This window comes from Thunnus maccoyii, chromosome 17 (genome assembly GCF_910596095.1).
Source record: "Thunnus maccoyii chromosome 17, fThuMac1.1, whole genome shotgun sequence".
In the NCBI taxonomy this organism is placed as follows: Eukaryota; Metazoa; Chordata; class Actinopteri; order Scombriformes; family Scombridae; genus Thunnus; species Thunnus maccoyii.
This window is the reverse complement of record NC_056549.1, coordinates 4,516,441-4,660,619: the sequence shown is the minus strand read 5'-3', so window position 1 is coordinate 4,660,619 and position 144,179 is coordinate 4,516,441. Positions and strand designations below refer to the sequence as shown.

The 144,179-nt window shown below is 39.7% G+C and overlaps 3 protein-coding genes and 3 long non-coding RNA genes across 14 annotated transcripts in view; 2 read left to right on the top strand and 4 right to left on the bottom strand.

Moving 5' to 3' along the window:
• LOC121882178 overlaps window positions 1–1,767 on the bottom strand; it is a 4,119-nt gene extending 2,352 nt beyond the window's left edge. Inside the window, exons 1-2 of the long non-coding RNA XR_006092032.1 lie at window positions 1,431–1,767; window positions 497–669 (exon numbers count right to left, since the gene is read on the bottom strand). This is a non-coding gene — a long non-coding RNA (uncharacterized LOC121882178). The remainder of the gene's footprint in view (window positions 1–496; window positions 670–1,430) is intronic.
• A 27,748-nt stretch (window positions 1,768–29,515) lies between these two features.
• Window positions 29,516–108,044, top strand: myt1la (myelin transcription factor 1-like, a). The gene is made up of 24 exons (XM_042390209.1): window positions 29,516–29,664; window positions 45,919–46,026; window positions 46,410–46,464; window positions 47,261–47,282; window positions 51,737–51,799; window positions 65,326–65,864; window positions 67,846–68,473; window positions 69,267–69,682; window positions 72,210–72,344; window positions 75,443–75,533; window positions 79,229–79,339; window positions 80,989–81,209; window positions 84,766–85,049; window positions 86,087–86,311; window positions 93,871–93,995; window positions 94,273–94,341; window positions 95,975–96,037; window positions 96,132–96,215; window positions 98,010–98,231; window positions 98,401–98,492; window positions 98,679–98,782; window positions 99,629–99,772; window positions 101,662–101,724; window positions 103,702–108,044. Exons 3-24 carry the CDS (start codon window positions 46,410–46,412, stop codon window positions 103,840–103,842), a joined length of 3,897 nt encoding a protein of 1,298 aa, XP_042246143.1. The 5' UTR covers window positions 29,516–29,664; window positions 45,919–46,026; the 3' UTR covers window positions 103,843–108,044.
• LOC121882177 lies at window positions 48,963–53,186 on the bottom strand. The gene is made up of 3 exons (XR_006092031.1): window positions 53,056–53,186; window positions 50,032–50,552; window positions 48,963–49,823 (listed from the first exon to the last, which is right to left on the bottom strand). It is a non-coding gene; the product is annotated as an uncharacterized LOC121882177 (long non-coding RNA).
• A 1,164-nt stretch (window positions 108,045–109,208) lies between the features above and the next one.
• e2f6 (E2F transcription factor 6) lies at window positions 109,209–115,193 on the top strand. Of its 2 annotated transcripts, none has more exons than XM_042390160.1 (9): window positions 109,209–109,543; window positions 110,425–110,754; window positions 111,582–111,622; window positions 111,852–111,904; window positions 112,283–112,469; window positions 112,834–112,989; window positions 113,130–113,244; window positions 113,674–113,824; window positions 114,456–115,193. In XM_042390160.1, the coding sequence occupies exons 1-9, from the start codon at window positions 109,427–109,429 to the stop codon at window positions 114,491–114,493; spliced, it is 1,188 nt and encodes a 395-aa protein (XP_042246094.1). In that variant the 5' UTR covers window positions 109,209–109,426; the 3' UTR covers window positions 114,494–115,193. The 2 variants fall into 2 exon arrangements, with proteins under 2 accessions (XP_042246094.1, XP_042246095.1); XM_042390161.1 differs by having other exon boundaries at window positions 109,212–109,543; window positions 110,425–110,736.
• Window positions 115,194–128,064: 12,871 nt separating this feature from the next.
• LOC121882182 lies at window positions 128,065–130,346 on the bottom strand. The gene is made up of 3 exons (XR_006092035.1): window positions 130,161–130,346; window positions 129,428–129,576; window positions 128,065–128,866 (listed from the first exon to the last, which is right to left on the bottom strand). It is a non-coding gene; the product is annotated as an uncharacterized LOC121882182 (long non-coding RNA).
• Window positions 130,347–139,362: 9,016 nt separating this feature from the next.
• hivep2a (HIVEP zinc finger 2a) overlaps window positions 139,363–144,179 on the bottom strand; it is a 123,885-nt gene continuing 119,068 nt past the window's right edge. For all 8 annotated transcript variants that reach the window (XM_042390118.1, XM_042390117.1, XM_042390119.1 and 5 more), the window contains 4 exons: window positions 143,271–144,135; window positions 142,950–143,058; window positions 141,463–141,582; window positions 139,363–140,362 (listed from right to left, as the gene is read on the bottom strand). In XM_042390118.1, the coding sequence (XP_042246052.1) occupies window positions 139,535–140,362; window positions 141,463–141,582; window positions 142,950–143,058; window positions 143,271–144,135 (1,922 nt within the window). In that variant the 3' untranslated portion in view covers window positions 139,363–139,534. The remainder of the gene's footprint in view (window positions 140,363–141,462; window positions 141,583–142,949; window positions 143,059–143,270; window positions 144,136–144,179) is intronic.

Genomic DNA, 144,179 nt, shown 5'->3' with positions numbered 1-144,179 from the left:
ACATGGTTTCATTTCAATAAATGTTCAAATGATCCAATATTTCAGCAAAAAATCAAAGATTAGAGAAAAAGTCCAAAAACTGAAAATAGATTTGTGTATCAGAACTTTGTTTTTTCTTCTCTCCTCTCCCATTAATCATCTCACGACTCCTCAGATTTATCTGCTGACCCTTCAGAAGGGCCCGACCCCTAGGTTGGGAACCACTGGACTAAACTAGCTAACTGTATATAAAGTAGTGTAAACTAGCTCCACCTCCAGCAGCTACAACAGTAACATGCTGCTCTAACACTGATGCTTCACTATTAATAATCTAATGATGTCATATATAATAATATATCAGTCAGAGGGACCAAACCACTACTTTTACTGCAATACTTTAACTACATCAAGCTCGTAATACTTATGTACTTTTACTGCAGTAGGATTTGTCATGCAGGACTTTTACTTGAGTATTTTTACATCGCTGTATTGGTACTTTTACATTGGTAGGTTTTACCTGCTTGTTTCGGTTTGTAGATAAATACCGGTCCATTTCTGGTCAGGTACCAGTTTTTCGGACCCGTGCAGACAGGTCTGCTCGGCCCGGTGTAGGTGAGGCCAAGGTCGACAGGGTGGAGGTGCTGCAGTGCCATCCATCAGCTGCCAGAGCTCTAATTATGCAGCAGAGTCCTAACCAAGCGTGAGATGTCATTACACAGATGGAGCTCCAGAGGAGAGAGAGAGAGTCTGCATCTGTTTGTCTGTGTGTCTGTCAGTCTCCATCAGTGTTCATCTGTGTGTGTGTGTGTGTGTGTGTGTGTGTGTGTGTGTGTGTGTGGACATTTAATATCTGAGGCAGTGAATTAGCTGGACACAGATTTCCTGCATTGCTGTTTTATAAAATTATGCCTTAAAACTCTTAACATGATGGATGAATTTGTGTCTGGATTATTGCCTGCACAGGGACAAACAGTGCAGTGCAGTCAGAATGTGTGCTGGGAGTGTACAGTGTTGTCTGTATGTGTATGTTTAGGGTATATTTCAGGTCTAAAACAAGAAGCTACCAGCAGGAGTTTTCAGAGGTTTCATACATTTACTGAAAAATTTAAATGAAAGAGGACATATTATGCTCTTTCTGTTATATACTTATATATTTATATACTGTCAAATTTCCAAATCTTGAGGTGAACATATGTAAAAATGCTCCTTGCAAGTCAAAAGCCAGTGCTTTTAAGTCTTCCTTTCTTTATATTGGTTCTAAAATAGACCTCTGTGTGTTGGTGTTAACGTGTTTCTGTGTGTTTTTTAAAGCAGCTCCTCTTGTGGAAAAATACACTTTAAAATGCAAAGATGTTCAGAAAGGTTTTAAGTGCGGAGGAGCGAGTTCGCCAAAAAACAGTAGCTAATTGCAGCTGTAATTATAACTGTGGTGGAGGTGAAACATTACTCACATATCTGCTCCAGACTGGATTAAAATCACTGACCAGCACAGGTAATATTATAAACAGCTCACTTCTCCTGGAGAAATGAATCCAGTGCAAATGAGACTTTTTTAAGTGATGGGTTTTCAGTTAAGTGGTGCAGCAGCAGCACAAGTAGACCAGAGTCTTTGGCCCTGTTCACACCTGACATTAACAAGCATCTTGAGTGATCTGATCACAAGTGGAGAGCTCTGAGTACATCAGCTCACACCTGACATTAACAGGAAATGAAGCAAGTGCACATAAGTTAGATAAATAACATAAATAAACATCGTGTCTGCTGTGTTTCGCTGTCATTTATGGTCGAGCTAGGATCCTCAGACAGCGACAACTATACTCCTTAAGTTACTGTAAGTGCAATAAAAGCTTTGTGAGTAAGAAGCCAATAAGAGTAATTTATTAATGTAATCCATGCAAAAGACGCCAAAGGGGTTGGGGGCTTTTAAATCATGTGACTATGTGGTCGATGGCAGTGATGCAACTCTATTTCGCACTTTAATATGATGCTGTTGGTGCATGAATCCGTTAGGGGTGTGCCCGAATACAAATATGTTATTCGGCAAAGCACAAATAGTGGATTTTTTTTAACGAATATTTGTTTCATACAAATATTTTTAAAATTATTTGTTTTTGTGAAGAAAAAAACAAAACATGTCAAATACCAGCGAGCAGGTCAGTTATAGTCACTATCTCAGTGTCTCTCCTCTGCTCCACTGTGACGTCTATCAGCAGGTCTCAACGAGGGGAGTCACATCCACCTGCTACATGACGCATATTTCTTAATTTGGACATCACTTTAATTTTCATCTTGAATTTTCTAAAATTAAAAGTGTAATAAAAACAAAATCAGGATTTTTAAGCCTCTTTCCACTTTTATTCGAATACAAATACAAATAATTTTGCTGCCTCAACAAATACAGATACAAATACAAATACTGGGCTCTCCGCACATCCCTAGAATGAGTACATGCTACCGCTTTCGCAGAGGACGTCAGTTGAGTAGGTGGTCCAGCACACATTCACTTAAACACTGCTAAAACAACGTGGCTGTATACGGCCCAGACCACCTCTGAATGTGATCTGAGCTATTGGATCTTGATGCGTTTTGGGTGCGTTCACACCTGTACTTAGAGCTGTCCACTTGTGATCGGATCACCTAAGACACATTTTAATGCCATGAGCAGGGCCTTTATGTCAGAATTATCATAAAATAGATTTTAAAAGGTTTACATGAGAAGAAAACACTCAGCCGACTGCAGCATCAAACACCACAGTCCCACTTTCACCTCTCTGCCGAAACTGACTCATAAACTTGTTTTAATTGCTGCTTTCAGCGTTTGAACTCGACACCGCGAGCGCCCGTCGTCCTCATTATGAGAAGAGAGGTGAATTGTGGGTAGAATCTGCGGGTGGTTCGACAGCCCGCTGTGAGTGCTGATGTTTCAGAAGGCAGGAAACAGGAGGAAGGAGACGAAAAGAGGACGGACGTGATGGGATGGGATGGGATGGGGGGGGGAAAATATAGATGAGAGTGGGAGAAAGAGCCGGCAAGAGGGAGAGAAGCAAGAAGAAAAAAGGAAGTGAGAAAAAAAAGAGAGACGGAGACGACGAGGAGGGAATCGGGGGGGACATTTGAGGAAACAGACGATGCGAGAGACAAAGGTAGACAGAAACAGAGAGAAGACGAATGAGACGGAAGCGGATGTGGGACTATGGGAAGAAAGAATGACTCGAGAAGAGAGGGGAAAAGAAAAAAGAGTAAGGTGGTCGAGGGAAGGGAAGCGAGATGATTGATGGAGACAGACAGAAGGAAAGGAAAGAGATTAGAAACAAGTGAAATGAGGAACTGTAAGAAAGACAGTGGGGAACTGAGAAGTGAGAAGAAATAGAGAAGGTGAGTCAGGGAGAATCCAGGGTCACTGAGGGAAAACAAACTCGGAAAACGATGGAAGTTGGAAACCCCGCAATCGATCACGTGACATGGTCCTCCACGGTGTGTTTGGGTGGTGCTGATTGAGAAGATGTGAGAAAAGTTTTACCTGTATACGCTTTAAAAATGAATAAGTCTTCTTGAAAACATAGCTCTTATTAAACGAGGTTCAGTTAGAGATTTAATTTTCAAGGAAACCTGAATGCATAATACATTTAATGCACTGCATAAAACATTACAGTAAAACAAAACAGCATCCATTAAAGCACATTAACGACCCCATACGGAAAAAAAAAAAGCCGGCTCACTAGCAAGAACCACACCACAACAATATGTTTAAAGGTTTTAATGGAAAGTCAGGAGGTATTAGATGCTGAGGACAGATAAATGGACGTAAAGGGGGAAGGGTGAAGGTGGTTACAGACCCCCAGACGGTTCCTAGAATGAGACGTGGGAGACGTACGCACCGGATTGAATAGGAAGGGATGAGGGGAGGAGGGAAGAGAGGATGAAGGGATGAGGAAAGGGAGGGTGGGTCGATATATCTGAGACAAACATGGCAGGATGGGTTGACCAGGAATAAGTAGACTTGACAGGTGATTAGAGGTGTGGTTGAGGCATGGCCCTGCTCCAAAAACCTAAATTATCTAGTTAACTTAATCTCTTTAAAGCTCCTATATGTGTAACACTTGAATTTTTCCGGCTTTTTGTCCTCCTATGGTAGTCATCAAGGTGTCTTCGGTCCTGTAAATCACAAAATCACTGATGCATGTTTCCCTCAGTAAACGAAGCAAAAAGTGGCTTTAATCAGTATTTTTATAGTAACAATGGATCACATGACTACTTGTATATTAAAGGGATTGCTGGTAGTGATAATTATCACCTGACACTGCAGTTCCCCTCAGCTCTACGGAGCGTTTTAGTGCCTTTCAGCTCATTGTTTTGGTTTTCCGGCCTGCTGTACACTACCTGTTCAGCACCAAACACCAAATACACACAGTTAGCGACAAACTGGTGAAGATAGAAAGTCAGATATTTCGCTCAGAGTTTGTGGAGATCGAAACGGAGCTAGAAGGAGAGTGAATATTGGACATACAACTCTAAGGGAATGCGTTGTGTGTGCTGAATGTGCACATTTTTAACATGTTAACATGTTCACCATATCAATTTTATAAGGTGAAGATATGTCAGTGTTGTGTTTTCAGCTTGTTTCTGCTGCCCTCAAGTGGCCAAAAAAATAAGTTAGTGCAGGTTAAAGTAAAAGTACAGAAGTATTATCAGCAAAATGTACTTACTAACTTATTTTTTATAATAACAATGTATGAGCTGACAATAATGTGTTGGTTGTGGCTCGTAGTGATGAACCTACAGAGAATTATCGGTTTTACGGAGCTTTATACCGAGTTGCAGCTCATTGTTTATCTGTCCGGCTGCGACTTTACTGTTTTGGTTCACTCTCAGCGCTCTCATAGCGTTGTTTTTAAGAGAAAAAGCTCTATGGCAATTAGACACAGTTAGCTGTAGACTAGCTGGTGAACATAGTGGAGCATTTAGCGGCTAAAGAGCCAGATATTTCCCTCAGGAGTTGGTAGAGAGCAAAAACAGAGCTAAAAGAGAGTGAATATTGGACTTACATTCAACAGATGGACAGAAACACGACTCCAAATGAATGATAATGTTGCTCGGTAACTACTGGATGTGAATAAAAGCAACTGTTTGCTAACATATCAACTTAAAAAGTGACGATATGTCAGTGTCGGGGTTACAGCTTGTTTCTGATGCCCCCAAGTGGCAAAAAAGTTAATGCAAGTTTAAGTATTATTAAGTATTAAAAGGTTACCAATAGTGCTCAATGTGCAAAACGACCCATTTTAGTGTTACGTAATTAAATGTTGGATAACTGATGTTAGCATCATTTTAATGTTGCAGCTGTTATGATGAAGCAACTTTTAATTACTTTATATACTGATGGGTACTTTAATCTAAAACAATGCATCATATTTAATAAACTCATCATATATTATGCATGTAAATCCATCAAAAACACTATAAATACCATTTACACAAAACATCATTATCAACCCCTTCTTCAAAATCACTTTATACAAATTATTATTACACTTGATACAATATTGCAACCCTGTCTCCTAGAAATTACCATCTTATACGGCTTTATTGTTTTCCCAGTTGTGTTGGTAAACATAATCGTCGCCTGGATTATGTTGACAGGTAACGAATGAATGAAGCTACATTAATAAAGCACTATGGTTAAGGTTGGTGAAAGACTGGTGTGTGGCTTAAATATTAATAAACATGTTGTGCTTCAAGTCACTGCAGCAACCAGGCACATCGTCTGTGAACATTTCACTCCTACGTTCAGTAGCAACATTTTTGCAACTTGTCAAATTAACAACATTTCATCCAGCGTTACGTTTCTAGCAAAGTGTATTTGCAATTCAGTCACATTTGAACATAATTTCTAGGAGACACGGTCGAATATTGATGACCATACATGTAAAATCTTTACATATAAAGTCACTACAGCTGCCAAATAAATAAGCACAATCATTTTCCTTCTATAATGTGGTGCAGTAGAAGTAGAAGGTCCTGCACAGTACTTCATTATGTTGCAGCTCTGTTGTCAGTACTGTATGTGGTAGAAATGGGACACTGTGGTGCTGTGAGCTGCCTGCTGGCTGTTAAAATGCTGCTCAGGTCTGCAGCAGGCTGAGATCCAGCGAGGCAGCCGGCAGCCTGAATCCCAAACACACACACACACACACACACACACACACACACACACACATCCTGCCTCTACAGAAAACATCTTCATCCAGACGTTTTAAACCGTTGTAGCCGTCGCATCGATAAATCATCACAAACACCACCGACGACGAGTGGACACAGAAACAGAAATTTTAGCCACCGGAATCAGCTTTTTCATCTTCATATGTAAAGGAGGAGAAAAAAAAAGGGGGGGGGGGGGGGTTGATGTGTAATGTGGTCTTAATTTGACAAAACACAACCGGGATCAATAAAAAGTAACCAATCGTCTGCTCCCGCTGCCATCACTTGATTACCGGGAGCCAAAGTGAAGCCCTCCGGGGTCCGCCACAGGCCAACGAGCGTCTGCATATTTCTACATAAATTAGCTCATTTTTGGCTCATTTCCTCACTCAGCATCAAGTGTTTCACATTTGATGCACATTGCTTCAGGGAGGACCGGAGCTACGTCTCTGATACAGTTAGTTATAGGAGGAATTATTATTATTATTACGTGGGTGTCCATAATTGACTAAGAAACCCAAAAATATCTTTTAGCTGAGTAACGTCTCAGTGGTGCCAGAAAGTTTTAACAAGAAAAAGGGAGTTTTTTTTTTTTTTTTTAGACAAATGCAGCTTGTTCAGTGAGTCATAACTGTGTGTTTATCGTCGGTCCGTGAGTGAATTTTACTATTTATTTTAAGTTATTATCACCTTTCTTTCTTCAGAAATATCCACAGATGCTGATGTACAGTACGTTGCTGCCAGGATATTACAATCTATACGTGTTTGAATAAAAACCAGCCACAGCTTGTACCGTACTGTATGTATTGATTAGTAGAATCTCAAAAATCCCTTCTCAAAACAGATTTTTATAGATTCCTCCAGCATGGTAGTTCAGTAATTGGTTTGGTTTTGATTTTTGCTGCTTTTGAGACTGCAGAAAAAGCTCTCACAACAACAACAACAACAAAAAAAACACATCGTCAAGCAAAGGCGTAGGTTTGATTTATAAAATGGAGGCAACACAATGAAGCATGAAGGTTCCACAGCTGAAAAAAAATCAAATGAAACTGGTTATTGTGCTTTATATAATAATAATAGAAGTATAACAAACAAAAGAAGTGTTTTAATGCTGTGATCCTGCTTAAAATCAGACCTCCTGACATGATAAATATCGTATCTTTACTATAAACAGCATTGTCCTTGATGGTCACTCCCAACATCTTTTTGGGTGAAGATTAACTGTAAATAACAACATTTATTAAACTATTTTTTACCCAGAAAACATGCAGATGAGGTGAAAGTACTTTTTTTCAGTCCTGTCTTCAGTCTTTTCTCTGTGGCTGCTTAAGTCCCGACAACCTCCGTATATATAAGATGAGATCAATTGTACTCAGGAGCGAATGCCCACAAGAGAAAAAAAACAAACTTTATGATGTCTGAGAGGCGACGACGTGGATGAGTTTATTAACATTTTGACACTTTTTATGGAGGAAAATGTGTTTCGTCTTTCTCGTCTCTTTTCTCTCATCTGGATTTTGGCAGCCGGACAGCGAGAGGACACAGTTTAGAATGATTTTTTAGAGAGAAACTAAACTGAGATTATAAAAGCGAGGGACATGTCCTCTATAAAGCAAAATTATACACCGTCGTCTTCTAAGACTAAGACAAAGTCAGACTAAAGGTGTGTTCAGCGAATTTATGAATTCACACGTTAGACCGCTGAACCGTCTGTGTTTATTTGTCCCAAAAAACCAAAATATCAGAACAGACAAACGATGATGACTTGGCACACTTGTACAGTTTGGGGCCCTGAACATTTCTAGAAATGGAGCCATCGCAAAAAAAACGCCTCGTGGTGGCCATGGCGACCAATTTACTTTCCGCCATAACCCTAATTATGTATATTGCGTCATATCTCCTGAACCAAACATGATAACACAGAAGAAGTGATGTCTACCCCTATGTTTTGATGGCCAAGGATTACAATGATACCATATACAACATCATAAATGGTTCAGGTTAATAGTTAATGGTGAATTCATTAATGCTGTGAGAAGGAAATCACAGTATAGGAATACCTAGGCTATGGGAATGGGAATGGCTGTTTGATTTTGATGTATTTAAGTCTGCTAACTTTATCTCAAAAGCCTGGAAAAGAAGACAAGATAGATTGTTTAATTAGTATTATCTAGATTTTTCAGTTCTACTGACAGTAAATTAGAAGTTCTGCACTTTCCATTAATAGTCTGAAGATCTGAAGGTGAAAGATGCTTCAGTTGTTTCCTTATTTTCTTTGTCTGCTGTTGTCTTATGGTGTCTTGTAAGCTCATTCAGGCCGAGTATACAACTGTATGCATGACACAATAATAATAAAAAAGTGATTAATTCCTTCATTCATTCATGTACATTAGCACAGACTGCACTTTGTTTGTGACAGACTGCACAAATTTAGTCCTGCAGTTAAATTCATGTGAATAAAAACAAGGCGAATATCTGCTTCTTCTTCAATCTGAATTTATAAAAATATAAATTCAGGAAAAGTGAGTTCACGTTCCTGTCAAGCTAACAGCTCAGATTAATTTCCACTGTCAGAAAACCTCGAAAACCTGTGAGATTTCTAATCTCATTTTTTATTCCTGCAGGGATTTATGACATATTATTAGACCTATTATCAGTTTATGGAATCACATTTCCAGAGATGAGTTGCTGCTTTTAAATATTTCTGCAGTTTATCACAAAATTACACATAACAGCAGTTGCAAATCATAACACAAGCTGCTTCAGATTCAGTCACATTTGGCAAATTTGGGCGCAAAATAAATGATCTGATGAGATTGTTGCTCTCAGTAAAATTATGACATCGATTACATGAGCAGCTAGCGAGGTTAGCAAGCTAGCTAGACGACTAGTCTGTTAGCTTGATGGGGACGTGAACTCACTTTTCCTGAATTTACTTGACTAACACGAGTCTGAGTGTAGAAAGAGGGCAAAGTGTTTTTTATGTTTGATGTATGTGTAAATGTACAACATTTCCATATGTTTCCACTCTACGTATTCAGGGACATCGATGCTAATGCTTCTGCTAAGTTCCCAGATGAGGTTATTTTGAACTCTTCAGGGTTAGAAATTTCCTTCCAAATTCAAAACTGAAGCGTAAAGAATGATTTCGCTGAGTCCGACTGTAACCAACAGGGGGCGCTGCTTTAAAACGATCCCTCATTGTTCACCCTAAAACTACATATTGTTATTATTATCAGCTTCGTCTAAAATAAAACATCATGACTGGAGCTCAAACCTGTGACACCTCTCTCTCTCTCTCTCTCTCTCTCTCTCTCTCTCTCTCTCTCTCTGTCAAGGAGAGTTTTCATTCATCTCCTTGGCGGGTGGGGGGGGGGGGGGACGTCTGTTGTCTCCGTGGAAACAGGCAGCCATTTTGGATTCTCACAGGGAAGCTGATGGTGGAAATGCGGCTGCCATCAATCAAACTGTGGTTCCCCGTGGCGACGAGGCTTCTGATCCAATCTGCAGAGTGTGTGTGCTCTTTCTCTCTCACACACACACATATAGTGTATATAGGCCTCTATGATACAGAGGATTTAAAGCCAGAGAGTCAGACAGTTATCGTAACGGTTCACATGTGCAGAGCGCTGTATGTAGCTTGTATGTTTAATAATATAAACTTTACAATTAATATTCATGTACAATATATTCAATGTCAAGTGTACTTAAATACAACAAAATATGCATTTTTCATGCATGTCAACACTTTAAATGTGTGTTATTTAAATAATTAAAAACATTACAAAACAGAAATTGCCAGATGAGACTTGACAGTAAACATTCAAACTGCCGATTTTCAAGTTTCACTGATCAATAGTTTTATATTGACACTTAATCAAATAATGAATATGAGGGTGAAACAACTCTTCAGAGCTACTGAGCCTCTTTTAGCTCATAGCTTTGTTTTTTGTTTGTTTATTTTTTTATATTGAAAGAGTAAAATTAGCGATTGACAGGACATGACGAGGAGAGACATACAACAACAACAACAGACTTAACGTTTTCATCAGGAGGCCAATGATGCAACACAGATAAAACTAATTATAAGAGACAAAAACGAATAAAAAATAATCAAAATAAAATATGATCTTGAGAAATTGCGTAACAAATGTATAATAATAATAATAATAATATAAGGTAAATTTCAAATAGCTTTGGTTTTATGGCACATTGACTGTATAGTTCAGTCTCATCATATTTTATCAAAACAGCAGCAGGAAGTGAAACATTTAGCAGCTGAAGTTGGAGGAGACCAAACCTGAGCTAAAAGCAGAGTGAATATTGGACTCACATTCATCAGATGGACACAAACACGACTCCATTCAGATGATAATGTCGCTCTGTGTCACATCACAACATCTCAACAACTAAAGTGACATTAAATGTGCTGTGGATGTTAAAGTCACCGGACAACAAATCCTAATGATTTCGGCGACCCCCCGACATTCTCTGTAGCTTCACAATCAGGGTGAAGTTTCCACCTGTGTGCAAAGATAATATAACAGAAATGTCAAAAACTCCCCAAAGGAGCTACAATGCCCGATGACCTTTCCTCTCTGGCACCACAAACTTTTCAGTCTCTAAGAATAGCTGTCTATCTATACCTTGTATTTTGGGAGTGTGGCTAATGTCTGCAGGAGGGTTTTTTTTTTGAGGGGCTGATTTCTGCATAAAGAATGAGGTGAAGAATTGGAGCTGAATTAAGAAACATGAAGCCGAAAGAGCAGCTGAGTCTGCAGGAGGCTGATTAACATTTAATACCAACTGAGAGACAGACAGACAGAGTCAGACCCGTCCATGTTTCTGAAGGAATTCATACATGCTTTCTACTAAACAACATCATACACCTTCTTCTTCTTGTGTAGCTTTTGTCTTCTGTCTTGCTTTATTTATTGTTATATGTAAAATAGAATTAGATAAAAAATATGATTTTGAGGGATGAGCATAGAGATTGATGTGGACGAACGAGAGCGGCGTGGGGCAGCGAGAGTTGACGCCGTCCTGACTTGTCCGTGTGAGTCGAAAATGTTTCAACTTGAGTGAAAAAATCTGCTGGGGCTTTATGAATCTACTTCATGAACGTTCAGACAGGAGAGGAAAAAGGAGAGAGACTGAAGAGAAATAACAGGAAGAGCCGGAGTCTGTATGTTCATGAACTGGAGTCATAAAAGCACAAGTTGGAACATTTTCAACCTACGCTAACAAGTCTACGCCTCAGTCTGACGTCTGATTAGCTTAATTTATGGAGATTGATGCTTGATTTTTATTTGACTTGTTAAAGTTTCAAATGTTTGAATGTGTATAAGTGTGATGAATATTGGTTGAACTGAGTCATTAACTGGAGATAAAGGATAAAACTTCCTGTTGAATTAGTTTACCTCATACCTTTTATATATGTTTTTTTTTGGCAGAAGATCATTAAATTTTTAGAGTTAGTTTATAAGATAATATATTTGCCCATTAATACCAACAAAAAAGTATTAAAGCCGGAGTGCGGGATCTTTGTCTCCCCCTTCTGGCAGTGATAGTAAAGCGGGCGCTCGGTGTTATGGAATTTTCCATCTTTAGGGGTTACAGGTTGGAGCGACACTGGGTCAGAACAGGATTAAGAATTACAGTGTGACCTCAAGGCTTCATCTTGACCCAGTATCACTCCAACCTGTAACCCCTAAAGATGGAAAATTCCATAACACTCGCCTGTGATTGGCTCTCATGGGCAGGCACACTGATAGCCAGTTCACCACCGGCCATACCCTACTGTTGCAGCTGTAAAACGGTGGATAAATTGTTTTGAGAGTCACACAACAACCGCCAAATGACTCGTTTCACTATCAGAATTTCATCCATTCAGTCCGATAACATTTGAAGAGTCTAGCAGAGCCACATGATTAACGGCCAAACGGCCAGCGCGGGAATGTCGAGATATTTATCCGATGGTTTAATCAGCGTTGTGTGAACTCGTTTGTCTTGAACGTAACCGACATTCATTCATATCTAAAAGTTCTGCTCTGCAGGTTTGACATTAGAAACAGGCCACTAAACTTATTGAGATAATGTGAGCATGTTTCAAATGTAACTTAAAGACAGAGTCACCTCTATGTGAGTCACATTTCCGTGAAGTAACATTAGTTTCATGGTTCACAGAGACGTTCATCCCTCCGAGAAAAACCACTGAAGAAGAGTTCACCGTGTCCTCCTCTTCCTGTCAGCAGTGGCGATTGCGTACGTCTCTGATTGGCGATTCATCATCCAGGCCGCTTCGCTTCAATCACTCTCTCTCTCTCTCTCTCTCTCTCCTCCTCTGCCGCCGCCGCGGCAGTGCGAGATAGGAAGTGACCTACATAGCGTGGCGGCTCCCTCGCCTCGGCTGTCGTTTGCATTTCAAGGGGTGATGAATAATTTACACACACTCGTGACTCCCAAACCTCCCCATCCGTACATCGAACGTACATCCCACCACAACATGACAGGCATCAATAACGTTAGAATAACGTTAGATAACCGAATTCAAACATGGATTTGTGTGTGCTGAAGGAGGTGGCGTGTTCTTTGAGGAGGTGTTAGGAGGAGATCTGTGTGCCTGAGGCGCCAACACTGAGAAACCACAGGTGAAACTTTACTGTCAGGAGGGAGGAGGAGGAGGATGAGGAGGAGGAGGAGGAGGAGGAAACATGAGAGGAGAAGAATCATGGGAGGAGAGGAGGAGAGGAGAGCGGGGGAGGAAACAAGAGAGGAGGAGACAAGAGAGGGGAGGAGAGGAGGAAAAAGAGAGAGGAGACAAGGAAACAAGAGAGGAGGAAACAACAAAGGAGGAAATAAGGGGAGGAGAGGAGGAAAGGAGAGAAGAGAAGAGGGGAAAAGAGAGGAGGAAACAGTAGAGGAAAAAAGAGAGGGGAGGAGAAGAGGAAAGGAAAAGGAAAAGAGAAGGAAAACAAGAGGAGGAAACAAGAGGGGAGAGGAGAAGAGAGGAGAGGAGAGGAAACAAGAGAGGAGAGGATGAAACAAGAAAGGAGAGGAGGAGAGAAGAGCAGGGGAGGAAACAAGAGAGGAGGAAACAGAAGAGGGGAGGAAAAAAGAGGCGAGGAGAGGAGGAAACAAAACAGGAAATAAGAAGAGAGAAAAGGAGAGAGAAGAGGAGGAAACAAGAAAAGAGGAGAGGACATTTCTGGAGAAGGGAAGCAGGAAAATAAACATCAAGGAGGAGAGGAGAGGAAGAGGAGAATAAAACAAGAGAGCAGATGAGGAGGAGAAAGGAGGAAGATGGGAAGAACATCTACCAAAGGAGGAAAAGGAGAGAGAGGAGGAAAAAGAGGAGGGAAGGAGGAGGGAACATATGAAGAGAGAAGAGATGATGATGATGAGAAAGAGGAGCAAAGAGAAGAGGAAGACAGGACATTGTAAGAGAGGAGTAAGGGGAGAAGAACCAAGAGGAGGAGGAAGATGATGAGAAGAGAGGAGGAGAAGAGGGAAGAAATGGCTGGTGAGGCAAGAGAAGGAGGAGAAGACAAAGAGTTTTGGAAAGATGGACGTGGGGAAAAGAAAGAAGAGGAGAAAATAGAGGAAGGACGTATTTTTGACGTTTTGAGAAGAGGAAGAGGAGCGTGAAGAAGGAGAGAAAAAAAGAGATGAAGATAGAGGAAGAAGATATGAGAGAAGAGAAAGGAGGAGGACAGAGAGGGGAAAAGGAGGAAGAGGAGAAAGATATTTGTGTTTTTGTTTTTTCCTGCCATGCAGATGTTTCTTTTACCCATAATGCAACGCTTGTACTTGTATTACATTTATGGAAAATGACCTTCAAAGAGCAGATTGAGGGTTAAGTTTTGGTTTTAGGTCTTAAAGGTTCACTGAAATGTTTCCGCTGCATCAAAACTCCAGTAAATCTGCATTATGATGATATTTCAGTACAAAAACGCATTTCTGTATTAACGAGAGACGTGACACCTTCGTTGTGTAACCGAGTCTTTAAACTCGAGTATAAATGGTGTGACGTCCAGGTGGAGACGCTGCTCTAAGTGTTAATTAGTGAGTTCTTCACTGTATTCATTGTTGAAGGTGTTTGAGTTTATAATTATTCTGCTTCTGTCTTCACATCACAACTTAAACTGGTTCAGTTTTGTGGTATGTTTGGTGTTGTAGTTCTCACTCTTCATTATCGACGCTGTTTCATTGCAAATCAAGCACAATAATGGTCTCGTACTTCCTTCAGGCAAAATAAACCCTTATTTATCAATCCGGTCAGCCAGTTTTTCACTGTCAACCTTTGGTTTTTTTGTATCAGCTTGTTTTAAAGAAGCTGTTTTACTTTTTCAGCCGGAGCTCCAACTACTTTACTAGCATGGCGGCTAGCAGGCGGCTAAACGGTGACAGGTGAGGTGACGTGATAGTGATGTGTCACTCAAAAGCCGTCCTGCACACGAGTCCACCGACTGAGTATGTATGATTTAGGGTTAGTGTTGGGGTCAGGCGTTTAGCCGTGATGGTTAAACTTATGTTAACGGGGCAGATAACGCATTATGTCAACGAGGGTCCTGACAAGGATAGAAGTACAAAGATGTGTGTGTGTGTGTGTGTGTGTGTGTGTGTGTGAGCCAGCTGAATGACCTACAGAGAGGACATCACTGCCTGGCACACATCCCACACACACACACACACACACACACAGTCCTGCTGTTTGCTGATCTGATCTGGGTTCAGCTGAACCTTCCAGCAGTACTGAGGCTGATGTCGGCGTAGCGGCCGCAGTCGGGATTGCAGGTCATGTGTCCTAAAAAGAAGTCGCCTCAAACACAATAACTACAAGAGAAACAGTTGAAACATCACAAAATGACTCTTTGTGTTGATTTTCTTACTAAAATCTCTCTAAACAGAGTCCTCAAACTGTCCAGAGTTGATTCCTCTTTATACTTTATACTTTATACTCCGCTACATTTCAGAGCGAAATATTGTATTTTTTAATCTATTACATTTATTCGACGGCTTTAATCAACTAGTTACTTTTCAGATTCAGATTCATACATACAAAACATCAGATCAGTTTCTAGAATATGATGCACTGTTGTAGTTTAACCCTCCTGTCGTCCTCTCGGGTCAATTTTGACCCAGGAGGACAACAGGAGGTGTCATTATGTGCTGTCATCAAAACAACTGAAATGGTTTTAACAGTATCTTGACTAAACTTTTACCAGTCTGATCTCAACTATAGTTAAAATAATTGATCATTTCTTAGTCAGGATACTGTTTTGAAACCATTTCAATTTTTTTTGATGACAGCACATAACAACACCTCCTGGGTCAAAATTGACCCGAGGACAACAGGAGGGTTAAACTCCCCCAATAGTATATAGTATAGTATTTAAAATTACAACACCAAAGTATCACTTACATGTTAATGCATCAGTAATAATGATCCAATAATAATAATAATAATAACTGTAAACATCCATGTATCCCTAACCTCATAGATATGTAATCTCATAAATCTAAAATATGGGGTTATATAGCCTCAAACGCTCCTTTTGGTTAATCTCATCATGATTAATCAAACTCTGACATCAAAGAAAATACTTGTGATGAAGTTTTTCAGTCTTGAGTTGTTTTGCCAGTAGCAGCCTCTCACTCATGCATGTTGATGATTCTCCTAAATTTGTTCTATTAAACTAAATATCAAACTTTTAGCATCTAACAGAGCCGATTATTAAATGAAAATCATTTGAATGAATCCCCTTTAATTTACACTTATTGTGAGTGTAAAAAAAAATAAAATTCCGACTCACCCAGTAGCAGTTTCACCTCCTTTTCATCAGTCACCTGAGCTTTGATGAGACACTTGAGCTTGTTTGTCTTCTGTAAGCTTTTATAGTTTGGGGAGGGCAGTGTGGTAACAGCTGTTAACGGGCTGTTCTCCACATTCAGCTTGTTCCTCTGCTTGGTTTTGATGTGAGTCAAAGCTGAGAAGGTCACTTCCTTCACACATTCACAAGTAGATCCAAAAAGACAAAAGTTCATTCAACGCACGTTTTCTCAGCTCAAGATATTCCTTTTCAACATCACATCATAACTCCTGTCAATGACTTTTCAGCATGTGTCACCTTTAACCCGCAGTCAGAGGACAAACCCATCAGACTTTCCTGCAGTCTTGCAGGAAGGCTGATGCTTTCATTCGCACTGAATGGGGTTCCAGTCAAGTCTCTGACTTTGCTTCAATATCATAGAAGTACTACTTGAAATCAGTTGAGTTTGAACAGATGTGCTTTCACTATTTTCACCGCAGGACTTCATTTAACATCAGTGATGGTAAGATGGGCATGAAAACAGCTCACATCTCCATCCTCACATTTCCTCTCCTGTAATTTGACCTTCTTTATGAATCCGTTCACTTTGTCATACATGTCGAGGATATGTGAGAGTCCTTGCCTTGATGTGATAGGTTGAGGTCGTTCAGTTTGACGAGCACATCACAGCGAGATATAACAGACGCGTCCTCAAACGCTGCCGCGAGAAGGTGCAGATGCTCTTTCAGGAAAACAAACACCTCGGTGCAAAGTTCAAACAGTCTCAGTGGCGTTTTACTACGAGACAGCCGGAGGACGTCTGTATGAAGCAGCAGCTGCTCGTGCTCTGACCCGCTGTCATGACAAAGATTTTGAAACGGCCTGTGATTCATTGGCCTGGACTTGAATGAAATTGATCACCTTAACTGCATCATCCAAAACAGCACTTAACTCCGGGCTCATTCTCTCGCTGGCGAGTGCCTCCCGGTGAATAATACAGTGCCTCCACTTCTTTATGTCGCCCCAAGTAGCCCGTGCACTCTCTGCCCGTCATTGCTGCCGCGCCATCTGTACAAATGTGACTTCCATCTCCGCTCCAGATTGTCGTCTTTTGAAAAAGCTGTCTATGACCTGAAATAATTTCCTCGCCGGTTGTCTTCCCTGTAAGCTTCTTGCAAAACAAAATATGCTCGTTTACGTCCCGACACGTCTTCATAGCACACAAACCCACTAACATCTGTCATTTCATCCATCTGCATAGACCTGATGCTTCATTTTATCCACCACTCATCCAAAAATATTAATGGACATATCATTGATCCGACGGGACGCTGTGCCGTTTGATAATGGAACAGTCTCAGCTGCTTTCTTGCCAATCATAGTTTCAGCCAAAAACTACTACGGCTGCAGGGAGAATCAGATCTCCGACGATAGAATGTGGATTTTTTTTGACTTAGCCGCAAGTAGCGACACAGCGCGAGACGCCTCCAGTGATCTGCTTCACACATTTGTCACTTTATTCAGTGTAGTTTGACTCTCCAGATTTAGTTTATTGTCATTTTCTTGTGTATTTGCATAAACACACAAAAAAAACAAGATGCTGTTCCTCCCAGCCCAAAGCAGTGCAACAACAGAAAGGATAAAGATATACTGTATTTCTAAAAATTCCCATTAAAAAATGATAAAAACATATAAATCCCAAAAGGAATAAAACAAAAAAAAAGGTCGAGCAGTTAGCAGCACAGTGCATTAAAGTGCATTTAGAGAGAAAAGTGTCTCGATGTAGATTGATGGGGGAGTTGTATAATCCATTTTACTGTTCAGAGGACATTTGGCAACATGATTGTTGGAACTACCAGATTGTATGAGTTAACAGTTAGCCTAGCTTGCACTGCCCAGCTTCCACATCCTGTCACATCCTGTCAACGTTACCTCTCTGGTGCAGCTCCAGGTGAAGTCCCTGGTCTCCTTTGGGCCCACTGGGTGTAGCAGACCAAGTGCGCTCAGCTGATTTAACTCCCAGCCAGTGCTTCTTGTAGCAAAAGTCTTTGTTACGAATGTCCGAAAGAAACTGATGAAAACGTCCTCAGTTTTACCAAGACTTCCTGACTGTTTGGTGCTCTGGTGCTAGCTTCAGTGAATTATTTGTCAGGACTTCCCTGCAAAGAAAACCATACATACATACATAAAATATATATTTTTCACTGAGCTGCTGGTGTGTGAGCTTTGCTTCTTTTTCCCTTTTGCCACCTGGTTGCCCTAAACCTGAATCCAGAGCAACAGCAACTGGATGTTTCAGCCATTTATCAGTGTTTGCTAACTAGTTGGTTTGACATGCGTGACCTCTTCATAGAGTATTGTAACAGTTGACACCTGCCGAGGGGGGGTTGGGACTAGATGTGGCGCCCACCAACCATTTTAGCAACGGGCTTATGAAATGACTTGGAATATCTTCTTATCATTTTGGTAATAAATTGTAATCCCCAATCTTTCCATGTACCCCCTGCAAGCTGCTCAAGTACCCCCAGGGATACGCATACCCCCGGTTGGGAGCCACTGCTCTAGATGATTAACGAAACGCTTCCCTCCTCCTCTCCTCCCTTTGTTTCCTCTCCTCTTCCTCCTCCTGTTCTTTCAGTCTGTGTGCGAGCAGAGATGAGTGGTAGACAGCCAGAGAGTGTGTGAATCTGTGTGTGTGTGTGTGTGTGTGTGTGTGTGTTAGGACAGACTGTATATCCCTGGTGTCTCTGCTCCCCCTGCTTTATATTCTCCTCCTGCCTCTCGCTCTCTCTCACACACACTGACTGTCTCAGGATGGATGTATAGAAGAAAGAATGAAAGAGATTAGAAACAGACCAGTAAAGACTGAACCATCCGTTACTTTCCTGCCTTACATCCTTTCATTATTCCCTTCTTTCCTTCCCTCTTTCTTTTGTTCCTCCATCCCTCCTTCTTAAAGGGGACATAACATGCTTTTCTGTCTGTTATTATAATGGATGTTAAACAAGGTCAAAGTTCCAAAACTTGAGGTAAACGTATGTAAAAATGATGCCTGCAAGTCAAAAGTCAGGGCTTAAACCTGCCATGAATTCTACTTCCTCCTCGTGATGACGTCAGGTTGTTCACACACGCCCACAAATGGCCGTCTGTTGCTAAGGTTGTTCCACGGGTTGTTTGCATTGTTCACTCGCATATTTTGGATCCGATTCAGACTCAGACATCTACAGATGTATTTGAAAAGTTTCCATTTTGAGTAAAGAGCCATAAAAAGAAGTGAAATACTAACACTACTGTTTCGTAGCCTCCTGAACTGGTGGAAGTCTGCGGACAGCAGAGTGGACTCATCTGTAGGGGGGCCTTAAAGGGGACGTATCATGCATATTTCCAGGTCTATATTTATATTCTGAGGCTCTACGAGAATATCTTTGCATGATTTCCAGTTAAAAACTCCTTATTTATCTTCTACTGGTCTTTTATGCAGCCCCTCAGTTCAGCCTCTGTCTGAAACAGGCAGTTTTAGCTCCTGTCTCTTTAAGACCCCGCCTCCTGATGAACCCACTCTGTTCTGATTGGTCAGCTTCAGGAAGCTTGCTCCGGCTCAGGAGCCTACGTAAACAAACTATAGTTGTCGGATTTTGCTTCTTTTTCTCGTTCTTTACTCAAAATGTCGACTTCTAAAAATACATCTGTACATGTTTGATCCCGAATCAGATACGAAATATGAGAGTGGAACGACCTGAGCAACAAAGACGACAGAACAGACGCCGTTTGTGGATTTCTGCAAAAAATCTGACATCATCATGAGGAGGAAGTAGAGGTAAATTTGTAAACGGAGCGTTCAGAGCAGGCTGAAGCTCTGACTTTTGACTTTCAGAGAGCATTTTTACATACGTTCACCTCAAGTTATGGAACCATGTTTAACATCCAACATCATAACAGTATAAAATAACAGAAAATCAAAATATGTCCCCAACAGCCTGTTTCAGACAGAGGCTGAACCGAGGGGCTGCATAAAGAGCCAGTATAAGATAAATAAGGAGTTTTTAACTGTAAATCATGTGAAGATATTCCAGTAGAGCCCCAGAATATAAATATAGATGCGCATCCCCTTTAAGGCTTCTGTTGGCTGCATGTGAGTGAAGGTGCACTGAGTATGATATATTATGTGTAATATATTTATACCGCCTTGAGCTCAGTACGTTCAAGGGAAGACAACATATGAATGTATAAATGGAAGGTGAACTATCCCTTTAACACATTCACACACTGTTATTCAGCAGTGAACTCATAAACAAATCCTTCACTTCTCTAACTGTATAAATACTACAATGGAATATTGCAGGTAAAGCTTTAACAATTTTATTTTATTTTTCTAAAAATCCTTTCCTTGTCTGTGGCACTTGGCCCCAAGCCCACTGGTTCAACAATTTCTTAAACCAGTTGGACACTGCTGGTCGTTTTTTAAGGAGAAATTGTGCGTTTTGTTTCTTCCTTTTTATGGGATTTGAATAACAACAATATAGAATATCACCAGACTTATCTTTTGAGTGTCTATGTATATTCTTCTTAAACGTAGTGGAGGAATATACGCAGGGAGGTACTTTAAATCGGAGCAATAACCCTCATGAGATGATTCATCTGGTAATAGGAGTGCACTGAGGTAGACAGTAGGGTATGTGCAGGTATGGAGGTACAGTATGTTGGGATTTGGAGGGAGTATATTGGTGTTTTGGGGGTATATGAGGTATAATGCTGTAATCAGCTCACTGCAGGAGGAAAACCAGTGGAGCTTATTAGCTTCTGCAGAGAGAGTGAGAGAGGGAGAGCATCAGTCTGACTCTCTCTCTCTCTCCCTCTGTTTGAAACGCAAGACTGCTAATCCTGTGCAGCGAGGAGCTTTGGGCTTTCAGAAACACACACACACACACACACACACACACACACACACATGCAATTGTATTTCTATCCTTGTGGGAACCTTGACTGACACAATGCAATCTGTAGTCTCGCATCTTAATTTAAACCACAACTAAATCTAACCTTAAAGCCAAGTGTTGACCCTCAAACAGCCTGTTGAAGAGGTGAGGACCAGGCAAAATGTCTTAACTTTTTCAAATTAGTCCTCGTAAACAATACAAGATCACACACACACATACACACACACACACAATGGCTTGCTGTCACGCCTTCTTAATTTGGGATGAAACAAATGAGACCACACACATATGCACACACACACACACACACACACACACACACACACAATGTCTCATTAACTGGGATTCCATTCAAATGCAGCGCAAATTTTAACTGAATTTACAGAATATCCATCCGCTGATGTTTTGTGAATATTTGAGGTCAGGTCGTCCTGACAAACAGCTGGTGGCGCTAACTTTCCAGGCAGGACCGTGGATGTATTAAGAGAGCTGCCACCTACTCAACCTGACAGCCAATTCTTCTTAATTGCCACTTGTGGTATCGTAGTGAAAAGAATCCCCTGAGGCCCAAAAAGCATTTTCCCCCTTAGACCACCATTGTAAAAGAGACGTCTGTAAAACTGTTCATAAGACATACATATTTATAAAACTTTCCCAAAGCCAAGAAAAGCGATTTACTTTAGAGTTTGTGACGTCATCCCAGTGTGAAGTCTACAGACCAGTGAGAGAAACACTACTGTGTTTATTCAGTGGACGTTAGGGTTAGGGTTAGGGGGTCAGGGTTAGAGCTAGGGTAGGGTTAGGGGGTTAGGGTTAGAGGTTAGAGTTAGAGTTAGGGTTAGAGCTAGGGTAGGGTTAGGGTTAGGGGTTAGGGTTAGAGCTAGGGTTAGGGTTAGAGTTAGGGTTAGGGTTAGGGTTAGAGTCAGGGTTAGGGGTTAGAGTCAGGGTTAGGGGTTAGGAGTTAGGGTTAGAGCTAGGGTTAGGGTTAGAGTTAGGGTTAGGGTTAGGGTTAGAGTCAGGGTTAGGGGTTAGAGTTAGGGTTAGGGGTTAGGGTAGGGTTAGGGTTAGAGTCAGGGTTAGGGGTTAGGGGTTAGGAGTTAGTGTTAGAGCTAGGGTTAGGGGTTAGGGTTCGGAGAAGTGCTTCATGTACAGTTTTCAGCATTTCCACTTCCATTTTTTTAAGCACAAATTGAATATATGAATTAAACCATGTGGGTGGAGAAGCACCTAAAGTCCATTTACTCAAGTACTGTACTTCTACAATCTTGAGTACTTTCTTTAGTACTTTATATGTAGTATTTCCATGTTATACTACTTTATACTTCCGCTCCACTACATTTCAGAGAGAATATTGTACTTTTTACTTCACTACATTTATTTCAGATACTTACTGGAGCTACTTTTCAGATCTAGAAATAAAACAGAAGATGTATTTTATATTTGTAATCAATTTAGTTCACTTTGTAGAAATCTATCTTAACTTTGACATATGAGGGTATTTTTTTTGTTGATCAGTGTCATAAAAGCCACATTAAATCTCCTCTGATTCAACGTTGTAAAACAATAAAACAAAAAAAATCAAAGAGGGGTGAATACTGTAAAAATAATATCTGCATATATAATAAATATGACACCATTTTTCTTAATGAATACTTCTACTTTTCATATATGTATGATTAGACATGTATTTGTGTGTAAATCTCCAGCTATACATGTCTATTCTCATGCTCACTTCTCTTCATGTGTTTGTAAGTGTGTGTGTGTGTCCTGAATCCCAGAAGTGTTGGGCGGATTGGAACGAAAACAACAACAACAACAACAACAAAGCCTCCAGTCTGATGTCGCCTGGCCGCCGTCTGAGCCGAGGATTCACCGCCACCACACAGAGCTCAACTTCCTGTTTCACTTAAATATCTGTTCTCCTACTTCCTGCCACTCACTGATACAGAACAGCAGTGATTCAGTTTATTGAGACTTTACAGCTCTGTATCAATAAAAAGTGAAAAAGTAGAAAAGTTGGTGTATTGATAAAAGCAAAATGTGATAAAGTGCAATCACTTAATGTCAATTATTCACTGTTTGAGCTTTTAATGACATCATCTCGTGTCATCTTCCTCTGAAATGGTTTAATGGCGCCAGCTGGAGAATGAGCGCCACCAGCTCCAAATATTCAAAATATTATGTCAGTGGATGAAAATGTGCATTAATTTGAATTTTCTTTCACAGATATTCTGGAAACTTGTGCTAAATTTGGATGGAAACCTGGCTATTGTCCTTAAATGTGTCTCTACAATCATCCATTGTCCAGATTTCGAAGATAAAACCAGACTAGATTTGATTGAAAAGTTGTTTTAGAGGTCTAAATTACATATAACAGGTGGTTCAACAGCTTTTGAATGACTATATTTAAGTGTGAAGCAGGTCCTAACTACATATTTGAATACAGTTGTTCACATCGAGTTGAATTAACAGTTATAAGTATCATAGATATGATGCTGCTGCACAGGGCCTTGTGCCTCTAATTTCAATGGTAATCCAACTGTAGTCATTAGATAACAGTATGGTTATCAGTTAAATCCTGAGTGAAATTAATCCCAATAACGAATGCAGGCCCTTGAGAACACGACCAGTTGCACATGAATAAATCAGGGGTAAAACTAAAAGTTGAAAGAACTCAGAACTATTTTCCATCAGTGCCTCAGGACAGACGATGTTGGTTCACTGTATCCACTGAAAAAGGATTTTTCATCTGAGCTGCATCACAAAGATGTTGTTTCTCAGTTTTTTGCAAGCTTGCAGACTTATTTTGTTCTTCTATCTTTTTCTTTTTGTTTTGTTGTTTTTATGGTATTTTTAACCGCACATGTATGAAAATGTGCCGTGCAACAGTAACTTCAACAAGTACTGTGGTTCATGCTACTAAGTCTGTGATGATTCTTTATAAACATCTAAAAAAGTCACTATAATTGATATTTGGTTAATATTTTACATGTTCCTAATGTCAAAGTAATTTCTTATGAGGTTTCCTGGAAAGAACAATCTAATTTGGTATTAATTATAGAGAAATTGGGAAAGAAAAGCTTCATTTAAACCCAGGTATTACCCAGATTATTGTTTGAAACCTTGTTGTTCATATGTTGAATTGTTGCCTGTGGATGAATTTCATACTTTTACAACTTCAGCTGACCTGCTGTGCACCAACTAAAAGATTCTCCAGGTTATTCTAACAATTAATTGAAGTGTATCTGTTGAATACTCTGTTTTCCATTTATCAAGTCCCAAATTACATTTCTTTCCCGGGAAACATTTTATTTGGAAATTAAGAACGTGTTTAATAAAGTTTTACCTGATATATTTCATAATAACAATGTCTGAGCTGACTGTGCAATGTGTAGGTTGTGGCTTGTAGTGATGAACCTACAGAGAATTATCATTGACTCTGCAGCTTCATTCGGCTTTACGGAGCTTTATAGCGAGTTTCAGCTCATTGTTTATCTGTCCATCTGCAACTTTACTGTTTTGGTTCACTCACAGTGCTCTCATAGCATCGTTTTGGGCCGCAGCAGGCAGCTATTTTAAGAGAAAAAGCTGCAAATAGACACAGTTAGCTGTAGACTAGCTGGTGAACACAGTGGAGCATTTAGCAGCTAAAGAGCCAGATATTTCCCTCAGGAGTTGGTAGAGAGTAAAAACAGAGCTAAAAGAGAGTGAATACTGGACTTAAATTCACCAGGTGGACAGAAACACGACTCCAAATGAATGATAATGTAATGTAATAACTGCTGGATGTTGAAATAAGCAACAAGTTTCCTATAACAAGTTCAACATATCAACTCAGAAGCTGATGAAATGTGAGAGTTGTGTCCACTGCATGTTTCTGTGGCCAAAAAAATCAGTTAATGTGAGTTTAACTTGAGTTTTGTTTGTGAACAAGATGCAGTTTTACAGCAATCAATAACAAACTTCATACAAACTATACAAAATGTATAATATTGAATACAACCCCATCATCTGCTCTCCTGTTTGTCAGTCCTCTTCAGAGTCCCTGCTGCAGCTTTCTGGCTCTGCAGTCTGGAGAGATGCAGGAGGGCAAAGTGCAACGCTCGCCGCCCATACATGCAGCCGGGGGAGCGCTCGACGACAGCCATCTTTACGTTCTTATCTCCCTCCCATACACCCCCCCGCAGGCCAGGCTCAGCCCTGCTGTAATTGACTTTCTCCCACTGAGCCCGGTGGAGGCTTCAGGCTGCAGAGCTGCACTGAAAAACCTATTACACACTGCTGCACACCTACACACTGCAGACCTATAGAGAGAGGGGAGGGAGTGTGTGTCTCTGAATTCATCCGGAGAAGTCGACTGCATGTGTCTGTTGGTTTAGATCCAAACAGGTAGGAACGACAGAAATCTGTTTAAGTGGCTTAGATCAGTGCGAGGAGGACGGATCTGCCTGTGTGAAGGTGTGTAGACAAAACCAACCTGCAGAGGCTTCAAACTTGCTCAAGTTTCTGTAATCTATCACAGTAAACAATGTGTCGATTTTTATATTGCTGTCAGAGTTATGTGAGGAGAAATGCAAAGTCAAGGTCACCGTCCTCTGGTATAAATCTATGATTATTGTTCTGTTTTTATTTGGTGAAGGTTTTCAGCAAATATCCAAAAATAAAGAGTATGTACGGAAGCCTGTAGTGGACTATAGTAAAATGATAATGTAGACTTGTAATGTGACTTGAAAATGAAAATGAAAATGTAATTCCACAATAGCATTATAATTTTCCACGTGTTTTTTTTTCTGTAAAAATTAAAAAATTGCAATAATCCAATTTGCATTTTTTATTTTCACATACTCGTATGGGCGTTCATATTAAAATGAAAATGGAAAAGCTGTTTTAGCCACAATAGTGTTGATGGGTTGGTCAGTCAGTTAATTTTGTCCTGACTGAAATATCTCAGCAAATATTGGATGGATTGACAAGAAACTGTGTATCTTAATAACTTTGATGATTAGCGCCAACATCAAGTCAAAATTTAAATGTGTGCAATTCTTTGGTTTATGAGAAAATACCTGCAAAATGAATTTAATTCCCATCATCTCCAGCTGCATTTTATGTTTACTGCTAATTAGCAAATGTTAGCATTCCAACATCACGGTGAACATGGTGGAACTGCAAAGCATAAGCATGTTAGCATGCTGAAGTTAGCATTTAGCCTCACAGAGCCGCTAGCATGGCTGTTGAATCTTAGTCTTGTTTTTTAAGAGGAGGCCTGTAACCTGCTTTTTGAAATATTTCTGGCATTTTTAGTTTTCAGAATTGGAAATAATCAAAAATAGACTAGCTAAAAAGCTAAAAAATACAGAGACACTTACAAATGGCAACTGGTATTTAATTGATTAATGTAACTACTGTTTTATACCAAAAGGAAATAATAATATGTGCTGATTTAAATATTTTTAATACATTCCTGGAGTTTCCTCAACATTGCCCACATTTAATAATATTTTATTTTTATTTTTTACATTTTACCAGCTCATGTCTGTCATGTGTTGGGGGGCTAGCATTATGCACTGCCGTCAGCCACACTTTCCTTCATGATGTTACCAAAGTCAGAATTTTGAAATCCTACACATAGGAGCTTTAAAACTGTGAGAAAATGGAAATGTCACATTTCTGCAAAGAGAATATACATCAAAGTTTAAAAAATATGTTTCAGTTTATATCTACAACATCTAGTTTTAATATTTAATCAAATCATCATCTTCAACCTTCGCTGATTGCTGCTGGACATATCTGACAGAGTTGAAATCGATTCCAGACTCAGATCTTGAAGTGAAAACTACCAAAAGAAGCAGAGATAGAGAGACATAGACAGACAGTAAGAGAGAGACCTGTGCGTTTCTCCTCTCAGTCTCTATGTTTTATTGAAGGGAGAGTCTAACTAGGTCAGTCTGCTCAAACCAAGCTCGCTCTGCTGCTCTCTCTCTCTCTGTCTCTGTGTCCTTAGTTCACTCTGGTCTGCTGTCAGAGCTGAGAGACGACGGAGGGAAGAAGAGATTGAGGAGAGATGTGGAGGAGGACAGGAGAGGAGGGATGGGAAAAGAGGAAGAAAGATGAATGGATGGAGAAATGTAAAGTGGGAAGAGTGGGGGGGGGGGGGGTACAGTAAGGATGAGGAGAGGAGGAAGTAATCAATGGAAGAAGGTAAGGTAAAGGTGGAGGAAAGGATGTAAGGAGGGAAAAATCGGGAAAAGGAGGGAAATACAGAGGAGAAAGATCAAGAAAGACCCTGCTTTGGATCTCTAAAGAAAGCATGTCAATTAAACAATCTTCCTCCCATCATCATCATCTTCCTCCCATCATCAACCAAGACTTTCTCTGTTCTCCAACCACTGTGCTGGTCAAGTTGATGAAAAGGTTTTCTTCATTTGCTTGTGTTTTCTTTATTGCAGTTCTTGTTGCAGCGTGTTGAGCTGTCAGGGCCACCGTACATTAGAAATGTCCCATCGAGGCCGATCCAGGCATAGCTTGAGAAATTAAGCTAGCAGGTTTCTCCGTGATTGTTCTCTCCAGTGGTTGTCGTCACCACCACAGAAGGCCCGCCTCTCAATTCATCTGATTGGACCACGGCAAAAAATGCAAATTGTGTCAGATGATGTTTTGTTTTTCAACTCGAGGCGTTCAGGGCGCTCCTGCAAAAACGCAAGGCAGAAAAACCAAAAGCAGCAAAAAGCTTCACTCTCATTGAAAACAATTACAAACAGTCGCGCCAGACTGCTAAAAAGCACTTTGTCTGATCGGGGCCTAAAGCGCCACCTCCAACTGACTGCCATTCAAAAAGCCTCAACTCCTCTCTAGAAACACTAAGTCAATCCTTTTTTTTCAAATCCAGGCCCCCTAATAAGTGTGCAGGTGGTCACTGACAGCTGTGATTGACAGTCGGCTCACCCGCCGCTCTGCCCGGCTTCGCGACTTGCGTTGAGTTGGAGTTGGGTTTAGCTAAAGTAGCTAACGTTAGCCCAGGTGTGAAGCGCTCAGTGCTCCCAGTAAGCTAGCGTTAGCTTGGTAGCGGGGCGTGTTTCCAGAGCGTGAAAGGCAACACCCTGCACTCCTTATTTGGAAGATCCTGGCTCCAAACAGAAAAGATGGCGCTGACTATAAGCTGCAACTCTGGATGTCAAACCAGCTCCATAGCAAACCAACAGGTGATGTCACACATCGCTATGTCCATCTTTATGTAAAGGCTATGGTTGAAACGTTAATAAAAACTTACAAATGTCATTGTACCAACAGCCTCTCCTCCTCTCTTCTTCTCTATATTAGAAGGACAAAGTATGTTGTTTGTTCATTCAAGCCACATCAACACATGCAACTGTTTTCTGATCTGGCGCCTGGCGGCAGTAATCAGCAGGACAAAACTGTTGAAAAATTAACAGGTTATAACATATAACAACACTATGGTTATGATCTGCTTAGGTTCAGGGAAACATTGTGGTTCAGGTTCAAATGATCATGTTGTTATAGGGGATGATCATAGTTTTTAAAACTCAGTGTGGACTCACGATTGGAAACGGGAAACGATGTGATCTCCAGTGACAAAGTCGAGTGTTTTGTTGACGTATCCATCCATCCCGAAGTCACCTGATTTCCTCCGTTTCTCCCATAATAATCAGGCTACTAACTTACAGCTGCTGGAGCGCTTCTGTCATGTGAATGAATTTAAACATAAACATTTGCATAAATTGCATAAATAACTGATCCTGTTGTTTCCTGTCAGACAGTCTCCAACCAACTGGGGTTAAATGTGTACAAGTTATTATAATTAATGTTTTACTACTAATCTATAAAGCATATAAAAAGAGTGTAATACAAGGCTACTATTACTAATAAAGATAATAAAGTTGTTGAGTCAAACTTCTTTGTTCCCACAGAGCTCAACAAAGGGAATTACACACTGATGCATTTCAATGCCTATAGTGTGTGTGTGTGTGTGTGTGTGTGTGTGTGATCTGGTCTGCGGGGTGGAAAATCAAAACAACACCCAGAGACTGACTGCAGGGCCGCCACACACACACACACACACACACACACACACACACACACACACACACACACACACACACACACACACACACACACTCTGAGTCTACACGCTTGGAATTAATTCAGAGGAAAGAGGGGATGCATTGCCATCCTTGGAGCCTGCATGCGCGCCCCCGCTGCCTCTCCATCGGGCGCGTCGCAGGATTTGCGTAAAGAAAAGAGAGGAAGAGGAAGAGGAGGAAGAAAAGAGAGATAGATAGAGAAGAGAGAGAGAGAGAGAGAGAGAGAGAGAGAGAGAGAGAGAGAGAGAGAGAGAGGTAAACCCGCCGAATTCTTCTTCTTCTTCTGCTGCTGCTGCTGCAGTGTCTGATTCTCCCTCTACCACCTTCATCATCATCATCCTCTGCTCCCTCCTGTCTGTCTGTCTGGGTCCCCCCCCTCCTCCTCCTCCTCCTCCTCCATCCTCCCTCCTCCCTCCTCTCTCCTCCTCCCTCCTCTCTCCTCCTCCTCCTCCATCTCTCGCTCCGCCAGTGAAGGCATGGCCAGCGACAAAAGAGAGCGAGAAGGGTAGAGAGACCTTGATAGAGACCCGAAAGAGAGTGGAGAGTGAAGGAGGCTGCAGACTTTCCAACCAGAGAGGAAGAGGAGAGAGGAGGAAGAAGAGACAGAGAGATAGAGGAGTCTCCATCTTCGCCATTTCAGTATGTTTCTCTCTTGCTGTTTTTTTTTTCTATTATATTCCTATAATATCCGGAGGGCTCTGACGTGCTGTATGCGCCTCTTTATGCGCCTCCGCAGCTGCGATACATCTATTATATTCCTTTAATATTCCTACAGTGTGTCAGTCATGCTTCTGTTGTTTTCGGGGGGCTCAGTTTCGGTGACAGTCTTCTATTATGTTCCCCTATAACAATCCTGAGCTGTGACAGCGTTTCCGTGCCGCTCTTTATGCGCCTTTACAGGGACAATGTATGCTGTGGTGCCTCCTGTATGTTCATATATCACTCCTATAGTGTGTGTCACGCTTTTGTTGTTTCAAGGAGGAGTTTTGGTGACAATTATCCATCATATTTTTTTAATATTATGTCACTACGCAGCGTTTCCCGTGCTGTTTTTCTATTTTTTATATGATTTCCGTAAACAGTATTTTTGCTGCGACTTGTATAGTTTAATAGGTTGTCTGTGTATTCCTATAATATTCCCATGATACTCCTTTACTAGGCTGTTTGTGCTGCTCAGTAGCGAGCCTGTAGTGACCTTATGCAACCTTTTGATTATGTTTATTCTCATGTTTCATTATGATAATTGTATATAATGTCAGTATTATTACTCTGATAGCTCAGCGCTCTATAATATCCTATTTCTATAATGTTCCTACAGGGTGCTATGAGGCTCTTATTGTTCTCTATAGTGAGTGCGTGTATAGGATCTGATAATCCAGGCTGTATGCTATTTTATATTCCTACAGGGTGTCAGTGTTCCTATATTATTCACTGGCAACCTTATGGCACCTTTTTATTAAGTTTATTCCCTCTGTTTTCTCTGCAACGTGTATTATATACATACATAGCATCTCTATCAGTATCTTAGTGTCATGATATCCTTGTAATGTTTCTATGACTGTCCTGAAACAACAGTCAGGAGCCCAAATGAACAAGTAAATATAGTTTTTTCTTGCTGTAATCATTCCTCCTGTTCGTACTGACAATTAGAAGATAATGCGCTTTTAATGGAAGTGATGGGGGACAAAATCCACAGTCCTCCTTCTGTGCAAGAATGTATTTAAAAGTTTATCTGAAGCTAATATGAAGCTTCAGCGTCTAAATGAGTCAAATCAAGTAGATATCTTTCAACGTTACAGTCTTTTTAGTGTCACAGTTCCTCTTTTTGTTACTATACTTCCACCGCAGCTCAACAGGGAAACACTGTCCGAGGAAACACAAAGAGGGAATTTGATGCTAAAAAAGACTGTAAATGTGGCAGATATCCACTTGATATGACTAACTCAGACTGCTGAAGCCTCATATAAGCTTCGGATAATCTTTTTAATGCATTTTTGCGCAAAATGACTGTGGATTTTGGCCTCCATCACTTACATTGAAAGCGCATTTTGAAGGGGATCTTTTAATAGCCAGTATGAACAGGAGGAATGATTACACCGAGGAAAAAAAAAAACCTCCTTCACTGTTCATATGGGCACCCGGCTGTTGTTTTAAGAGACACTTGAAAAATTGTGAAACTATCCTTTAAGCACGACGTTAGCACAATATTTCTACTGGAGTAAAATCATCAGTAAAGTAACAAAACTGAAGTATCTGTGAATTAAACTAGAATAACTACAAGTATTTCATATTTTGAACTACAGATTCCTCATCATATCATGTTTAGAGAGTGTTTGTCTACTTTTGTTTCACTCCTCAGGTGTACATGTCAGTTTCTACTCTTCATATTGCTGTTGATTGTTGTCCTGCTGTATGTAAAGCCTGTTTATTGCTGTGTGCGACTACCTGAGACTATATTGTGCACTAGATGTTGGGTTAAAGGTGCCTCAGAAGCTTTAGGCTACAGTATATATATGATATATAATATGTCATGTTGTTTAGGATGTTGGGGTGAAATCAAACTTAAAGGATATAGTTGGCAATTTTCTATATTTTTCTTATTGTCAACAAATCTCATGTGGAGAAGCAAACCAACAATGAACTGATCTACTGACAAGTATTGTGTGTGTATCTAAAGCCTGATATAACTTATTCCTCTGTGCTGTAGACCTCTGTTGTCGTCCAAAAACTATTATGAGCCACACTGGGTGACATGTTTCTTCATTATAAAGAGTTTGGGCATGTTAGTTTCTTTATAAACGGCTCCAAAGACTAATAACAGCGATCATATTTTCAGTCTCCGGAGAGTAGTTCTGTATCAGGAAGAGGCCACTGAGCATGTGCAGGAATGTTGACATCGGTCTGCTAGCTTGTTGTGCTACGTATCACAAAGTTTTTACTGAACTTCTTTACAACGTCTGTCTTAGAGTCTGATCAATACGACAAAAGAAAGGTGATTATTTACTGTAAAGAGATGCAGCCGCCGTGACCTCTTCCTGACACAGAAATACTTTCCAGAGTGAAAACATGACGTCACTGTTATTCGTCTTTGGAGCCGTTTCTAAACGAACTAACGTGATCAAACTCTTCATAATGAAGGAACATGTCTCCCAGTGCGGCGGTGTGACTCATTAATGTGTTTTTAATAGTTTGTGGACAACAACGGAGGTCTACGGCACAGAGGAATAAGATATATCAGGCTTTAGATGCACACACAATACCTGTAAGTAGATCAGGTCATTGCTGGTTTGTCTCTGCACATGAGATTAGTTGACAATAAGAAAAATATAGAAAATCACCAGAAATATCCTTTAAAATCACTAAGTTAGCCACTCAGTTTTGACTCGTTTTCCAATATTCAGTAATACTTCTTCAATTAACTCAAACATCCTGAGAAAGGCGGAGATCCGATCTGGTTTTGAAGGTTTATTAACATCCATATCCCATCAGGTATTCAATCTACATCAATTTACAAATTCCCCTGAGCATCTGTCAAAAGGGAGCATTTGAAAATATCCAACCTGTCATCATTCTCTTTATATGATCAGCGTTAAACGTCGTTATATATTGTTAATGAGTTTAGCTAACTCGCTCCTAGTCTTTTCATTCTGTGGGGTTTTTCTCACTAACTGCACAGGCTCAGGAATCCAATATACATATATTTTGAAGCAATAACCCATTATCCATGCATGAAATAAACCATCACAGTAACAATAAACAGAAGTATTGTAATAATTCAATTCAACGCACACAAGAAAAAGCTCAACTCTGATATTAATAGTCAAATTAGGCTCCTTCATACTCATCTGTGAGCTCTGAAGAAGGCAAAGTGTTTCTTCCTTATTTAGTAAAGAAAATGCTTTTCTCTCAGTTGACACTAGTTCCTTGTAGATTTTACAGTATGTTTCTCTTTTGTGAGTTAGAGACCTTAATGTATTTTTTGCATATGATAATTATTATGCAGTTTGGGATGAGTATGTGTATAATAATGAGATAAGACATAATCAACCTCACAGAGGAATATTATTCTAATAAAAGAAGGTTTTTTAACTGCATTTTACTTGAATGTAAACCTGATGTTTGTGAGCCTGCGAATTCCTCCCTGATGATGTTTTAAAACATCACACAACAGCGAGCTGAGAGGAAATTTCATCATTTTGGGTTTAAAAACTTTTAACACCGATGACCGACGGCTTCACTCGAATTTGAACTTTCAGACTTAAGACTTGATCTCCAATTCAAAAGAGGAAGAATGTTGTCAGAAACTGCTGCATATTCAGAGTCGGAGTCAGAGTTCACACCGTCCTGCTTGTGCTGATGAGCCTTACAGCGGGATTTCTTTTAAACTGTCAGAGGTCCGTCTGCAAATAGAGAGTGATGGAGGGAAGAGAGAGAAGGAGGCTCGCTGTAGATGAGAGCTTGTATTGATACCTTTTGTAGGAAATTTTTGTTTTATTTCATGGGAAGCAAACTCCTGCTTATATTTGTGCATCTTGTCTTTTTATTGCTCAGTGGTACTTACTCTGTCTCGTTTTCAGGCGTTTTGTGATTTCCTGTCAACACGAGGTTTCATTTTTTTGACCAAAACCTTCTGTCAACCTTCAATGAACCTACAGAGAATTATCAGCGACTCTGCAGCTGCAGAAAAAGCTCTAAAAAGCCACCGAACGGCAAACAGACACAGTTAGCTGTAGACTAGCTGGTGAACATAGTAGAGCGTTGAGCAGCTAAAGAGCCAGATATTTCCCTCAGGAGTTGGTGGAGACCAAAAACAGAGCTAAAAGAGAGTGAATACTAGACTTATATTCAACAGATGGACAGAAACACGACTCTAAATGAATTATAATGTTGCTCCGTAACTGCTGGATGTGGAAATAAAAGCAACTGTTTGCTGACAAGTTCAACATAACAACTTCAAAAGTGGTGATATGTCAGTGTCGGGGTTACAGTTTGTTTCTGATGCCCCCAAGTGGCAAAAAAAGTTAATGCAGGTTTAAGTATTATTAAAAGGTTACTAATAGTGCTCAATGTGCAAAATGACTCATTTTAGTGTTACATAATTAAATGTTGGATAACTGATTTTAGCAGCATTTTAATGTTGTAGCTGTTATGATGAAGCAACTTTTAATTACTTTATATACTGATGGGTACTTTAATCTAAAACAATGGAGTTGGTAGAGAGTAGAAACAGAGCTAAAAGAGAGTGAATATTGGACTTATATTCACCAGATGGACAGAAACATGACTCGAAATGAATGATAATGTTGCTCCGTAACTGCTGAATGTTTGCTAACAAGTTCGACATATCAACTTAAAAGCTGATGATATGTTTGGTTGTGGTCACTTCTTGTTTCTGCTGCCCCCATGTGGCTAAAAAAAAATCAGTTTAAATGCTATTAAAGTAAAAACAGATTTAAAAAGTAAAATTTTCCTCAATACATATCAAAAAGCAAAACCAGCGCTGTGTTCAAAAGCTACAAATATTTTTTTTACAAATATGACATACCTGTTTTTATGATTCTGCATGTTTTCTACTGTTCTGTTATCATCCTTCAAGAGTAACTTGAACATGAGCTGAGTGACGTCTGATCTCTGACCTGCTCGCTGTCGGTTTATTATACAGACAGTGATGGAGGAAGTGAAGCAAACTCTCAGTGCTTCTAAACTCACTGGACTGTGCATCCACAACTCTGCCTCCTAGAAATAATGTGTATATACTAAATGGTTTTCCTAATTACATTGTGTTGGCAATCATTCACAGACAATGCTTTTTTTTTTTTTTTTCGAACGGATGAAGTGCTACATTTATATACTGCTCCACAGTCGTAGAGAGGAGGTCGGGGATGCTGGATGGTGGGAGACTCAGGTTTGCAAGGCAACAAAAACACTTTAGTTAAGGTCAGTGAGAGATGATGGTTGCTGTTAAATTTCAATAAACACGTCATGTCTCGTGCTGCACTGCAGACTTTTCTCTGTATTAAACCAAGACCATTATCTTTCCTTAACTTTAAAGAGGACATATGCTTTTTCTGGTTTGCTGTTATTTATATACTGTTATGATATTGGATGTTAAACATGGTTAAAGTTCAGAAACTTGAGGTTAACATATGAAGACACAGGCTTGTTTCAGACAGAGGCTGAACTGAGGGGCTGCGTAAAGGGCCAGTATAACATAAATAAAGAGTTTTTAACTGTAAATCATGCAAAGATATTCCAGTAGAGCCCCAGACTATAAACATAGAGCTGCCAGTGTTTAAACAAGTTAAATAACGCTGTAGTTACTGCCTCCCGAATATGTTGTCACTGAACATTTTACTCATACATTACGTTTCCTGCTAAACTTATTTGCTGTTGCAATTTAGTCGTATATAAATGTAATTTCAAGGAAACAGGGTCGGTGGAGCGGTAACATATTATTTGACAGAAAGAGCCTAATAATGTCGGGAAGCATTCGTTCTAGTTTATTCTCAGTGTGGTCCGTCTAGTTTGGAGCAGAGCTGCGATGATTAGTTGATTTATTGATTAGTCGGAAACAGAAACTTAATGTTTAGATAACCGATTAATCGTTTTTAGTCAGTTTTTAAGAAAAAAATCTCTGGTTTCAGCTTCTCAGATGTGAATATCTTCTAGTTTCTTTCATTTTCTTTGATATTAAATGAATATCTTTGGGTTGAGAACTGTTTGAGGACGTCACCGTGGGGTTTGGGAAATGGCGACACTTTCTGATATTTTATGGATCAAACAACTAAGTGATTAATCAAGATAATAATAATAATAATTAAAATAACAGCTGCAGCCCTAGTTTGGAGTGAACAAGTAGAGACAGAATAAAACAGTAATATTTCTCTTAGATCTGGATCTGGTTCTGTGTCTGAAGCTCGGTAGATTCTTTCCCGGCTGTTTGATGTGTAAACCCCGAGACCAGGTGAACTCAGCTGGAGAGTAATGCTCTCTCCCTGCTCTCTGCAGAGACAGACGCAGAGCCGGTGATCGTTCATAGCCGCAGAAGAAAATAAACCTTCACCTTGGCTCCGTCGCCTGACACCGCCTGTGTGTGACAGAGGATATTAAACACAGCTTTAACTCACAGTCGACCGTCGTTCATACCTGACTGCAGGTTGCAGATAAGTTCTGAGGCGTCTCTGTTCACACCTGTAGGTCTGCTGCAGAATAATAGCAGGCATGATGCAATTCTGCTGAACTGAGCTGTTATGTTTCAACGTCAGTGAAGGAAAGTCAGTTTTTGGGTCTTTTTAACACAACAAGTTAAACGACCAAATACGTTGTTTGATCATGTGACTCCAGAACGACACATAGCAGCGTTTTCTAATCTGGCGCCTCTATCGGCAGCAATCAACTGTTACACATCACTGTTAAAAAATAATGATGTTTTATGATGCCATCATTGTTGTCATGGCAACAATAATAACCACAGGGTTAAGGTTAGGGGGTCACATGTCTATGAGTTGTTAACAGCTCCAACAAATAGTGATTTTTCTCTCTAAACTTCTCACATGCTTTCATTTCAATAAATGTTCAAATGATCCAATATTTCAGCAAAAATCAAAGATTAGAGAAAAAGTCTAAAAAATTGAAAACAGATTTGTGTATCAGAACTTTGTTTTTTCTTCTTTCCTCTCCCATTAATCATCTCACGACCCCTCAGATTTATCTGCTGACCCTTTGGAGGTCCCCGACCCCTAGGTTGGGAACCAGTGGACTAAACTAGCTATAGCAATAGCAATACTTTAACTACATCAAGCTCATAATACTTATATACTTTTACTGTAGCAGGGTTTTTCATGCAGGACTTTTACTTGTAATGGAGTAGTTTTACATTGCTGTATTGGTACTTTTACTTAAGTAAAGGATCTAAATACTTCTTCCAGTACTGAGAGTAACATTGAAAATCAGTTACGCAACAAAGTGCAGGTCTGAAAGAGGTTTAACAGACAGTGTTCCTCCACTGAGACCTCATCTGAACTACCTGTCTGTCTGCGTCTGTCTTGTTAAATCTGAGCTGTTGCCAAGACACCCATCAATCTGATGATCTAATTCTGATCAATGAAGGTCAGCACACACACACACACACACACACACACACACACACATACTGCTTCTCCTCTCAGACAGATTAATGTCATTCTGAGCTGTGCATGAAAAACTTTTTAAAATGTGCTCCATCTGCTATGACTTCTGACCTTTGACCTCCTCGTAGTCGGTTATGTCTTTCATCTCTATACTTGAAGGGTTTTCTACTGTCGATGTGACTGAGAGATAAAAGAAGAAAAAGCTTTCTATTCATAAAATGGGAGAAATTATCCGCCAGATCAACTCTGATTCAGATTTCAGTTGGAGGTTTTTTTTGTTCACACATTGACTGTGCGCACACACACACACACACACACACACACACACACACACACACACAGACTCCTGCTGTTAATTCAAGCAGGAATAACGATTGCGGATCTCTGTTGCCACTGACGACCTGCCTCCGCTGCTTGTTACAGATCATTAAAGCTTCACTCTGACCACATCCAGCCCTCAACCTGTCAGTCACAGAGCCCCTCCCCCCTCTCCCCCCTCGCCCCCCCCCTCGCTCTGCTCTGACAGGACGACAGAGGTGAATGATGGGAGGCGGCCGGTCCTCAACGTGCAAAATGTCAACTTGATCGAAACAAGGCAACAGACGTAAACCGCTGGTTAAATAAACCAATTAGTTGCATCATTACCACGAAATCACACTTAGCTTGCACAGTCTCATTCAACTCACATAAGCAAAATTAGATCAGAATGGAGAGATAATTGATTATATTCTCACTCATGTAAGATTAGAGTTACTCTAAGCTGGTAATACTTATATATGCATGCAGGACTTTTACTATAATGGAGTATTTTTACTTCATATTGGCACTTTTACTGAAGCAAAGGCTCTGAGTAGGTCTTCCACTACTGAATACAGAGAAAAACCCAAAAAATAAACTGCTGCAACTGTGTGAAGATACTCTCTGTAGAGGAGTTCCTGTTATGAGGGCGAATATCTTCTGACAGAAGTTAGTCCGAGGGCTGAAGAGGACTTTTATCTGTTCTGAAGTGCTGACACGACACCGCCGACCTGGTCATTGAGCCGGGGGTAGGAGGCTGGCCGGCGGTGCGTTTTGTGTGTCCTGGCGTGAAAATCTGCTGTGTTGCCCCTTCGCATTCTCGCATTTACAGAGTTTAGAGGGCGAACATGAAGTGTGCCAGAGTTCATTATCAGCAGTTAACCCTGCATGCAGGAGAGTTTTAGGCTTTTTTTTTTTTAAGTTCATGTTTGGAGTAGTAGTCTATTTATGGGATATAGGAATGCAGGAAAATCCCAAACGCACTAAAGATAATACTGGCTGTTAAATAAAGAAGTTATTTTCTGCTTTTTGTTTTCTTGTTTATTAGGATTAGATGATAAAAGGAAAACACATAGTTAGTTTTCCATTTGCAGGCACAAAAAATGTTTTTCCTTTTGATTTTTGAAGGGAAAAAATAAAAAAAAAAATACTTCATAGAGTTATAAAAGACAATATAAAAAAACACAAGTGCAGGAATGTAACTGAAGAATTCCTACATGCCTCCACTGTACATTAGTGTGCCAGCGTGTTATTGACTTCCACTGTAATGTCACCGACTCGTCTCGTCTTCACCGTCAATGATTCATTGACTTTTTTTTTTTTTTTTGCGTCTCGGCGTTCAGACGTCTGAATTCAGCTGTGAAGATCACAGTCAGCTGCTGCCGCTCGGGCTCCCTCTGCGATTGGTCAGAGGTTAATTGACGCGGCTAATCACCCGATCAGTCCAGTCTCCATGGAAACCAGGAGTCGGGCTGATGTACTGTACTGTACGGGAGGGAATTCACACCAGGCTCAGCAAACGGTACTGCAGTACAGTCTTTACATTAGTGTGTCAGTGAGTCACCTTTAACATTCACTGTGTTTTTGTTAGCAACTGATAAGCTAACATGCTGTGTGATATTCAGTATTTGTATGCACATATAGTAGTTTTCAGTAATACAGTGTAAAAATACTCCATTACAAGGAAAAGTCATATTTCCAGCATGTTTTATATGTTATTTTTCACAGTTTGAGGTTTGACTGCTGCTCTTTTAATGACATCATCTCCTCCTGCCGCGTTTCTTCTGAAATGGTTTAATGGTTCAGACTGGAAAACGCCACCAAGTGAAGGAAAGTCAGTTTTTGGGTCTTTGTATTTTTAACACAACAAGTCCTCCAAGTTAAACAACCAAATACGTTGTTGGATCATGTGACTCCAGAACGACACATAGCAGTGTTTTCTAATCTGGCGCCTCTATCGGCAGCAATCAACTGTTACACATCACTGTTAAAAAATAATGATGTTTTATGATGCCACCATTGTCGTCATGGCAACAATAATAACCACAGGGTTAAGGTTAGGGGGCGATCCTAGTTATGCTTTTTAAAAGGGGTCACATTTCACATGTCTATGAGTTGTTAACAGCGCCACCAAATAGTGATTTTTCCCTCTAAACTTCTCACATGCTTTCATTTCAATAAATGTTCAAATGATCCAATATTTCAGCAAAAATCAAAGATTAGAGAAAAAGTCCAAAAAACTGAAAACAGATTTGTGTATCAGAACTTTGTTTTTTCTTCTTTCCTCTCCCATTAATCATCTCACGACCCCTCAGATTTATCTGCTGACCCTTTGGAGGGGCCCCGACCCCTAGGTTGGGAACCACTGGACTAAACTAGCTAACTGTATATAAAGTAGTGTAAACTAGCTCCACCTCCAGCAGCTACAACAGTAACATGCTGCTCTAACACTGATGCTTCACTATTAATAATCTAATGATGTCATATATAATAATATATCAGTCAGAGGGACCAAACCACTACTTTTACTGCAATACTTTAACTACATCAAGCTCATAATACTTATGTACTTTTACTGCAATACTTTAACTTTGCTTAACCTTGCTAATGACAATGTTAAAATGTTAATGTCTACCAGATAATGTTTATCATGTTCACCAGCTTATTTTAGCATGTTAGCAAATTAGCACTAAACACAAAGTAAAGCTGAAGTTAATGGGATAAATAATAATAAATATTAATGTCATTAATATTGTGGGTATTTTGTTAAAGACCTACGGAGCCCAGGAGGAACCATGGAGAAAACAATATTTGTGCTCTTGATCTAATGTAATTCACCCTCGTGCCATCCTCTCATCCGGTGTACACCCTCATTATAGATCACTCGGGATTTAATACGGTTTCATTTTGATCTTAGTCTAAGATATGTGGATATACTTTAAGCACAACACTGTGTTATCTCTGATCCCTTATTTTAAAAAAAAAATAAAAAGTCTTTTTATCAGACAATTTTCACCATAAACACTTTCATGCTCCTGCAGATGTGATCCAGTTCATAAAAACTCAGCTTCAAGGTCGAGTAGTTCAGGTTGTGGATATGGATGTATTATATTATATACAGTATATGTATTATGTATTATATTCTCTGGTTGTGGAGTTTGGATCAGTGGCTGATGTTACAAAGAAACATCGTCTTTGTCGCTTCAAACTTGTGGCTGAATAGTTAAATCGAGACCATGAAGTATAAACCTAATGATTGTGCAGTTTATGTCCAAAACAACATAAATCCTCCCTTCATGTGCAGACAGACAGACAGACCTGAAGCAGCGCTGCGCCTCCTTCTCTCTCCGTCTCCGTCTCTCTCTCTCTCTCTCTCTGTGTTCGGTTGTGTTGTTTGGTTTGTGCGCTGCGGCGTCACATCACACACCAGGTGTTTCTGTTTGTTGGGTTTGATAAAAGTTCTCTGCTGTAATAAAACACCAAGCTGCTGTCTGGCTCCACCGCAAACACACACACACACACACACACACACACACACACACACACACACACACACACACACACACACACACACACACACACACCTCACCTGGCTGCTGTGTATGTGTGTTTATTTGGTCTCACAAACATTTGTCTGGGACTGTTTGTATTTGTGTGTGGATATGTGTGTGTGTGTGTAGCTCACTCTCCAGCCATGAAACCGGAGCCTTTTTAGGAATATATGACTCATTTTCAGTGAGAAAGTGACTGGACTTAAATTCATCAGGTGACCAGAAACTGCTGGATGAAACGATGTGAAGTAAAAATCCTACACACACATTTATCTTTTTTTATTTAATGACCGGGAGCTGCTTCATTCTTGGCCAAAGAAGAAATAATACTCTCTCTCTCTCTGTTTGGTTTTAGCTCAAGTCAACAACAGTTTAATTACTATTCTAAATCAGTACTCAACTGCAGGTAACCACAGCAACAGTACTGATGCTTTAAAGGCTCCATTAGCGGATAACTAACTGGCGAAACTCACCTGAACAGTTAAACTGACTACAAACCCACTTTAAACATGGAGGAGCATTTAAACACAGCCTGGTAAGTGGACATGATAGATGCACGATAATACTCTTTTACAGGTGTCTTCATATAAAAATGAACTGACTTGACAGCAGAAACTCCACCTTGTTCATCTGGAGAATGAATTCAGTTAGTTATAACAGCACATCACTAAATTAAAACCAGTTGTGTGTAGAGATTAGTTGTTACTAAATATGTTAATTGAATGCTATTCATACTAAAAGACACATATTTCTCCAGGTATGCAGATAGAAATAAAAATAAATAAATAAATAGAAGTCACACCTACATTCAAAAAGGATCTTTTGGCCACAGAAACTGTTGTTACAGCCTGTGATGCTCATGGATGGATTTTTTTTTTAGTAGCGTTTCTACCTTCATTGGACAGTTTCTAGTGAAGCGGCAGACAGGAAACAAAGGGGGTGAGAGAGAGAGAGATGAGTATGTGGTCCAATGGTTCCTGGCTGGAATCGAACCAGTGACATTGAGGTTACATGGCACGCACAGTAACCATTCAGCTGCTAATGGATGTGCTATAGGAAGTGGATACTGGACCAAGAGATTCAGTGGCAACATAGAGAAAAGTGACACAGGTACATTGTGTACATTTCTACACTTTTAAGTCAAACATCTGCTTTTCTGTTAGTCCACATGTCTGTGTGTGTGTGTGTGTGCGTGATGGTATAAGATTTGTACTTGTGTGTGTGTGTGTGTGTGTATACATGCTTGTGTTTTGTGTGTGTATGTGTGTGATTCAGTATAGGAGCTCTGCATCATATCGTACCAGACAGGCAGAGTGTCGGACTGAATACTAAACAGCAGGAAGCTCCTCTTCACACAGCGCCGATTCAGCCATATAGGACACTGTGACACACACACACAACCACACACACACACACACACACACACACACACACACACACACATACACACACCCCAATGAACAACCAAGCTTTTTAAAATTATTTTTTACTTCATTAATTCATGTTAGTGTTTCACAACACCAAAATAAATATATATTTCTGAAAGTCAGCATGATGCTCACAACATTAGTACGTTAATATTGATATAGTATTATTATACCATTATCAAACATAAACGTGTACACCCACACACATATGTTTGTACCTCTCTCATTGTGAGGACCATCATTAACATAATGCAACACTGAGCCCCCAACTCTAACCTAAACCTTATTATAAGCTTAAATCTATAACCAAGTCTGAACCCTCAAATATCATTACTTCCAAAAATATCCAGACTTCCCAAAAATGTCTTCATTTGAAAAAAAAAAGTCCTCAATTTCCAAGTTCAGCAAATATTATTCTGCACATCCGTACATTTTTGCAGGTGCTGCGGAAATAAAAAAAAAATATGCAAAAGAACGAAGGAGTATCTGCACACTGCTCAGCTGATCCCAAATCTTCATGGCAGTGTTTCGATTTAAAACATTGTTTTTCTCACTTTTAAAGATGTCATGATTTTGGAAAAACATCCTCACTTTCCAAAAAATGTCCCGACTTTCCTAAACTGTCCACACATTCCATTAATGTCATACATGTCCAAAAAGTTCCTAACTTTGCAAAACGTCCTAATTTCCAAAAAAGTTCCCTCTTTCTGAAAAATTTCTTCACTTCCTGAAAATGTTCTGACCTTCCAAAGAGATCCAGACTTCCCAAAAATGATTTCATTAAAAAAAAAAAAAAAAAAATCATTTCAAAGAATTTACACACTTTCCCAAATTTCCTGACCTTTCCAAGTTGTCCTCACTTTCTCTAAATGTCATCCACATCCACAAAGGTCATTGCTTTTCAAAAATGTTCAGACTTCCCCAAAAGGTCTTAACTTAAAAAAATGTCCTGACTTTCCAAGATGTCATGATTTAAAAAAAAAAAAAAAATCTCTTTCCCAAACATGTCCCCACTTTCCAAAAAAATAAAACAAAACAAAACCAAAAAAAAACTTTCAAAAATACCCAGACTTGGAATACAACGTCCTCATTTTCCAAACATTCTCCACTTTTGGAAACATCCCATAAAGGTCTTAATTTAAAAAAATGTCTCCACTTTTCAAGATGTCATGATTTTTGAGAAAATGTCTTTTCCCAAACATGCCCTCACTTTCTAAAAATGTCCTCTCTTTCCCCAAATGTCCTGACTTTCCTAAACTGTCCACACATTCTATAAATGTCATCCATGTCCAAAAACATTTTCAAGGTCTTAAACACAGGGCGGTCCTCACAAGGATAGAAGCATAGGAGCACACACACACACACACACACACACACGCGCACATGCAGAGGCAGAACGAGGACACAGCATATGGACACACACATTCATGCACACGCAAACACTGATGATAGTACAGGGGAACATGCACACACACACACACACACTGACATACATACACACATCAGTGTGCAGCACACTCAGTTGTAAAGTTTCCAGAGAGGATTTTTTTCTTTTTTGGCTGAGCTCTTGACAGCGGAGCACGCTCGGTGGAGTGGCGGCCTCAGATGCACCCGGCCTCGGTATGCTGTGGAAACATAATGGGACTCGGCTGAGAGTTCAGGCGAGGCTGTCCAGAATTTACATTTATATTAACGCTGCAACACCCCCCTCCCCACCCCGACCACCCTCACCACCCCCCCAGCTGAGCAGAGAGAAGCACGCAGAGGAGCTGCTGCTGCGTTCATGTGATCATCATCAAACTGTTTGTTTCAGCGTTGCCTCTCTCTCTCGGTGCTGCTTCAGTTTCATGTTGCTGTTTGCATTGAAATCCTCCCAGCAGGATCTCACAGAGTTCTGTTGTGATTACTTCAGCCTGAAGTGAGTTCTTGTGTTATTTGAAAGTTTTTTTGGGAGGGGAAAGAAAATACTTTTTTTTTTTTTTTGGCATATTTGACTTTTTTGACAGTTGATATAGTTGATACATAGTTGATATGAGTTGATTATATATTTATAGGTATAGTGAGAGACAGCAAAAATCCCTGGCTGGATTCAAACCTGCACCTGGTGTCTTAACCATTCGGCTATGAAGTCATTCACAAAAATATGTTCATATTTATTTAACCAGGTGAAATCTTATTGAGGTTAGCAGCCTGTTTTTAAAGGGAGACAGGTTTCAGACAAGATGATATGAGGCACACAAATAAAATAATGCTTATATTTTTATGCAACTTCATTTTATTGCCCGGTGTTTTAGGATCTCTGTGTTTGTTTTTAATTTCTGTTTGTTAATTCTTCCTTCTTTTCTGTTAAGCACATATAAAAAAAAACAGATGGAAGGAGGTGCATTAAGGCTCAAAGTTACAAAACAATTGTCAGTATTAAAGCTAAAAACAGAGACAGTAAAGGAACCGTTTACATTAGAGTTTACAGTAGTTTTGGTTGGATGGTATGTTTTATTAGCACCGCAGTGGTGTTAGGGCTGTATTAGTGTTTTGTTAGTGTTGCATTGGCCGTTATTTTTTCTTCTGTAAATTCCCATTTGAAAGTACTGATGATTCATCTAGAGCTTCATGTCCATCCAAGACTCGACGAGCTCCATCTGGCAGTCCATTAACAGTCTCTATGCATAAATTGAGCAAAAATGACTTCTGGAGTCTTGGACACCCTGATATCTCTATGTTTCACTGTGTCTATGTTATGACTTGTTCATATTGGAACTGATATTAGTTGTTGAATATTTGCTGCTTTAAAAACCATTAAATGAAATTTGGTAAAATGTTGATATGAAAAAGAATATTAACAGTAATAATGTCCTGTTCTCTTGTCTGAACAGTTGCTCAAATACAAAATACCACAAATAAAATTCTGCTAATTCATGATTGTGGTCGACTCGCTTATTTCAAAAAATAGAAGCGCTGTTATTCTACTATTTAAAGTCTCAAGTTCATATCTAGTGCAGTAGGAAAAATGTCTTTGAAGAAACTATATCCTTCCTGGGTTATAATATATTCTGCAAAAGACTTTATTTTATCTGTGTGGTTGGTCTAATTATGGGTTATTTCCAGACTTTACTGTGGGTTACTGAAAGGTGAGTCTGTAGAATCTCTCCAGAGAACCACCTAATTGACTGACTGAATGAAATGCCACATTTGTACATATCATTAAAAATGTGTAGATGGTGTTTTGCGAGTGTCAAAATGTCATTAAAATATCATAATTATAAATTTCATGGAGACAGTGAAGTCCAACAGCTGTTCGAGGAAACTTCAGCTGCTGACAGACTCACTGGATGTTTCAGGAATCAAACCTGGGACATTTTAGTCTCAGAATGACCTGGTTAGCTGTAAATCTCAGGTCAGTCAGGTTTTTCTGCAGGTTTGATGTGAAAACAGAAAACCTGCTTTAATGTCCAGCAGAACTGAAACTTTTCTGTGTTTTGTTTTTTGCAGATCATGACTCTAGAAGAGGAGGTCTGAAAGTAAAGACTCTATAAAGACTCTTCAGCTACGAGACCAGCAGCAGTAGCTCGAGGTGGTGCCACACCGAGCTCCGACCAGGTACATTATCACAATCAACTACTGGAGATTTTTAACAATAAACCACAATGTATAATTTGCATGATTTCCAAAAATTGCTGTGAAAGAAGAAAACCAACAACAGATACCACTTGTATTTTTTGGGGTGTTAGCAGTAATTGCATGTTTACAGTTGGAGGTTGTTATGGTGATTAATAGGACTTAAGTAGGTGGTTGCTAAGTGGTTGTTAAGTTGTCCAAAGTGGTTGCTAAGTGTCAGATAGTTGATTGCTAAGTTGTTACTCCGGTTTTTATGGGGTTCAGGGTGGTTGCTAGGCGGTTGATATGGCTTTCCGACATTTGACAGTTGCTAGGTTTATGAAATTACAGTTTCACCATGTTCATTTGTGTTATTTCCTCTTCAGATGGAGGTGAATGCAGTTGAAAAACGCCATCGAACACGATCCAAAGGAGTCCGAGGTATGAGGGCAGCCTGACTGTGCAGCTAGCTAGCAAAAACATCCGCTGCTCCTATCCAGACCAGCTTATTTTACACATATATTACAAATCTTTAGCTTGTGGAAAAAAAACTACCAGAAATAGGAAAAAAATAGCCAACTCATGGTGAAGCAGGAATATTAACATTATAAGTTAACGTTAGCTAATGTAGCCCGCTAGATTAGCCTGTTAGTCTGTTAACCTGCTGGGTCTAAAAGTGTAAAAGACACACAGCCCCCTCTTCTTCCTCAACTTAGCCTTGTTTAACATTATTTCCATATTCAGCAAATTGTCTTTGGATAAACAACATGTATAATTAATACTGATTACTTCACTGGTGCTAAATGTACACAAGTTAATGCAGCCTCAGTGGTTTTGTGTTTGACAATAAAATCAAAGCAATCAGATACTACTGATCATCCATCGGATATTAATAATACATAATAAAATATTTTATAGATATCTCATGGCATGAGAATTACAACCTAAAACACATATAAAATATTTAAACTCATCTACACTGCACAGCATCATACAAGACCAAAACACTTTAGAAAATAATTTCTTGAGTTTTTACTACAAATTCATCATTGATTTGTACATTAAGTCTCTTTGACCTTGTGTCAACTGTCCCCACCCCTCTGTGAAATAGTTAACACTTGACTTTGACCTTGAAGCTCACAGACAGTAGATGTGTTAATGATTGTTGATTGACTGCAGACTGGTGAAGTTATAACATTTATTTTTGTTCTGTCTTTGTCTGAAGCCGTCGTGGAAGCAGTAACACAGGAGTTATTCAGGTAGGTAAACCTCTGCTGATCCACACTCATTAAATACATCATTGTATTGCGCTATTATTATTTTTGCATCATGGCCACCTTGTATTCATTAAAGTAAATAATACCGGGAGATGTTTTCTTGCAGTCATGAGTTACATATAAATGATATTACTCATCTTGTATGTATTGTGTTGGAGTGTCACCACTGGGATTTGTAGCAGTGATGTAAACTGAATTTGATTTGTAATCCATTACTCTACATGTGACTGGGCTTTGCCGCGGTTGACTCTTGTCACAGACTCTTTTTGTGGCTTTTATGAACTGGGCAGCTGATGATAGTCCAGTTTCAAAGTTCATGTTTTTTGCAGATGATGTAGTTCTGTTGGACAAGGACCTCTAGTGCACATTTGGGTGGTTTTCAGCTGAGTGTGAAGCGGCTTGAATGACAGTTTGACATTAATAGATGGATTTCCGTAACAGATTTTCGAGATTAAGAGGGAGCTTAAAGAGCGAAGAGAGAGTTTAAAGCCAAAGTGAATAAACAGATATTGTAATTCTGATAAAACCATGACATTATTACGTTAGCATCATGCTAATATGTTACTCAGTTGAGTATTACACAAACAGTTAACAATTGGACCAATAATTTATTACATTTTGATGATTTACTACATTTTGCGGCAAGAATGGAGAAAGCAGTAAATGCTGAATATCACTGCTACCTGTGTGTGTGTGTGTGTGTGTGTGTGTGTGTGTGTGAAGGGCGGTGTTTCTGCTTCACTTAATCTCATTTAGTAAAACTGACAAATATTGGTGTGTGCAGCAGATTATGGTTGAACCCGGTATGATCCAGGTCAGCGCTTTACTGTAAACAACATGTCCTGTTGGTGCTGTGTGAGGAGCCATGAGCAGAGGAGCAGAAAACTCCCAATGATTCACCCAGAATTTAAATCTGACGGGTTGCTGGCGAGGGCTGAACAGCCGGGGCCAGACACGGACAGAGACGCTTTGAAGTAGAAATGATTGTAAATACTTTGAAATACTGTAAGCATGTATCAAGCAATTTTAGTTTTTCCATCACAGTTGTGGATTAATCTGACTAATCTGCAGGGATAAACATACAAATTAATTTCTAATTGTGGTGTGCTGTGGTGAAAAAAAAGAAGCATGTGGCGTGATATTAAAACGCATCGTATCTGTCGGCTCAGTGGGAATCAGAGCTGCGTTTTCTGCTGCATCACAGCTCTGAATTTGAACTTTAACTCCAGGGATTGGGACAAGTCCTGATCCAAATCCTCCCAGAGTGCTGCTGGTGTTTCTGGTTGCAGCCTGAGCTGACAGAGCTGAGGCACCTCGATAACGTCGCAGCCAAGTCGACAGAAGGGGAGAAAACGAGTCGCTCCTTCCCAAAAGTGGTGCAGTCCCACCTCGTTTAAACCACTTAGAAAACAGGTCACAACTATGTAGTTTCAGTTTTAGGCTGAGTAATTATCCAAAACAGCTGAACAGTTTTTTTAATAAACAAACAGGAGGAAATGGTGCGTTTGACAGGGACTATTTTCAGCGGCGGATGAATCCACATTCGGTGCTCTAGTGAGTATTTCTGGCAGCAGGACAGTGTGTGTGTGGGATTGAATCAACATAAACTACAGTGTGTGTTCATGGTAATGAAGGAACATGTCTCATTGACGAGTTTTTTTTATAGTTTTTGGACATTAACGGAGGTCTACAGAGGAGTCAGATATATCACACTTTATACACAATAAGACAATAAGTTGACAATAAGAAGAACATAGAATATCAGCAGACTTAGCCTTTAAAGCAGTGTTAAGTTTCTAATATGCTAACGCAACTGTCACAGTCGTGTGTCATTGTTTGTTTGGACCTGCGTCAAATACAGATTTTTGTCGTTTAGCAGATTGTAGTTTGTTTGCAACAAGCAGAGCCAGTCAGATTTACTCGCAGAGGATAAATAAATTGTGAAATTGACATGCAACTTTTTTGCGCCTTTGACCAACTGCAAACTGCTGTGACACCTTTAATAAATAACCGAACCACATCATGAAAGTCCACTGGTTTACCTGCGTGTCTCAGCTGCTAGTTTTAGCTTTCAGTAGCTCAGGAATGTTTACCGCACCGTAAGCACTGAGTTGTTTGCTTTGGCCTGAATCAGTTCATAGAAAAAGTTAACATAGAAAAAGATAAAAGCAAACCAAAATCTCGCTCTCTAGCTTAAACTTGCAGCCTTGTAGTCAGTCAGATCCAGGTCGGATCACGTTCCCATCACAAACAAACAAACCGCTACAGAATCAATTTGTGACAGGACCAAGACCACGTCCTCTAAAGAGTCTCTGTGCAGTTGTTTTGGTTTGAGCACGATCACTGATCTGCCGAAACGAATCGTACTCAGGAGGAACACCAACCTATTCAACCAGACTAAACAACAAAGGGTTGAAAATCCTCTTCTTCACTTAAATGTTCTGTTGACGTTGAACTCGTCTCTACAGTTCTTCCTCTTGTGAGTCAGGATGTTGACATCGGTAAGTGATACAGATCTCTGCACTGAAATTACGAAAATGATACTTGCGTCAAGAAACATCCTGAAAGAAACATAATAATTCAGTTGCTTTGGAAACAAGTGAAAGTATCTCAACACGGAGAAAAAGTAGTTTGTAGTTTTGGGAAAAGGTTTGATTTCAGGTGTGTTTGACATTGTATGAGAGGAGCGAAGGCAGCACACACACTTAAACACACACAAACACACACTGACCTGAGATCAATAAGGCAACACTATCAGTCTCTGCTCCCACACTGATTGATGAGCCACCTCACCTTGAACAAACCTCCTCTTCATCCTCCTCCCCTGTCACCTCCTCCTCTTTTTATTCCCCAACCTCATCCCTGCTTCTTCCACCACACCCCCCTCTTACCCTCCTCCTCCTCTCTTTCTACTTTTCTTCCAATCTTCCATCACCTTTTCCCCCCCTATTCCTCCTCTTCTCCCTTCTCCTCCTCTTCCACTTTCCCTCTCCCTCTTCTTCCACGTTCTCCTCTTCTTCATCCACCCCTTCGTTCTCCTCTTCTGGCTGCCTGCGCTCGTGATGTTAGATGTCTTCGTGATTGGCCTGCGGTGAAGGAGTATATAGATCGGGTGGATTAGGTGATGCTGGGTGGAGGGTGGGCGGAGCGCTGCGGTGTGAGGTCAGAGGTCGCGGGCGTGGATTCCCCGGAGCCAGGCGGTGTGCGTTGGCCGGCAGGTCTGTGCGTCTTCAGAGCAGAGCGGCCTGAAAGCTGAGGGAGAGAGTGACTCAGAGTCTGCAGCCACGAAAACACCTCTAGACAGAAATACTTCAACCTGCTGCTGCATGAGACGTATTTATCTTCTCTAAATTAAGGCCAAAGACATTTGGAAGTAATGTTCATCCTCTATCCTCAGCATTTTCAGATTATTTTATTTCAAGTTTGCCACAACACTAGAACAAGACTAAGGGAGATATTTACTTAGCCTGTCTCAGACTACCATCAGGGGCACAAGATTCTCACTAAATCAGTATCCGGCCAACAAATCCTCCAAATTAAATAACAATATATGTTGTTGGCAGGATGACATCATTTGTCCGTGAAGTTAAATGATGTAGCAACACTGTGGTTAAGGTTTGGTTACGTTTTGGGCACAAAAGGGACTCGTGGTTAGGTTTAAAGAAATATGGTGGTTTGGGTTAAAATGACTACTCTCTTAAAGGATAAGGCTGGCGACCTTCTATATTCTTCTTTTTGTACAAATCTCCTGTGCAGAGTCAAACCAACAATGAACTGCTCTACTAACAAGTGTGTGTATCCAAAGCCTGATATATCTTATTCATCTGTGCCGTAGACCTTCGTTGTTGTCCAAAAACTTGTTGAGTAAAGTTCAGAAATATACAATGTAGGACAAAGTCAAGAGGTTGTGATATGTAGCACAACAAGCTAGCGAAGCTCTGTAAACCGTGTTCCTGCACATGCTCAGTGGCTTTACACAGAACTACTCTCTAGAGACTGAAAACGTGATCGCTGTTATTCGTCTTTGGAGCCGTTTCTAAACAAGCTAACGTTCCCAAACTCTTCATAATGAAGGAACATGTCACCCGGTGCAGCGGTGTGGCTCACTGACATGTTTTTAATAGTTTTTGGACAACGATGGAGGTCTACGACACAGAGGAATAAGATATATCAGGCTTTGGATACACACACAATACTTAGCAAAAGCGATCTCTCGTGTTAAAATCTGATGTTTTGTTGACCCATCCATCCACCCCAACCTCCTCCCTACGCAGACGTTGTCACTCTATTATAACTTCTTCCTTTGCTCCTGTTTTAATTACTACAACCACTAACATATGTCCTTTCGGGGCACTCGCTGAAATGTTCAGATGGATACGGGTCCATCTGTTGCATTACTGTAAAGTTAAGTTCTGCTCTGTGTGTCTCCTCCTCAGCTGTCCCACCCCAGGCTGTGATGGCAGCGGTCACGTCAGCGGGAAGTACGCCAGACACCGCAGGTATGAACCGCTCAACATATTTGTACGTTAACGATAAAAATAACATGCAGGGTCTCTTTAGATAGTTCTCTAAGTGGGAACTTTGGACAGAAGTGGAGACGTAGCTGCGTCACCTGATACTGAAGACATTAATTTTCTTCTAAAACTGTTTTGTTTCGTTTTGTTGCTGATTTAAAATCCTTTTCTTGTGTCTTTCAGTCAAAGAATTATGTGATTCTTTGTGAAATTAGAGGAGCATTTGCTGAAGTCTTTAGACGTCTTACGATGTACGCTGTGCAAAGACCTCTGATATATTGTTTTGTGGAGTTTGCATCACCTGCTCATCCCCGCTGACATTTACAGCAGCAGCGAGTCAGAGTCTCTGCAGGTCACTCATGTTGGCACAGAAAAAACGGACCCATGTGAGGCGAAGAAAGCAGCTTCAGGAGGTTTTTTTTTTTTCCTCACAGAAAGAAATTCTGAGACGTGAGAAAACTTTGGTGTTATACTCACAAGTTTCAAGTGTGTTTTGTTAAATATTGAACAGTCCGCTACCTTTCAGCCACGATTGTGAGATTTCTGGTTTCAGAGCGTCTCGTTTCTCTACAACTTTTAGTTCTGAAAGACGATAGAAATAAAGGTTTCTAAAAGGACACTTGAGAGTATTTTCTTTTCAAAAAATTCCATTAAATTCTACGCAAATTAATCCAATTTCAAAGTTGCATCTCGCTGCATTTCATCAGCTTGTTAAGTTTCCAGGTGCAGTTTCTCTGGCATTTCAAATAATTCTGATTCATTCGGTGAGAGATTTAATAGAGACAATAAATTCAATAGAGAGCTCCGAAATTTCTCACTGACATTTGATCCTCCGAAGCCTGGATTTATCTTTCTTATAGGGGAGTCTGATGTTGACAGGGGCAGCTTCGGGTTGTATCTATGACCAAGGACACGCAGGTCACGTCTTGTTTTATGTCGCATCTTTTCTGTGATTTTGGAAGTTTTAACAACTTGCCAAAGAGTTTAGATACTACAGTGACACGCGGACTTATTCTGATATTTTTTCACACGATAAATTGAATCTTTTTAGACACAAAGATGATAAATATATGATTTACAATGCAGGGGATTTATTATTTTATCATTATTATTATTATTTTATATGAAATATATCTAAACATTTAGATGAACAAATGCCTGAAGGCTTCAAACATCTCACTCCAGCAGCTCAGGAACCGAATTGTACCACCAATAAATAAGTCCACGTTACGGTTTCAGACCTCCTCCATCAGCAGGTCGCAGCCTCCAGCTCGGTAAATCCAACGCTCTGTCACAGGGCCACGGATAGAAAACCAATCAGGCCGAGCGTGGAGCTGTGAAGTCCCCGAGTTGACACCGACCGACGGCTGTCCGTCCGTCCTTCCTGCTGCCACAGCAGCACGCCGCAGTCCAACCCCCCCCGGGCTTGAAGGACTGATGGTTTCTGCCTCAGATCTCGGTCGCTTTCCGAAACGGTGAATTACCAACAAACGCAGTGAGGGCCGCCGCCGCTCCACAGGTCATTTCAGCTTGTGTCCAGTGTTAAAATCTTTCTGGACTGCAGGAAGAGTGTAATTAATGTATTTCAGCTGAATTTATTTTATTTTTCTTACCCGCCAATAAGATCTGATGGTTTCATCTGCTTCTGAATCTTTTTTTTTTTTTTTACCCGAGTACACCGATGTAGAGCTACAAAAAAACATTCAACACAAATCAAAAACTCTCTCTCTACAACTCTAAATTTTGCAAAACAGTTGAACTATGTATCAAAGCAAGTGCTACACGGAGGTAGAAGTGGACCACCGAGGTTTTCACTCAGAGAAAATATCATTTGAAGCCTGAATATGAGGCCGTGGAGGAGGAAATCAAAGCATTTTTCATTATTTAGGTAAAACAGAAAAAAAAAAAATCTGATTTAGACACCCATTATGAAATCAAAGCACTGGTTGAGAAGTTTCGAGGTTATTTTGGAGTGTCTCTATGGTATTCTTTTCAGTGTAGAGGCTGGTGTGTGTGTGTGTGTGTGTGTGTGTGTGTGTGTGTGTGGGAGGCTGGCATGTACTGTAGAGGTTGCACAGCTCAGGACAGCGGTGGTTTGACGCCTGAGGTAACAGAGAGATAATGAGAAGGGCAGGATGGCAAATCGCTGGCAGAGCAGACCGATGGTGCTGCGAAGGGCACAGAAACGCTCTGGAGGAACATACAGAGAGTCAAACTCAAATATTCACCATAAAAATATGAATAATAAATAAGTCACACCATCATAGAAATACTCTAACGGTAATTTAACACATAAGTTTATGGGAAGACGAGGAATCTTTCACTTCATTTCTCTATTATCATGATTATTCCAGTAGTTCAGGCATATTTTTTATTATATATTATCTTGTTGTAGTGACCTTTGACCCCCCAGTGTTGGTTCCTGTTACTGAAGATTTTTATTTTACTTGTGAATGTGTTTGAGATTGTTTTGGAAGAGTCTGCAGTCTGTCAGTGAACCGTTTCACATCAACTCAAACCCAAAAAAAAAGAAAGATCTGAAAAGCTGCAAATCCCCAAAGCCAACACGAAAACAGACCTTCAAAATCTCCGATCTCCAAATGCAAAACAAAAAAAAAAAAAAAAAAAAAAATCCCAAAACCAAACAGAAAAAACACTTGAGATCCCAAAAATCCAAAAGCTAAAATTCACTCGCACCAAACACATAAACCAAAGCAAAAATCTAAAACCTAAACAACAAAACCCCATCTTGAAAAATCCAAATACCGCTGAAACCTAAAACCTAGAAACCTTTTCTCCTAGAAATCACGTTTATATGCTTCATAATTCAAATCACTGCAGACATTTTTCTGTTTTAAACAAAGGCCGCAACCTTAACTCCAGTGCTTGTATGTTAATTGACAACATTTTTTGATATATTGTCAGAAAAAAAACAATTTAGCCAACATTACATCGCCTGCAAAACGTGTCTTCTGTTGCACTTTAGTCATATATACATTTCTATGCAACCCAGTCGCCAGAAGAAAACGTCGACATTGAACGTTTCTGCAAACCACAGAAATGTTGAATATATACGTTTCAACACGTGAATTATATCAACATTTCTACAAACGTAGCATATCAACATTTCTACCCGTTGAATAATGATGTTTTATGGTGTGACAGCGCTGTGGTTAAGGTCTGGTTAGGTTTAGGCACAAAGACCACTTGGTTAGGGTTAGGGGAAAAATCATGGTTTGAGTTAAAATAAAACTAAAAAATTAAATAAAAACGGCCGATGTTTCACTAAAAAAAGACGGTTTTCTAACCCTAACCCAGAAGAATGGCTGCAAATGTCCTGACGTCTCGCTAAAAACACCCGCTTTTGTCGGTTGAAACAGGAAGTGGACATTGGCTTCAGTTTCGAGGTGGTCTAGAACTGTGTTCTCTGCTTATTTCCAACTTGCTGCCAAGAAACTTACTAACGATCTGCCTGCCCTCCTCCTCCTCCTGTATAACAAAGATCAACTCATATAGATCACATGTGAACTATGTCACTTTGGAAATGTTGAGATGATACGTTTTGTAGAAATGTTGAGATGATACGTTTTGTAGAAATGTTGAGATGATACGTTTTGTAGAAACGCTGAGATGATACGTTTAGTAGAAATGTTGAGATGATACGTTTAGTAGAAATGTTGAGATGATACGTTTAGTAGAAACGCTGAGATGATACGTTTAGTAGAAATGTTGAGATGATACGTTTTGTGGAAATGTTGAGACGATACGTTTTGTGGAAATGTTGAGACGATACGTTTAGTAGAAATGCTGAGATGATACGTTTTGTGGAAATGTTGAGACGATACGTTTTGTGGAAATGTTGAGACGATACGTTTTGTAGAAATGCTGAGATGATACGTTTAGTAGAAATGTTGAGATGATACGTTTAGTAGAAATGTTGAGATGATACGTTTAGTAGAAATGTTGAGATGATACGTTTTGTGGAAATGTTGAGACGATACGTTTTGTGGAAATGTTGAGACGATACGTTTAGTAGAAATGCTGAGATGATACGTTTTGTGGAAATGTTGAGACGATACGTTTTGTGGAAATGTTGAGACGATACGTTTTGTAGAAATGCTGAGATGATACGTTTAGTAGAAATGTTGAGATGATACGTTTTGTGGAAATGTTGAGACGATACGTTTTGTAGAAATGCTGAGATGATACGTTTAGTAGAAATGCTGAGATGATACGTTTTGTGGAAATGTTGAGACGATACGTTTTGTGGAAATGTTGAGACGATACGTTTTGTAGAAATGCTGAGATGATACGTTTAGTAGAAATGTTGAGATGATACGTTTTGTAGAAATGTTACGTTTAGTAGAAATGTTGAGATGATACGTTTAGTAGAAATGTTGAGATGATACGTTTTGTAGAAACGTTGAGATGATACGTTTTGTGGAAATGTTGAGACGATACGTTTTGTAGAAATGCTGAGATGATACGTTTAGTAGAAATGTTGAGATGATACGTTTTGTAGAAATGTTACGTTTAGTAGAAATGTTGAGATGATACGTTTAGTAGAAACGTTGAGATGATACGTTTAGTAGAAATGTTGAGATGATACGTTTTGTAGAAACGTTGAGATGATACGTTTAGTAGAAATGTTGAGATGATACGTTTTGTAGAAACGTTGAGATGATACGTTTAGTAGAAATGTTGAGATGATACGTTTAGTAGAAATGTTGAGATGATACGTTTAGTAGAAATGTTGAGATGATACGTTTTGTAGAAACGTTGAGATGATACGTTTTGTGGAAATAATTAGATGATACGTTTTGTAGAAACGTTGAGATGATACGTTTTGTGGAAATAATTAGATGATACGTTTTGTAGAAACGTTGAGATGATACGTTTTGTAGAAACGCTGAGATGATATGTATTTTAGAAATGTTGAGATGATACGTTTTGTAGAAACGTTGAGATGATACGTATTTCACATGTTGAAACGTAGATATTCAACGTTTCTATGGTTTGCAGAAACGTACAATGCAAACGTTTTATTCTGGCGACCAGGCTGCTCTATGAGACTGGGTTGAAACTAGCCAAGGATATAAGAGAGTTACTGTCCGCCTTGCAGGTTTTATGGCGTCTTATTGATAATTATGTCTCATTATAAATATAAAAAAAAAAAAAAAAGATTATTTAACTTCCTATAATCTAGTTTTTCACGACATTGTTCATGTCATCATGCTTTAAATGCACAGTTGGTTACCAAAGATGTAACACCACAAGACACATTTAGTAGCTTCTCTTGAGCTTTCACATGATCTTCATCAGCCATCCAATTATCATGAAACTGTAGGTTTCTTTTTGTCTGAGCACTTTGAAGACTTCTCACCTGCCTTTGAACCTTTGGAAACAGCAGTTGAGAAAACAATCTCACCACAGGACTTCGTTTTTCTTTTTTTTCTTTTTTTTTTTTTCATCATCTCTGATAAATAGTCACGCTGACAAATTAGTGAGGTGAGAAATGTGACGGAGACAGTTAAGACAGAGGTAGAGAGACACAGAGAGAGCCAGACTGAGAGAGAGAGAGAGAGAGAGAGAGAGAGAGAGAGAGAGAGAGAGCTGGCTGTCTGATGGTTCCTCTCTGGGGAACCGGTGGCTGAATCATTTAATCATCAGCTGATCACAGGAGTGTACAGTACACAAACGTCTGATTTTTTAAAAAGACAGAGAGCAGAGAGAGAGAGAGAGAGAAAGAGAGAGAGAGAGAGAGAGAACACAGCATCTGCGAAATCATTCAGCTCCTTGTTTTCTTGCTTGTTCGTACCACCAGATGCTAATAACACTTTAGAAGTTGGGAAAAATTACTCAGATTCTACAAAACATTCATCAACCATGTGTGAACAGCTTTAGTGAGAACTTTGCTTGACTTTTTTTCTTTTTTTTTTTTGCATCTTTCACAGAGTCAGATAAGAAGATCAGTTTCATCTCTTGTGTTGTGCCGTACGTGTAGCTTAACACAAAGGGATGTATTTTGCAACGACCAGCGCAAGCAGCTCTCCGACTGTTTGGTATTTTCATGACCTTGAAACTCGCTTTGTGCGTCTCTGTGGTATTTTGGTGACCGGCGCACGGTGCACAGGTGGGAGGAGAGGCACAGACAGGTGGGAGACTCATTCAAATGAAGACAGGTGTTGTATTTTGGTTGAAATTTGGTCCCAGATGTTGCGTCTATTTGTGCTGCAATGTCAATCCGTGATGATCTGGTGATTTTAGCAACAGCATCAAACTAAATACATGCTGCAGATTTGCTGCAACAACATATTAATGCTTAAAATAATTTATTTCAATTGAACATTCTCCAACCGAAATCTGCACAGAAAATAACATTGAATGTGATTAAAGCAGGAAAGTCTTGATCTTGATCTATAAATGAATGTGAGTGATTCTTACAGTATCTGTCGTCCACATCTGCTTTATACTGTATGAAAAGCTTCTTCTTCAGCTTCTACACATGACCGTTCGCTGTGTTTACCTTCAGTAAATCGTCTGATGACATCAGGCTGATACAGTATAACCACACACACCTCTACACACATCAGACCGGTCGGTTATAACTCCATATTCTGCTTTTTTATGAAGGAGACGTCGCTCATCAGCCTCTTTTCCTACTTTCTTTTTAGCAAAAGCAGTGTCTCATGTTTTATCGCAGTGTAAACGCTGTTGTGTAACATTAATTGCAACCATATACAAGGTCAGATACATTATAATTATTGCTGAAATAGCATCGGTCTGATATAATCATATAAACGGCTTCACTGAATCAGTTTCTTTATTCTTTGTTTCTATCGTTATTATAGTAACTAACTGATAAAAACAACTACTCCGTCTGTCTTTGGCTGCAGATTTTTTGGTGACGTGTGTTCATGTCGTGACGCTCTGAACCATCCAGTTATTTCCTGAAGAAAAGCTTTCGTTATCACGTTTAACTGTGATTGGCTCAGCTGTCTCAGAGCTATGAGAGCAGTGATGTGATTGGCTGAGAGAGTATTTAATAATCACCACACCAGCTGATCTACATTCATCTTCACTCTGCCCTTTGGCACATTAGGCTGCTGCTTGTTGTTGCACTTCAGCTATTAAAATAGAGCCCATAATCCTTCAAGTCCATCTAAAATTAAATTTCAAAATTTATTTAATAATTTAAACTTCTGACCTCTGCATGAATCTAGATTTTTTTCTCATTACTCTCTGTATAATCTAGAGGAAATATATATATTGTATTTAATAATTTTATTTTTAAGTGCAACAATGTTTAAAATTCAGTGATGAAGACATGCATAACATAATGATCTGATGTATTACATGTACCTAAATTGATACAGATGTTTGAATTTTAGGTGTTATTTGACATTTTAAATGGGACATTTCCTGCACACTGTTAACAAATAATGATGTTTTATGATGTGACAGCCCTGTGGTTGAGGTCTGGTTAGGTTTAAGGAAAGATCATGGTTTGGGTTAAAATGATCCCTTTGATAAGGTTAGAGAAACATGTGGTGTGGTTTAAAGTTCATACTTCCTTAAGATTGGGCGACCTTTATCGTCATGGCTACAATAATAACCACGGGGATAAGGTTAGGGGACGATTGTAGATCATGTACTGTCATGACTTGTGGTTGGAAAGCGGGTTTGCTGAACCACCCATCCATCCCGACCTCCTCCGTATGCAGGATTTGTCACAGTGATGGCATCTGTCACTTAAACTTAAATATAGGTTGTTTTGTGCTACTGGCATTTATGACCTATTGTGTCATTTTTCTTAGGAGGACAATCTCGTGAATTGCACAATTTTAATTATATGAGGAAAAGAGGGACTCCGCCAGGTCTTTTCATGGGATTCATTGACATTTAAAGGATGGGTTCACAATTTTTCAAGTGTGTCAGGTGTCCATATGAACAGTGAAAGAGGTTTTCCTCGCTGTAATCATTCCTCCTGTTCATACTGGCTATTAAAAGATCCTTCAAATGTGCTTTCGATGTAAGTGATGGAGGCCAAAATCCACAGTGTGTCCACACAGTCATTTAAAAGTTGATGTGAAGCTTATATGAGGCTTCATCAGTCTGAGTTAGTCATATCAAGTGAATATCTGACACATTTACAGTCTTTTTAGCATCAAATTCCCTCTTTGTGTTTCCCTGTTGAGCTGCAGGTGGAAGTATAGTAACAAAAAGAGGAACTTTGGCACTAAAAAGACTGAAACGTTGAAAGATATCTACTTGATTTGACTCATTTGGACGCTGAAGCTGAATATTAGCTTCGGATAAACTTTTAATACATTTTTGCACAGAAGGAGGACTTATGAAGGGATCTTCTAATGGCCGATAAGAACAGGAGGAATGATTATGGCAAGAAAAAACAATGCTCATTTCGGCTATTGACTATTGTTTTGAGACAGAAAAATTGTGAACAGGTCCTTTAAAGCAGCTTTCTCCTTTAACCTAAACATGACGATTTGTAATCTTATTGGTTAAACGCGACCTTCTGCTTTGAGGTTTCAGGGGCCAATCACAACATTTCTGTACATCCCCGTGATGGGATTCATAACTTCTTGAGGCAGTGACACAGTTAGTAGTGTCTGTGGTACTGAATGAGTTGGGGGTTGGGGGGGGCAGTAAGGTTCAAAGTCTCTCAACCCCCCCCCCCCCCCCCGTTTCGTTCTTCCTCCCCCACCTTTCTTTGTCTCTCTCTCTTTCACTTTACCTCTCTCTCTCTCTCTCTCTCTCTCTCTGGAGGATGTCACCATGGCGACAGCACCGTGCGGATGCTGCAGTATGAAGACCAGGAGGGATGCAGCCTGTCTCCCATGGCAACCGCTAGTATAGGATGTGAACATTGTGTCGCCCACATTACCCCCTCCCCCCCTCCTCACCCTTGCCTCACTGCCACCACCCAGTCTCTTATACATTCCCCGTCTAAACTCCCCCCAACCCCCCCCCCCCACATCCTGCCACTGTTGGCGCTAAAGCGTTGCCACGGTGATGTCGTTGTGTGGCGTTGCTGGGGGCAATGATCCCACCTAACCACACATACCTAGATGTAATTATCACACTGCAGCTGATATTCCTGTCGCCTGTATCACTCTCTTCTTTGACACACAGTATTCACAGTTTCTTTTTAATGCGATAATATTAAAGTAACTTTTTAATCTAAATCATTTTTTGGCAAATTAAATCCAGCAGTAATTAAGCTAATATTCATTAATAAAAAATGGATACTTTAATAGAGATAGGAAAACAAAACTTCAGATTGATGTCTCGCTTTAGTGGTCGACTTTGCACCGCAGCTGCAGAACAAACCTGTTTCTGACAGCAGCTGACAGGTGTTAAACAGGCGTCAAACAAAGTTCTGGTCTAAATTAATACTCAAGGTATATTAAACTGCAGGTAACCGTAGCAACAGTACTGATGCTTCTGGCTCTGACAGCTGTTAAGTGACTGGTGAAACTGACCTAATCATTGGTTAAACTAACAACAGACACACTTTGAAACACAAAAGAAGATTTAAACACCGTCTCTCTTTGTTCGTTTGGTATATGAACATGGTATAAGAGACAATAATGGACTCCTACGCAAAAAAAACACTAATTTGTATTCGGATTTTGAAATCTGGTGCATTTAAAAACACATTTTTTTTCATCTTATCCATAATTTTGATGCACTTTTTAAGGTCTGTCAATATGAGAACTATAAGCTGATCATGTTTCAGATGTTTAATGACAGTGATGATTGATTTATTACCGCAGATGATGGTTTACATGGTTACATGTGGTGAATATGAGGCTTCTGCACATGTGCTCAGTTCCACAATATCCACAACATTTATGAAACAAGACGATAAGTTTGCACAATTTTATAAATCTGATGAAAATAATGCATATTTCTGTCTTTGTGCCAACACATGTTTAAAGAAGAACGCCACTGATTTTACACATCAAAGTGTATTTTCAGGTGTTGGGAAATCTACTGCGTATATGAAACAAGTTGAATGTGAAAATCTGTTAAATTGACTCAAGTGATGTCACTTGAGTCAGCGTCGGTTCGGGCTGAAGACTCTGTAGCTGCTCCTCATCTCTGCTGGAGGCTAGCAGCTCCACGCTACATTAGCCGCAACTAGCATAACACATCCGAATCTGTACAGTTGAGTGAATCATGTTGAGTTGCATCATGGGTAATGTAGGCACAATTTTATTGGAATGAAATGCTAAATCGATGGACTTGTTTTAAAATCATGAGTTTTCTGGCCCCAGGTGTCCAAATTAAGATAGGTGGATATGGTGCCGCTACATAGCCTTGCTGCTAATTTGTCCCCAGTGGCCAACCGTGGTACTGCAACAAAAATATGTTTGTTTTGTCTGCAATAAGACATTAATGGACTCAGAGGAGGAAAAGCTACAATGTGAAGTGGATCTTGTATATCAGCACACCTAGTGAGTGTATTATTGCTCACATAATGAATACTTGTGTTTCATCTGATCCTCATTAGGATCATTTCAGGTCAAGGTCTTACACAAAGACAACCAATAAATGATGATCAATCATAATTTCAACCAGTAATCAATCACAGTGCATCACATCAGACTGCAGCAGATCAGCTCAGTGAGAGGAGGAAATATGATGAGAGACCAGTCATTCAAACCCCTCCTCTCTCCCTCTCTCTCTCTTCCTCAACATAATTACCATGCATAGTCTCTCGCCCTTGTCTGCAGCATTCCCTCGTTTCTGATATGTTTTAATTACCACCGGAATTTTAATTGACGGGAGACAGCAAGGTGTCTGAGGTCACACGCGCACGCACACACACACACACACACATATATATATATATACAGGCAAGCTGGCAGCCTGACAGCCAATAAGGTAAAAGATAGAGGGATCATTTAAGGGGAAGTGTGTGTGTGTGTGTTATCTGGGAGGAATACACACTGCAGTGTTATATGCTGAATGAAAAGGACTTACTCGCAGTTTCTTTTCTCTCTCCGTCTCCGTTCAAATTTGAATTTAAAAATAGCTTCACTGGCGTTTCCTACAAGTGTTGCCAAACCGTGAACATATTCATGTAATTATATTTTAATTAGATTATAGGGAATTTTTTTTTTACCAAGAAACAGAAAGATCAGTGTTTATACATATGAGTATAATGAGTGAATAAGAATAAAAAATAATCCATTTGTGTTCTCATATACATTTTTTTGAATAATATAATAACAATATAATGCATAGGAACATTATGTACTGGGTGTTTTTAGCGTGTGTATGGTTTTAGCGTTGGTGGATCCATGACGACTCCATTTAATTGCAGATTCGCTGAATATGTTTTATCTTCTTTGCATTGTGGTTCGGTTCAGCCTGTCCATCAAAAACAGATTAAACAGTCTTGTCAAAGTGTCCAATAAAATGACTGACCAGGTTCAGCTCTCTGACGTCTATAATAAGCTTAGGAAGGCTGTTCTGGCTCGCCATCTTCCATCTGGTCATGGTTTTAGGGTACCAGTTGTAAGAACCAAAAGGTGTAAATCATCCTTTGTTTTTCTAAACTGGATTCTAACAATGTTTTCGACGTCGGGTGTTATATAATCCTGCTTTTCGAGGAGATTCTTCCCCCCGGAAGGAAGGTGTAAATTGTTTCTGTTATCTGATTTGGGTTTTTCCTGTATTGTGTGTTTGACTATTTGATTAAAAGGTTTGTTTTTTTTTTCTCGCAGGTTCAGACAAACACACAGTAGTTTTCAATCAGAAAAAAGCAACGTCACCTCCTCTAGTTTGCCCTGCAAACACGAAATACACTCTTTCATATGGAAATGGACTAATTGATTTCCTAAAATCCACATTAAAGCCGTGAATAATTGTGCTTGCTGTTTTGGAGCAATTAAAGCAGAATTTTCCCAACAGTTAATGACTATTATGGGATTTGCGTAATTGAGGCCCTGGTTGAATAAGCGCTGTTTTTTTTTTCTTTTAGAGGCGGATTCTCCTCCTCGACGAGAGCGAGTGGAAATCCACTGCAGTGTCTGAACAGCGGTGGTAGTCACAGCACTTTGACCTTTAACCTTTTACACACAGAGCCATTTCTTCTCATGATGCTCATGGTGCTAAGAGATTGTGTTTTTTAATAACGTTTCTGTGCAGAGAGAGATTTTGCTGTGAGCTAGAAAACATCTCAACACTGCAGACGTTACATTCACTTGTTTTTGTGACAACTCAACGTGAAACACAAGACCTCCATGTTTTTTTTGCTGTTAGAAAGCTCATGAGCTTTGTTTTTTGGTCATATATCTTATTTTGAATCATTATTTTGATCTCAACAGTAATCTGCTTTTTTTCTAACTTCTTAATTGTGAACACAAAACAAGTACCAATCACAAATAATTCACAAAATAACTGTGAAAACTGTTGTTTACATTATAAAATGGTACTTTTTGGCCTTTTTAATGAATGAATGCAGCATTTATGTAATTTGCTCACTGGTCTGCTTTCACTTGCAATAAGACAACACAAAACAAGTGACATCACACATGGCGTAAATATATTTAATGCATTTTGTAGAAGCAGAGTTTTCTGGCACAACTTTACCTCCAAGCTGCACAGAGAAGGGAAGAAAGTCTAAAAAGGCCAAAACTGCAGCAACATTTGTAGAATATAAAACAACAACAAGCTGAAACAATAAAGTTGTTCAATACACTACAAGTGTTGCTGGAGTTTTGACCTCTAATGCAACCGTTTTGACAGCATCGTCATGGTAACACTCATGGTATTCTCTCTAGCTAATATTTAACATCAAACGATTAACATTAAAAAGCCTCTTGATGCTACAACTGAACTAGAAGTACCTGCTGACAACAGTAAAAACAGTAATATACATTAATCCCTTGTATACAACCTGCCAAAATAGTGCAACATTAGCAACATTATCTCAGTGCATAATGTATATAAAGAGAAGAACAGATCGATAATTACACCATCAGAGTCTAATGATCGTACAGAGCAGTTTGGTTGACGTGTTCCTGAAATTATTACGTCGTGATCATGAGAAAAATGAAACATAAAACTGGGCTTCCACACCGAGCAGAGGTTGAACTCAATGTTCATCCATATACGCTGTGATCTTTTGTCAATATCAACTACTTGCTAGTTGGGGAAGGCCAGCCAAGTTCAGCTGATTACGGCTGAGCGTTGGCACGCTCAGATGTGTTCTGGCTCGGTAGGATCAAATGTGAGCAATTTGGCTCGGTTTTCAGGGTGTGAACTGGATTTGGGATGAGAGTCAGCTCCAGTTAGGGGCGGTAAGGGCCAGAAGTTAAGGCCAGCGTCTGCACATGAATCGTGACACAAGCACGTCAAAGCAATTTTTAGTGTTTTGGAAAATATTTATAAAGTTTAAGATAAAATTGCATGAATGATCAAACGAGGAAGATGGCCGCTGATCTTTCTATATCTATATCTCTTATGTCTCTCCTCAGTGTCTACGGCTGCCCGCTGGCCAAGAAGAGGAAGGCTCTGGAAAAACAGCCGCTGGAGCCGGCTGCCAAGAGGAGGCCCTTCCTCACCTCCTGCCCGGGTGAGGAGGAGGAGGAGGAGGAGGAGGAGGAGGGCGTTGGCTCTTACACCAACTATGATAACGAAGCCATGGAGGTAGGGGAGGAGGGGAAGGAGCAGGGGGAAGTAATAGAGGAGGAGGAGGAAGAAGAAGAGGAAGGGGAGAGAGGAGATGAGGAAGAAGACGGAGACGTCGAGGACGAGTTCTCGGAAGACAACGAGGAGCAAGGGGAAGAGGAGGAGGAGGAGGAGGAAGAGGAAGAAGAGGAGGAGGAGGTAGAGGTGGAGAGGGCCGACGCGACGATGGGAGGAGAGCGGGCCGAGATGGAAGCCGGGATGGACGAGGAGGAGGAGGAAGTGGAAGACGGGGATGGTGATGACGAGGAGGAGCAGGAGGATGAGGTAGAGGAAGACGAGCAAGAGGAGGATGAAGAGGAAGAGGAGGAGCAGAATCGTCAGCAGGGTGAGTTCGCTGTTTCTGCATTTTCTCAGTGTTTTCCATCATTCCATTGTTTTATTCAGCAGATATTAAAATGTTACTCCAGTGATTCAGTAACTTATATTGTAATTACGGCATCATTTTCTTGATTAATCGATGAATCAATTGATCAATTGAAAACGTCAGAAAACATCAACAGTCTAATTTCGGTCAGACAACACTTTACTGCAGTGTTAAAACAAGGAAAATGTTTGAGATTCATGCTTGAAAAACTGGCTGATTATCAAAATGGTTGCCAATTATTTTTCTTTCGAAGGACTAATTGATTAATTGATGAACCGTTGCAGCCAATTCACACAGCGGCCACAAGAGGTCACTCTTTAAAGAGGTCAAATTAAGCCCCTTTCCCCCAGTTTAATAGTTTAATTTTCGTGGTTTATTTACAAAACAAGCCCATGGATGCAGCCCATCTGTCTCACTCATCAGCCTGAAACGGGCTCTCTTCTGATTGGCTGTTTTTCTGAGTGACGCACGTCCAGACCAACCGCAGGTAACGGATCGTAGAACACAGAGAGCAGAGGAGAGAAACTAGTACGACTATAAATGGCAGCAAAACACAGTAGAGACTCACACACTCACATAAATGAGGTAAATAACGTAAATAAACATATTTTGTTTCTGTCAGGAGGGGCGGGGGAAACGCTGAGTGTACAGTTGTGACATCACAACTTTAAGGAAGTCCAAACGACTCGTTTAAAGACACAGTTTCTGGATAGTTTCTGAATACGGGCTTTGTGCATTTCTCTGTGGACTGAGAGTTTTGATACTTTCACAGTATTAATTTAGCACCTAGACCTGCTTTATAATCAAAAAATAAATGGAAATCTCCCTTTCTACATTATGCCCCCTTTAAATGTAAACATAGGTCATTTTAATTGCTTTAGCAAACTCCTGACAATGTTTTCTTTGTGAGGATGATATCTGGACACCAAATATCTTTTGTTATAGGATTGATTCTGTAAGTCCAGTCATGTTTGAACAGAGTCAACATGGAACATTTCCATAAAAGAAACCTTTGTACGAAAGCCAAAAGATAATTACTTAAACAGGCAGGTGAACCCAGCAATGCTACAGATTGCATTTCTGAAAGGGTCTCATATTCAGGCCCTGTTCTGGGTCAAACTGGTGTCTGGTCTTGGTTTGCATGCTGTTCCAGGTCTGCAGTGGGAGAGGAGGAAGTGATGAGAGCTGCTGAGGCGAATCTCTGGTAGACCAGACGCTCTGCGCTCTCCCTCCTGCCACATTTCCCTCAACACCCCCCCCCCCCCCCCCTTCCTCCTCCTCACACCCCTCGTGTCCTCAATCGCTTCTGACAGCGCTTCACGAATAATCGGGAGAGGAGCTCTGCTGAGTTATTAACTACCACCCTCCCCTCCCCTCCCCGTTTCGCCTCCTCGTCTCGGCGGACGTGTCACATGCGCTCTGCCTCGGCTTCTCCTCCTGAGGATATTTATGGCTCCCGAATCGGAGCACCTCACACGCCTCCCTTTTCAATTTCTCTGCTCTCATTCGCCGTCTCTGTCCCCAAAATCAACAGCGAAGGCTTAGCGGGGAGAGCGGCGCTGCTCTGCACAGCTCTGGGTTGTATGTTTTTTGTGAGTAAACAGTAGATCATAATTGGGCGGGATGCAGCTAATGTATTCAGGAATATATGAGAAGAAACTGGGTTCATCAGTATTGCTGAGTTTATTAGAGGCTTCATTTCCTTTTCATCTTCTGGATTTTGATGCTATAAAACAACAGATAGTTATATTATCTACAAAATGAATCCCTTTCCTCTTTCATTTTTGACCAATTACCTACTGTTTATGTTGTTTATAGTGCAAAATACTGAAACTCTCCAGACTGGTAAAATGATTGTCTGTGATGTGAAATGGCTTTTGTGTTTTGATGCCCAAACGCTGCAAAGCCTGAGAGTTGTTGTTTCTTTCTTTCCTGCCAGCAGAGAACCACTACAAACCCAGTGGACAATCAAAGCTCATTCCAATTCAAAAGGACGACAACAACAACAGCTGCACCATCAGCGCCGGCAACGGCACCGGAGAGGATTACGAGAACTACGACGAGTTGGTCGCCAAGTCGCTGCTCAACCTGGGCAAGATCGCAGAAGACGCCGCCTACCAGGCCATGACCGAGTCCGAGATGAACAGCAACTCTTCCAACAGCGCCGGGGAGGACGAAGACGACGAGGAGGACGATGGCAGCGAGCAAGGCGACAGAAAAGGCGAACTGAGCGTGGACCTGGACAGCGACGTGGTCAGGGAGACGGTGGACTCCCTGAAGCTTCTGGCGCAGGGCCACGGCGCCATGCTACCTGAGGACGGTTACCCGGAAGGCGCCATGGTGGAAGACGGCTGCCACGCCAACGGGCGGCCCGGCGTTGGGGTCAGAGTTCAGGGAGACGAAAGCGAGGAGGAGGTGTGTCTCAGCAGTCTGGAGTGTCTGAGGAATCAGTGCTTTGATCTGGCTCGGAAACTGAGCGAGACGCAGCCGTCCGATCGCCCCGCCCTGCACGCCCTCCATCACCAACAACAAAACCCAATGGACCCGCAGATGGTGCATCACCTGAACAGGTACGAGAGCTCCGTCCTCAGTCCTGCCATCATGTTTTCTATCCACATTGGTGTCATATTAAAGGTTCAAGTAACTTTATGATTGATTTATGGTCGATCAGAACTTGTCGGAGATCAAATGTGTTTATAATTCTTCCAGAGAGTGAGGAGCTGACTGTCATAGAGAAGGGATGGGGGGATGGTGAGATATATTATTGTTTAAATACAGGGATAACGGTGCATATTTTCAGACAGTCTCTCCTGCATAGTGTTGCACTCGGTTGTTCACACTAAAAGTGACAGAAATAATGAATGAAAAAGGACAGCTAGTGTGAGAAGTTCAAATGCTGGCTTATTTCTCACCTCTGCACAGCTGACCAAACACAACGTGAGGTGAGTGTGAATGTCAGCTTGTCAGTGTTGGAAAGTTACATGAACGGCTCTGCGCAGTCCTCCCTAATTAGCTGTCGGGAAGGTGTGTGTGTGGGGAGGGGGGGAGGGGGTTTGGACCCTCTGACAAGCATGTCTGATGGCCCCTTATAGATTATCAGCTTCAGTGTAGCGCAAAGTGTCATTGACAGCGTTTGCAGACAGCACACTAAATGGCGGAACTGCTGCTTTTACAACCTGCAAAACTGCACCAAACTTCACTCTGTTAGTGATTGAGTAGATCCTCCAAACCGTTATTTCTCCAGGCGCCAAGAACTGATTTGAACATTTGCAAATTGCCGGACAACCTCGACTCAGCAGCCACAGTTTTCCAGTTATTTTTGCCAGCTATTGGTGGTCATTTCTTATCGTACTTACCTCCCAGGTATGACAGCTGCCTGCAGGGTATGCCAGATGAGCCCAGGTGCCTGGAGCGCAGCTACTCCGACATGGCGAACTTGATGAAACTAGAGGAGCAGCTGAGTCCGGCGTCCAGAGGTTATCCGACCAGCTGCAGCCAAGAAGGCGACGAAGACACGACATCGGTGGCCTCCGACCGCTCGGACGAGACCTTCGACATGGCCAAGGGAAACCTGTCGCTGCTTGAGAAGGCCATCGCCCTGGAATCAGAGAGGGCCAAGGTCATGAGGGACCGGATGGCCTCGGAGCATACGATGCCCCGGCGGGATCACCATCATCATCGCGGCCACGGCGAACATAACCCGAGGCTGAGCACCACCGCCGAAGAGCGCAAGTCCAGAATGCATCACGACGGGTTGAAGAGGGCGTACTACCCTAAAGGTAGGCAGCAAAAACCCCACATACTGACCCTCACTGTGTCTTTATCGGTCTGTGTTCATCAGCAGGTTGAAGATTCACATTTGTACTGTACGTTTATTCAAATTAAAACTCTGGAAAATCCTCTCTAACATCAACTTAAAGTCTTTCCTGCGTCGTCTCTGATGGAAGTTTACATTTTTCAGTCGCCTCTCGCTGCCGTTTTGAGCGGCACACGTGTGATGTTATGAAATACATTTAATCTTATCTGTAATCTGTTTCTTCATCCACGTGGTCCTACGCTCAGATGTTTCACATCTACAAAAGAAAACTGGGAGTCTGGGAGGTTTTTTTTTTCATGCCAGGACTATTTTTACCACGTCGGCTGGTCTTCCAGAGGCAAATTTACTTCAGTCAGTCAGTCCTCTGTAGCTCTACACATCAATAAGTGTTCACAGCACCTGAACAAAATCATTTTCTTGTAAGATTAGCAGCAAAACTTACACATCTTGGTAATAAATTAGCTATAAAACTGTATCTTCACAGAATAGTTCACACAGTAGACGATAAAAACATGTTTGTTCTCTACAACAAAACAACCTGAAGACTGAACTGTATTCACAAAGTCATCATCTGATTATGTTTCCTCTACAAATTCTGTCAAATTCACATCACCCCCTTTGCATCATATTTGACCTGAATCAGCTCTTGCTTCAATAATTTGACACCTGGTCAGCAGGGAGGAAGTTTATCTTTTCTGCTTGACTTATTATAACCCTCAATACTGCAGCAGCCGGAGGCTATCGGTACTGTAGCAGGGAAAAAAACACATAACTGTAACCTAAATATCCATCTTTGTACTTCCTTATTTGAACATTTCAGTGCACATTGCTGGGTTGAATGAGTTTTCTGACCCCTGGGCTCTTAAAACCTGTTAAAACCCCATTGTGTTACTGTAGAAATGCTGTACATGGCCGCCAATGAGATAATGGCCACTCATTTTCTGCATTCAGGACCAACACAGTTTTTTTTTTTGCAGATGCATGGTTTTCTACTGACAGCAGCTTATGTTGTTAAAATAGGCCGGTGTGGGAACATCAGACGGCTCGCTTGTCAGGCATGAGTAATGGCAATCTGCACGGCCCGTTAGGAGAGCAAATCTCATCTGTGGGACGCTATCTGCGGCCTATTTCTCTAAATCCAGTCAAATACAACCCCACCACCGCTGGGAGGGAGCCGGCTCTATGCAGTTATCAGCCTCACAACACACTCAGATGGGCCTCAGACTGCTTCATTAGCACAGAGGATGCCTTTGATAGCCCACAGGAAGTTTTTTATTAGTCCACGGGAAAGTTTTCATTATGATGCATCTGAATCTGACCAAGGACAGTATACTTGGGCCGATTCCAGGTGTCAGTTGACTGTTCGCCAAACCCTACCCGCAAAACTGGGATTGTCCAATCATAGCATAGCAACCGTAACTAGCCACGGCTGTCAGTCTTTGGATTTCTCAACATGTTGAAGTGGTTTGGATGTGGCTGTAGTAAGAGTGATGTTTACTACAGTATTTCCAGAGTTTGGAGGGTGGTATAAGGCAAGGCAATTAATCGTTTTGAGTCATTTTTTAAGATAATTTTCTTTATTTTCTGGTTTCTTTAGTCTTCTTTGATAATAAACTGAATATCTTTGGTTTGTTGACGGTTGGTCGGGACAAAAGAATCATTAACTTGGGAGGATACTGACCTTTCTCTCTAAGATATGTAGCTTTAGCGTGGGGCTGACTGATGATTAATTTTGTCTATAAAATGTCTGAAAATAGTGAAAATGCCTGTTATAATTTTGCAGAGTACAAAGTTACATTTTTAAATGTCTTACTTTGTCTTTTATTTTGTCTTCAACAGTCCAAAACAAACCAAAAAAAAAAGTTACTAAGTTAACTGTCATGTGTGACAAAGAAAACCATAAAATCATCACATTTGAGAATCTAAAAACAACATTTTTTCTGGCCTATTTGCCTAAAAAGTGACTAAAATGATTATCCTTGTACAGGTTTCTCATTTTAAAACGAATCAGGTGGAAACAATAAGAAAAAACAAGCTGGAGACAGATTTTTTCACAAATCAGATAGTTTTAGTGTTAATTAGCAAGCCACTAATCTCCTGGTCATTTCAGACGACAAGATTTACGGTCGCCGGCTAGAAATGAGAAGCTGCTTTTGCTCACTTAAGTGCGAAGTCAAAGACCCATTGTTTGAAAAATTAAAGTAGATTTAAAGTAGTAAATCTGCTGCCATTATAAGAATGGAAAGCTGAGAGGCATAGCAACAGTAGCCAGCTGACAGCGTGCTGCTAATTGGTGCTGATTCTCAGCCCAAATTGACCCAAGTCTGAACCCCGAAAATCAAGCTGAATCTGGCAGACACACATAGTCAGAGCTGGCCCACATCTGGTCCCCTGGTGCCAGAAAACATCTGATTGTGTCGACACTCAGCTGCTGTTGACCTGTTGTTTCATCATCATCACCTCCCTCTCATCTCCTCCGTCCTTTCCAGATTCCTCCAGGGGCGAGAAGAAGGAGAGCAAGTGTCCGACGCCAGGCTGCGACGGGACAGGTCACGTGACGGGTCTGTACCCGCACCACCGCAGCCTGTCCGGGTGTCCTCACAAAGACCGAGTCCCGCCTGAGAGTAGGTCTCTCTGCCTGGATGTTATGCTGCACTTAAAAAAAACACACCTAGCTTTGAAAAAACTCAAAAAAATAAAGAACAGTCTGACAAGTCATTTTGGCAGTTTGATGTTGTAGATTGTAGTTTAATTATATGAGCATTTCTTAGAAGTGGAGCTGCTTTGGAGGCAGAAATAATCTAATTGTTTGAGTTCAACCTCAGAGCTAAGCTAACTAGCAGTGCTAGCTAAATAGCATAAATGGCAAAGAGGGAACTCTGGCGTAAGATTTACAATAAACAATGTATAAATAATATAAATAATAAATAATTCAGCAGTGTAGCTAAAGTTTATACTGATAACATATGGCTTGTAAGACTAGTTTGAACTTTCAGGGTTAGCTAGGCTAGCTAGGCTAACGTAGGATGGCTAGTTTGCATTATTTTTCTTATGGTAGTGGTGGCCATAAATTGTTTCCCTTCTTTCATTTGTCATTTTTGGGCTAAATGAAGCTCATTGTGTCTCATAATGATGAGAATTTTGCACCTTTCACATCAGTTTCCTAGATGTAGTTCTGAGTTGGAGATATATTGGAATATTTTTAGCTATGATATCTCCCATTTGGCAAAAACAAGCACAGAAATGTCGAACAATGTCTATGAAACCACCGCAGCTGGAGAAATAAAATCAAATAATAGCTCCAAGGCAGTAAATTCAGCTAATTAAAAGGAGCTGAAAACTGTTTGTTTGCAATTTAAGGGTGTGAACACCCCCAAGACGAAATAACGGGAGGTTTCTCTATTCTTCCCATTATGGCAATAAAATTATTTCTGCCTCTGTGTAATCTTTGTAGCTCCGAAGACATAATTAATTAATCTTTTATTTCTCTGTAAAAAAAAAGAAGAAAGAAATTAAAATTTGTCTACAAGTTATTATCACTCACTTCATGACCATAAATTCTTACTGTAATTTGTTTATTTACTGGTCAGGTCGTGATAATGTCACCTGATTTCAGAAAATGAATGAATGAATGAATTAATACTGACTTCAAATGACTTGTTGGATGGATTGTGTGGCAGTGAAAGTTGGACAGTGTTGGGCATGTTAGCTGTCCACCATCATGCATCTGTCCTGCATGACTCTACATTTGTGTTTTTGGTGTGTTGGAAGTGTTTTATAGACATAGTGGGTTTGACTTGGTTAGAACAGGTGGAGCTGAAGCCTGACTGCTCAATTATAAATTCATTTGCAGTGTTGTAAATTACAATTAGAAGAACAGACAATTGGTAGTTGTGACGTCTTTTTTTTGAGCCATCGGAGGAGCAAAGTTCAAGACAAGCACTGATTGCTGAACTTTGAAACCAGATTTTTAAGTAGTTTCACTTCTTTCTAGTACAAAATAACTTGTTATGAGACATAATCTTGAACTTTTTATCTACTGAAAGTACTTCAGAAGTGTTGAAGTGAATATTTTGTTGTTTCTGCTAAGAGTTTATTCTATGGAAGCTGTTAAAAGTTATGTTTACTGTGGCACCAGAGAGGTTTGGTGGGTTTTTTTTTATTTGCTTTAGTTTTTGTGTCCTCCTTTTCTTTATTTTCTTTCTCCTCATCACGCTTGCCTGATGTCTGGTTTTAGTGTCTGTGTTGCTGATGTTACGTGAACAGCATGAAGAATCAGTTTAATTCACCCGCTGGCTGTGAAAACTCACGAAACAACCTGCATGAGAACACCTCCGAACATGCTGCTTTAATCACGTACACTAAACTCACAGGTATTATGTGATTTCAAATTAGATAAAGTGAATTCACCTTGGTGGGGCAATCTGGGCTTTGTACATACAAATTGTAAGAATATAAAGTAGAACAGATTTGAATACAAATTAAAAAATACTGCAAATAGTAATAGTGTCAATATATGGTGTATAACTGAAAATATAAAAGAAAAATAATAAGTTATGTATTCTTCAGGCTCACGGTGACCGCTCTGCAGAATTGCTGCATTTTAGCCAAGACTCAGTTTTGTCCAATTAATTTCAAGAGACTCTTCTATTTTCAAGTGTAAAAAAATGATAAACTATAATTGAGTTTATGGTAATAAAGATAATGTTTTCCAAAAGTTTAAATGAAGTTTCACAATTTTACAAAACACATCCAGTCCTAATTATTCCAGGGTTTTTTTTTATTGCAGTTGGAACAGAATGCACTGATGAAAAACATTTTGACAAAATTATGCATTATGACATGTTGTAGAGTGCATGTGACATGAAAACATATGCACTAAAATATGCAATATTATGCAGTCTGCAATACCAGGAAAATATGAAAAATAAGAATATACATGCAGACAGTATAAAGGAATTTCATGTGTATACAGACGTGCATGTAAAAGCTTTTTCAACTTGTAAGTACATTAATATTACACTGTAAATTAATATAACCTATAAACAGATATTTGGTATACATAAGCTTAGCTCTAACACAATATTTAGTCATTCTGATGCAAAATCATAATCCACCGTATGTTTATCTTCCCACACGTTGTTCCTTTTCCATCTGCAGAGTCATCAGTAGATTTTTAACATCGCATGACAAACTTTAGCTTCCGGTACATCTTCATCTCATGAAATTTCATGAAATGAGCACAGTGATCAAAATGCAAATAAGAATTGTAGATTCCCCAGCAGGAAGGGATTACACGGAGCAGACACCGTAGAAACAGAAAGCAGTTGTGATTGAACATCGAGGTGCGTGGAGATCGAGGAAAGACATTTACTTCCAACTTCGACAAATTACCTGCAACTTTACACAAAAACTTTGATGTTTTCTTTCATTATCTTAAACCAAAAACCTGCAAGGTGCCTTAAAGTGAAAATGTTGCTAATTTACAAAACAAATTTTCATTACATTGTTTGCAGGTGTTTACTTCCTGCTGTTGATACATAATCCTCTCATAGCGCTGAATATATTTTGTCTTCGTGCTCATTTTGTGAAATTTTTTGTTGTGGTGTCAGTCGTGCAGCTGTAATCTGTGCATGCCTAACCGTCGTAGCTGAACGCCCGGTAACTCTCCTGTCTCCTCCTAACCCTCGCTGTCTTTCTCACCTTTCCTGTCTGTCAAAAGTCCTTGCCATGTATGAAAATGTTTTAAAGTGCCCTACTCCTGGCTGTTCTGGACGGGGTCATGTCAATAGCAACAGGAACTCTCATCGCAGGTGAGTGAGCGGCCTCGAGCCGGGCCGCTAACAGCTGCATAACACCGCCGACATGTGAATGTGGCTGATTTACAGGACAGATACTGTACGTCTGTGTGTTGTTTATGGAAGAAGTTTGAGATCAAACTGATTAATGAAATGAAGCTTCACTTTCCCAGTTTTTAGTTTTCCATGTTGGCTTTTAGCCACATCTCCAGAGGCAGAACATCATGTACACAAATTAAAAAAAAAAAAGTTGACTCAAGTTTACTTTGTGGGATAACTTGACGTGACTCATCCCCCTCTCAGAACTTCTGAGCATTTGTGGAGAAAGAAATGTTGCGCTTCCCATTAACAATGAAACATCAAAGAGCTGTTTTTAAGTCTTTTTGGAGAAATCCAAGTCAAGTCATTAAAGACAAGTCTTATTCATGCAGGTTTTTCAGGTCTAAACACTCACCACTGAACTGACATTTGAACAATTTTTCCGTCTCAGCTGTTAATAATGTTTTTAGGCAAAATCTTTCAATAACAATTTAATATTTTTCACCAGATTTCACCAGAAACTTTAGAAATACTTTGTATTTGTCTTCAGTCGAGTTTCACAGCGCTGATGCATCAAATCTTTGGATAGTTCAGGTGAAAGTTGAGATTTCTAAGTAGCAATCAGAGGCAAAAATTGCACCCTGGATTGTGATTTGTTGTTTTACAAAAAAAAGATAAATCATATGTGAAATCCTTGTTTGTTAGGTGTTTTTTTTTTTTTTTACCAGTATTGCAGTTTTCATCCCAAAGATTTACCAACATTTTTAGAGAAAAACAGACACATTTTCTTTCTTAGAAACTTCAATTTTTTTTACCATCATAGTGCAAAAATGCTGGAACATTTTCAGGTTTAGATGCATGTGGGGGGGAAAGGGGCTTAAATTAAAATTTTGGCTTGTTTGAGCTGAAAATGCGTCTGCGTCACATCAGCAGTTCAGCTGTTTAACAGACAGAGAAGAGAATCACAAATACACACACACACACACACACACACACACACACACACACACCAACATGCATATTTTTGAATTATGTAAAGTGATTAGGATTCACACTCGTTTTCTCACACAGCCTGAGATCCCAGACATACACACTGTTGTATGCACAGTTTTACTGGAACACATATTCGCACATCCACACACACACGCGCACACACGCGCACACACACTTACAGTCAGACACTTACAAATTAGCTCACAGACAGCAGCACACGTGCGCTGGCAGACAGAGAAGCACGCATGCACGCACACGCACACACACAGGCACACACACATACACACACTCAGACGTGGCTGCAGGGTGTGTTATGTAGCACAGCTCCGTTGGGAGAGGAAACAAAGCACTAGCTAGCTAGCTTTAGCTACTGTTAGCTTCCAGCTCACATAGCTTTCATGTCTGGCAGTCGCCATGGAAACGCCTTCATAGCTGAAGCAGCAGCAGCCGCCGTGCTGATCTGTCACACATTTTTTTAGACACTCTTATCATCCTTTAAATGTGTGCGCACTGCATGTGTGTTGGTAACAATATTTCATTCCTGCATGTATGAAGTAACGAGGAATTGCTCAGAGTGACAGACAGAGGAACAAGAAGGATGTTTTAGTTCTGAATACAAACTGCTCCCACTATTACTACTCTTTACACCAGGAACAAGATGTCAACAACTCATACACTTGCAAATAACCATCCTTCCCATCTACACTGACTTTTCTTAGAAATTTAGATGCTGACTAAATGCACTGCAGCTGGCATTTTTTCCCTTTTTCTGTCCACTTTTTTTTAGCTTTTATATATATTTTATATTGTAGGCTCAAACCTTGTGCATCCTTGTTCTCCCCACCAAACTCAGCATAGCAGTGAGTGGGGAGCGACCATAATATCCCCCTCTATGAACAAGAGCAGCGGAGGAAGCAATAGCAGAAAGTAACAGCCGAACAAAGCAATAAAATTAGTTTAATAAAAATTTAGACATTAATGTCTATTAGTGCTCATCCTTGGGAGTTTGTGTGAAGCAATACTTTTGTTAAATGGAGGTGTTTTGTGGGGCATGAGAGTACAAACACGAAATCACTCAAGAAAACAAACAGTGTTGGTGTCGGACTCCCCTCATAGCTTCTAACCAGAAAACCAGTAAACCAGTAAACCAGTGCCTAACATGTTAGTAAGATGGTATTTCAAACAGTACGGTCAGTAAACCTGCAAACCAAACAGTAATTAGTTAATAAGTGGTCTGTAAGTGAGCAACTGGTAAAGGGTCACTGAACCAGTGAGTACCCAGTCTGAGAACAGGTAAATCAGTCAGTAGTTTGCAGGTCAGTAAACATGTCCATTTATAAAACAGTCAGTCAACTCACTCAATCAAACAAGCAGACCATTTAGTCAACAAACCAGTCAAACTATCACTTAACCAGTAAACCAGTTAAACCATCAGTCTTTAAAAGTCAATCAGGTGGTAAACAACTCAAACCCTCTGTTAGTGCACCAGTCAAACCCCCAGTCTGTACATCAATCAGTTTGTAAACCAGTCAATAAGACAATATATCAATTAGCAACCAGTTATTCTAGAAACCTGCAAACCAAACAGTAAGCAGTCATTCAGAAGTCTGTTATTGAGCAGTTGGTAAACCAGTGAGTATACAGTTAGTCAGAGAGCTAGTAAACCAGTCAGTTGGTAAATTAGTCAGTTATAAAGCAGTCTGACACTCAACAACTAACAACCCAGTCTCTTAGCCAGTTAGTTAGCTAATAAACCCATCAGACCATCAGTCTGTAAGTAAACCAGTAAATGAGTTACACCAGTCTTTAAAAGTCGATCCGTTGGTCCCCCAGTCACTCAGTAAACCAGTCAAACATCCAGTCACTCAACCAGTTATGTAGCCAGTAAACCAGGCAAACCATCACTCAGTAAACCAGTCAAACCCTCAGCTTGTGAGTTAACCAGTGAACCAGTTAAACCATCTGTCTTTGAAAGCCAGTCAGTCAGTAAACCAGTCAAACGTCCAGTCTCTTAACCAGTTAGGTAGCCAGTAAACCAGGCAAACCATCACTCAGTAAGCCAGTCAAACCCTCAGCTTGCGAGTTAACCAGTGAACCAATTAAACCATTTGTCTTTAAAAGCCAGTCAGTTAGTAAACCAGTCAAACCACCAGCATGTAAACCAGTCAGTTAGTTAGCCAGTAAACCAGTTTAACCATCTGCCTGTAAGTAAACCAGTAAATGAGTTACATCAGTCTTTAAAAGGCGATCCGTTGGTAAACCAGTCCCCCAGTCACTCAGTAAACCAGTCAAACCCTCAGCCTGTGAGTTAACCAGTGAACCAGTTAAACCATCTGTCTTTGAAAGTTAGTCAGTTAGTAAACCAGTCAAACCATCAGCATGTAAACCAGTCAGTTTGCCAGTAAACCAATTAAACCATCTTTCTTTAAAAGTCAGTCAGTAAACCAGTCAAACCATCAGTTAGTAAACCAGTCATGCAGTCATCATAAAGTAGGCCACTTTAAATCCATAATTCATTCTGAACTGCTGCGACTGACAGCTGATCCGCTCTTCACTCAGGGCCAGATGCTGTGTGTGTGTGTGCGCGTCACTGTGTGTGTGTGTGTGTGTGTGTGTGTGTGTGTGTGTGTCCAGTGTGTAACCAGGCTGTGTGCTGTCTCTCCTCCTCCCTCTCCCAGTCTGTCCGGCTGTCCCATTGCTGCCGCAGAGAAGATGGCGAAGGTCCACGAGAAGAGCCACACGACTGACAGCGGCAGTAAGACCAATCAGACGTCAGATCGTGTACTCAGGTAACGCCCCTGCAGGGTTACACACAGTCAGACCGACGATAGAATAACCTGGACCTCTCATTTTATATATTTGCACAGTCGATCAATACGTCACTGATTATCTATGTGATCATTGTTATTGATTTTATTGTTGTTGTTGTTACTAACAGTAAGACTGATTTTATTCTCTTGGCTTCTATTGTTCCATAATGATCTAAATGTCTCACAAGCTTTTCTACCATGATAAGAAGAAACCCAGAAATTAACTAAATTATCTTTAATGAATATGTTATATCATGCAGTTTAACCGCTAATTGATACATGTTAATTAGGGATGCTGAATGGTGCTCGGAAATCTAAGCATGTATCATAAAAACTGTGCCTCGTCTTATTCATTGCTATCATTGGTTTGAGAAACAGCTGTAGATTATATTTATTGTTGTTACTTAAATCTGGGATGCTGAATGGTGCACATGACACAAACTTTCATGAACTGGGGATCCTGAATAGTAGTCAAACAGCCCAGCCTTGGACAATGTTCTATAAGACAAACATGCTTTGGGAAATGTCTTTAGATTCTGTTTTTGTGTGTCTCTTAAATCAAGGATGCAAAATAGTGCTTTACGTCTTGACGTACTGTGAATGCTCAGATGGTGTAGTGGAAATTGTAGCTTTCTTCAACAAGGGATGCCAATAAATAACTAGCATAAAAACACAATATACTATTGTTGTCTCCTAAGATTTGGAACCAGATTTTGATGTTTTTTGAATATGTTTCTATCTTACAACTTAACATCTTATTGTTGTATATGAAAAGAGGGATGCTAAATGGTGCATTGAAATTTAAGAATTACTTTTAACACAGCACCTGCCTCATCTTGTTCATCGCATTTGTGTGTTGTGTTTGGGAAACAGCTGTAGATTGTATATACCCATGTAACTTAAATCAGGGATGGTAAATGGTGCAGTGGAATCCCCACACTTCCTGCCACAGATAACCTAATATGAACGATAATAAACTGGGAATTCTGAACAGTGCAGTAAAAGTAACAGCCAGGCCTTGAATGTTCCACAAAAAGGTAAAAGATTTGGGAATAGATCCCATTTTGTGTCTCTTAAGCCAAGGATGCCGAACAGTGCAGTGTCTTCTCTTTTTGGATTGTCTGGGAAGCCAAAATGCATTCTGAACAGATTTCAGTCACACGTGAAGCTAGCACAGGTATGTCCAGTTCAGGTACGAATGCTAACTGGTGCAGTGAATTAAATAAGGGAAGCCCTGCTCTTGTTGGTTGACTCCAACGATTTGGAACCCAGTTTTGATTACTTTTACATATAATCACATAAAGCAGGGATGCCAAATGATGCAGTCAAATGAGCAGCATGCGGACATTCCACTCCTGCACTACCTGGTTGTCTTCTGAGCCAGAGTGTTTTTTTGTCACGCAGGTAACCCTCTGATAGTCAATGTTGGATGCCGAATGGTGCAGTCATATTTCCAGCATACACTATGAACACAGTGTTTACCTTGTCATGTTCAATGTCACCTTGGCTGTGGGAAACATCTCAAATATTTTTTAATCAACCTTTGTTGCTTAAATCAGGGATGCTGAATGGTACAGTGAAATCCCCATACACCAACCCAGTCTCTTTTGCCTCTGGTTACCTTTCAGGCCAATGTGTTTCGTTAAGCAGCTGGAGATCCCTCAGTGTGGCTACAAGAACAACGTTCCCACCAGCACGCCGCGGTCCAACCTGGCCAAGGAGCTGGAGAAATACTCCAAGACCAGCTATGACTACAGCAGCTACGATGGCCAGCATGGCGGCTACGGAAAGAGAGGCCCAACAACCAAGTCCCACCACGGGCGGGACACCTCCCCGAAGGGATACGATGGTAAGAAAAACTCTGACTTTAGAGTGTTCCTGAGGAAAATCCTGCACTGCACCCCTGCTTTATGTTGCATGTATGTCCCATTGGAGAAAGATGCTGTAATCTAGAGCTCTAATAGTCAATCAACAGAAAATTAATCTGCAAATATTTTGATAATGGAGTCATTGTTTCAGTCAAGAAAAAATGCGAAAATTCTTTGATTCCAGCTTCTCAAATGTGAATATTTTCTGGTTTCTATGACAACAAACTGAATATCTTTGGGTTATGGACTATTGGTTGAGTCAAAACAAGACATCTGAGGTTGCATCTTGTGCTGACATGACATTTTTCACCATTTTCTGATTTTAAAGACCAAAGAACTAATTGAGTAATCGAGAAAATAATCAACGGATTAAATGATAATGAAAATAATCATTAAGAGCAGCCCTACTCTAATCAATATTTCTATATTAACAATGAATCAAATGACTCTGTGTAATGTGAAAAGTGTCTCGTAGTTCTGAACACAGACAAATTATCACCAACTCTGCAGCTTTTTAGCCTCTGTTAGCTCATTGTTTTGTTTTTTTGGCACATTTAATATTTTGGTTCAGTCTCAGCGCTCTCATCAATGTCGTTTTCAGATGTAGCAGCAGACTTTTCTACAGACGTGCTCCAGTAGACTCACTGTACCACCTGTCCAGCACCCAACAACAGACAGATAAAGTTAGAGACTAGCTTGTGAAGAAAGTGGAACATCTAGCAGCTAAAGAGACAGATATTTTTCTCAGGAGATGGTGGAGACCAAACTAGGGCTAAAAGAGAATGAATATTGGACTTACATTCAGCAGGCGGACACAAATGCGACTACAATTATTATTAAATGAAACTTTAAACTTCATAAATTCATAGTTCCTCAGTGCTGCTTCTTACCTTCAGGAATAGATCATTTATGTCACTATCATTTATCATTTATTTGTGTCTTTTTGGGGTTTTTTTTTGCTTCCTGAGAGAAAGAAATATGTCACAGTAGGTGGCAAAAATACAAAGATGCTGCGTCTCTGGTACAATAGTGGAATTTTAACAAGTAAGATGAAATGTAACAAAAAAAAGCAGACATGTCATCATTTATCTGAAAAAAAAATGTTACATTCAGTCTTCCATTTCCTTTTTACTAATATGCCAAAATCTCCACTTCTGGCGAACATTTAAATTGAATATATGATGTTTCCATTCAGATTTTTCTTGTACGTGAATTCACAGAAGCTAACGTACTGCCAGTCCTTTGTCTTGGTGAAGGGAATAACACCTGCTAAATGATCCCAGTTTGGGGTTTTTTTTTCCCATTCTGTGGAGAACATTTTGTACTTGCAGGGATAAAAGCAGTGATAACACACACACACACACACACACACACACACTAACACACTGACACATGTTCAATACTCAGTGTATTCTCTTTGTCATTGCGCCGAAAACGCCGGTGTTTTCTGCCTCTCCACATGGCTGGAGTGAAAGCAGAGCAGAGTTATGGAAATGCCAAGCTAAGAGCCTGGCTGCCTGCTCTGAGCAGAGGATGGAGGGAGGGAGGGAGGAGGTGCAGATGGAGGAATGGTGAAACAGGAGAGAGATAATGGAGGCGAGCCCTGTTTCTTTGGCTGGGAGCCATTAGTGAGATGCAGGCAGGAGAGAGGTTTTTAGACGAGGTGTCTGCGCTCCCCTCCGTCACGACTCCCTCCCTCTCTCTCTCTCTCTCTCTCTCTCTCTCTACCATTCTTCCCTCCATCTGCATCACTCCTGCCTGCAGACCTCCCGCGCTCCGATTCACCATCACACCGCCATACAATCTCCATGCCTTTCTCTCTTTTTCTTTGTCCCTACAGCTGCCTCTCTTTTCACCTCTGTCTGTTTTAAAGAATAAGTCTGGTGTAATGCTCTATTTTTCTTATCGTCAGGTGTTAGTCCGTCTCTCAACACTTTCTGACTTCCCTACCTCGTCTGTGGCACTCAGCCTCAAGCCTGTTTGTTCATTAATATTTATATATGTAGTTTCAATATACGGTATAGGTAATTTTTTTTAAAAGGGTCTGGCATTTCCTAAAGCAGCAGGGCACTGTAGTTTTTAGTTACTCACACTGAAGTAAATTGTGCATTTGCTGGAGACTATTTTCAGCTGCGGATCAATACACATGTTGGTGCACCAGTGAATACCAGCGTTTCTGAATACTAGCGTTACTAGCCTGGTAATCTGATTTGTTTTCATTTTATTATTCAGTGTGACTTCATGTTCATGTTATTTCTGATGTATCTATCCTAGGCTCACAGGTCAGTCTCTATAAATGCTTCGCTAATAGAGACTGAGGACCCAGGTTTCGTTGTTAAAACTGGGTGGAAACAATTTGAAAAGCCCTGTATTGTGGAACCAGTCCTTTAGGGGCGGCCCTTCATAATGGGGCGGTGACATGCGGTTCAATATGGAGGGGAATGGGGGGAGTGTGAAGGCGTGTCCTTGACAAAATGTAAGGGGCGTAGGTTTGTTCTCGCCGCCGTTCAAGCATCCATAGTGCATTTAGAAATCCCCAGACTTCAGTAGGCGGAGATCTCTGATTGTCTGGTATCACGAGACTATATCTATCCAGTCTGCAGCAGAGGTTGTTAGAAGAAGTTAACTTACGTTTATAGGAAACTAAATATTACGTCTTTCTGTTTAACATTAAATAGTCTACACTAACTAAGCAAGTTAAAGTTATTATTTATTAAGAGTTTAACACTCACAGACTGAACTAATTTGCTTCATCAGGACTGTGAAGGTCAGATTTGACTGACAGTGCTGGCAACATACTGTAAGCAAACAACTCACCAACTGTCATCACACTTTGCTTTAAATACTGCTAAATCCTGATTGGTGCACAGAATATGTGGCATCACCTTTTTTGAGAAAAGCAGGGACAAAAAAACACAAATACAGAATTCTGTCGTGTAAATTATCCAAAATGATTATTTAGGACAACACAGCTCATATGAAATATGTGTTCTTGTTATTATGTCTAAGTTAAAAAAAAAAACAGTGCGTGCTGCTCTGTCGACTTTGGTTGTTTTATTAATTGGGAAAACAGGTGTCAACGGGCACAGCACCAGACATATTTGAAGAGCTGAGATGTTGTTAGCAATTCAGATGTCCTGAACCAGATTAAGTATCAACGTCAGCAGGACGGTGTATGCAGGATTGAGTCAAAATAAGCTACAGTGTGTGTTTTCATTGTAATGAATGAACCCAGTGCAAAGGGTTGCATTGATGTATTTTTAATAGATTTTGGAAAACAGTGTTGAATATGCAGATAATATTTTTAGTAAGATCAGCTTATTGTTGGTTTCGGTCGTTTCAACAGTCTTTTTTTTGTTTCCCTCCACCACCACCTCTCTCTTTCTCTACATCATTGTCAATTTTTTTGCATATTTTTTTTAAAAATGCAGCAGAACTTCTCTTTGAAATTTTAGATCCTCTGTAACGATCCATCTGCTGCACAGTGTGGCCGTGTGCCAGCATCAATCTTAACAAATCAACCGTACTTGTGTGCAGCTAAGCGCTACTGTAAGAGCCCGGCCAGCAGCACGACCAGCAGCTACGCTCCCAGCAGCAGCAGCAGCCTGAGCTGTGGAGGGGGAGGAGGTGGAGGAGGAGGGGAAGGTGGAGGGGGTGGAGGAGGAAGCAGTGCCAGCAGCACCTGCAGTAAGAGCAGCTTCGACTACACCCACGACATGGAGGCGGCTCACATGGCGGCCACCGCCATCCTCAACCTGTCGACGAGGTGCCGGGAGCTCCCACACGCTCTGGGAGGGAAACCCCAGGACCTGCTGACACAGGTAGCATGTACATCACATTCACACATAATGACAGGAGGGGATGACGTAAACAATAATTATCAGGTTATCTTGATATATTTAAATGGATATACTGTGTATAAGATAAAGCATTAAAGATGACATGGTAAAAAGTTAAACTCATGGTCATCTCAGTGAGTTTAGAGATGTAGAGATTCCCAATTTGTCCTTTGTAAACATCTGTCACAGTTTACAGACTGTCCTGCTTTAACTTTAATTTACCATATTTGTACAGGCTCACTGGTTTTTAGCACAATGTGGGATTATTACTGACATCTCAGGTGCAATCACTTTCAGTTTTACCCTTCAAATAAAGTAGTTTAGATAATCTGGACAAACTGTAACCGTCAAAAATAAGCCAATAATACCCAGTTTGTAATAAAATGAATATTAACCTTAAAGGTTGCTTTCATACTGACAGTTAATCTGAATCTGGGAGCAGTTTAATTAAAACTAAAAACACTTTCTATGGACCAAGTAGTCTGACGTTGGGTCAAATCAAACATTCACATTAGAGCCTGACTGACAGAAGTTTTGAGGCAGATACTTATTTCAAAATTTGAGTGTTTTAGGAAAATCTGGTGCTGATATATCAGCAGATATTTGTTTTATATTAAGAATAACATTAATAAATAAGATTGACAATAATGATTGTTGAAGTCTAAGAAAATGATCCTAATGATCCCAATGAGGGTTATCTAGGATGGGTTGAGACTAAACCAATTTAAAAGGCACGGAGGGTCTGATGAGGAATGCTAAAGAGTTGCATTATGGGAATTGTAGGAGCCAGTGGTTTTGGAGCTTGACTCACACCATGAATGAAAAGTCAGGATATTGTGAATCCCCCAACTTCCCAATAACCCAATAACGTTCAATGCTAAATCGCTGAATCTCTTTAATTTTGGTTATGAATAGATGGTGACAAATTAATGTAGTTAAAAATGTTGCTTTTCTACTATTTTTGATGGTTTACTGCTACACCAGTGATCATCAGATGTTTCCTTGCCTTTATGCATCAGAGTCCGGTTGGCGACATGGACGACAGCGGTGCGGTGGAGGTGGCCGGTCAGCCCGGCGGTCCAGAAGGCAGCGGGACGGTGTTGACCCCCCTGCAGCCGATGTCGCCCCAGCGGCAGGCTCTGCTCAGCAGCCGCTGCTACCAGCTGAGCGAAGCCGACTGCTGGGATCTGCCCGTCGACTACACCAAGATCAAACGGCTGGGAGACGAGCAGGACCACAAAGAGGTAACGGGAAGGTCTACGTCACTACATTCAACAAAAACAATATATTTAACAGTGTATAGAGTTTAGAATGAACACACACACCTCTGAGGTTTATGTTTTAAAAAAGTTAGTTTAGTTCAGTTTACATTAAAACCACAATAGAGGTCTACAGTTAGTTTACAGTTAAGACACTTTATGGCAGTGGTAGGCAAATGGCGACCCGTGGGCCAAATCCGGCCCTTTGGAAGATATATTTGGCCCCCTGACAAAAGTCGAAACTTTTATATAGTTTAACACAAATCTACTGTAGGTAACCAAATAAACACAAGACTTGCGTAAATCCCAATGAATATGTTACTTCTATACTGTCACCACAGGAGGAGAGACATTAAAACAGTGGTTGCACCATGCTGTTTGAACATTGCATGGTGATGAAATTACCTATAATAATACCGGAAATTGAATTTTAAAGGTGGATTGCGGGACTTTTATCTCCCCCTTCTGGCAGTGAGAGTAATCACAAAAACACTCTCAACATGTGCTTATGTCATAGGCTTTGCTATAGCCTACTCCGTCTCTACTGTTGCAGCTGTAAAATGGTGGATAAACTGTTTTAAGTGTCACACAACCCCCGCTAAATGACCTGGTTTCACTATCAGAATTTGATGAATTCAGTCCGATAACAGCTGCACAATTAAATTGTTTTATCCACATTCAAGTTAGCAGAGAGCTAACAGGAAGTTAGCCGGCTCGGCCAGCAGAAGTCTCTGGGTGTGTATTCAAATAGCCAGTGTGGGAATGTCCTGCCTGACATGTGATATAAAATCTGTGAAATACAGGGATATTTATCTGGCGGTGAAAGGCTTCACCAATCAGCATTGTGTGAACTTGTTTGGCTTGAATGTAACTGACGTTCATTTATATGTAAAAGTTCTGCACTGCAGGTTTAATGTGTGGATTCCAGTACTGTTTTAATTCCACAACTTTAACCTTTTCAACCATAACTGATTTATTTTTCACACACAAGAATAGTTGGCAGTTGAACAGAAATGGTGTGTCGATGCCATTTTCTTTCCAAGGCAACAACAACAACAACAACAACAACAACAACAACAACAACAACAACAACAACAGTACTCTCAGTCACCCTTGAATGCAGCAGCCGCTGTGCGTACACAACAAAGTACATCTCAAGGCTGAAAGTACATCACAGAGCATATATTTGTGTATGAATCATTTTTAGCCAAATAAGTATTAAAATAAGCGGAAACTGTTAGCCATGACTTATTAATGGGAAAATAATATTTGCCCGCAGAAACAACCCTAAACAAAGTCATAAATAAACAAGACATATAGGCTTGTGTTTCCACTGCAGCACTTTGTGTTCCTCCAATGAAAAATCCTTTAAAAAATGTCCCATGGTTGCCCTCTTAATATGCTGACTCCCGCTTTATGGTTCAGACACTGTATGTTACATAAGAGTTTACATAGAAGCAGACTATATGTGTTTAAATTGTTTACACTGTTAACATGCATTTAAGTTACATCTTAAGTTAAAGTTTACAGATTTGAGCTTCAGACTTTGTAAAGTTTATAGTTTTGTAGTTTAGATTCAATAGTGACGCTGCAAAAGTCTATAAAATTTAAACTATAAAATACAGTATATTTTACTACATTTATAGTTTACATGTTGCAGAAGCATCATTCTGTCACAGCTACTGTTACGAATTTACACTTAACTCACACGAGGCAGAGTAAAAGTTTACCAGGATATACAGTGAAAAATTGGGATTTTTACAATTTACAATTTACATGTTATCATTTACAGAGATTATAGTTATACATTTACAGTCGTATTTCATTTCAGTTCAGAGTTTCTAAGGTTTATAATTAAAACAGGTTTTGCCAATCAGTCCGCATCAGTGAGTTTATACTCAAACTTCAATTAATGGTTCAATTTTATGTACATTGGTGAAAAAACATGGCTTCGGTTTTGAGTTTCTTTGGTAATAACTTGACCACAGGTTCAGCTCAGCGATGTGGAGCAGCGCGAGAAGGAGATAAGAGGCAGAGAGACTAGAATCCCTAACAATAAAAAGCCATCTTAAACTTCTCATCTGAGGATTAATTTAACATGTGCATGAAAGTGTAACATTAAGGGGTAAAAATTGAATCATTTTAGATCAAATTGAAGCTCTAAATGTTTCTCATGCTCCACACTCTGCCCTTACAGTTATGATTAAGGGCTTTAACCATTTAATTTAAGGTACATTTAGGTAGCCTGTCCCCTAATCATGCAAAGTAAGGATAATTTGAAGCATGAAATTGAGTGATTTAAGGAACCCAGAGTTTATATTACAGGCGTGTGCACAGATGATTATGATTTTTAAGCAGTTTAAAGGGATGCTGTTCCCCTGGTGCATAGCAGAAAAGCACCAGAGAGAAGTTGTGGACTTCTATTGCGAGGGCGTACTGTTGCTTGCTGGTACGCATAATTTTTGCATCACTTAACATACATGAAAGGGAATTTTTGTGAGTTTGGATAGGTCTCGAATGTGTGTTTGTACACCTTCGCTAACCAAAGGCATGAAAACTGCAGAATGATGGTGTTTGCCAAAGCTGTACATCACCACACAGATTTTGTTGTTACTACTTCTCTAATGTGATTCTTCACCCTAAAGTGACTAAATAGAGAAAGTTGAACACTGCAAACGGCCAAATAATAATAAAAATGCTAGAATAGGTGCTGAAGAGAAGAGGTAAGTTTGTTTTCAAGGCAATGATTAATTTTATTTTTTTTAAATCTTTGATATAATCAGGCATTATGAAGCTAATCCTTATCAGATCAGGGTCTGTTTATCAAACTTTTAAGAATTTGAAGAATAGAAAAAGACAGAATTTTTAAAGAATTACATTTAAGAAGAGCAAATTTAGGAGTAAAGAAGTTTGTTGCAGAGTGTGAGCAATAACACATTTATCAAACGACTCACTCTGCCTTACAGCCAACTGTCAGAGGAGCAGGAATAGCTAATCAGATGCAAGGATTTACCCATTATTCTGATGTGTTTTTCCACAAAAACAAATGTGATTTTAATCCTTAAAAAAGTTCATTTTGTTTGAGTGAAATCTGTAATACCTCCAGTAGTGATTAACATGTGAAATTAATGATATAATATATTAATGATGTTAACATTTATGTAATACTTTACTTTAAGTAAATCATTTATAATCAGTATATGAGTTAAGGACATTTTTAAGTGTTTATTAATGTACAGTATTTGTCAGCAATTATAACTGCTATGAAGACATTCTTATATTATAATTGTGATTTAATATATTCATCATAGTTAAAAACATTAATTAGCTGTTTATACACCAGCCTCCACTTATAGATGCCCACAGGAGGAGTTATAGTTGAATTAACACTTATATCTGTTAACAACTACATTATAGTTTATTATAGACCATTTATTAACTGTTTATATACTAATTACACATGCTAATGCTTAAATTAAATAGTTACCCAATGGAATAAAAAGAAACTAGCTGAAATGGAAACAAAAAGAAAACCAAATGAGAGCTGGAGAGAAATTCTGCTGCTGGTCGTTGAGCTGCATCAGACAAATCATATAATAAGGTGAATTTATTGTAATATTCAGACAATGAAAATGTAATAGAAATAAAATCAGCTTTATTCTATAATGCAGAAAATAAGAAAACTGATGTAACATCCTATCACATATTCTGAATTATACACATTGTTTCAGCTATTCATCATGACTTTGTCCCAAAAGGTTTGTGTTCACCTCTGTTTCAACCATCTACAGTCTGCTCTTAACCAACTTAAAGGCCTGAAAATGTATTTTCAACCTATTTCAGTCATTTCACAAGAGACATTTATATATTTGTGTCTGTTGAGGCGGGCGGGGCTCAGATAGAAAAAGAAAAAGGGTGATGTTACGTACCTTAGAGTTAAGAAACATTTGAATCAAAATATGATTGTGATGTTATTTGCTTATTTTAACAGCATTGTCAGTCATATCTGATCTGAAACGACTCCCATGCAGCCCTGATGATGCAGATTAGCTCAGTTTTGAATGAAACTCATAATAATTAGTCCCTAAGGATGTTGTTTTCCGAACTTTAATTTTCATTATTGCTTATTTAGTCATGAATGTTTAATTTTATAGAGAAGAAGAGTTGAGAGCCGGTTTTCAGGGGCTTTAAGAGACCACCAGAACTCTCTTAATGAATTTAAGAGCATTTTTAAGTAAAAGAAATCCAATGAAAAGATGTTGATGAAGGATTTTTGGCTGTATCTTTTACTAAAATCCCAAATTTCCAAGTGAGAAATAACCCTGTTTGGTTGATAGGATGGATTCAGACCAGCTGCTACCGTTTCTCCAGCAGGCTGATTGCGCTCCCATGTGGACATAAGCGGCATTGCATCCGCTCAGACTCAGCAGCTCTCTGAATGAACGCTTCAGGAGCTCAAGTACGATGCATTAAAATGCTGAATTACATCCCTAATACATAAGTAAAACATGATAGATCATCTGCACGCTTTAAATCCTCGCAGATCTGATATCACACAGAGCAATCCATGCAGCAAATTGCTACATTTGCTGCGTTGGATTTAGAGCGCTGGAGTGAAAGGTTTTAATCAGGAGAGGAATTGCGTTTGTTAATGAAGCACGACATTGCAGAGGAGGCCGGAGCCTGGAGCTCGGCGGCTGATGGGATTTTCTCCAGACAGTCCTGAACGATTTCTGCTCCCGTCTGAGGAGGTGTGATGTGTGGACTGCAGAGCAGACTGCAGAGCTCACAGTCACAAAAGCTTTTGTTCACAGAGTCCAACTGGTGCAGGAAGGAGTTTGAACAGGAACTCTGAAGCATTGTTCTGTGTGAAGATAATCCAAAAATATAGCACAGACCCACAGAGTGTAATCTCACCTTCAGTTGATTTTACAGATGCTACATAAATATTGGAAATAATAAATTTAGCTGCAGATTAGAAAACTTAAGGTTGGAAAAATATTGATCTGGAAATCCTGTGAAACTCGCAACATTAAGACTGACACAGACACAGAACAGAACATTTATCTTGAGTTAGATCATATATGACCTTCGACAAAGCAGAGAAACCTTCAAAACCTCCAAAACAGCCAGAAACGTGTTTTGTGAGGTCACAGTGACCTTGACCTTCGACCACCAAATTCTAATCAGTTCGTCCTTGAGTCCAAGTGGATGTTTGTGCCAGATGTAATGAAATTCCCTCCGAGCTTTCCTGAGATATCACGTTCATGAGATTAGGATGGACGTGAGGTCACAGTGAACTCTGAACTTTGGCCACCGAAATCTAATCAGTTCATCCTTAAGTCCAAGTGAACGTTTGTGCCAAATTTGAAGAAATTCTCTCAAGGTGTTCCTGAGATATTGCGTTCACGAGAGAATGAGACAGACGGACAACCTGAAAACATAATGTCTTCAGACACAGCTGTCACCGGGGTGGAGGCAGAAAGAAGTTCTTGTACACAGAAGAAGTGCTCAGATCCTTTACCTCAGTAAAAGTACCAATACAACAAAGTAAAAATACAAGTAAAAGTCCTGCATGAAAAATCCTACTACAGTAAAAGTACATAAGTATTATGAGCTTGATGTAGTTAAAGTATTGCAGTAAAAGTACATAAGTATTATGAGCTTGATGTAGTTAAAGTATTGCAGTAAAAGTAGTGGTTTGGTCCCTCTGACTGATATATTATTATATATGACATCATTAGATTATTAATAGTGAAGCATCAGTGTTAGAGCAGCATGTTACTGTTGTAGCTGCTGGAGGTGGAGCTAGTTTACACTACTTTATATACAGTTAGCTAGTTTAGTCCAGTGGTTCCCAACCTAGGGGTCGGGGCCCTCCAAAGGGTCAGCAGATAAATCTGAGGGGTCGTGAGATGATTAATGGGAGAGGAAAAAAGAAAAAACAAAGTTCTGATACACAAATCTGTTTTCAGTTTTTGGACTTTTTCTCTAATCTTTGATTTTTGCTGAAATATTGGATCATTTGAACATTTATTGAAATGAAAGCATGTGAAAAGTTTAGAGGGAAAAATCACTATTTGATGGAGCTGTTAACAACTCATAGACATGTGAAATGTGACCCCGACTACACACTGCTTTTTGTAAGACGTCAAAAGACAAAAAGGTTGGAAACCACTGGTTTCATCTTTAACAATGTGTTGTATTTTAAAAGCTTGTTATATTATCCATTGTGTCAAATCTTCATCTGAATTTTAATCGTACGTAGGATCAAAGAATCTCGGTGAACACTGTCCATCACTTGAACTGACTTTATTAACATGACGTTTCGGCCTTCAGACCTTCATCTGTATAAAACTGATGTTTGTTTGTATAAAACTCATGTTTTACTGTTGTTTACTTCTTGTCTTTAATGAGATGAGAATAAACAAGCCCCGCCACCAAACATGCATTGTGACAGTAAAAAAAACAGAATCCACAAAATACACTGATAAGATCTGATGATTTTGCAAATTTTCAGAGTTTTTGGGAGAAAGTGAAGGAGGAAATAAAAACAATCTTGTATAAGGACTCACCCTTTCCTACCATTTCCATACAGACATGTTGGATAAAAATAAAATGTACAGTAAATGCTGAGACTTCTGGTACTAACAGCCCATAAAATGATCATTAACTGGCTTAAACCCTCCAACTCCGGAGCAACAGAAGGTTGAAAGAGGTAAATTATATGAAGAATATTACAGCTAGCTGACAACTCCAAATGGATCCTTATAGAGAAAGATTGACCTCTGTGATAATATAATTACTACAATCAAACATATAAACCAGAACACAAACTGGATGTATATTTGAAATGAAATGAATATACTGCATATTCAAGTCTATTAACATGGGCCTGACAATGAGTTTATTGTTTTTTATTTTTTAATTTCTTCTTCTTCTACTTTTTCTTCTTCTTATTATTATTATTATATTTGATTTGTTGGAGCTGTGGACTCTCCAGGTATATTTTAATCATGCTGATCATCAGAATACACTTTGTTGCAGTGAATAAACACTAAAGCAGTTTTATCTGAAGTCTAATAGTAAAGAGAGAGAAAAGCTTCCTGTGTTTGACTTTTAGAAGTTTTCTGCTTTATCAATATATTCTAACGTTTCTCCAGGAGTTCACATTTTTTTTGACATGTCTCATGGCTTAAATTATTACAGTACAGCATGTTCAGCTGTGGGACAGAGCAGATATGATTACTCATATGTCCCTCTGGGATAAGGGAAATGTTTTCATTAGTTGACCCAGTGAGGATAAAATTACAGACTTACTTTAAGTTTTATATTTAACTATGTAAAATTTAGACATTTAGTCATTTAGGCTCACATTCAGTCTTGAAACATCTACCGGTGAATTTTACTTCTCTCAACAAAAAGGTGTTGATAACTTTGATGTATATTCTTTGTACAGCTGTGTGTCAAATACAAATGTAGTGTTGTAGATTTGTACTTGTAGTGACATGTTGTAGTCTGCTTATTTCTCGTCCCTACACCAGAGCGACGAGTTGGATCCCTTCCAGGAGCTGCTGGACGAGCAGCGCTACCCGGCCGAGGTGACCATGCCCAGCCCCAAACACCACAAATACCCGCCCTGCAAGGAGAGCAAGAAGGAGCTCATCACGTAAGAAGCTCTACCCTGATTAACACAACGCTGTCACAGAACGTCTAAAGTACTTATTAAAAGTATTTAACTTCCCTTCAAGGGAAACTGGCCTTGTAGCGGTCAATAAGACAGAAGACATGCTATACATAAATGCATAAAGCACATGCATACACATTTTTACATAATGTACTCAGTGTTTTCTTCAGGCAAATGTTGTTTTTTTTGTAAATTGTGAATATGAGACTAGATTTGAGTTGTTTGCGATGTTCAGTTTGTGTCTCTTTACCTGCTGCAGGTTGTCGAGCTGCCAGCTGGCTGACAAGAACATGCGTGGGATGATGACGGCCAACTCACAAGAACTCAAGTGAGTCTACAAACTCAAATTACTTTGAGTTACAGTTTGAGTCCGAGCAGTTTTGAAATCAGTACAAATTGGACTTACAGCACCCGTCAGTTTGGACACTTCTCATTAAGTCTTCGTCAAATGTTTTTTCTTTATTTCTGTTGTTTCTCTACATTGTCGATTAATACTGAAGACGTCAAAACTATGAAATAACACAAATGGAATTATGTGGTAAACAAAAAAAAGTATAAATAAAGCAAAATATGTTTTAAATTTTAGATTCCTCAAAGTAGCCACAACTGATGGTCTCAAACACATTAAGAAGGCAAGAAATCCAACCAATTAACATTTGACACACCTGCTCATTAAAAACCATCCAGGTGATGAACTCATCAAGGCAAACAGTGGCTACTTTGAGGAATGTTAAATATGAAACATATTTTGGTTTGTTTAACACTTTTTTTGTTAACTACATAATTCCCTAAATATTATTTCATAGTTATGATGTCGTCAGTATTGTTCTACAATGTAGAAAACAGAAAAAATACAGAAAAACCAGAGTCAAGACTGAGACAAAAACATGTAATATTCTTTATACTGTTGTCTTAGTGTTGTTTATAGTGAGAATCATATGTGATACAACTTTAATCACTCATTTTCAATTTTAAAAAGTTGACTAAATATCGCATTATTTACTAAAATTGTAATTCCATCTGGGAAAAATCAAATATTCTTGCACAGTATCACAAACTAACTATCAAAGTTGGATATCTTTCTACACTTTTGTGCATAAAAGTACACAAGACATAATGGAGAATTAGCATCAGGTATACTTGTGAGTGTCAGTTCAGAACAAGATGCAAAACCAGACTCAAGTATTACAGCTCAGTCAGAGCACTAAAGTGAAATTCATACCAGTATTTATAACTCAACCAATCTTCCCAATCTTCCATTATTAAACAGACTCTTAAGGAGATTTAAACATTACAAACTTATTCAACAAGTCCTCAAAAGTCCAAACTTTGTTCAAACCCACATAACATTACTTTTAATTATACTTAAGATCCTAAAATTTCCAAAGATGCCAAATATACCAGGCTGTATTTGGGGAAATAATACAAAAACACATTTCCAAATCAGTTTTTTTCACATTTCCTAAAAAGCAGCCATTGATTTCAGCTCATTCTGTGTTATGTTATTTATTTATTTATTGTGCCCAGCCCAGTATAAGGCAACAAAACTACAGCTGCAGTGGTGAAACATTTGCAAGACATTAACATAACTTCTTCAATACAATATCACATTGCCAAAAAAAACGTGTCTTCTGTCCCAAGTTTGATGAACAGGCATCAAGAGTATGACACTGTAACCTGTTTTGGACAATGAAGAATAAAATAATCGTACAAAATAAAGATGTCAGCTCACTAATGCAGGGACCTCCATACAAAATGTCTCAATTTAAGATCTTTGAAGTGAGTAATATCTAGTGATATTCAAAGCTGAATCATCTGACATTTATGTTTGACGTTTGGAGGTTCAGAGACTTGAAACGTGCTGCAGAGAGATAATCCGTCAAGAGTCTCAGTATCATTATTTGGTGACACAGTTATGAAGTTTTGAACTCCAGTGTTTAATCCGTGTGTTTGTTGTTCAGGTGTCCGACCCCCGGCTGTGACGGCTCAGGACACATCACCGGAAACTACGCCTCCCACAGGAGGTACGGTAGCCGCACCTCAGACCGCAACCGCCAACAAACACTCACAGTACTCAACTGCACTTATGCTTCATAAAATGTATTTTCTGTCCTGCAGTCTGTCCGGTTGTCCACGAGCCAAGAAGAGCGGCATCAAAATCCTCCACAGCAAAGAGGACAAAGACGACCAGGAGCCAATCAAGTAATGTTTTTGCGATAATTTACAGCTTTGATATGGAGCCTGGGATGTGAAATGTCATAAATATTTACCTCAAATGAATAAATTGTGCATAAAATATGTGTATTTCGTTCCCTCAAATTACTAATCTGACATAATTTGCATGAGACAGCTTTAGGGCTGCAACTAACAATTATTTTCATTATCAGTTAATCTGTTGATTGTTTTCTCAGTTAATCATTTTGTCTAAAAAATGTCAGAAATTAGTGAAATATGACCTTTTTTTGTCCAACCAACAGACCAATACCCAATGATGTTCAGTTTATTATCATGTACAACAAAAAAAGGCACCAAATCCTCACATTTGAGAAGCTGAAACCAGGAAATGTTTGGTATTTTTGCTTAAAAAATTACTAAAATGATTATTTGATTATCAAAATAGTCGCCGATTAATTTTCTGTCGATCTACTAATTGATTAATTGAATAATTGCCTCGTCGTTGCAGCTCTAGACAGCTTTTACCTCTATTACATCTAGTCTCAGTGTGTTTCACAGCCTAAACATGAAGTCTGTTATCTGTCAATCCAGTCAAGATCAAAATCAATATTAAACCTGTGGAAAAGTGCACATACACTCAGGATGGAGTAGATGTGTTTTTAAGACATAAAAAGTAGTCTATTGAACTTTTTTTTGATGAACAGCTGCATCAAACACAAATTATTATTCGAAGCAGGGTATTTTCTTTTCAGTGTGTATGTTGAACTCATATCTGCCACATTACAGTGAAGACACTCTGTGGCGTTCTCGACAGATTCATCCATCTACTCTCTCTTAAAATGCTGCCTGTGTACGCTGACCTTTCAAACTTTAGGAAAGAATATTTTAGTGTGTGGTCCGTTCTCCACTTCACGTCCCGCTCCCAGCAGGCCCAGACCAGTAAAGGTTAGCACTAGTGAGTGTTTGACATTTTCCTTAAAGCAGAGCCGTAATGTTGAGCCAAAACGACCTTGTGAATTATCTAAAGTTCATCCGGTGTCAGTCTGCAGCCAGCTGTTGCTGCCACCTCTGTTCCGTCCGCCATCATCATTAACAGTGGAATCATAATTAAACTTAACCTGAGCTCGGCTGGGGAGCGCCACGCCGACGCTCGGCTCATTCTGATCAGCCCAGATGTACCTGATATGACTGTTATCAGCCTATTGAATAGGTGCTATCATCACTCATCTGTCCCAAATATATGGGCTAGTAATGGCCTGCTAAACCTACTAGTAGGTTCAGGAGGCTGTTTTCACCCATTTATTTCAGTGAACCAGTGTTGGTGAAGCCCAGTAGGTGCAGAGGGCCTGTTATCAGGCGTGTAGTGTCAAGTGACTGTCAAATTTCTTTCTGCAAAAAACAAAAAAACAAAAAAAAAGGCCGACATTCTTTTTATTCTGAGTGGAAAATGCAATATTTCAAGACAGTTTTGGTGAGAAATGTGCATTTTCTTTTCATAATGTTTGTTCAGTGATGATGTTTAGTTTGTCAGGTATAGCAAAGATTTTTTCAGGTCTCTCTATCGTTGCTATGGTGGTTGCTATGGATGCTGCTATCGCTGAAACCACATAGCATACATTTGATGCTAGAAGACTGTAAATGTGGCAGATATACTCTAGCTATAACTCAAACTGAGTTGTGAAACTGAATCACTTATGTTGAAAGCACATTTGAAGGGGATCTTTTAATATCCAGTATAAACAGGAAGAATGATTACATCATGTTTTTGGCTACCTGTAAAAACAGACTAAGTGAAATCTTTGTGTTTGTTCGTCCTCTCAGGTGTCCGGTCCCGGGCTGTGACGGACAGGGTCATGTGACGGGGAAGTACGCCTCTCATCGCAGCGCATCAGGCTGCCCCCTGGCGGCCAAGAGGCAGAAGGACAGCTACGTCAACGGCTCGCAGTTTGTCTGGAAATCTGGCAAGACAGACGGCATGACCTGCCCGACCCCGGGCTGTGACGGTTCAGGACATGTCAGTGGGAGCTTCCTGACCCATCGGAGGTGAGTTCTCTGTTTCTTTTATCACATAAAAGTTTCCTGAGCTTCTTTTTTCAGCTCCACACAATTTTAAAAAAATTCAAGGAATTAATTACAGAAAAAAGTACTTATGAAAGGACCATTTAGGATAATCCATCAGTCAGCCTTTTTCAACGTGTGTGTTTTATTCCAGTCTCTCCGGTTGTCCCCGTGCTACCTCGGCCATGAAGAAGGCCAGGATGAGCGGCGTGGAGATGCTGACAATCAAGCAAAGGGCGAGCAAAGGTCAGAGAAAAAGAAACTTTGTTATTGGACCTGAAATGTAATTTCCATGACTTTCCCAAAATAATCACTGATTCACATATTTTAAGTAATGATGAGATGAAACGTTGAACTGAACTCACTGTTGCTTTGACGCTTGTATTTGTTCAAGAAAAGAAACGTTTTGTGAAACATGTTATTTGGTTTCAGGCATCGAAAACGATGAAGAAATAAAACAGCTGGATGAAGAAATCAAAGATCTGAACGAGTCCAACAACCAAGTGGAGTCAGACATGATAAAACTGAGGACACAAGTAAGATGGCTTCTGTGTGTTTACTGTAGTGTAGGTAAGCTATAATGCCCGACGAGGTGTCCGTTATCAGGAATTAATGGCCTCCTCCTCACAAAATTGTGAACCTATCATCCTCCTAGGGTAAGGGGTTAACGTTAGGGGTTAAGGGTTAGGGTTAAGGGTTAGGGTTAGGATTAGGGTTAGGGTTAAGGGTTAGAGTTAGGGTTAGGATTAGGGTTAAGGGTTAGGATTAGGGTTAGGGTTAGGGTTAAGGGTTAGAGTTAGGGTTAGGATTAGGGTTAAGGGTTAGGATTAGGGTTAAGGGTTAGGATTAGGGTTAGGGGTTAGGATTAGGGGTTAGGGTTAGGATTAGGGTTTGGATTAGGGTTAGGGGTTAGGGTTAAGGGTTAGGGTTAGGATTAGGGTTAGGGGTTAGGGTTAGGGGTTAGGGTTAGGGTTAGGATTAGGGTTAGGGGTTAGGGTTAGGGATTAGGGTTAGGGTTAAGGGTTAGGATTAGGTTTAGGGGTTAGGGTTAAGGGTTAGAGTTAGGGTTAGGATTAGGTTTAGGGGTTAAGGGTTAGAGTTAGGGTTAGGATTAGGTTTAGGGGTTAAGGGTTAGAGTTAGGGTTAGGATTAGGTTTAGAGGTTAGGGTTAGGGGTTAGGGTTAAGGGTTAGGGTTTGGATTAGGGTTAGGGGTTAGGGGTTAGGGTTAGGGTTAAGTCAGATCAAATATTTTCCTGTTGGGTGTGAAAACCAGGTTCAAGAAGACACAGATACATTAGCTCTTCACCTCACTTTCGACAAAATCTTTGGGGTGTTTCCTTAAAACCTAACATAGCTGACAATGTATTTCCTTACCTGGTAGATAACCACCATGGAGACCAACCTGAAGTCCATCGAGGAGGAGAACAAGGTGATCGAGCAGCAGAACGACTCGCTGCTGCACGAGCTGGCGAACCTCAGCCAGTCGCTCATCAACAGCTTAGCCAACATCCAGCTTCCACACATGGTAAGAACGAAGTCAGCTGCAGCTTCACTAAAACTAACCCGACGCGAATGGTTTGTCAAGTATTCTGCTTCTAATAGAACTTATACAGCAAAAATATGACAAGCTTTGTATGTTGCATTTATTGGCAGCAAATAAATGTATTGTTTCCAAGAAATCTGTTATGTTTTATGCCAACATGAGAACTTAAAAGTAACAGACAGTCATTAATCTTTGGTTTTATATTGGTAGAAAAATTGAGATCATTCCTGTAATAACTGGTCACTTCCTTCCCTTCAGACTTTAAACTATTGAAAGGAAATTGGCTTGTTTTTTAGAGATTTGATTTTGTTTGAGCTGAGCTAAACAGGCGTCTTGAATTATTATTATTATTATTATTATTATTATATTATTTAATAAGAACAAGTGCAGTGAAATCAAAGTTTTGCTAGCACTCTCCCAGTTTGACCGCTTTGGTAGAAATACTGGTTAGTTAATTTCTGTGATGGTAGAATTGAAGAGACAAAAACTTTATCTTTAATTTTAATTCATCTTGACATTGTATGTTTTATTAGTCTTGTGGAAGTGTGAAAACTGCCAGTGAAGTTTGATCCGAAATAAGAAATTTCTATCGATAACTGTCATATCTTGAAACACGAGAATATATTCAGATTTTTTTTGCACTTAAATGAAAGAAAATATTATTTTTATAATGACTAAATAATGAACTAAATGATTTGTTTTGCTTTATTTTCATTTAATCTTACCTTTATTTTAGGGAGTTTGAAGCTTCTGTTGGATGTTTGTTTTATATTTAATGTGCTAAATTTGTTTCCTGCTTTATTTAAAAGTCTTTGTGGAATAGTAAAGATTTTGAACTGCTAACATCTGCTCACGATTTTAATCCAGGGAGGTGTTAAAGTCGTCTCCAGCCTTTTCTGTAACGACACTCAGATTTTTCCTCATCTGCTTCTTTTTGTTCGCCACCTTTTTATTTCCCAGCAGTCCATGCTGTGCTTCTTCTGTGCTTTTACAACACCTCACAGAGTTTCACGTTTAAAGAAACGGCCCGGTTGTTTTTTTTTGTTTTTTTTTTTTGGTTTCAGTTTGAGTGAAGTGCTCGTGGCCGTTTTGACGTCATTGTTGTCTCGGTGTAGAAAGAAGACTGGGGCTAATTGGATAATCTCTTTCTGAGCTGTATGAACCCGAGTTGTTTGATAACTGGACTCTGCTTCCTGTCCTGCAGGACTTCATATCACACTGCAAGAGAAATGTCCGTCCTAACAACAAATTTGATGTGATTTGATCTTTATCTCTCTCCTGAAACAAGCTTGAAATCCAGCTCACTTTCACTCATCTTGATTTTTTTAAACATATAGTTCCAGCTTGTTTTCAGATAATCGCTCAATTTTCCCCAAATGAGTTTTTGACAAACTCCAAACTGTAGGATTGGTAGAATTTTCCTGTTTTGTTTCCAGAAAACTGAATCAGAGGCTCTGTTCACACTGCAGGACTTTATTTTCACACCCAGATAATATCTGTGTTTCTTTTTGTGTAACTGTTCATATTTACTGCAGGATTTAAGCTTTAGTAGAGTATAAAAAGACAAAAGCGGTCACATTCACTATTTGAGATGTCACATCATCTGTTATTCTTTCCATCATCTCTTTATTTCAAGTTGACAGTGATTAACACAGAGGAATTTCAGTTTGGATTTTGTTGTTCATTAGATTTTAAAAAAAAAGAACAATCAGAAATGAGAAACTGTCACCTGCAGTGTGAACTGAGCCAGAAGGGGGAAATGACTTGCTAAGGCGGACGTTGTGTGTTTTTTTCTCGGTGGAGCTTAGCCTTGTGACCGCCGCCGTTTGTCTAGCGGGCTAATAGACTTCTCTGTACACCCTCTCCTGTAGAGACCGCTGCCACAGAAAGAGGCCCCAGTAAAGCATAACTGCTGTTTGCAGATGCCTCCCAGAGTAAGAGATCCATTTATCCTTTATCCAATTATCCTTCTCTTCTGCACTGTCATCCTCCCCTCCTTTAACTCCTTTAGTCCACTGTAGCATCTGCACATCACAACTCTCCATTTATACGGCAGTGAACAAGAGTGTAACTTAGTCATTTTGATGACACTAATAGTAAAGAACCATCTGATGTAGTTTCGCATTTCTCCATTAATGGCAAAAAACAAAAAAATCCTGTTTAAGAAGCTAAAATGTCTTGTTGCAGAGTGTCAGGAATTGACCTTTTTACCAGCAATGAAATGCTGAAATGATAATTAGTCGGAAACACACATGAATTATACATTAAATGAAATAATTTAACATTAGACTTGGACCTTTGATACAAATGAGATTCACATGATGAACAATAAGAGGAATTTGTTAAGCATTCAACAGGAAATATGAAGTTATAACTCAAGTCACAGTTGCAGTCATGTTAATAGTAATTTTAGATCAATAAACCTGGAGGAGGAGCTGCTCTGGAATCAGAAATAATCTGAATTGTTAAATTAAACTGTTGTTGGTGATGCTGACCACAGTGCAAATGGGTACAAGTTAGGTAACATGCAAACTTAAGCAGCAAAGTTTGCAAAGCAAAAAGATTTAAATACTCAGGACAAAATTATATGCATCTTTTGTGCTATTAAGTGTGTGTAATCTGCTGGACAGTAAAGTAAAATAATCAGAATTCTGATAAAATAAAGAAATACAAGCAAAGTATTATTACATGAAATGAAAGACAGCAGAGAGAAAAATAATGCAAATATAAGAAAAACAAGATCAAAAATCTTCTTCTTCTCTTCTTTCTCACCACATTTTCTCTTATAGCGGATACAAAATCCTTTTACTCAAAATAAAACTGATCGTTCTGATTGATGCAAATGATTGGACATAATTTAAATGTGTACATTCTCAGTGGAAACTGATGAAATGTTTGCAGATGAAAGTCAATAGAGAAAGCCAAACTCTTATCGCCAGACAAGAAGTCGATAGTGGACAAAACCTTTTTTTATGTCTGATGGCAAGATTTTTGAAATTCTTGTGTCCCTCAGTATCTACAATTTATTATTTATTTGCACATTTAAAAAACTACACTTTAAATACAAGATTTAAAGATTTGATTTGTACACAAAGACATTTGCATTTATAAAAACACACTTTTATCTACATATACACAGCTATACATGGAAGTAAAACAGTGCTTGTACAGGAGAGGTAGGACCTCTCCTAAAAATGCAAGACAAGATAAACAGAATTACATGAAATAAAAAGTTTGGTTAAGTTTAGGCTAAGATCATAATTGCAGTTGACGTAATTGTGAAATGCACAATCGTCCAATATGGGTGTAAATCCAATGAATAAGAAAGCACATACAGCCTAAAGAGAAAGGGGCCTAAAATCGAGCCTTGAGGGACACCACATGTAAAACCTGAACAACTTTAAACCCGTTTTAAAAACACGAATGCTGTTGTGCGTCGCCCACTGAGGTTTAACTATTTCTGAAGCCAAAGCTGCTCCATCTCTGAGAAATATTTCAACAACCAAAACTCCCAGTCGACTTTGCTAAGTTGAGCTAACAGTTGTCTCGTTCATCTGCCCATTAACCTCCCATTAGTTTTTAACATCCTGATTTTGTCTTCATATGCTAAACATTAACCTTCCATCTACCCATCAGCTAACCATCCCTCTCCTGATTTTTGCATGGTTTGGAGTTGCATTGCGTAGACGTTCACAGGCTGAGGTATAAGATACTGAATATAATATTAAAAATATATTTAAAAAGGAGCATTTTTGTGTAACCGAGCCATGTTTTCCTGATGGTGTTCCCTTCCTCCCCCCCGCTGCCCTCCTGTTTTCCAAACCTTTCCCACAATGTCTTACAGATCTGTCTATACAAACACTTAATGTACCTGATTGTTTGTTTCTTCATGGGTTTCTTTCCCCTCACAGGAGCCAATGAATGAACAGAACTTTGACACATATGTGAGTACATTGACAGACATGTACACCCACCAGGACCAGTACCAGAGCCCGGAGAACAAGGCGCTGTTGGAGAACATCAAACAGGCTGTTCAGGGCATCCAGGTCTAGCCCTGACCGAGGCCAAAATAACAAATGCAAAGCAAAAACAACAACAACAACTAAAAAAAAAAGTCAAATAGAGGGGAATGGGTTGTTTTTTGCTGCTGTAATCTACCATACTTCTTTTATTTCTTCTGCTGTAATGCTCTCAACTCCATGGGTATCTCTTTTTTTATTATTTTGATTGTTGTTGCCTTGCTTTGAAAAACAAATTACCAATGTTTTAAACGAACATTCACGTTTTGTACATTTTCATATGACCTAATATAATGTGATGTACTGTTTATAGCTGCTAATGTATGCACATTCTAGTGTATATGTATGTATTTATTTATTGTAAGCTTGAATCATTTCTTATTTTAATGCGATTTACATGCATCGAATATAACTGGGCGTCACGGGTTTAACAGGGAGCAGAGTGGCGTGGGGAACGTGAAGAGCAATCACTTTTTGGGAAGGCGTTTCTCACGAGCTGTAAAGCTGGAGGTTGTTAAATGGATGTAAATTCATTGATTTTTTTGTAATGTTTGAAAGTGGAACGTGTGGACACTAATGTTATTGTAAATCTTTAGCTAAAAATTATGAGAAGAACCAATGCTACAAACAAGAAGATCTCAAACATCATGACACGGAAACTTACTGGTGCAAATCCCATCATCCCCCTACGGAGTTGTTTGGTTTTAAACTGTCCTGTTCTTTCGCTGTTCTTTGTTCGTGCAAAGAAAAAAAGCGGGAAAGACCAATGGCTACAGAAAATGTAGGAGACAATCTGCCATTCTGAATTAATTTTAAATCATCAACCTTGACTAGCTAATAGGGACAGCGTGTCAGCAATATTGGTATGATAATATTAAACCGTTTGTTTAGATATGCGATGCAATCTATATTAAAAACAAGTTTGGGTATATGCAATTTCTTATGAATAAAACTAGCAAAGAGCTGATAGATCTTTTTACTAAATGTATTGCGTTTTGTATAAACCTTTTACTACAATCATGTTTTAGGAATCTGACGCGGGTGAAAGGACTTTGGTTCTGTCATGTTTGACTTTGCACAGGGACACCTTTGTTTCCATGTTTTGATGTTTTTATTGTCGATTAAGAGGCGCTTGGCAGGCGAAAAAAGATTTGTAGATATGATTTTTCTTTCTAAAGGCTGACGGCTCCGCTGGACTTACAGGGTCAAACGTCCCCATCTGTCATTGTGTATATTGCACTCGTTCTGTAGAAAACGTCTTTCCAGTCATGCATTTAATTGTCTGAGCCACAATGGGACATGATGCCAGATGACATGATGACCAAGCAGCGCTTTTTTTTTTTTTTTTTTTTAAATTATCTTTGATTGTTATTGAAAAGATGAATGAAAACTAGAGCCAGCAGTTGTAAAGCGATGTCTGTGCACTGAATTTACTGACTGAGTATTTGATCTGAATCAGCCTTACGATGACATTCAGTCTGAAATCACAGTACTGGTGGAGTATGTTTTCTGAACACCGTCGATCATGCATGCACTTTATTGGAGTATGTCAAAGTATTATCACGTGGTAAATGAAGCAAAAACTGTACAGCGAGTTTGTGGAAACTGTGACTTCGACAAGACTTTGTGCTGGTGATTCCTGTTTGAAAGCGACCTGGAGCAAATCTCACTGAGTTGATTTGTTATTTAAAGGAAAACTCCCCCGCTGGTCCCCTCACATCATCAACCTCCTCCAACTCCAACATTTAGTAAACCAGAATGCATTGTTGCGTTGAGATAAAATTTTGTTGAAAAGTGGAACTTTTACCTGTTTTTTTTTTGTTTTGTTTTATTTTTTTAAATTGGATCCAGGCTTTTTTTTTCCAGAAATGAGAGCTGCAACCAACAAATATTGCCATTATGGATTCATCTGTCAGTTATTTTCTTGATTAATTGTTATTTTTTTTATAAAATGTTAGAGAATAGTAAAGAATGACCATTTTAATTCACCGGAGTCAAAGGTGATGCCTTCTGATATTCAGTTTTCTATCATATATGACAAAGTAAAGCATTAAATCCTCACATTTGATGTAGTAAAACTAGCAAATTTTTGGCATTTTTGCCTTAAATAGTGACTAAAATGCTTTACTAACAACCTAGAGTTACGGGGGAGGTGTTAATAACGTAAAATTTGTATTTATTTTCTGGATAGACAGTGTTAGGAGCACTTCAAGATTTGGTTTGACATGAAACTCTCTTGGTTGAATTATTGGCTCTAGGTTCTTGGGTTAAAAGCTTGTGGACATAAAAACTGAAGCGGAGACATCAACTATGGTTCACAAGTTGCATTTTGGGAGGACGCATCCAATTACTATGCTACAAATTTAATTACCCATTTTGAAAAACTGCAGCTTAAATTGATTCATGTACAGATTCTGGGTCAATGCTGGATGAGTTTGGCAACTATGACACTATGCTGTGATCCTATCTGGCTTAATCTCCATAGCAACAAACGCCTAGGCTCATGGTTATCATAGGATTTAGAGCCCTCCAACAAACTTATGGAAAAAAACCTGATAAAACATGCACTTATATTACCATTACATTGTCCAAGAGCCTCCTGTGATTCTCCTGTGAGGATATGATAGGAAGAAAAAATTGAAATGTGAGTTTACAGTGAGAATTCAAGAGCTAAAATTCATCAGTCTGGTCAGGTGTCGGACCTCAACCTGCCTCTTCTATTTCTAGTTCAGGTTTTGATTTCCTGCATTTTTCAGAATGTATTTCGATAGCCTGCAAAGAAATTGACCAAAATATTGTTACTTGCAGTGAAATAATACACATGATGGGTATAAATCCTGTTTATTAGCCGAATAATCTGTAAACAAAGTGGTACGTCTTTCCTCTACTTAAAACTCAAACTTCTTCCTGTGTTGCTTTCTGCTCTAATTTCTGACTTGTCTTTTCAGGAACAGTTTCTCCATTTCTCTGGATAATTCACTGCAAACAAATAGAGGGTCGTTCCAGTGAAAACTGTCCAGACTATCCAGAGAAAATGAGACATGCTTGCTGGAAAAAAGTTGCTATTAAATTATTTTATGTAGTTTTTCAGTGCTGTGAGCACCACAAACTAAACTGCATTTACCTACATTGTATTGGAGCGGAGGCAGAAATCTCAAAGTAGATATCTTGCATGACTAGATACAACTAGGTATGAGTGGAAAATATGAAAATTATGAACCTACCCTTTAAAAAGATAACCAGTATGTGCAGTAGCAAATGCTTAGATGATAATGCATAGATGCATAGATGCATTATACATAATCTTGTCCACATTTCCCAAAAATATGCCTAAGAAGGTATGAAAACATGCCAGCTTGGGTTTGAATTGCCCATTTTCTCCCAGTGTACTCATCCCATAGCGCCAATAAAGTGTTGGAACAAGCAGATCAAGTAAATATATGGATAATATGAGACATTGTGGAAAAGATTTGACTTTCATGTTGAAAATCTAAAACCTAAACCAAATCGTTACCATTTCATTGATGATTCTGAAGGTCTGACGGACAAAAACCTGCAGTTTGATCTTTTTAGACAAACTAAACATTTCTCCACTATGAGTCTGGTTTTCCACATGCAGGAGGAAACTGCTAACAGGGGGAGTTTTCCTTTAAACATGTTTCTTCTTTGGACTTTTACTGCAAAGCCTCATTCTCCGACATCTCTTCCCAAAGCTTTGTGTCTGCAGCTTCCTGCCAGTAAACTACTGCATTAGATAGACTGACAGCTTGTACTTTTTTTATTTAGTCAGTTATTCTTACTGATACAAAGGAAATGGGAGTTAAAGCACAATTCTGCCACTTAAAGACAGTCAATAGACTAGATATTGTAATATCAGATGTAAAAGCTAAACTGTAACTATTTACATAGAGAATCTCAACACTAACATGTGACATGCTAGAATGCAAAAGAAATCCATATGAATATTTGTGAAATCATAATGAAAATATTTCTTTTGAGCAGTGCATTGATAAGGGTTTTTATACATTGTTCATTTTCTCTCCTTTAACCCTTTTTCTATGTTACTTGCAAACTTTCAACAACAGTTTTCTTACCACATGGCATGGGTTTTGTTGATATTTTTGCTGTATGTTTAAGGTCACGAGTTGCTACGTGATATTTTAATTTGACTTGTGAAGTTTGTACAATTTTTATCATGCTGGTGTTGGCATCTCTTGCTCTGAATAAATCTTGTGTTGCAACACTGATTACGACCCTTTCTTGTTTTAAATTGATGGCTAATCATCAGGAAAGTTAATAATGTACAGCAAGTAGAGAATATATTCTATTTAATGGACTATATCAGTGTTTTACTGTACCATGTTTTTAGCTTTGACATAAATATGCTTCACATTGTTAGGTAATGCTTTATTTTACAGGTCCTTAAATTTCATACTAATTTCCTGGAAATTTTCGGAGTAATTTGCAGGTATTAAACGGTCAAATGAAATTGATACTTACCAACTCAACAAACTTAATACTTTTTTTCATTTTTTTCTTATAATTTGTACCAAATTGCATCACCTTCTCTGTAAAATGTCCTAAAAATTAACTGTTAAATACCTGCAAATTACTCAAAACATTTTCCAGGAAATCAGGGGACCTGTAACATAAACCAAAAAATACTTGTGTAACTTAAAACCTGACACAGATAGATCACAGTGAAAAGGACAAAGGACCAAAAATCAGATGTCACCATACTTTTGACCAAATAATTGAATTATATTTTAGGTCTGACTGTCAGCGTCAGTCAGAAAAAATTTAAACATAAGACATTTAATGTTGGGTACATTTTTTACATGTTACTTATTAATAACTTGGAACATGGGTGTGGAATCTGACTATCGGCCAAAATATTATTATTATTATTATTTTGCCATAATGTAATTATGATGAAATGTTTGCAGCATGTTTACTTTTTTTCATATCATTTCATATCTGTTAAGCATATTTTATTTCACACTTTGTCTCATTTTAATGTTCTTGTTACGCAGGTCAAAATATACATTGAAAATGTGATTTTTATGTTGTTTTTATGTTTAACTAGTTGAAGTAGGGGTTACATTTACATGTATGAATAGCTACATTTATATAATAACGGTGGTCAGATTAGTTTTTATTATAAAAACAGAAAACATTTGGTTTTTGGTTATCTATAAAACAGACTGTAAACTGTAGAGGGCGCCAAATTGGCGCCAATACATCCATGCAAAGAGCCCTCTGCCAGCTTGATTTTTTTACCACCCGCATCCCGTGAAGACCCGCCCTACTCTGCTTCTGATTGGCTAGATCTCATTGCCTTCGTTGGTTAGATTGGTTAGGTTCAGAGTGAGAGCCAATCAGAGGCAGGTTAGGGGCGGGTCTTCGCAGAATGCGGTAGTTTCCCTCCATTGTTATATATCCGGGTCAGTTACACCCCTTTCCGGCGTGAAAACAACGTGAAACGCGACATAAACAAACAGGACAGTCGTGTCGTGTGTAGTTAGCTGTTGTCTCTGACTCCAGACGGTTGTAAACATAGCTCGGATGCACAGTTAGCCCCGGTCGGTTCGCTTTGGGCGGAGGAGTGACGGTTAGCATGGTGAAGTGTGTTGTCTCCGGGTGTCCCAACCGTTTACTTAACGTTAACCGGGGGATCTTACACCGCCCACCGAAGAGGTTCTTCAACTTCCCCAAAGACCCCGCGCGAGTCAAGGTACGAAAAACATCAACCTAACCGTGAAGAATATACTGTTTTATCGGTATTTGTATATCAGGAGCTTCATCTTTTAACGTTACCTTAATGTATCCCTGTTTCTACCATCTGTTTAAGAGACCTTAACTTACTGTTATTGATAACTTATGTGTTAGCCCATTCAGTTATTGATAACACGGATTTGTTTATTTTTCAGAGTTATAATATTGCATTGTACTGTATGCGTTGTATTGATTTTTTTTTTTAATTCCAAACATGTAACAAATAATAAGAAAACAAAACAAGAATAATCAATAAAATGAACAGTAAACATATACAGCAAATTCTCAATAAGCAACATAAATAAATATAACATGTTCGAATGATGAAGAAATATTTACTTATATGGTCCTTCTCTATAACTGAAATAAAGAGCTTAATGTTTATCATATATACACATAAATAATTACCATAATGTTTATCATACATAACTTAAATATTGACCTTAGTGTTAATCAAATATAAATTCAATAATTACTTAATTGTTTATCCTATTTACACATTAATAATCATGGCGTAGGTGCTCATCCAGCAGCAACACTCCATTGTATGTATTCCAAAATATTTTGGATTGATATTCAAAACTTTCTGTGTAGAAAAACTGGTCAAATGTTCATGCTATATGGTGGTGATATTTTACTTTATTTTGAAAATAATTCAGTGGACATGAATGTTAACTTTTTAATCCAACTATTTATAATGTTTGGTAAATTCCATATAGTATATAAAATAAAGAGGACCAATAGAAAACCAAACTTTACCTTATTTCCAACTGATATTGAGCTCTGTTACAATTCTCTAGTCAAACCAGTCAGACCAGTAAAAATCCTTACTTTGTACAGGTATGGCTGGCAGCACTGAGGGAGACGGACAAGCAAGACTCGACAGAGCAGCACATAATCTGCGAGGACCACTTCCTGCCTGACGACATCGCCACCAACGGGGTCACCAGTGACGCCATTCCCATCATGCCCCCTTACCTGGACGGGCCGCTGGGCATGATCAGCCCCTGGGGAGCCGAGTCGTCTGAGGAAGAAGATCAGTGGGCCGGTGGCGGCGGCGGCGAGGAAGAGGAAGATGAAGGTGGAGATGAAGCTCCTGCTAATGTGGAGCCTCCTGCACCAGAACCACCGGCACCGGATCCTCCACGGCGGGTCAGGACTGAGTCTGCTGTGTATCTTATTCATATATTCCAGGAACTTTTTTGTCCTGATTCAGCTCATTCACTTCATATTGATCAGTGTCTATTATTATATATTATGAAACATATGTGATGGTGTCAAACATTTCTATTATTATTATTTATTATAGTCCTGCTGCTGCCTTCAATAGCAGTTTCTTTTTTTAAAAATGAAAATACCTTCAGATTGTACGACAACAACTCAACAATCATTATAAGTTTATTAACATGATGGGTTTAATCAAGTCTTGATCGCACTCCGCGTCAGACTGTACGATGAATATCGTGGTGATTAATGTATACAAGAGTGGAGGCACGTCATCAGCTTGTATCTGTTGGAAGGTTTTCTCCTTTGCCACAAACTTCTTTTTTTGTTTTTGTTTGTGTTTTTTCCCCATAAACTTTATCTATAACGGTACTTCCGAAACGTCGTGCCAGGCAGTGTATTCTGTATTTTGTTAAGTTTGAATATGGTGATAGTTCTGCTTACTGTGATATTTGTCCACAGTAATACTTGAACATGCCTGGTGATGAATAACAGGGATTAACAAGAGAGAGTAACGAGAGTATCTAGTAAAAATAATAATCCTCTATGTGGCAAATAGTTAAAGTAAGAAAACATTCAACACCAGTTAACTTCACCAACCCCAAAAGTTTATGTTCAAATGCTACGAAAGCCGACGATGTTCAGTGTGTAACATGTTTGACCTGTTTTGTATTAATTCAGAATTTCATCTCTTAAATTGTGTCAGATAATCAGACTCTTTAATGTAACCGGAGCAGCTTTAACTCGCTCTGTTTTCACTTTCTGATTCTCAGGATCCTGGTTTGAAGAAACCTTCAGGAGCGAAGACGACCAGGTAAATAAAATCCTCTCTGCTTCCTTTTATTACATGTGAGCATCTTTCTAGTTATGTTTAATTCCTGCACTCACTTTTTTATTAGTTAAAGTTTCATTTTGATTTTATTTATATATTTTCCTTCAGTGATTTCCATTTGGGAGCAGGCGTTACGGTGGGACACTGAAGTGGTTCTTGCACATTTTGGCATAAAGTGTTTAATATTTTTTTTTGTCTCTTTTCTTTCCAGTGCTGGCCTCCATCAGAAGAAAGAGATCCAGACTAAGAGAGTTTCCAGACAGGGTGAGTGTTGCTGTCATTTAACTGAATTTTTTTTTTTCACTGGAAAAACTGGTTTGTATTAAAAAAGATCTGGTTTTGGAAGCTGAACTGCTTTTGACAGAATTTTATATTAAAGTGCAGAGAATTGTCACAAACTGTTAGATTTACTCTTGGCAGTTTAAAGCCAAAACTCCCTGCAGTATTTAAAACTCATGTTTAGTTTTGTGGGCACATTAGTAATGAACCTTTACTGTTAGCAATAACTTTCATGACAAATACATTCTGTACAAATATTTTACTCCTTAAAAAAAAAACTTGGACATAGACGAAGCTTTTTAAAGGCTTATAAGGACGGAGATGTGATCCTGGTTCTTACTCTGCTTGTTGTTCTGTACTCAGACGTGTCTCTGGGGCTGCTGACGCGGCGTTTCCTGGAGCTGTTGCTGGCGGCTCCGGACGGCTCGCTGGACCTCAGGCACGTGGCCACGAGCCTGCAGACCCGCAAGCGGCGAGTCTATGACATCACCAACGTCCTCACCGGCATCAGCCTTATCGAGAAGCAGTCGGCCAGCAGGATCAAGTGGACGTGAGTCAACAGATCTTTATTATTCACCCTGCATGTTTGCATCCAGGTAAAACCAATTAACTACAAATCACATATTTTACATGAGACCAGACCAATAATGGATTTCTAAGCTTGAAAGTAAAAAAAAATATGTTTCATATGAACACATATCTTTGACTTCTCTGTACTGTAATTGTTTATTTTTTCATATACACCAGTACTATATTAAGTACAGTAGGGCTGCAAAGATCAGTTGTAATCAGGTGACCAAAGGTTAAAAGCCCATAAAACTACTATTTCCAAGTTCAAGAACGAACTTTAACTGTCCCGTAAAAAGTCTGTGCTGCCTGTAAGTGTTGCATTAAACCTGCTGTCGTCCGTCCAGAGGAAAGAGTCCGATCTCCAGCTTTCTGTGGAAGAACCAGCAGAGGTTCCAGAAAGAGCTGGAGAACCTGAAGCTGGTGGAGGACACGCTGGACGGCCTGATCAAAAGCTGCGCCCAGCAGCTCTTCGACATGACCGACGACACGGAAAACTCAGAATATCCTTTCACATCAGACGTCAGAGGTCATCAGCAATAACTGCAGTTATACATGTTTAACAAAGTTTGGGAGAGAATAAAACAGTAGCTTTAAATGTGGATAAAAGAAATTAGCAAGTTTTCTTTAACCTTTCCTGCACGTCGGCTTATGTGACCTACGAGGACATCAGTCGGCTCAGAGCCTTCCAGGAACAGACGCTGATCGTCGTCAAAGCTCCGGAGGAAACTAAACTGGAGGTTCCTGCACCTAAAGAGGTAAAAACACACACACACACACACACACACACACACACAGCCAGGATTAAATACTGCTAAAGCCTAAATTTGCCCAACATGTATTTTAGATATAATTTATTTGTTTTAATCACCTTAAATTTAAGATGTATCATATTTGTAAAGATAAACAGAAATTTCTTGTTACTTTACTAGAATATGTATTATCAGACAAATCTTCACATTTCAATATATTCTTGTTCAAAATAGTTCTTGAAATCAAAAATTTCAGTAAAATATTCTTGTGTACAATCAGATTTATTTATACATTTTTTTATTATTTTGTAACGTGACTTTAAATTTCACACTGGTGATGTAAAATCGTCTGAGGTCGTGTAGATTTTCTCCTGCAGCTGATACATTCTGACTCATGGTGTGTGTGTGTGGGTGGTTGTGTGTGTGTTGATGCAGGACAGCATCCAGGTCCATCTGAAGGGGGGGAGGGGTCCCATCATGGTGCTGACCTCTGATACGGGGTCAGGAGACGTCGTGACTGGAGAGAAGAGCGGCTGCTTCTTAATGCTGGAGGAAAGCCGGATAAAGACGGCTGTGCTGCACACAGGTAACACGTTTATAGACAGAAGAGGACTAATTATTTAATCTTATATACTGTATATATGGCAGCATATAATTTATGTTTTATCTGGGAAAAGTTTCTTCTTTCAGTGAGACACTGTTAGTTGGTTTTGTGTAACAATTAGGACATTTTGTGATATCACAAGATATTATTTGTGTAAAAGTTGAGGAATTTTACCATATTGGCCCAAATATAAGATGGCCTCCACTTTTCTAATACCTGATTTTGAAAAAAGGCTTTTCAAAATAAAACACACTTTCATATTTTTCACTTTTCCAAATATAATTTCCTAGATAAAATATCTTACAACATATAAAATATCAAAATATCAATTTGTGTTTGTGCCAATATGATAATAATAGAAAAAATGTATATTATAACCTGAAAAATTTCTTGTTACAATGTAAAAAAGATCTCATTAAAACAAGAATGTCTTAAGCAAATTTTGTTTTTGTCACATAACAAACATTTTTGGATAAGTACTGAGTGCAGAAACCAATATATATGTGTGTGTGAATGATTAGCTAAAATTGGCTAAAATAATATTGTCCCTGCTGATGTGGGGCTCTGGTTTTTGTTTTTACTGTGTAATTTCATCGTTATTTTCTCGTTGCAGAGTCCTCGAGTCCACAGAGCACCGTGCAGAGCGCATAGCCACCAGCTGACCACCGGGAGGCGCCAGTTGTCCTCAGGGTCCAGACGCAAACCTGGAAGAGTTACAGAGGCCCGAACAGATTGTTTCCAGGTATCAAGAGGACTGAAAGTTGCACAAAGCGTCTGGTTCAGGCTGGAACGTTAAAGATCTCAACTGACTGCAAGCTCATACATGCCACTTGTTTAAAATTTAAATAAACATCAGCTGATGTCTGTTTAAATCAGCTGAAACACACATGTTGGGCAATATAACAGAGTTTTGATAAGGATGGACCATTTTAAGTTCTTTTTTTTATATATATATATATGTATATTAAACTCCTGGAGGTGTTAGTCCTGTTCAGAGGAGTCCTCTTGTTCTGCTGAGCTCTCAGGAGAAGAAATGTAAATGACGAAGGTGAGGAAGGACGTTTGTAGCTTTATTTTTGTATGAGAGATGACAGAAAGGAGTGAATGAGCTCATTTATAGATGCAATACACAGCTGTGCCTCTGTACTGTAGAGAGGTGCAGTGTTTCTACATTATCATCACGTGCTGACTTACATGTGCTGCATCATATTTTACTTCTTTTTTTCTTTTTTTTTTCCTGTTTTTGACTTTGTGTTTTTGGATATATAAATGTTTTCATCTTGGTTTGAAATTTCTAATGAAAAAAACACACCTCAAAGATGCTGTAATCAATAAAAAAGCTCATATTAAACTGGGGAATTATTATTTTTCCTATTGTCAGCAGCTGAAGCAGCAGGGTTAGTGGAAAGTATTTTGATGCAGTGTCTACTAAGACTGTCTTGGACTCAGATGTCCTCGTTTTGAACTGCTGAGGTACCCCTGAGCAAGACGCTGAATCTCTTGTCAGCTTGTAGGGCCGCTGTATAACTGTTTCCTGGCCTTTGACCTTTGACAACAGACGTCTTATAAAGGCTCTGGAAATGTGTCAAAGGTAGGAATAATCTACAGAAAAATAAAAGTCTCAGGTAAGTCTGGTTTTGAAGGAGAAATAAAACTTTTACTGCCTGGTGTTGACTCGTACAACAAACTATACTTACACAGAAACTACATTTTAACTACATACCTGCCACCACCTCAGAAGTCACTATGACTGCTGCTGTGACTTTTCATCAGACATGAGATCGACATTTGAAGTTGCCATCAGATGATTGTAAAGGGTTGGATGTCTGGAAGGAGCTTTGCTTGGAAATAAAGAAATTACAGTTGGAACATGGTACCAGAACATTTCTAGACTTCTTTGTCTAGATTTGGACCTTTCAATGAAAGTCAAGTTAACTTTCTATGATTTTGACCCTTAAGGGCAGAGGAAGTGAGTCAATAGTAATAACAAATTATTGGTTTTTGTTTTCTTGCTATTAGTGTTTCCACTTTATCCAATTCTGTCTTTTCCTTTTCCCGGATTGAATGGAATAATTGGACACATGATACCTATCTTACAAAACATTCACCCAACTCGTGATTTATAAAAAACAAAGCACATGTTTGGCTTGATTAAGTATTTTCCTCTACAAGCTGCAGTGTTAGTGAATCCTTAAATCTACCAGTAATTTCTGCCAGAAACAGACAATATCTATAAATGACGATAGCAATCAGGGTGATGGATGTCTGATCTGGTTCCTTTTACAACAACACCACCACCCAGTGGTCAGACTGCATCACTGCACCGACACTGAAATTCCCTCGAGCAAAAGCATTTAATGTGGTCCGGAGGAGCTGCCCAGTGCTCAATAGAAGGCTGTGGTTGTCTTTGGGTTTTTCTTTTTCATGTTGAGAAGGAACAGAAATAAGTTTGGAGTATAGTTGCTGCTGCTTAAACTGAACCTGACAGGTCCAGACAAAGTATAGGGTTGGTTTTCGCTATTTTGTGTCATAAAACGTTTGGCTATGGTCAGGTTTAGTTATTTTTAAATGTAATTTATCAAGAAATTTTCTCTCTTTTTCCTCTTTGACTGACATATTGTGTTGCAAATAGATGTGAAATACCCAGTATGAAGAGTGAAAGAGATGGAGGACAATCAATGCACTGGCCTGGAAAGCTAACGGTCAATAATGAATGAAATAAAGCAGAATAAAGTTTAACTGTTGGATTCGAGTCTCTAATTTGGCAGCTCCAGTTGGGCTCAGGGTCTAAAAGATGTGAGTATGGACTAGGTTCAGGTCTGAGTTGCAGTATGTTATTTTTAACGCAGGCATAAGAAGTATTCAGCATTTTTCTGCTTTCTTTTGATTCTTTTTTTTGCTGTTTACCCCTACCCACAGGAGCCATGTCATGTCCAGCCTGGTTTTGGTGGCTTTTCTCTCAAGTTGAGAGAAGCATAGTTTCTCTTTCCTCTTTACTTCACTCACTCCTTCATATTCTCAATTACTAAACTTTACAATTTTTCAGTACCTCAGGGTTTCTAATATGAGCTCTCACAACCTTCAACTGGTTTTCATTCAATCAAAACATTTACAGCAGCCAGTTTTATTGATTATATCGTTGTTTTTTTTTTGGAAAACACTTTAGCAGACTCATAATCATCATCCTCATCTTCTGAACTATTTTGTTTAAAGCCACCAAAATGTGCTGATCTTTTCTTGCAAGTAAGAATCAACTGAAAAGCAGCTATAACCACTGAAGAGTCTGACAGTAATATGAATCTTATTCTGTGGCCTTCACAGTCAATAAATCTCAACCCAGCTGAACAACTATATGTGATTTTGAACACTCGCCACCAAAAATCATCAACACACCTCATGGTAGAACAACACCAAGAAAACACTAAGACACTTTGTTGGTTTGTAGCTATGCTAGGCAGCTCGACTCTGTAGGGATGGTAATGATGTCTATTGATCAGTTGAACTGTTGGCTCACTACTTTAGTCCAGACTGAAATATCTCAACAACTGTTGGATGGACTGTCATGTAATTTTGCAGAGATATTAATGGTTCCACTGACTTTGGTGACTTTCCATCTAGAACCACCATGAGGTTGATATTTGTGGTTTGATTGAATGCAAGCAGCAACCTCCGGGGCTGTAAAATGGAGCCAATGTGGAAGTGCCAAAAACTGCGGTTCCTTGAGCGGCCACTTGAGGCTCCAAAAGCGAGTCAATCCCCATAGACCCCCATCTTAAAATGCCCAACTTTACAGCAGAAATAAACATGTTTACAGCCTGGTACAAAAAATGGTTTTGGTCTCTGTAGCTAATTTCCCCTTTCATGACAACTGTACGGGGGGTGAATTTTTTTTATAACTCACCCGTTTAAATTTTATTAAGCCGTAAAGTTCTGCATAATGAAGGACATGGCTGCTTTGAGTGACAGGTCCGCCAGCCGCTAGGTGGCTTGTTTCAGTCATTCGGCCCGCCTCTTTGCCCATTTCTGATTGGCTTGGAGTTAGGCAGCGTCACGCACTGCCAAGATGGCCACGGCCGCAGCGGCTCGCTTCATGGATGTATAATATGAGCTGGATAGGGCGCCGCCACTCAGCCTTGCAGCCAGTTTTTCCCAGTGGCCACTCACGGTATTGCAGTGAAAAATCCCCCTGCAGCCCAAAAAGGATTTTCCCCAGAGACCGCCGATGTAAAAGAGACATCTGTAAAACTGTTGACAGGACCCCTCGAACTGCAAACGTCAATTTTGACTCTTCCTGTTATGAACTTTTGATCCATGGAGGTTTTATGTTTGTAAAACTTTCCTCGAGCCGAGCAAAGCGTTTTAAAAATCTGTGACGTCATCACAATGTAAAGTCTATGGACCAAGCAGGAGCTCATGGGCGGGGCAAAGGGGGAAACACTACTGCGCATATTCAGTGGGCCGCACAACGCGGAAGCAAACCCGCATTTTTTGGCGTATGCGCCAGGCGAGCAATTCCTATAGGACTGAATGGGCGCCATGTTTAGTCCGGTATCCAGCTCTTATAATACATCCATGCTCTTCAGAAAGCAACGGGTGACGTCACGGCAACTACGTCCATATTTTTATACAGTCTATGATTGAATGTCTCAACAAATATCAGAAGGATTGCAGTGAAATTTGGTAAAGACATTTATGTCAGGATGAACTATAATAACTTTGCAATCATTGGGTCACATTTTTAATTTGTCCAATAGCAAAGTAAGATGGTGAAAATGGTTCACATTATACCTGATAAGCATTTTAGCGTTGTCACTGTGAGCATGTTAGCATGTGCCTGTGCCTAAATATAGCCTCATAGAGCTGGTGCTGTGGCTTTAGACTCTGGTTCTTTTATTCTGTCACCCATCTGTACATACGACCATGCGTACGCTGCAAGTTTGTCCCGCTGTCCATCTCTCAAAAACAGTCATGAAGACGAGACTATTTTCCTACTCTGCCACAAACATAATGAATATGGAACAGTGGGTAATAGAGGAAATGATACTTGATTGTCTCTCATTTTGCCTGTGGACAGGAATATAATGACTGTGTGCGCACATGCATGTCAGTGCTCAGATACTGTTTCCCATGAGTGCCACCACAACATCCAAACCTCAAGGCGAACCCTGCTGCCAGACTGTGGCCGAATCCTCCCAGAGTCTCTCCGCTATCTATCAAACTGTCAGAATGACCCACAGAGCACTTTGATCTGTCTGACATTTTAGGTTTTGGAGATGATACTCTCATCCAGAGTGGCTCATACTGACAGTGACAGGAGCAGAAGAACAAGGCTCAGTTGTCAGACCGCCAACATTACAAGAAACCAACAGTAAAAAGGCCCGGATGGACCAATAACCAGGCAGGTGGCATAACACAACTCAAAATACATAATCAATAAAGTAGATATTGGTCTCTTTTGCCACGTGTTGTCTAATGTTTTAGCATTTCATGATGATTGATGAGAGAAAGCCTCTGAGAAAACAGATGTTACTGCAAAAGAAGTGTAGAGTGTTAGAGCCATTCACAGGCATTCGTTAGCTTTTACCAAAGGCGTGGCTATGTTGTGATTGACCGCTACCACGGCAGTGAGTGAGGTGTTGTAGTTGGACCCTGGAGAGCTCCTCCCCAGCTCCACGCTCTTGTCCAAATACGGTCACTTCTCATCACTTCTGGCTCCAAAAAACCAAGATGGCGACAGTCAAAATGCCAAACTAAAGGCTTCAAAACAGGAGTCCACCAACCATTGGGTGACATCACGGTGGCTGTGTCCATTATTTTTAGACAGTCTATGGTCAGATTGTTGCAATATTTCACTACGTTTAATGTTACATGATCATGATACCTAACACTATTAGCCCAATTTAGCTGAAGTAGCTAATGTTAGCCAAAGTATGCATGGCTCAGTGTTCCCAGTAAGCTAGCGTTAGCTTGGGTCTGAGGTAGCAAGACGTGTTTCCACCGTGTCAAAGGCAAACGATGGCGCCGACCATAAGCAGCAACTCTGGGCTTCAAACTGGCTCCAATGCAAACCTTAGGGTGAAATCACACCTCTCTACAGACATCTTTATATACAGGCTACGGTGAATGGACTACACTTATACAGCACTTTTCTAGTCTTATCAACTGCTCAAAGCGCTCTACAATAATACACGTCAACATTCAACCATTCACACACACATTCATACACTGATGGCAGAGGCTGCAATTTGGGGTTCAGTATTTTGCCCAAGGACACTTTGACATGCGGTGTGGAGTCGCCGGGGATCGAACCACCGCTCTTCTGATTAAAGGACGAGCTGTTCCTGAGCCACAGCCGCCCACAGGCTATGACCAATACTAAGTTCTCCGACTTTATAGAAGTGCAAAGTTAAACTGCTAGACTACACTTCTAGATGAAAATTGGACCCAACTCCCAAAAAAGTCAGCCTTTTCCTCTCTGGACTTGTGAACACTGAGTTTCTTTGTCCTGCCAAAGTGTTTCCAGTAAGCCTCATCAACTAACCACACATAAAGTGCTTTATGAATGGGTTAAAATAACACTACCAAGCATAGGTTTAAGATCTGCTAAATCCATGTTTTTTTTTTAAGTTGTATAATTACACCAAAACCAGAAAAACACCAGTTTCTGAATTGCTATTCAAAGCAGTTTTTTTATTCTGTTCTTTTGGGGTTCAGTGACTCTGAGAGTCCCTGCAGTGACACTTTGAAGCTCAGAAAACATGCTGAAAACATGTTGGGACATTTCTTTCAACGGTTGAGGAAAGAGAAGCGAAATGCATGTAAGATGGAGACGGATGGCTTCCTATTGGTTTGGCTCAATCACAACAAACTTTTTTTTTTTTTTTCCTGTACCCAGAGTCCTTTAGGAACAAGCGGAGATTATATAACCAATGTTTTTAAAAATAGTACTCTATTGAACATGCAATGTCATTTAATAAAGAGATTTTTTTTTATTACTTGTTTTTGTGTGTTTCATTGATTGGTGAATTGATGCCATTTTGCTCTGAATTTGAATCTAAATCTGGAAAATAAAACTGAGACGCCTACTGAAGACTGAAAATACTGGTTGGGTAAAGATAAAATCTCCCAATAAAATAATTTTGATTATAGTAGAATTAATTACCTTCATAAAATTGATTTTATTGCTTAAATGCTGTCAGCACTGTACCCTGGATTCACTCTCAGTGAAACAGCTGCTGCTGCCTGCAGTTTATGTACTGTAATATATCTTGTAATACATCAAGCTTCGATTGCCAAATCACCAACATACAAAAACATACATGAGGTCATAGCATCCTGAGAGGAGATGGAAAAAAATGAATGACAAGGAATGTTGTGGAATGAGCCACACTGTCTGCTGCACCTCACAAGTCTGATTGTTGGTAGTAATGCAGCTATAAGGTGGTTTTGTGATTGACAATAATCAATAAGCATGAAGATGTTGACGTGTGTGACTCAGCTCCTGAACGTGTCTGATTGTAACTGTAGTTCTGCATGGTTGATCCTTGTTTGTTCATTATGTGGAAATGAAATAAAAACCCAACGGCTCTGTTGAGCAATGATTAATCTCCACATGCTCGCTGTCTTAACGAGCGCTTGGGCTCTGTTGGCAGTTACTGGAAATACATCACACAAGAAGGCACTTAACTACTCGCAAATACCACAAGTGTGGGTGTTGAGACAGACTCAGAGAGACACTAAGCAAGGAAAGTGAATGCCAGGAAAATTAGTCAAATCTTTATTTTAAAATTCAAAGACTGTATTGTATGTTGAAAATAAAGAAAAGATACCGTCTCCTGTTTTCCTAATTATTCTTTACAGTTGTGTATTTAAATTGATTTGTGTCACTGGAAATCTTGTGTTTGCAGCACAGCTGATGGAAGACATTTATTTACAATATGAATTAGCTGCCTGTTCACCTCACACACACACACACACACACACACGGTGTGACAGCTCGCTGTGTAGTTGGGTGCGGGCCATGACGCGTGCTGATGGTTAACATGTTGCATCGCAGCGTGACTTTCTGAAACAGCAGTGGTTGCTCAGAGCTGATGACGCCAATCAGGACTATGAATAAAACACACACACAGAAAGGAGTCCACTCTGTGCGTCACACGGATTATAAATGCCACCGGCCTCTCTGCCTCCACATTCAAGTCTTTCTTTTCTTTGCCTTTTTTCCCGCTCCCGTCAGGGCTGCAGAGTCATCATCTGCTCTTCAATCTCAAATCATTACTGAAACACCTGTTTCTTTTCTCCTCTTTTCCTCATAACAACCATCCAAAACCTTTAAACCTTTAAAAAACACACAAAATAATCAACGGGTCTTCTTGGTTTTATTTCATTGTCAGTCTTCAAGTCTCATCTACTTAAAAAGTTGAAGGTAAAAACTCAAATTAAGTAACCTGTAGTCTTTCCCAGCACTTGTTTACCAAATGTTTTTCATCTATGTGTGACTGGATGAGAGTACTAGTGTGTGAGTGATGGCTCCGTCACTGAGATCGGAGAGATTAGAGGTTGGATGATCATTAATTTTGGAAGCAGTGTGTTTAATATGTGAGAACTTCTTGTTGGAGACAGACAACATGGTGAGAAAACAGGGGGAGCAGTAAGGAAGTAAGGATTCTTCGTGAACGGAGTCTTTGCTGGCAGCGTTTGTGGATGACAGTGGTGTGAAGGTCAAAACTGAGTTTATTGGTTCAGTGTGATTTCAGGGTCCGACTGTCTCAACATGGAAATTGGGTTCAGAGACCGGTGCCTTAGTTGGTTTTGTTGTCAGCATTTTTAACCACCAGCTATTTTCACATGAAAAGGCATAAAGTTACATGTTTAAGGCAGGAAAGGTCAGCAATATGCATCACAAAACAAGAACAACCATTACAAAAATTACTGTTTTCTGCTCTTTGCACTTAATGCTGCTCATGTCCTGGGATTGTTTTTAATTTCTAGAGAAGTACTCTATAAATAAATAATAATAATCATTATTACTACATACACAAGCATGCATATCACACATTCTGCTGACATGCAGAGAACATGTTGTTTACAAGAACACAGCTTTATTCGATGTGGGGACGTCCCAAAATGTCCTCAAGGCCAGTACACCGACGAGGGCCGATCCTCATAAGAATAGCTAAACTTGACCACACACACACACACACACACACACACACACACACACACACACAGGGTGAGTCATGTCTTGGCAGAGTTATCGCTCCTGTCACAGTCTCTCCATGAGCCTTGGCTTTCAGTGTAACACCGGACAGTTTCAAGGTACAAACGTGTGTGTGTGTGTATAGATATGTGTGTATACAGGTACAGTATGTTCCTGTACTGTATATATGTGTGTGTGTGTGTGTGTGTGTGTGTGTGTGTGTCCTGCAGAAGACTTATTGTAAGACTTATCAGTGAACACACACACACACTAACAGCACACTAACACACAAATGCAAGTACATGTGTGAGCAGTGTGCATGCATGTATATAGCTTACACACACACACACACACACACACACACACACACAGAAAGACCATCAATTCAGCTGATGTCTGTAAGAATGGCAGGGGTGTGTTGGATCATAAACAGGTTACTTTTATAGTGTGTGTGTGTGTGTGTGTGTGTGTGTGTGTGTGTGTGTGAACGCCCAGGAGTAAATCTTTCAACTCTACCTCCACACACACACACACACACACACACACACACACACACACACACAAACACCAAGTTGTCCTGAATGACAGCAGTTGTTGCTCCAACCACAACTCAACCGGTGTTGACACAGCCCTGCAAGGCATTGTGGGTAATGTCTCTCCTATAAAGACACAGTCTGCACACGCTCTGTCTGGCTCTGGAGAGGATGAGGGGAGTGCGTTTACTGTCGAGATAATAAATCACAAACTAAAGGGTGACATCCACTGCTGAAGGTGAACATTAACTGGACCTTAGTTGGAGTTTATACTCAGAATTCACAGTGATTTTCTGTTATTTTTATACTGTTATGATGGCGGATGTTTATGTTAAACATAGTAAAAGTTCCCAAACTTGAGATGAACGTGTAAAAATGCTCCCTTCAAGTCAAAAGTCAGGGCTTTAACCTGCTCTGGAAATGAGTAAATGTGCTATAAAACCAGAACTATGAACTAAAAGAGGCTAAAAAAGCTCAGTAGGGCTGCAGAGTCGGTGACAATCATTATAAAATATAGATTTTTACTCACTGATGTGTCTTTTTAACTGAGCTTAACAGTCCAAAAGAAGAGCACAGACCATCCATCCGTCCATCACATGATGCTTGCATTAATAACCGCGTGTGTTATTTATCAGCTTTAAATAGCGCAGAACATTTTGATATTTTTGAGCGGAGTAGAGAGTGTGTTTTTGGCCGTCACGTCGGACTGGCACTGTGCAGCTCGGCTGTGATGAACAGTCTGGACGATGGGAAGCTGCCAACATGGCCACCTGGAGGACGTCCAGATGGAGAGGATCCCCAGAGACTCAGCGGATCACAAGTCTGTGGCCGACTTCGTCATTAACCGGGCTTTAGATGATTCCTGTAAACAAAATCTTTACATCCAGGTAATGTGTGACAATGTTTTGTGTCGCTCATTAATTAAAAAAACAAACATTTAAAGCATTGAAGCATTTTAAAATACCAGAAAGTCTTTATGCAGTGAGTTAAACTGGCTTGCTGTGCTGGAGGTTTAACCAGATGGTCGTGAGATATGTTTCATAGTTACTCAGATGTAGAGAAACTTTTGAAAAATCTGCAAAACATTATTATGTTTGTAATGGTGTCTGTATTTCAGGCACAGGAAACCTTACGAAAAACAGCAAACTGGTCCAGAGTTGCATCAGTTTTTTTCACCACAGGTTGCAAAATATTGGGGGCAGTTGACTCAACGTCCAATTACAACTCCAGCGAATGGTATTCCAGCAAAATATTTCAATGGAGTTGCATTTTTAAAGGGGACATATTATGCTTTTTGTGTTTTTATGTTATTTATTTTGGGTTATGATGTCAGATGTTCCAGAACTTGAGGTTAACATATGTAGAAGCTGATGTTGGCTCATTGGCCCATAAGTTGCCGTCGGTTACGTAGCCTTTGTTGCTAAGGTTTTCCAAGTGTTTCTCATGTCGTCCAGTCATATTTCATATTGGATTTCGGCTCAAACGTGTATGGATGTACTGGAGAAGTTCATATTTCTCGTCAAGAAGTGAAATATTACTACTGTATAAAGAGCCAGTATAAGATATAAGGATATTTTTGAACTGTAAATCATGAAGATATTCCAGATATTCCAGTAAAGCTCCAGAAAATAAATATAGACCCTGGAAATGTGCAGAATGTATCCCCCTTAAAGCTGCCAGTTCACACAGACTTTTGAAAAGTAATAAATACAAAATTCTATAAAAGCAAAGGTGACGAGACCAATAAGTATAGAGAACAGTAGTCTCTATGTAACATAAGCCTCTTGCATGTTAAATACATTAATTGTGTTTTAAATGGTCACTATGTCTACTAGCAAAATCTTTTAATATAGAATATACTTTTGTCAGTAATTTTACCTTTATTTAATAGTTGTAAGGTGTACATATTTGTGTTATTTTCATTATTTTATGCTGTTATATTTAATATTTAATACTTGGTTACATAGTATCCAAGGTAACGATGCAGCTATAAAGCCCATCACCGGGGCAACAAGTCAGACCAGGTGAGTGTGTGACTGTTAAATGGAAACCTGTAAATAATAATGTATAGCTGACCTGAGATAGACTTTATTACTAATTATAATTATATTGTCCATCATCTTTGTGTAATCTGTAATATAGTGAGTTTTTGATCCTGGTCAAGGTTTGACCGTTGACCCTGTAATTTGTTATTTGACTGGTTATTGATTGGTTGATTGATTGGTTATTAAGCTTCGTCACAGAAATCATTTATTAGTATTGTAAGTTTCCTTTGATTATGATTTTATTTATATTAAATAGTTTTACTGAGACCGGGCTTGTAAGCAATAAACAGACATCATTGAATCGACATCGGAGCTGTCTGGGTGTCTTCGTCGGAGTCGACTGATGTTACTAACTGTCAGCCGTTAGTCCACCATCATCATCATCATCATCATCACAACACAACACAGAGACTGTAGGCTGTCACTATTATCAGCCATATAAAGGAAACTTAACGGTCTCCTGTTACATATGCATTCAAGACCAAGATGATGATTCTTGTGCCGGTGGTGAGGAAGAGGAGACCCTCTGTGACCTGAAAGTGTATTAATACATGAGAGGCACAAACTGAGGCTACGGGGTCACGCTGCTGCTCTGCGTCGGCTTCCCGCCACAAACAGGATGGGAGGTTCTGGTAAAAACACAGCGAATTTACAGCAGTAAACAACTTACCTGCTTCCACATCTGGTACTGATTCACTCACACACACACACACAAACACATGGGACAGATATTACAGATACAATGATGATTCACAAATTACACCTGTTTTTCATGTAATTCAACCCAGAACTGCAGTTAAAAAAATAAGAGACAATCAGCAGTTTTTCAAGCCGACTGATGCCAGCTGCTACCTGGAAGTCCTTGGCTTGTTTGAAAGTGTATTATGTTTTTAATTTAAAGGTGGTGGTTTTGTCCTTTTGATGAAATAATGTTTGTGTTTTTTAATCCCAGTATCACCATGACTCAGGGTGTTTTATGGGCTCTTAGTGTCTTGATGCCCTTCCAGGAAACAGAAGGAAAACAACATTCCTCATTTCTTCCAAATGACCACATCTCCAGCTCCACCAGCCTGGATGCAGTACCTCAGCCGGCCAACAGAGGTCAATGTGTAACTGTGGCAGCATAAGTTCCAGCTCCTCCTCTCCTATCGGTCTCTTTTCTTCCTTTTTTTTTCTGTCCTTTTTTCATATTTAACACAAGCAAGAACGATTTCTTTGTCTCTTCTCTCACCTTTTTTCTTACCTGCTCTTTATAAAGCTCTCATCTTTTCTCCTTTTTCTTCCCTCACATCATCTCGTCTCTTCTCATCCGCTCTTCTCTACGCATTTTCTTCATCTCCTTAATATTTCTGTTTTTTGACGACCCAGTCTCCAGTCATTGTGAGATGCCTACGTTTTTTGGGGGGGTTTTTTTGCCTATTGTTTTCTATTGGCCTACAACCATGTCACATGACTGTCAAGTTTCTGTCAGCAAAAACAAACAAAAATGGCTGACATGCCTTTTAGGCTCAGTGGAAAATTCAATATTTTAACAAGATTAGAGTTTCAACATTAAAATGCATTTTGATAACATTTATAGAGAGAAATGCCAATTTATTTTCATAATCTTCAATCAGTGAATGTGTATGATGTTTAGTTTGTCAGTTATTATGAAGATTTTTTCAGCTTTTGTATCGTTGCTACGGTGGTTGCTATGGATGCTGCTATCGCTGAAGCTACGTAGTTGCACGTTTGAATCATTGTCTTTGCTTTGTGTACTTATCTGAGCTGTTGTCTTTTTGCTGATGTTGTGTCAATAAAAACATAGATTTTAGAGTGTCGCCTCAAGGATGAATTGAATTTGAAAGCCAGAATTTGAAGCGTTGTGATTGGCTGACTGGACGTATTTCCTCATCGTCACCGTGTTAAGGTTTTGTCTTAATGATATCTTTAACATTTCTCAACACACAAACATGAAAGTAACCTTGATAACTCAACAGTTCGATAGGTTGATGTTAAGTCCATCAGTTTTAATTATTTCTTTTTCGATTTCTGATAAATTACGTTTTTTTGTCAGGTTTTGATAGCGGAGGGCCGTAGAGGAGCGCTGTATTGTGGGCAGATGTGGCGTGTCCGACTACTGTTTTGGGTTGCCTGTCATCGATGGGCTTCGTTCCATTTCAAATTGCAGCCGTCTGCTGCAACACGAATCCAAACGCCATTATCTCTGTTAAGAAAAGGCGTTTTATAGCCTGTGATTGTAAAATGTGAAGTTGCTCATTTAACTTTATATTTCCAAGAATATGCGGCTGAGGATGTTTAATAAGAAATCTTCCTCAATTAATATTGAGCCGCGTCATCTTAAAATATTGCATTTTCCACTGAGAATAAAAGGGATGGCAGCCATTTTTGTTTGTTTTCACAGACAGAAACTTGACACTCATGTGACGTGGATGCAGGCCAATAGAAAATAAAAGGCTAAAAAAACAAACAAACACACAAAAAAACATGAGCATCTCACAGTTTTAGAGCCGTTGTTGTGACACTGACACGTTTTGCGCTGTGGACCAATGTAACTACATTTTGATGTGAGACCGGATTGTTTTTGCAGCTGTTCTTAAAGAGTTTCCCTTCATCCATCTTCCTCCCTTTCCTGTCGTCTCATAATTTTTCTTTCACCTCATCTTGTTTCCCATCTCCCGTCTTTTATCTCTCCTCTTGTTTTGTGAGGGAGATTTTCTGGGTTTTTCACCATCTCCTTCTTTTCCTGATGTTCTTCAAATATCAAGTTTTCATTTTCTTTTCTCTAAATTACTGCTTTCTGTTTTGTTTTCTTTCACCTCTCGTCTTTGTTTCTTCTCTCATTTTGACTTGTATCCCCTCCTCTTGTTCTGGAAATTATAGAGGAGGAGGAGGAGGAAGGTTTTCCAGGTTTGTCTTCTCATCCATCCGTCTTCAAATCTCACCTTATCGTCTGGCTTCTCCTTTTCTGTTCTCCTTTATCCTGTTATTTGTCTCTTACCTTCTCTCTTCACCTCCTCCTTTAGTAATGTCCTCCTTTTCCTCTTTTTTTCTGTTGTTTCTCCAAATATATTCTCATTTTTTTCTTGCCTCACCTCAGCTCATCTCTGCTGGTCTTTTATCCTTTCCCCTCGTTCTGGAGATTATAGAGGCAGGTTTTCTGGGTTCGTCCTCTCTTCCCTTCTTTTTTCTGTCCTTTCTTGTCTTTTCTCACTTCCACATCTCACCAAGTCTTTTCCAATTGTTCCTTAAAGTCCAAATGAAATTAATTTGCTTTTTTTGTCTGCTACAACATACATATCTGCTCTGCAAGTTACTTGTCCTGTGTTCTCTTTTGGGGGAAAAAAATCAGAAACCAAAATGGAGAAATTAATATTTTAAATTCTACTTTTACATTCATTCAATTAAATACTGTTCCACCATCCACGTAAGTAGGATTTAGACCTTGTTTCCATACAGCCAATCAAATCTTGCAACAATACAATAACATAACAATAACGTGGTTTTCTCTCATAGGCAGAGCAGACGGTCGCACTGAGCCTGATTGCATCCGGCTACACAACACAAGAGCCAACGACTCTGAACAACAACCTACATCAGCTTTCCCGCTGAAGTCTCCTTCTTATTTTACTTACAAACATGAACACACGTGTTGACCTCAGCTTGTTGAATGAGCCACCAAACAAAAGACAAATAAAAGGGACGTATTCTGCACATTTCCAGGTCTACATGTATATTCGGCGGCTCAACTGGAATATCTTTGCATGATTTACAGTGAAATAAACCTCCTTACTTATCTTATACTGACCCTTTATGCAGCCCCTCAGTTCAGCTTCTGTCTGAAACAGGCCGTTTTAGCTCCTCTCTCTTTAAGGCCCGTTCCTGATGAGCCCAATCTGTTCTGATTAGAACATTTCAGGAAGCTTCCCCTTAGCAGACATCTGCTTGTTCCGGATGCTACGTAAACAAACAGTATTCAAAATATGCAAGTGGACAACGTGAACAACACATGAAACAACCTTAACATTAGCAACAAAGGTTATTGAACGGATGGCCGTTTATGGGAATGCATGAACAATCTGATGTCATCATGAGGAGGAAGTAGAGGAAACATTGCAAAACCAAGCGATGATAGCGGGCTGAAGCCCTGGCTTTTGACTTGCAGGGAGCATTTTTATGTATGTTCACCTCAAGTTTTGAAACTTTGACCATGTTTAACATAGAAACCCGACATCATAACAGTATATTAATGACAGAAAAGCTCAAAAAGCATGATATGTCCCCACTAATATACCTTGTTTGGTCGTTGCTTTAGCTACAGTTCTGTAGGGTTTAACCCCGGTAGCCTGCAAGCTGCTGTCAATCAAACAAGCCTCGACATGACAAAAAGGAGCATTTCTGATATTTTTCCAAAGACATTATAATACAAAACTATTAACAATACAATTCTTTTGTCTGCAAAGAGGTATGATTAAATGTGATTTCCATTGGACTTTAAAAAATAGGGGAATTCATATGCCTCCTCTCTTTCCTCATCTCACCTTCTCTTGTGACCTCCCCCTTTCCTCTCCTCTCTTTGTTCTCTGTTCTTGGTTCGTTTCACCTCTACTCCTCTCCATTTTTAAAGACAAAAGAATTCATTTTAGAATCATTCCTGCTGGCAAAAAAGACAAAAAAAAAGACAAATTCAGCTATCTCAGTTTCCATTTGGACACACACACACACACTCGTTGAGGGAAAGGTTGTTGTTTTTTTTTTTGTGTTTTGTATTTTTGCTAATTCCACCTCTTTTTTTCCTGGCAGCTAAAAATGGAAAGTTGTTTATTCCAATGAACAGATGTCTCCATGACACACAAACACGCATGCACACATACTCACACATAGACCATCAAACACACACATGTAGACCACCCATGGCTGCTTCTACTGGTAAACCACATACACCTCTTTTTATGTTACATCAAACAGACACTCACACACACACACACACACACTGAGGTATGTATGTTTTCCAATAAGTGATTGATCAGCTGCCTCATCACACTCTGGTGTTTGATGTGACGTTTCCCCCCCTGAAAATACTCTCAAACCTTCTTCTTCTGTGCCGGAGAAAACGGATCTGTGCAGATTTTTTAAGCGTTGGCGGAGACGTTGGATCGCTCAGTCGGGGAACAGACTAAACCACTTGCAGGCCAAATTGACCCTTTGTCAAGTCTCGCCTCTCCTCCGCACTCCTTGGTTACGGTTGCTACGTAGGACAAACAATAGCCTCAGAGAGTCTGTTTCCATTGAAAACACCTGTTGATTTAATTGACTCGTATTTCTATTTAGCCTCATTCAAGCCAGTGCTTTTTAAAAATGTGGTTTTAGAATCTGGGTTAGCCTGGAGAGCACAGTGACCGAGCATTATAATATTCTGAGAACTGGTGAAAAACCAGAGATAACTTTTCTCCCATATTTGTCTTCTGCAATCAAGATCGTCTTTTTCCAATAACAGGATAAACCTCAAAAATCTCTCTGTGACCGTTTGTTGAAAAATGTTACTTCTAACTGCAGGAACAGAAAGTAACTACAGTACTGTGCTTGTACTTTACTTGAGTAATTCAATTTTCTGCTACTTTAAACTTCTACTTCAGGCAAATATTGTACTTTTTACTCCACCACGTTTATTTGATTACAAGTTACTTTGCAGATTAAGATAATGTATTATCATAGGTTAAGATAATACTTTATTGATTCTGGCAGGGAATAGAAGCTACCTATTCCTATATAAAATAATTCAAATGTGTCCCATGTTTACCAGCTGCAACATTAAAGTGATGTACTTTTACTTTTGGTATTCGCAGTATAATTTGATGCTAATACTTTTGTACTTAAGTAAAATTTTGACAGTATTTTAACAGTATTTCTACACTGTGGTATTAAAGGATATGTCTGGTGATTTTCTATATTTTTCTTATCGTCAACAAATCTCATGTTTGGATCCAAACCAACAATTAACTGATCTACTTACAAGTATTGTGTGTGTATCTAAAGCCTGATATATCTTATTCCTCTGTTGTTGTCCAAAAACTATTAAAAACACGTCAGTGAGCCACACCGCAGCACTGGGTGACATGTTCATTGGCCCAGAGGATTACGGTCACGTCAGTTAGTTTAAAAACAGCTCTGAAGACTCACAACAGTGATGATGTTTTCAGTCTCCGGAGAGTAGTTCTGTGTAAGGCAGACGCCTCTGAGCATGTGCGGGAATATGGTTTGTTTACAGAGCTTCACTAGCTTGTTGTGCTACATATCACCACCTCTTGACTTTGTACTAAAGTTCTTTACAACATACAGTTTAGTACAAAGTCAAGAGGTTGTGATATGTAGCACAATGAGTTGCTTGGACTTTTGCCTTTGCAACTGGGAAGGACTTGAGAGAAAGGTGCTTTTGGAGGTGCAGAACAACAGACAAGACAAATAATGATTTGAAACAGAAGATTTCATGTTTAGTCTTGGGCAAGTCACTAAATTTTCTTGTTTTTAAATGCACAATAAAATCCTGTTTTACTGTCAAAGTTTGCAGAAACCGATCCAGATTTGAACATAAAATGAAAAATGAACTGTATAATCTGCCAATATTATGAGGAACCATGAAAATGACAACAACTTGATTTAAAGATTCTCATTTTTCTGGTTGTTTACTTTAATTTTGATGTAATTTTGGTGAGTGGTTTGGCTAATTACTCGTTTTAATTGTATTATTTTGATTGGTAATTATAATACTATTACTGGAACTAGAGTAGTAGTTCATTGCAATATTCACTGCCAGAAAATGTCAGTTTACTGTAAAATCCTCAAAAATAATAACACATAAAAACAGGCTAAAGATGAATTTTTAATGTAAAATCTGCTACATACATTAATACTGTATCTGCTTCATGGTGGATCTTCTGAAAGTGGAATATTCCAACTCAGAGAAATCTCCTAAAACCTGGCAGAGGAGAAAACCCTGCTTTATCTTTAGAGTTAATTACAGCTGGGAACAGCTCTGCAGCTAAACGTGGTATTCCCTTTTACACACACACACGGGGCGTCCCACCACAGGCTGTTTGCTACTAACCATTAAGGCATGTAAACAAGCCGATTTGGGTGACACACAACCAGAAATGAGTGCTTTCCCAGGGTGCATTTACAGATCCGTCCCTTGTCCGTCGGGCTGTGGCTCTGACAATGCGGCGGCGATAGCGTGAGTTTGCAAAATGACTCCCAGTTGTGGAATACGCTGAGCAACAGGCTCTGGATAATTATTGCCTGTTAAATGCTTCATAATAAATCATAATAGTCAATTTGTGGGATAAGGAATGTGACTACAGCATCAACAGAGGAGATATTTTTAAGAACTAGTGATCCCCGCAGCAGAAAACTGATGATTTTTCATGTTTATTTTCATTTTCCCCGTCAGCCCTCAACCCTAAAGTGCTGGAAAAAATGAAAGAAAGTAAAAACAATAACATTGTTATCACAGGTGTGTATACTCTGAATCCTGACTGCACTTGTCCAATTATCTTTTATAATTAACACCATATGTAAACCCCAGTCAACAGTTGGTGTTAGTTTATGATGAAAATTTCAGTTTTAGTCGCATTTTAGGTATTGATTATTGATATTTTTACAACAAAAACTGGATATTTTTTTGACAAAAACCAGTTTAGATGAAGATTTACATGTCGACAGCCTTCATGAATCCTGTTCTCATTCCTACATGTGGCCTATAAACACAAAAGAAAGTCACCTGAAAGTAACGTTAATGTTGCTTAAACCACCACAACCTCTGATCATGTTACGTTAACGTTAGCTTACCTGAAGGCCCCCCCCTATATACTATATACTATAAACTGTCATTACCTGTCTAATCTTTCCTTGAGATACGATACGCTTGTCTCGTTCCTGGAAACATTTCCTATCATCATCTTTTGTCACCATGTCCAGAACCTCCTGCGTTTCATCCTGGATTTCTTACACAAAGGTGAATCTTCCTTATTCAGTCCCAATTTTTTTATCCAATAGCCACACCCTTGGGTCCTCCCTCGTAAGCAGTGTACAAACAATTATTTACTGTAAATCTGTAATACATTTCTTCATAGTTTTTGTTTTCAAAGGTTACTTTTCACTTAGTTCGAAATGGCGTCTGCCATGCAAGGAACTTCTCTCCTGAAGGTTACTGTCTTAACGCTGTTCTTACTCTTTGAAACTGTTTCCATACAACCTACAGTAACCGCTCTCTTCAGGGATGAAGGAACATGTCATCCAGTGTAACAGTGTGGCTCATTGATATGTTTTTAATAGTTTTTGGACAACAATGGAGGTCTATGGCGTAGAGGAATAGGGGGATAGGAAAGACCTATCAGGCTTTGGATACACACACACAATACTTGTTAGTTGATAAATTCATTGTTGGTTTGGCTCTGCACATGAGATTCGTTGGCAATTAGGAAAATATAGAAAATTTCCAGCTATATCCTTTAATGGACATGCAGTATATGACCATATGGACTGGTGAACAACAAACTTTTCACTCATTAAATGGCAGGAACACATTTGAGGGTCTGTGGTTTCCTGGTGCAAAAATGCCAGTTTTTATGAAGTGACAACTACTGTGGCTTTTACCCAATTAAAAAGGCTCAACTTCTCTAGAAATACTGAGTCAGTCATTGTTTTCAACGAGTCATTATGGTCTCAATCACTAAATGCAGGCCCTCTGATAAGAATGCTGGTGAACATGTTGGAAATTATTGCTCCGTTAGTAAGATTTGAAGACTTATAGAAGACCTAATAACATTCTGGTAAGTTTAATGTTACTTGAGTACGATACGTGGCTAAGTGTGCATCGCTCGGTGTTCCTAGTAAGCTAGCGTTAGCTTGGGTCTGAGGTAGCAGGGTGTGTTTCCACAGCGTGAAAGGCAAACAATGGCGTTGACCATAAGCAGCAACTCTGGGCTTCAAACCAGCTCCAGTGTAAACCAATGCGTGACGTCACACCTCGCTACATCCATCTTAATATACAGGCTATGGTAAACGGACTGTTCCCAGTAAGCTAGCATTAGCTTGGGTTCTTGGGAAGCAGGGAGTGTTTCCAGAGCATGAAAGGCAACACTCTGCACTCCTTATTCGGAAGGTCCTGGCTCCAAACGGAAAAGATGGCGCCGACCATAAGCTGCTACTCTGGGCTTCAAACCAGCTCCAATGAAACCACCCTGCTACGTATATAAAATACAGTCTATAGTTTTTATGCAGCGAACACTGTTAGGAATATATTTTTATATTTTAACAGCAACAAGATGTTTAGGAAGCCCTTATTACAGCCTGCAAAAGTGTTAATCTTCTGTTGCTTCAATGATGACTGCTGATTGATTGATTAACTGATTAACTAACTGGTTGATTGGACCATTTGTGCAAAATGTTCAGGTACAATCTGTCTGCATACTTGAATAATTTTAAGCACATGCATGTAAAAGACATGCAGACCAAAAGGCAGTGACACACACACACGCACTCAAATACACACACACACACATGCACACGCTACAAAACAGCAACACATACGAGTCTCAGGGGAGATTTCCATATGCTCGCAGCGCTGAACCATGAAAACTACACTCACACTCACACCTTACAAACAAGTGATGAAAGTGATTCCTCCAAACGCTAATCAGGACCAAAATAACTCGCTTGATCATCGTCTATCAAAGGCCACGGGACTCACCAACATGAGGACAGACTGACAGCATAAATGTAAGTTGACACCAACCCAGTTGTGTCAACAAAGGGAAAAAAAAAAACAAAAAAAACACACACTAAGAAAGTAGACAGGTAGACATATGTGGGACATGGCTAATGACAGGGACTACATTAAAATTAGAAATAAGAGTAAGACAGAAAGAGGGTGAAGGCAGAATAAAGGATTTAATACTGTTCGAGTCATATGTGGTGAAGACTTATTTGCTGACCTTGTTCAAAGAGTGTTTTCAAATAGTTTTTACCTGCTTGACGGGGTTTGAATTAGCACTGCTGCTACTACTGACACCACTGTTACTGCTGCTACTATTATTTCTTCTGCTTTATTATTCAACCCTTTGTCTCTCTTAGAAATTAAGTTCATATTTCTCAATTATGTTGCGTTGGCAAATGTAATCGCTGCCTGGATTTTGTTCTCAGGCAACATTTTTTCAAACAAAGTCGTAGGTTTGTATCCTGAGTCCTGTGTGTGTTGAGGTTTAGGCAATAAAAGCACTTCGGGGTAGGTTAGTGAATACTTACGGTTATGGTTTGGTATTAATAAACACGCCCTGCTTCCCAAGGACCCAAGCTAATGCTAGCTTACTGGGAACAGTCTATTTACCGTAGCCTGTATATTAAGATGGACGTAGCGAGGTGCGACGTCAGCCATTGGTTTCATTGGAGCCAGTTTGAAGCCCGGAGTTGTAGCTTATGGTCGGCGCCATTTTTTCTGTTTGGAGCCAGAACCTTCCAGATATGGAGTGCAGGTTGTTGCCTTTCATGTTGCGGAAACACGCCCTGCTACCACAGCCCCAAGCTAACGCTAGCTTACTGGGAACACTGAGCGCTGCACACTTGGGCTAACATTAGCTACTTTAGCTAAATTGCACTATATATTTATGAATTGTGACATAATTCCTAGGAGACACGGTTGTATTGTTATTGCTATGTTATAAATACATACTACATACCAATTCTAAGCAGGTTTTAAGTGTGTTCACACTGAAAAAGTGACAAAACTCAGTTAACTCAAACCAGATAGCATGCTAGCTAAATACGGTCGATTTTTGAGTGCAACGTGGGTCAACACTATTGTCCCACAATGCAAAGCGCAGCAGAAATGGAAGACGGAAAAACTACACATGTAGAAGAAAGCATCACCACGGCTCAAAATGTCCCGTCAACGTGGTTCTTGCATCCCTGGAACCTCGATAAGCTCCTCTATCCATTCATATATATAAATATAAACCCTCTGGACATAACGACAATAAATTAATAAATGAATTGAATAATGAAATTAGTGCTACTCACATGCAAAATGCCTAACTTGTCCTGAAAAAACAATATATGGCATGCATGAGTGACACGTGTAGTGACTATGCCATAAGCCTATGAATTAAAGGTAAAAAGATTTAAATATACTGTAATGACTAAATACAGGCAATAAAAAAGGAGCATCGACAGACAAATTATTCTATTCATATTTATTTGAAAACAACAATCCATTTTTTCCACTTCTACTGCGATTCCTTGTTGCAACTGGGGTCATACATGATATTTGTATTAATTCCACAGAACACCATCACAAAAGTTACCCTTTTATATGCACGTTTACCTTTTTTTTTTTTTGTCCTTTTTTTTTGTATTGTTGTCATTTCTATACAATGACTTGTGCTTTGATATCTTTGAAAGAGAGAAAGAGATTTTTTTTTTAAAGACATCATTGTCGTCATGATAAGTGTACATAACAGAGGGAGGATCAAAATAGAAAAAAGTCGTAAGAAGAGGATATACTGGTCGAATACACACCGATACAGAATACAGAGATACACACTCACATTGCAGCCTGCCCGGCTCCGCCCAAAACTGTCAAAATAGAAAGTGAGACTGAAATCACAGCAACCCCCGACTGCTCCCTTCTTCTCCTGATTTTTAGCATTTTAAGTACGCTATTGTTGCCTTGCAACAAATACACTCCCTGCTGGTGCGCAGAGTTTTGGCTAAATATTGCTTAGCTACAAAAGGGATATCCAGGAGAGGAGGAGATGGAAGGAGGTGGGAGGAGGTGGGAGGGGGAGGTGGGGAGAAGGGGATCACAGAAGGGTCAAAAAAGCAGTGCAGAAAGCCTCAATGTCACAACGTATTATTATCACTTTTTTTCAGACGGTTTTTGGGGTTCAGAGCTCAGAGCAGTTCATCCTCCTAAACAATTTCAATTTTGCTGCAGAAAAAAAAAAAAAAAACTGATCAAGAGTGCTGGGACTTTCATAGCAGAGATCCTAAAAAAATATAAGGTGCATTTTTGTCAGAGAGTTTGGTGTATGTGTTAGTATATGTGTCCCCCAAAATAAAGCCATTAAATAAGAGTGTCAGTGGGTTGATTGCCATGGCCATAATGTGCATCAATGCCAAAAAAAAATAAACAAAACAAAACAAAATAATCTTGGGGCGGTTGACTGGATATTTACATGGACTGGAATGTTTTCTCCGTTCAGATATCCGATGTATAAAACTCTGTATTCATTCAAGCAAAGTGGTGTGTGACAGAATGCGGAGCTACCTTTAAATCTGCATAACATCGATACCTCGATGGAGGCAGGTGTTTGGGGAGGAGTGTGGAGGAGGAGGAGGAGGAAGAGGAAGAGGAGGGAAGGGCGTTTTAAAAAAACCAACAACAGAGCAGAATGCCACGGGTGCAAGAAGGCATGTTCATTCACTTAATGCTGAGAGCAAGTCTGTGCCTCGTAAAAATTAAAAACAAAAAGAATAATAATTATAATAATAATAATAATAATACCACGAAAGTAAGTAAAAAAAAAAAAAAAACTAGAAAAAATCACAACCAGGGACAGGCAAAGAGCAGCAGAGAGAATGTACAAGCAAACTACCATAACCTTAATGTGAATGTCATTCTAAATGTTAAGTGCAGATAAACAGATAGATAGATAGATAGATAGATAGATAGACAGGTTGATAGATTCTATATACTGTTTGTATTCATATGCTGGGTAAATATTCTGGTAAATCTTACTTCTATGTGTATATACCTCCAAGTAGAGGGGGGCTCACTTAGACGTATATAAATAGGTCTAACATATAAAGCCATATTACAGTGTACATATTCCTCGCCCTAATGTAAGCGATAGCAAAAAACCCATGCTTTACATAGAAAAAGGCATCCACGACATTTAAGAAAAAATTTACAATTTATGAAACATGGTAACAATAATAAATAGTATTATAGAATTGCTGCTGTACACAAAAAAAAAGCCATTTTTTTAAATTTCACTCATATAAAAATATGTTTTAGTGCAACCGTACGTAATAGTAATATCCATAACTTCACATCGCTTGTCGAGACTTTAAGGTGTTTTGGGGGGGGGAAAAACAGGAAGTTGGGGGGTGGGGGGGAGAGAAAAAGGGGGGGCGCAGAGGGGGGAGGGAGGAGGGGTTGCATTTATTACAAAGCTGATACGCAAAAACTTGATAATATTGTATTTACATTTACCTTCCTGCTTTGTTTGCTTATAAGAATATAAGCAAAAGAAAAAAAAAAAAGATTCAAGAAAAGGCACACACATAGCTGTCCCATTTTTTTTTCTTTTTTTTTTTAATCGACGTACCGCTTTAACCAGAGTCCTTTAATTATTTATTTGTTGTTGTTGTTGTTGTTGTTGTTGTTTAGCAGATTTTGGTCGGGCTCATGTGTTGGTTGAGAGAGAGAGTTACCGTACATGTGTAACCGTATTCAGATCTCCTCCTTTTAAAAAGTCTTTAAATAAGAAAGTTTCTGAGAAGCAGGCCCCCCCGGTTAGAACAGGCATGCTGCACACACACACACGTTAAAACTGCCCAAAAAAAAAAAAAAAAAAAAATGTCCGTCTTTTTTTTTTGTCTCTTTTTGACGAGAGCTGTTTGTCTTTGTATGTATGAGAGAGAGAGAGAGAGAGAGAGAGAGAGAGAGAGAGAGAGAGTGCATGTGTGTGTAATAGAAGAATATGTGAGTGTGTAAAGTGTGCAAAAAAAGTTGTTTTTTTTTTTCTCTCTCTGTTGCACTTCATCCCTTCCTATTATCCAAAAAACAAACAAAAAAAACAGAAGAAATCCATCGTTATTATTATTAGCCTCTTGTTCTTCTTCTGCTGCTGCAGCACTACGACACGTCTTTGCTTCTTTTTGTGCTTTCTGCCTCCCTGTCTCTCTCCAGCTTGAGAGGTTTGGACGCTGACGGATGCTGGAGGGTTTCGGATCCGGGGCTGGGAGGGTGAGGGGAGGGAGAGGAGGAGGAAGGGGAAGGGGCGGAGGAGGAGGAGGAGGAGGAGGAGGAGGAGGTGGTGGCGGTGGGGTGATGGGGAGGCCTGAGCTCCAGGCCAGTAAAGTGCTGAATCCCGGGACCTTGCGGAGGCGATGGTGAGGGGTGAGGAGATGGTGGCGACATGGAGATGGATGGCGAGCGCTGCTGATGCTGCTGTTGTTGATAGGAATCTGGGGACAACGCGGAAGGAGAGGAAGAAGGGGAGGAAGAAGGGCCTCTGCTTCCATCCCTCCCTTCATCCCCTCTGCCTCCTCCTCCTCCTCCTCCTCCTCCTCCTCCTCTTTGCCTCTCGGCGTGCTCCTCAGAGTCGATGCAGAGCGAGGCGATGGCCTTGGTGCAGGTGTGGATGCTCTCCTCCTGCTCCTGCCTCACTCCTCCTCCTCCTCCTCCTTCCCTCTCCTGCAGGAAGGGGTGAGGTGACGGCTGCTCCCTCAGCCTCTCTCCTCCTCCTCCTCCTCCTCCTTGTCCTCCTCTCTCGGTGAAGGAGTTGAAATGTGGGGAGGCGGCCTCGCCGGCGGTTGAGTCCTCCGACGTGCTCTTCTGCAGCGCCAGACGGGACGCGGCCTGCTGCGCCCCCTGCTGGGCCAGAGGAGTGGTGACGGACGAGGGGACGGAGTGTACCATCTGGATCCCTCCGATGGGGATCATCGGGAAGGGCGAACGCACCTGAAAGGAGTCACGCGTTAATGATCAGGAAATTTAAAGGGCAGGTTCACAATTTTCCAAGTCTGTCTGTTAAAACAATAGTCGGACACGATCACTGAAACAGGTTTTACTTGCTGTAATGTTCATTCTGACCCTTCCTAATGTTTTGTGCATAAATATATTTTAAGTTTATCTGAAGCTCACATGAAGCGTCAGTCGTCCAAATGAGTCAAATCGTCCAAAGTTAAAGTTGTTTTAGTACAAAATTTGAGCTGCGGTGGAGGGTTAGAATCAAAAGGAAGGAAATTTGTACTAATTTTATAAAATATCCACCTAATTTGACTAGTTTGTACAGTTGAAGCCTCACATGAGTGTCAGATAAACTTTTGAATGCATTCTTGCACAAAACAAAGACACCAAAGTGATAAATGTGGATTTAGACTTGTTTAATGAACATAAGGACGACTGACTTAAACAATCGTGAACGTATCGTATCGTCGATGTTGTATCATTATAAGAGTTTTAGAATATGTAATACATCACTTTGGTGTCATTTTCTATGTTTTTACTTTATTTATGGCAGCAACTAACAATTATTTTCCTATTGATGAATTTGCCAATTATTCTCTTGATTAACCAGTTCATTGTTTCTTCTACAAAATATCAAAAAATCAAACTTTTTTGTGCTTATTTTGTACGACCATCAGTTCAAACCCAAAGATTTGTGGAAAATGACTCAAACGATCATCAGCACAGCTGCTGATTAATTTTCTGTCGATTAATTAATCAATTAATCAACTAATTGTTTTGGATCTGGCCTATTTTGCTCAAACACGTCTCCTAAGTCGTTTTATAGAACTAATAATAATAAATAATAAAATACATTTTTGCAGCACATCTTTCTATTAGTGCTATATTAAAAAGAAATGAAAACCATATTTAAACAAAATAATAGATAGAAAGAATTTTTATAAATATTTTACAATTAAGCACAAAAATATAAATTGACAAGAAATTATCAAATATATAAAATAAATTAAAAAATAGATTTTTTTATGTTGTAAATTAAACCATCTGTACAGAAATGAACAACATTATTAAAATAAATAAATAATTAATACCTGGAGTTGAGAATGGAGGGGAAGGTGACTGAACAGGACTTGGTGAGGAGGGCTGGACTGGTTACCACGGTTACCGCCCTGGTCCTGTTCCCCTGGCGACGGTGAACCCGGACGATGCTCCTGGAAAACACAAAGAGACGATGAACACGGAGGCGGGGCTTAACAGGAAAAAAACACACACGTGAACTCACAATCGTGAACATCTTTGTTCACCGTCAGTCTGACATTTAAATCTCGTGTCACGACACGAGCACCCGCAACGCAAACACACACACATTTAACGGGACAGTAAAAAGTAGCAATAAACACACATTTGAGGCTACGCGATATATATCTCCAAATATTATGTAAGAAAATAAATGAACACGTCTTGATGAAACGTTGTGCGGTGTGGTTTGCAGTGTGCAGCAGGTGTTGGTAAAAAGAAACAGACTCCGTAAACTTCTGCTGGATGAATAACACTTGTTAAAACATTAATTTATCATTTGAAAAAAACGGTCGGTGATCAAAGCCTTCGAGTCAGTCTCGCTCTCCGCTTCACGCTTTGTTTAAGTGAGACCAGCAGCAGAAGCCAGAGTTTCAAGTAGGGCTCTTAAGAAGAAAAACAGCCGCGTTATTAACCACACCACCGCCAGCCAAGATCCCATTACCACCAAAACCCAGCAGCCCTATCTTCAATCATCCCTCTCTCTCTCTCTCTCTCTCTCTCGAACACACTCATTCTATTTGACTCGCTCTTTATTCCCTCATCCTCTCTGAATGTTTCTGCTTTGTCTGCCAGACGATTTTCTTCTCCCTGCTTTGTCTGTGAGAGTTTTTTTTTTTTTTTCTTCTGTCTTTCTCTGCTCCCCTCATTTCTCTCTTTTATGAAAAAAAAAGCAACTAAATGTTAATGTAGTCTATTAATAGTATATGAGGTGCAGAAAATGTTGCGGACAAAAGCTTAATTACTTTAATGTATTGACTTCATTCTTATCACAAAAAAAAAAACTACACTTGTTCTTTTTTGGGTGTAAATGACAAAGCAGAGCTCTCTCTGCTAACAAACTGTCCAAATAAAATTCTGATTTTGGTGATAAATTGAAATTCATGAGCAAAAAAATGTGAAACTTACACAAGTGACCTACTTAAGCTCATGAAACAAGGATTTGTGTCAAAGGAGCACAGAGAGATCTGTGAATTGGTAATAAAAGGCTTTGTAAAAGTTAAAAAAAAAAAAGTTATCTGTTATGTCATGTTGCCACTTGAGTGTGCCAAAGTGCAAAGTTGCCTTGATGGAGGCTTAAATATTTTAAAAACCTACAGTACATCACCAAAAAACTAACATTAAAGAATGTGGAAAGTTAAGAGAAAAGTACAGAAGCGAGTAAAAGAAAAGAACAACATAAAGAGAAATAAAAATGGCAAAAGAGAAAAGAGAAAAGCAGCGAGAGTCGACCTGATCAGACTTGACAAGGTTAGAACAGAGAATCTTTATTTACTCGTACCGTCTCCATCTCTGTACTGGCTCTGTGACGTCCCGCGTTGCTGAGCTCCGCCTGACCCAGCAGCCCGGCCTGGTGAACCGGCCTCAGGCCCCGCGCTCCGCTCTGCTGGCTGGAAACAAACACAAATATCACGTTAAATCTTCATCAAGTACAAAAAAATCTGTGTAACTTGGACTAATGACAAAAGGAATGTGTCATCATCATCAGCAGCAGCAAGGAGCTAAATGGAACTAGTGAATAAACCTTAAATATGGTCAAATCCGCCATGACAAATGTAATATGTAATAATTAATTAGTCATGTCGTCCTCCCTCCGGCTCACCTTTGGTGGTGGAGCCCTCTGCGAGGAGAGAGAGGCCGGATCATCCCCCTGTGGCGGCCTCGTGGTGAGAGGTCGCGCTTGTAGTCCCTCCCTGCTGGAGACGTGGGCCGAGAGAGAGGGGAGAGCAGCGAGAGGTGTCCCCTCCTGGGGGAGAGGTCTCGTCTGTATCCTCCCGCCGCTCCGAGGTCCCTCTTGGGGGAGATGTGACGCAGAGGGGAGATGTCTCTTCTGGGCGAGAGGTGTCCGGCTCGGGGCGAGAGGTCCCGACGTGGGGAGAGGTATCGTCGGGCTGAAGGTGAAGAGGAGGGGGAGATGGGGGACGGGCAGCCGGAGTGGTCCAGCCCGGGTGAGGAGAGGCGGGAGGATGGGGAGGAGAGATCAGGGGAAGGGATGGGGAGGTCTTCATCCATAGAGGAGGAGGAGGAAGGTGGAGCCAGCAGCCTGCCGCCCAGCGCCCCCTGCAGGTTTCGCTGGTACTCCGCCTGACTTCGCTTCGCTTGGTCGCTGGGCGGAGCCTGCGGCGTGATCTGGATGCTTGGCACGGTGGTGAAGTAGCCGAACAGCGGCGGCTTGTTGGTGTGACCCAGCAGGTCGGACGCCGAATGGTGAGAGAGGTGAGGGGCGGGGTGGGAGGCGGCCACGGCCGTGATGGACATGGAGGGGAGGCCGTAAGGTTGAGGGCTGGTGGAGCGCGAGCGAGTCTTCGGGGTGGAGTCGCCGTCGTAGTCGTCTTCCTCGTCGTCGTCGTCGTCCACTTCGTCGCCGTCTTCCTCGCCGCCGTCTGAGTCGTCGGCGTCCGAGAACTGGTGCTCTGCCATCGCGCCTCTGGAAATCTTCTCAGACCTGTGACCTTCCTCTCCGACGTCTGTAAGAGGAGGAAGAACTTTATTCGTTTATGATTTAAAAGAA

Bases quoted from the DNA above. Each gene is read 5' to 3' on its own strand.
- myt1la (XM_042390209.1), top strand. From the start codon at position 46,410: ATGGAGGTGAATGCAGTTGAAAAACGCCATCGAACACGATCCAAAGGA. The intron at 79,340-80,988 runs GTAACGCCCCTG...GTTACCTTTCAG, and splicing joins ACGTCAGATCGTGTACTCAG to GCCAATGTGTTTCGTTAAGC. The intron at 85,050-86,086 runs GTAGCATGTACA...TTTATGCATCAG, and splicing joins CCCAGGACCTGCTGACACAG to AGTCCGGTTGGCGACATGGA.
- e2f6 (XM_042390160.1), top strand. From the start codon at position 109,427: ATGGTGAAGTGTGTTGTCTCCGGGTGTCCCAACCGTTTACTTAACGTT. The intron at 111,905-112,282 runs GTGAGTGTTGCT...TTCTGTACTCAG, and splicing joins TAAGAGAGTTTCCAGACAGG to ACGTGTCTCTGGGGCTGCTG. The intron at 112,470-112,833 runs GTGAGTCAACAG...TCGTCCGTCCAG, and splicing joins GCCAGCAGGATCAAGTGGAC to AGGAAAGAGTCCGATCTCCA.